Genomic DNA, 125,645 nt, shown 5'->3' on the forward strand with positions numbered 1-125,645 from the left:
GCAACCTTGAGCCAGGTTTTGTTAAACTCACAGCACCAGGACTGGGGCAGTCCTCCCTCTGGCTCTGGGTCCCCACTGAGTAGTTCCTACCTCTACCCATTAGGCTCATGTTCCCATCCCATGTTCCTGATCTATTTGGCTATGAAGGTCTCTTTGACTAAAATTCTTCTGAATTACACTGAATAATTTTTAAAAAAGGTTGAAAGGAATCCTGGAGTGTATTGGTTAGAATACTTACCTGGAAGTGGTGGTACTGGGATCCAGGGGAGTAGAAATTACATTGTATGGTTTAAATGCAGAATAAATGTGTAGTCCAGGGTGTAGGTTAGCTCCTGTTGTGATATCAAGGTAAACAAGTACTTTGGTGCATTTATGTATCTAAATAGATGTTTATCTATCTAAATCTGGTATGGTCCTAGTGAGATTCTTCTAAAGGGCAGGACACTTGAAATACCAGCTGTATATGGGCATTTTTAGATATTTTCTTTACCTTTGCACATCTGTATTTTTCTTAAAGTTGTGTGTAAACCAGGAAGGAAAAATTTCCATGGAAAGAGGTAGTACATTCAACCTTACTTATATTAAAAAAAAAAAAAAAACAAAAACTGTAAACTGTTATTGTAACTTTTCATATCCACTGAGTTAGAGGCTAGAAAAAAGGAAAGGTGTGTTGGGATACATTAAGATCATGGTTATGATGTAACCATGGCTCACCAACTAATTCTGATCTATCAAGTAATGTTGTTTTTCACAAAATCACACTCTTTTTCCTCTTTTTCTGTCTCCAACTTTGTCACTTTACCAAGGGGGGAACCTTGCTTTTGTGCCCTGTACGCCTCCTGCCAATGGTCCAGCTCTGCTACCTCAGCCTTCTGGTTTGGGGTGAAGGTTTCTCTTCAGATGGGCTCCCACAGAGTCAGACATGGGTACCTCACCTCCTACTCCCCTGGCTTAGGGTGATATTCCTGTGGCTGGATTAGAAAATTCACTAGTGAACTTCATGATGATGCCTAAAAGAGAGCTTTTGGGGCACACTGTGTCTTTCAAAATTGGTTTATTTTCACTGGAAAAATGTGTGACTGGAAGGGAACCAACTTCCTCTCAAAAAAGCAGAGCAAAACAAAATCCCACTTAACCTCCTAGGAAAGATTTAGCTCCTCAACTTTAAGCAGAAAAAAGGAAAGTTTTATATAAATACATCCTGAACTTCACTCAAAATTCTTTACCATTAAAACTTATCTGTAAGCTTTCAATTGCAGAATTTGATGTTGTAAGCATGGTAGAGACACATAGCATGTACTTTAAAGCAATTCACAGGACTGAGAATTTAATAAAGGTAGCTGACAAGATAATTGCCAAATTATAGGAATGCACTGCCACCACTCGCACACAAATGCTCTTTAATTATTTTTTGGCATCTGAGGAAAGAAAGAGGAATGCAGAGTTAACAGGCAACATGTAATCCATCTGTGTTTGTTTTGGTGCATCCTGGATTTGTGGAAGACACCGAAATGAGATGTTGTCTGGGGTACAAAGACCTTTGTGTGCAGGAGAAAAATTGCCACTTGCTAGACCAACAGTGTAAAACAAGAGAGTTGCTTGTCTTTGGATTATGACCTGGTCACCTAAAGCATGTGGGAAAAATGTGTTCAGATAAAGGCTACAAAATTGTTAACACTTTGAATTACATTTAGATTACAGAGCTTTATACAACTAGCAGTCTCTGTGTTATTGAAAACCTTATCAGCTGCCATTCAGTGAATGCATTCACTAATAAAGTGCTTCATGGAATTTGTGCATGTGTTTGTGCCTGGTGTTTGTCCAGCCACATCTTGGGGATTTCCTTCTGAGGCATCCATCTGATCCTAATCCCAGCCAACAATAGCCATTTTATTCCATTGTAGTCTATCACACAGTAATTAAAGAAATTATTTCCATGCTATTGTTACTATTGTCTGTGTATACATCACAGATGAAAATAGGAAAAATATTTCTTGTTAAGACAGTCATCTGTAGCATTATTCAGCCACTTGTCTGTTATGATTTCTTGATCCATTTAGAAAATGACATCAAATTACAATGATATGGAACTCTCTAATAGCATCATTGTCTGATTTCATTCTTTCAGTTTTCTTTTAATTAAGTCAGGAGTCTATTCTATGAGGGGTAAATAATCTTCATTTATAATACCCCATTCAAAGCTTGCTGCTTCAGATAGTAGAAACAAAAGGCTTAATGAAAACTGACATAAACTAGAATAGGAAATCTTGGTCAGGCATCTCTTATGGATAAGGCAGATAAACAGATCATTCTTCTTGTGAAATACAGCTCCCTGGCAGCACGGAATACCAGGATTATGTGAGCATACACCTCTTATTGATTGTGTTCAGCATCCCCAAAATACTCTGTGGAAGCAAATGTGAAACCCTGATTTGGAGGTTTGGTTCTGTAGACACCCTGGACAGGTTAGGGAGGGTCAGTGTCAGGATTCAGCATTGTCACTTTGTTGTGCTGGGGAAGGAAATGCAGCAATAGCAGTGGGAAGGCATGGAGAGGAGCCTGGAGGAGAGGGAGTTAATGTTGTGACTGTGCCATGGCCTCACCCAGAGCACGTTTTCCTTATCCTGTAAGAAAAGGTTGAGAGCCTGAACACATGGGGCTGGAGATACCTGGCACAGCCTTTTTGGATATTTTCTCATGCGAGACACAACCGAGTTCTCGGGGAGAGTAAAAGAGGGAACCCTCTCCATAGGTGCACAGAGCAGGGAAGTGATGACAGGTAGCAGATATCAGCTCACTGAGAGTTGGTTGGAAATCCTTTCCTTTTAGAATCCAAAAGCTTGGACTGTTTCACAGCCCAAATGTATTAGTCTAGGTTTCCGAATGGAATCTTCCAAGAAAAATAAAGGCTTGTCCTGAGGTGTTACTTGAAAGCCCTGATTTTCTCTTGTAGGGATGGAAATATGCTTGGAAAAAAATTTTTGGGTGGGGATTATTGTTCAACACTAGTCAAGAGGCCGCACCTCTTTTTTTTTTTTTTTTTTTTTTTTTTTTTTTTTTTTTTTTTTTTTTTTTCCCACCTTCAGGATTTTTTGTTTGTTTTTTTTTCTCTTCAGAACTTCTTGTTTTTTCCAGCAGTGCAAAGAAATCACTTCTTTAGTCACCAGGGTCGTGCTCTTTAAAGACATGAAGAATTTGAGATGGACAAAAAGAATGGTAGGATTTCATGTAGTTGCAATATCTGGAAGAAAATTAAAACCTGATCAGAGGATTTGTGTTTACCACCCCAGCAGCTGGCAACTCCTGGACCCAGCACAGCCTTCATGCTATCTGCTACCAACCTCTCCCTGGGACAAGCTCCCAGCAGCTGCCCTCACTGGGCATGTAGATCCCCTGCTTTTGGCTACCTGAGTGCAGATATTCCTATCCCACAGAAGCACCAGACTTGGTGTGGGTACAACAGCACTGGAGTGAAACAGCTGGATCAGCTCAGGGGACGAGGTGCCCCTCAGCCTTGTCCCAGGTGAGGTTAGCACAACCATGCAAGGAAGGTCTCAATGAAAATGTAATTGTTTTGGCTAAAAATATTTCTTTTTGAAGTTTTAGATCTTCCAAGAAGGTCATCTCTTTGTTGTCTGAGTCAGGCCTGTGGTTACAGCTGTGGACATCACATCTGTTCTCGTTAGTTACTCATACTCAGCTGGGTCTCTGATCTGACTTTCCTTGTTCAAGCACATGGTGCAATTGCAAGTTAATTGGCAACCAAGGTGCTTGTCCTGGATAGGAATTTTGAGACCAGCTTCCTACTCGGTTTTGCTATTTCCTACTCAAATCCAATTTTCACTGCCAGTGTTGGCATAAATGCAAAATCTTCCTCCATGTGTTTGTAAAAATCAGAGCAAAGCCTACAGCTCTCAAAGTAGCATACATTTTTTGGAGGGATGGTGAAGGGATATCTTCAAAAATCTAAAACAAATCTAATTTTCAAAAACTAAAAATCTCCAGCACAGGACAGTTCATCCTTACATTAACTTTTTCTGCTCAAAAAATGCATGTCTGAGGTGTTTAAGCTGGTTTTCCAACAGTATTTATCCTTTAGGGTACTTAAGCATGTGCATTCCATGGGCACCAATACATAATGAATAATATAAATGCAGAAGCTTTACCAGAACATGGGTACTGAAGTGGTCTTGTCTTCTGTGATGAATCAGCTTTGCAGGTTCATCAGACTGACCTGTACTTTCGTTGATAGGGAACACTAAAAACATGTTTTAATCCTTATAAAGAACTCAATCCTATTAATTTTCTTTATTTCTTTGCATTTTTAGTGAATCAAAAGCTGGGTAAGACAAACATCCTCGGTGAGCAGAAATCTCTGAGGGATAGGAACCTACAAAAAAAAACTTCATTTACTTTAAACATCTTATTTTTGTCCAGACAGGATTTCTACTTTCAGAAATCCTCCAAGTATATTTTCATTCATGCTTTGAATAATCTATACTTGTAACCAAATTTTGTTTGAATTTTCTTCCTCTTTTTAAATGAGAAATAGGGTAAAATCAACAGAGTATGTTTGCACTCAGCAATTTTGTCTAACGCTAGTTTTAAACAACTTTCCAATTATAAATTATTTCTCATTATGTTTTTCTTATCTACTGGCATCTCTGAATTAGGATTCACCTCTGTGCAGTTAAGAATGTAACAACAGTTCAATAAGACCTAAATCTAAGGGTGTAAGCAAATGTTTCTCTTAGATGTAAACAACTGGAAGTTTATGCTGCTGTTGTTTTCTGAAGGGTCTTGTCTGAGCCACTTTATTCCAGCCCTGGTCCTGAAGTCTGTAAAGTCCCTAGTGTACGTAAAGTTAACCTTGGATAAGTGGTTGTGGCGTCTGGGCTTGGGTTTCAAGAATATATTTTGTAAATGTAAATATTGTCTCTCATTAGTATGCTGCAATATTTGCTTACAATGTTGTTTGTGTGACTTTCCTAGCAGAGAGATTTGCTAACAAATTATAGCTGGAGAACAGCAAAACTGAAGCCAACTCATCTGCAGGATAGAAAAATAAAAGTACACAAGGTACTACAGACAGCAGCCACTCAATTTTTAGTGACAGCATTTGCATTTCAACATATCTGTGATTTAAAAAACCCATCACAGGCACAGTAAGAGCTGGGCAAGGGTCTCTCTTTGTCTTCAAGAAAAGAGCAAATATGAAGATTCCCTTACTCTCAACATTTATTTTTCTATTTACCATTCATGATACTTTCAGTAGTTGCACTGCTAGCAGGTAGTGTAATAACTGATAAAAGCTGTGTCTTAAGGATTTCTGTTTTGCTGTAACTAATTGACATAAATATTTATGCTGTAGTTATCAGTAAAATATATTTTTCTGTAAGTACCAATAACAAACCAATCCTTTAATTATGATATAGAACAGCTGGTGGCTTTCACAGAAACATTTCCTTTTTACAGATAACTCAGAGAACAGGGAACAGCACTATTTTCACTTGGACCCTTTCAAAGAAACAGGGGAATAGGAAGGGAGTTTAAATATTGTATTCTACATGCACATTAACTCCCACATTGTTTTCTGTCCAAGATTATAAACAATGTTCATTTGAGAGGCTTTAGATTTATTCCTATTTTAAATACTGTAGGGAATGATTAAAGATACTGAGCATTAATCTTGTGATGATACATCAGAGGCACTTCCAGCTTGTGCCCCACAAGCTAAACCCTGTGTAGGCACCAAAGTCTGTGACCTCTCTGCTGCTCCCAGATCATCTGGTAAAATTTTCATCAAATACTCAGCCCTTTTTGATGTCTGCCTATGAGGTAGAGCTGGAGAGACAGATTGGTGCTGGATAACTACTGTTTGGACCCAAAAGGCATTTAATATCTGTGTTACAATCCCTAGAAACTGCTCAGGGATTCTTTACCAGTAGTTAATGAATGTGCTTTAGTGATGAGAACAACATAAAGTCAGAGTGAGCTGAGCTCTTCCTAATGGTTTGTAAATCCTAAATACAAGATGGATTCTGCTCTTAACTTCATCCAGCAGTTTATAAATTGATATGAGGATGATAGGAAGATATGGCTTAAGGTCAGCTGCTGTCTCATGGTTTTTGAGAACCAGCAGACTCAAATTCAAAGCATCTGTTGCAAAACTAAGTGAATTCTAGTTGAAATTTATTTCTAGAAAAGTTGTCCGTTGGGACATTCCTACAGTAAGTTGAATATTTATTTCTGCTGTGAGACATAATTGCATCTGCTGTGTGTTTTTGATTTCTGAACGTCTGGGGGCAAAATCTCAGTTGCTCTAAATGGGTAAAGCTGTTCTCCCTGCTTGTGTTATGGAAAATTCTGCTTGAGATTTCAAGCTGTGGGAAAGTTGTTTTCATTTGGTTTTTCGTAAGGAGATGACTTTGGATAGGTTCATTTTTTGTGGGTTTTGGGTCTTTTTTTCTTGTGGAGATAGGGTCAAACTACAAGTAGAATACTTGCAGAAATGTTATTCTCTTGTGTATGGTAAAAAACCTAATTTAAATAGTTTCCTTAATTTAAAAAAAATCTACTGTTCTAGTAAAAGTTATTGTTTTGCTCAAGTTTTTATTTCCTATGAGCACAATAATATATCATTAACAACCTAAATATTTTCATTCAAAATGGTGCCACTTCTCCTTGTTGGGAGTATGAAACTTCATCCTTTCATCCTTCACTGTGGGCCAGGTTCCAAGGCTGAACTGACATCCGTTATGGGGAGGAACATAAACTCTTCCTCTGGCTGGTTTCCAATGACAGAGATTTGGGGCTTGGGAGGTCTTTTGAGAGTGTTTTGGAGTTTCGTGTTGCTGGATTTGTGGGTTTGTTGGTTGGGTGTTTTTTTTTAGTAAGAAAATATTTTATTTTTAACATCTCTAGCTTTGATGTGTTTTTAAACAAATTCCACAGCAAGGTTTTTTTGCTCAGTAATCATTTTGCCCTTGTGAGAGTTTTATATATGATCTCCCAAAACATCTCCCCAGAGCTTCTCCAGAGTCATTTATTGCATGTTGAAGAATATTTTTATGGAAAAGGGGGCATGCAGGGCAGAGTAGGTGCACATCCCTTTACGTACCCCATTGCTGATGTCCCGTGCTCTGTGGATCTCAACATGAGAATCATGAGATACCTTTATAATGTCATCATTTCAATACAAGGTTTGGGGTTTTTTTTCGGGATTTTCAGCTGTTGTTTCTTAGCTCTTTGTCTAGCTACTTTGTGCATGAAATAATTCATGTGGTTTGGACATCTATTCAGGAGAAGGCTCGAACTTCAACTTTTAAACTGTTTAGTTTGTGTGTGAGAAATTTTTTCCCACTAGCTTTACTTTGGACTATTTAGCCATAGCTGCACCTGGGCCAAGATTTTTCATGGAGCATCAAGAATTTACTGAGTACATATGTTCATTCTGTTTTTCCCCCTTGAGAGTACCTTTCTCCTGCAATCCAGCCTGGAAAAGAAAATTACCACTGAAACAGCCTTTACACTTTGCATGACACTTCCTATCCTTCGTGTACTTCTCCTCTTGGGTTTTTCAGCAAACCACTGGGGCGGCATACAAAACTGCAAATAAAATTCAAGTTTACAGTTATACCCCTCATGGATAAAAATCACCATTTAAAACAAATAAGTGTAAATATTGGACATGTGGCAGAAGACAGAACAGATTAGCACTTAGTTGATATGCAGAAATCTTTCCTGCTTTGTTAGCATTGCTATCACGTGCTAGTCTGTGCTTTAGGAACTTGAAAACAAATTTCTAATCACAGACGGTCAAAACTGGTAGCAGGGTGCTCAAACCTCTTGCTTTGAGCTGTGGACCTGCTACATGTTGATATTTAGTTGGTTTTTTTTAACTAGACAAACTCAACAAGTTTCAACTTTGAGCAGAAGATGGGTGACCAGGAAGAATAGTCCTCAGCTCCCTGATTTTTCTGACTTCATCCTCCAAAATCTTGTCCTTTCCTACTAAGTTTCCCAGGAAATGCAGCTTTGCAACAGACCCAGTTTTATTATTTATACTATTTAAGATTGCCCAGCTTGAAGCAGATTTTCCAGCAAGGGTGAAGGGCTCTAGCTGTCTGAGTCTTTTAAGCAGCCTTAAACTTGACAACCAAAAATCATGTAAGAAATTTACATATCACACCTGAAACTCTGGGCTGTTGTATGAATTCTCACCAGATTCTTGTTTCTCTTGAAGCTGTGCATGCCAACAGCAGAGGGACAGAAACTCTGCTAATAGTCCTGCATAGCCATTCTTCTGGGTGCTCACACTGTGCAGTTTGCACAGCTCTTGGTTCTCATCTGCTCTCTCTTTCCTAAGTAAAAACTATACAAGTTTCTCTGCCTGTTTTATCTTAGTGTTAGCAGAAAGGTTGCTGTAGAATGTGGACATGAAGCAAAAGTTTTCATGGGTTTTATCTTAGTTGGCTAGGGTGAGCTAGAGTTGGTAGAAGTGGAATTACCTTTAAAATAGAGTATCACTTTTTCTGTAGCTATTGTCTGTATTCTCTTTGCCCTGGATCTCCAGGGGCTCTTGTGTTTTGGTTCCCAGTCACTGAGTGTGACTGACCAAGGATTGAGATGGACAGGTCAGAATCACCAGAGTAGTTTTACCTTCTCCTCTGACTGTTTGCCAGGCAGGACACAGATGTTTTCAGGTTCTCCTACTTGTTGATATCAGGACATCAGTTTGTAGTTTATTGCCTGAGGCAAATTCTCCTTATGTACGTGATTGCAAATGCTACACAAGCATTATGTATGCTAGAATGTGATAGATGAAGTAGAATAAGTAACTGCACTTTGCAGAGTTCATATATGGTGTTCAGCTTGCAGCAAGAATTAGAAATTGAATTGTTTGCCCCCTATTTTTTGAGGACTACCACTAACAGTGATAAAAATGACAAGACCACATGTGCACTTAAGGCAGAAAAAAATAAAAGCATGGGATAATTCAATACATAGATTTAATTTTCATGCTCTTGCAGTCTCTAAGGACGTACATGACTGACAACTTTAATAGCAAAAATCTGGATCTGAGGGTCTTCCTTCACTGACCCAGCAAACCTTTGCCAAGTCATGATGGCTGCCTGATGCACAGCCTGAGTGTCAGTTGAAGAAAGAGAAACACCTGGGATTCAAGAGCTGAAAAAGACATTTAAAAAGGAAATACAAGATGAAGTGGAAGAAGGTCACAGGCAAAGAGCAAAGACTGGAGTAGCTAAAACTAATGCTATGGACATTGCTGGAGATGACTGTTCCTGCTTCATGGATCATAGGGAATTCCAGCCTTGGTTTTGTCACTGGCAACACTGTGCTGCTGTGATATTTCTAGTTTGAGAGTGGATCTTCTCTAAATGTCCATCATGTGGCAATGCTCTGGGCAATGGGCAGTTCTCGTCCTCTGAACAGAGTATCGGCTACACCTGGGTGTAAGAGAGGTGAAGGATGCACCAGGGAGCAGTGGGCTGCAAGGAGAGGCTCCGCTACCAACTGGAAATGTCACAGAGCTCATCTGCAGATGTGAGCTCCTATTTAATGTGATTTCCAGCAAATCTTTAATCGAGCTTATGACCAGCCTTCTTATGTCACTTTTATCTGGATCTCTCTTGTCTCACCCCATAAAAAGTGGCTTTTATGAAGATGAGGAGTAGCCTACTGCACAAATGACACATCACCTCCTGAAATCTAATAGAGCTGTCATCCTTGTGCTGCTGTTGTATCTGTTAAAGCCATCAGCTGAACATCTGTCCCTCTGTATTTTATACATTACAAACCATTTTGCCAACTGCCTCCACCCAGCTAGGTTGCCGGAAACACTGCATTTTAAATGCTTTTAGAGTGGGAGGAAAGAGGGAGTGTTTTTCTCATTTTTCAGTCAGCTGCATCTGATAAAAGAACACTTTGTAGTGCTGGGTAACCCCAAACATTTAAAAGCTGGTTTGCAAGCCATGCTGCAGTATTATAAAAAGGACTGGAGCTCTTCAAAACTCATTCGATTGGAATCACACTGGACCCAAATTTGGCAAGAAAACCACCTAATTTCAGTGCTGAAATCTGTAACAAACTGGAAGTAATTCTCCATTAGCATGGAGTTCATATAAATCAAGGCTTCTGCTTCCAAAACTGAATTACCCACAACAGCACAAGCTATTGTTGCTTTTAGGAGCAGACATCCAAACTCAAGCATGTCCACTTCCAGGTGTTCAATGCTGTAATGGGGGCCAAGATTTTTTGAGATATTTGAATAAGTTAAACAGCATGGTGAGCTTTCCTGAAAAAACTGGTCTCATTTTGGAAGGAATTTTAACCCTTTAAAAAAAAAATCTGTTTTTTTCTGAATATGAATATTTTTAGAAATAGTCTAGATTACCATAGAAATATTCTAATTTTCTGGCAGGATCTTTGTATTTGGCTTGATGATGCCCACAGGAAAGAGCTGCAAAGAGCTCATGAGTCTGGACCAACAGCAGAAGGCTGGAGAAAGCAGTGATGAAACAGAGGGAGCAGGAGCAGACTGTAGGGCATGACTAGAGGAGCTTCCTTGGCAAGTCCCTCTTCCCACACACGGTTGAGTAACACAATTTCATCACATGCATCTCAAACAGGATTTGATCTCCTTGTAAAGAGTGAGGAACTGAGCAGATTGCTATTAAAATCAACAGGATTTCATAGAATTTACTGTAGGGTGGCAAACATGAAATAGCCAACTGCTATTTCTTTTTTGCCCTTGTTTTAATGCTTTTTTGCCTAAACACCAGCAGGTGTTCTGGGCTGCCCTGTCAGCATTTCCATATGGGTCAGAAACTAAATCAGCTACCAGATATGGATGCAGAGCAATTAATTACTCCTGCAGTACTTTTCTCTCTTTGCTGATATTGCATTTATTTTCATTTTAGGCTGGGTGGCAGTTCCCAAGGCAGTGTCTGATTTTGTTTGCAGCTTGGTGTAGTGAAGAGAACATAATTTGCTATCCCTAATTCTAAATGTTACTATTGTGTTATGGGTTTTTTTTTTACCTGACACCCTTTTGCTTAGACAATGCTGGAGAGTCAAACCATATATAAAGATGCTGTAGGTTTAATGCATTGTGATTGGGATTGATATGGAATATGGTGTATTTGAGAGTTCATCTTGAGAGAAAAGTCACAGTACAGCAAATTTATTAGCCATGATGCTTCTTAATATCTTGAGAAGCTCACCCTGTTGCACCTGCCAAGAAAGGCTGTCTCCTGGAACAGCTCAGGCAGTTTATCTCAATAGATACTTGGATACAGCATAAAGAACACTTGCTGGCTGTGTACCTGCATTTAAAATGGGTTAAGCCTAAACTGTGTGTGTCTGCAGCCTGAGTATGTGCTACTGATAAACTCATAATCAAAGAAGCGAAACCCTTTTGAAGATCAAAAGAACTGTTGTTATGTGTATCTGATTACAAGCAATGGCCTACAGTGTCTTGCAGCAGCAAATACAATCAGTGACACAAACAGGAGTGGTTGGGATGGATTGCTGGAGACATGGGGCTTTAGGGTTCTCTTCTCTGGTCTTGGGCGCTCTGACCCAGTGTTAGGAGCAAAACACACATTGATGCTGCCACATCCAGTTTCTCCTACAAGCTGAGTTTTCAGTCAACTGAAGAGACCTGGGAGGAGCAGTGAAACTGTCAGATGTATTTTGTCATGGAAAGATATCCTGACTTTTAGAGACAAAGGAAAGCTGTGCTTTCTCCCCCACTTCTCCTTTTCCATATCAGACATGTCCAAGAATGAGGGGGAAAAAAAATCACACTTAACTATTACATGTCTCATCCTTAACATTTTCCAGTGTTATGAATTCATGTTGCATGGTTTGGGCTTCGTTCTAGTCCTAACATACTTTCTACCGTAGTGATATTAAAAACTGAGAGCCCTCAGTGCTCTTTTCCTCGGACAGTCTCTCAGCATTCCCCTCCTAGACCATAACCTTGTCTGCCTCCTGAAGTTTGAGGGATGGGGGGAAGTTTTGTAGACTGAGGGCACACAACTCAGGGAATCCCTGAGACTAAAGTAGCCATGTGCCAAGATCAGTGCTGATGGGGCGTGGAGGAGTTTGATTAATAATATGCTGAAACTTAAGCTGTGTCTGCCAGAGGCTGGTACTAAAGTACAAAAAAAAAAAAAAAAAAAAAAACAACAAAACTCCTAACAAGATAGATGTTTGAGAAATGCTGTAGATGCCTCACGTTGTCTGGGGCAAAGGGAGGAGAAATTTTGCCTTCTTGTACTTCTGCACAGAAGGCCAGATATTATTTTGTCGGTAGATACCAAGAAGTACATGAGAAAGGATAAATGGAATATCTGGAGACAGGGATTTCCACCAAAGCCACCCCGGTGGCAGTGCCAGAGCAGGTTTTTCAGTCTGAAGCAGGTCACATGCACTGTAATTAATCCTCCCTTCCCATCCTCCATTCTAGGCAAAATCATCTGTGCCTGGCAGCACTTGCAGGAGTTGTGGTTGGTGTAAAGGGGTCTGTACAGTGGTTCCAATCTCATCTAGGGAATAAAGTGATTATGCTTTCTTCCTCTCACCTCCTCCCCCTTCCATATATCCTAGCAATGGATTTCCCAGAGCACTTCTGTCCCATAAATAAGGCATAATGTCACTCCTGTTTGCCTGCCAGAGAAACCGGGTAACACCTGAAAATCTGAAGAGGAAGGAAAGGAATATTTCATTATAAGTGATTTCTAAATGAAGAATTTTAGAACAAGCGAGTCAAAAGTGTATCTTGAGGAGGAGGGAGGTTCAGTAAGGCACTGCATGTTGGAAATTCCAGCTGTTGTTTATAATAAATGCTGCATAGATTCATAGCACAGCCCAAGTTGAAAGGAATCTTGAAAGATCATCTGGTCCAACCTTGTCATGAAGAAAAAAATGTGATTAAGAAAATGTCCTGTCTTGCTATTTCCAGGCATGTTGGATTGTGCCTTGCTTTTGCCAAGGTCAGATGGTGTCAATCTGATAAAACAAAGTGGGAAATGGGGCTGGTAGGCCACTTCTATTAGTTTTCATATGCTCTATGTAACCAAGAACTGAAGTATAATCTGTTGGCACAAGATTGTCTGTGTATCCTTAGTTCAGTCAAAGAACTTTTTAAAATGCTTGACATTTTAGTCTCAACCATGGTTTACCTCTGAAGTAATTTGAAAGGTTTATTTTGATTAGAATCTGAATAGTCATTTTTGATTAGCAGTCTGCATAGATCAGAAATGATATTGCAAATCTGAAGCCCTGCTGATTGCCAAAGGTAACACATTCTCTGTGCTTATTCATGTTTTTGGTGCTGAACTTTTTTGAAGTTTAGCTGAACCATGGAATATTTGTTTGCCTTGCAACTGTTGTCCAGCCATCTGCTTTAGGTTTTGTTTAATTTCAAGAAGGGTTGGATTGTTTTGGCTTTTTGTTTTTTATAAAAGATGTTGGATGCATTAATCCTCTGAAAAATCAAAACGCCCTCAAGATTAATTACAGATATGGGTCAGCTATTTGTTTCATTCTACCCATATAAAACAGGTGTTTGGGTTGGCAAGTCATCCAGGGGCAAAGGAAGGACTTCATAGAGTTTTTTTTTTTCCCTTTGAGTTTATGGTGAAACTGAGCTTTACACATTCTCCAGGAGTCAATTACTTCAAATGACATGTTCTGCAAACAATTCTTACTGGAACAGTTTCATAGAATCACAGAAAAACTGAGGCTGGAAAGAAAATGTATAGGTCATTTAGACCAACCCCTACACAAAGCAAGACCATCTGCCTTTGTCTTTATCACAGCCACCCATGAGGTAGCTGGAGAAAGCAATTAGATGCACCTATCCTCAGCTTGTTCCTTGGCTGATAAAGTGCCATTCTTGGTCTGTCCTGTGCACCAGTCCTTGCCTGACTTGCAGCGTTTTCATGTCTTTATTGACTGAAGTACTTCCTATGGGAGCACAGGGCAATCTCTTCCCCTTACCTGATGTCTCCACACGTAGCATGAAAGGTTGGGTTAGAGAACAGTGCAGGCAAGGACTGGGGAGATAAAATGGGACGGCAATAAATTCACAGCTGAGGCAGGCACCTGTGGCTGGCAGCTTTCCATGGGAGGGTGAGCTCACGGTGTTTTCCTGGGGGGAATTCTCCAGTAGCATATTTTGGTGCTGGAACCCAGGTTTGTTTTCCTTAGATCTATTTGGCAAACGAATAGTGCTTCCAGCAGCCAACAGCACTTCAAATTTGATCCAGCAGGGAGCCCTCTCATCAGGTAGAAGGGATTCAGACTGCAGAGGTTAAACTCAAATGCTTGAGTCCCAGTTCAGCACCCCACTCGTAAGACCTTGCTTGCCATATGCTGACAGATGACTGTCTTTTCCTCAACAACTAAACTCTTGTTTAGCTTTATTTCAAATGTTTACTTTTCTGCTGGGATTTCAATAAAAGCTCCTTGTCCTGCAGCAGCAGCAAGTCATCCAGGACAAGAATGGGGTCTGTAAAACTGTCCTGGTTTTGTGCTTGTAAAGCTCTTTGAGAGAGACTACACTACCTATCCTGTGTTTTGCTTTTGGAAGGAAGTTAAACATACATTATTTAAGTTATTTGTGTTATTGTTAGATCATGGGGACAAAGGGGCTGACTGGTAACAAGCATAAAATAGTTGAAATTTATGCCCCTATGATTCTTTTTCTAAAAAACTAAACAAAACAAACTCCCAAAACAGGAAAGGAAGAGGAGGGGGGAAGTGAGGATCAGTTGTTATGTTTTGAGTTGCTTTGGTTTATGCGTTGTATTTTTTCTTTTTGAGCTCCTGTTAGCCTACTGCATCTCAAGCTATCTCTGGTCCCCAGAAACAAGGTCACTTTTTCAGTTTTTCTAACAGAAGAGTTGTCTTTGAAAATTAAATTCTGCAGCTAGACCACTGGTGTGTTGGTCCACTGAGAAGTGCTTCCAGCACAATACTGTGCACTTGCCTCTCTTTCCTGGTGGCTTTTCCCTCTGTTACTGCACAGTGATCAACTCCGTGTCACAGAACAAATGCTACAGCAGCTCTGGACAGGAGCAGAAAGTGTATTTTAAATTTCTCTTTGCCTTTTCTGTTTCCAGCTTTAAATGGTGCTGAGTAGTGGAAAAAAATCAAGCCTTCAGGCTAGAGCAGCAGCAGCTCTTGAGCCCACAGTACCTTTGGGTGTGCTCAGTGTTGACTGTGCAGCTCCCACAGCATCCAGCCCGAGGGCTGTGCTGGATTCAGCCCTCCTCCCCGACTTCTGGAGAGGAGGGAGACAAACCTGCGAGTCCTTCTCCCCTACTGGTGTTGACTAAATCATGTGAGAGGGATTAAGGAGAGCAGTGAAGCATTTTAACCCTGCTCTCTCCACAAGAGCACTGGGGAACAGGAGTGTTCTCTTGACAACTGGGCATGTGCATTGAAGGGGCTCGGACATGAGAGGGGGAGTGAGGTGGAGTGGGACAAAGAGCCCCTAATCCAGTTAGCTCTTAAGGCTGATGGGGCCACAACATGGAACTAAGGGATGTTTGCTCCAGGATTTCCTCCTCTTCCTAAGGATCTTTTGGGTTTCAGGAAGGCAGCAGTGCCACAGCAGATTTATGTGGAGCTTCCACAGCCGTTCCCACTCCTCCCTGGAGCTTTCTGAAATCACTCTGCCTTTTGATAGTGGCCCAGCTCCCCAGTTCAGTGCCTCCTCTTTGTGCAGGCACCATGGAGTCCAGGCTGGAGGGAGATAATACTTCCTGAAGTGCTCATTTATCCCAGCAGGAGAGAGGCGGCTCGCAGCATCCACACGGGTTATTAAGCTGCACTGAAAAGAAAGAGCAAACTGCAGAGTTGTATTAGTTTATGTATTATCAGCATTTGTAAGGTACCTGTTGCCCTAGTAACGAGGAACAATGTATATAGGTTCAACCAGGCAAAATCACCCTCTGGTCAGGGAAATAAAAAATTCATGGCCTTTCCTCCAGAGCCACTCCTCCAGTGCTTGGGGAGGAGGGCTTAGGAGACAGAAGAAACTGAGCTGGTTGTTATGATCATACAATCCCAGTTTCTGTTCATTCACTGCTCCTGGGAACCCTGCAGAGCTGCTAACAAGCTGTCTGTATACTGAGAGCACGTAGGGGTATGCTGGAGGCAGGAGGGACAGAGGGGTGGGCAGGTTCACATAATTCAAAGCCTGCACAGTGCCTGCCAGTGCAGTGGGCTTGGGGATATCTGGACCTGCCCCTTCCATGTCCCTCCTGCTCTCATCTCCAAAGGACTGGCTGGGGAACTCCCAGTGGGGCTTCTCCTGACCCCATCCACCTTGGGACTAGGCTGTCTTGGCATGAGAGGAGTGACAGGCTCTGCTGTTTGTGTGACAAGTGCATGTGCTGCCCTGTCCTCACTTCTCAAGGCTTAGTGTTTAATCATTAAATGAGAATCACAGCATTGCCAAACCTGAAAAGCTACCACGGGTCTCAGACTAGCAAATGCTCTTCTAATGAGGGCTGAATGAGTGAATGAATATGATGCTGCTTGCTGTTTGTGTCACAGGATGGTCTGAAGACCATCACGCTGGCACCCTGGCACTATGTCCCACTGGTTGCCCCATCTCTGGAGCAGGGACCCTGGCTGAGTACATCTGGACTTTCAGATGCTTGACACTTGATATTTTCCTTATGGAAAAATAGATTCTCTGTATAAACAGTATAACAAGATAAACATTGTGCTCAGTATGACAACCAAGAAAAATACTGCAAGGATACCTTAAAGGCTGAGATGGGTTCAGAAGACAATGCTGACTTTGTGTCAACATCAGGGGGAGAGTCATTGCTCAGGTCCTGGCAGTTGTAGGAGATAAAACAGCACTTTCTACTGCATATGGGTCAGCTAGTATGGGCTTGTTCCTAGCATTGATTCTGTATGCTGGCTAATGACAATACAGTTGCTGTTCTTACACCTGTTTGCAAAGGGAAATGAATTGATAACAGAATTTTAGTGCCTCTCTATGAGGCAAATGGGTCAGGTTTCTTTATTTTTGCCATATAGTGCAGTACATCTAGTCTTTCAAATCTGAGCTGCAACACAAGATACATATATAGGCAATTCAACCCCTTTTATCATCTTCTAAAAGACGATTGAATCATTAAAATCTCCACCAGAGTGAAATAAGAGGTGAGATTCTGATAGCTGTAAACTAGGCAGCCAGCTAAGGGGAATCCAATTGCTTGTGGCACTGCAGGGTTTTGCTGCAGGATCACATCACAACTGGTAGCCAGCAGTGTAGGAATGTGCCCAAGAGAAAAGCATTACAGCAGCACAGAACTTACTTCACTTTGGCTTGATGCTTGTCACAATTGCTACACATCATCATCAGTAAAAATTCATCATCTCTTACTGTTCCATGTTCCTATCAATCTCTCTTTGTTGCATGAGAAGAGATTTGTCTTCACTCTCTATCAGCCACCACAGTGATTGCCTCACAGTGACTTTGACTATAATTTTAATTGTCTATAGATCCTGCACTGATCTTTCTGACACTGAGAGATTTAAGAATAAAGCTCCAGAATCGATGTTAACAGGTCTTTACTCGGGACCCTTATTTAATAAACTCTCATAGCCTCTAGGGGTGATTTACAAAACTGACCTTCACTGACTGTCTGTAAAACCAGAAAATCAGTAAATACATTTCTTCAGAAAGTAATGGATGCTTCCTTATTGGGAATCACCATGGCACCTGAGCCATGGCCACAGCTTTACCTGCCCCAAAGCGTTACTGCTTTTGAGTGGATGATTTATTGCCCTGTGGAATAAACCCAAACTTCTTGTTCAATGCACATTAAGATCTTGTAGCAGGGGTAAAAGTAGCTGATTACTTGCAGTGCAGAGCCTCTTCCCATGTCTAGCAGAACTGACAGTATAGTTTTAAATGGTCCAAGTTATAGGAGTCTGAAGTAAATGTTGTAAAAGATATGGTATGGAACAGCCAGGCTTTGATGAAGACATGGCTGGATAACCTAACAGACATTCCTTGGCTTAACAACCCTGCAACAAAGTGCAATGAGTTGTGTGGCTTTGAATTCCATATGAAGGATTCTGCTTTAAAAAGTAAAAGTGGACAAAAGGAATTGCATTGGGATTCTGTTCTGGCAGACAATGTGGGACTGGGACCATGCCCCCAGTGAAAATGCCATGGAGACAATGTGTCTGCTCCTACCCATCACATTGCTTTCCATGCCAGTGCCTGACTCCAACCCATACACAAGACCCAGGCTGCTGGCTGCAGTGGTATTTGCAAAGGTGAAATAGTGCAACTGTTACTGAAGCCTGTTCGTTCCTGATCAGAAAAGTCGATAAGCATTTTACAGATGATGGGTTTGGGCTGTGGTTCTAAAGTGACTCTGCTCTGCCTCCTTTTGCTTTGACTGCTGGAGATGCTGTGTGTATTTCACAGTAAATGGGTATTAAAGGTTTATTAAGCGATACAAGTCTGTTAAGAGGTGCTATCCACAAATCAGTATAAAATATTCCAGGCTATTGTAAGGCCCTATTACAAGAAAATGGAAGGATTTTGCATCAGTTGATTAACCAGTTAGGAAACTGTGCCTCTCATTAAACTTTCATATGACATATTAAATGTACAGTTGTAAATGAAAGGTGACTAGGCCATTTATTGCAAAACAAATGGATTGATATGATAAATAGGGGGCTGTGCTTTTGTGTGGGGATACTGTCAAGAGGAATAGGAAGAGCACTTGCAAAAATGAGAATGCCACGATGTGCTTTTACTTCAAAACGGAGTTCTGAATCTGCCCTGTTAGAAAAATCTATCACTGAGACTTGAGTGAAGTATTATCTAACCATCTGAGACACAGCCCTATAATTCATGGGTCATTGACACACTAGAGAAGATCAGTTCTGGCTATTGTAGCAGCAGAGGGACTCTTAATCCATGGATTATTAACGTGGAAAATTGAAGGGGCTGTTACAGGCTTGTGGTTTATTAGACTATTGTGGATTTAGGGAGCTTTAATTTGAAGATTATGGACACAATGGAGTGCAACAGATCCCTTGACAATGTCAGTGGCAAGGCTTTTGTACAGGAGAAAGCTTCTGCCTGAATTCTGTCCTTCCCCATCCCACAGGATACTGCTTAGGAAAACACTTACAGGGCTGCAATCACCTTTGAAGCTCATTTGATCAAAGTAACTCAAAAACCTACTTCTCTGAAGATAATGTTCCCTCAGCTCTCCAGTCTGGAAATTATTTTGTTCTAGCAAGGCTTTTCTTGCCAGCACTTGATTTTCATCCCCTATTGCTGTTTTGTCTTGCAAAAATTTGATGCTACATCATGTTTGTATAACATCATTAGGTCCCGGGGATGCTTTGCAGGACAAATGAGCTGAATGTGTTATGTTTTGGAGGAGGACTAAGGAATGAAACCTTGAAGCTTCACTAGCAACAGCTTTGTGAAATACCCTCCTGCCTCTGATCACCACCTCAAAAGCCTGAGTGAGCTTATCTCTGCTCCCCATCCACCTTGAAGGACTAACAGAGATATGAGGAGTTTGTGGGTATGCAGAGGCACAATGAGGCTTGAACACAACCATAGTTCCAAAGACAACCAGTCTTGTCTGAAAGCACACCAGGGAAAGTTTCTTCCCTGCCCAAGAATGTTGTATGTTTTCTTTTTACCCTTCTCTGTCCCAGAAGAAGGGAAGGAAAATGGAAATTGTTACAGAAAACACTGTGGGAAGGGTTGGGGTTGAGGGAGACTCAGAACTGGCGTTGGGGTAAGCTTTGTAACTGCAGTGGTTCCACTGCACAGCATGAGCATGAATTGGAAACCTTCTTTCTCCATTCTCTGATTTATGTTTGCAATAGAAGAGGAGGAGCTGTGAGCAGGCCAGCACAGAGTGGCTGGTTGGATCAAGGCTCTTGGCATGTCCTCTGTGCCTGTGCTCAGCTCGAGGTGTCTGTGCCTGCACAGGTTGTTTTGCCCCTCTTCCATGGCTGTCTGCAGCTGGGGAGTGGACTGAGGAGAGCAGGGGGGAAAGCCAAAACGCCACCTGTGCAGGCATTGTTTGGTTTGTTGTGATCTTGTCCAGAAAAATCACAGTTTGTTCATGGAGCTTCTTGCTGCTGGAAGCTGAGGAAGCCAAAGCATGAATGGGATCAAAAAGAGCTGCATAAGCCCATGGTTGGTGGCGAATGGCTTTTGAATGATGTCTCAGACACAACATTGACACCAAGATTTCTAGCAGTAGGGAGGACAACAGGAAGAACAGCCATGCTTGCCCACTTGTCCAGGTAATTTTCCAAAGTTGGATGTTCCTTACTTCTTCTATTAGATTTCATTTTAGGGCCAGACAAAACCTTAAAAGCTTTCCCAACAGGGGAAGGAAGAAAGCAGCTACACAAAATAAACTAGAGTGTGTGTGAATTGGGGAATGGGAAGCAAAAAGGATGCAGGGAGTTCTCTCAGGCCAAGACAGGTGAAATGAATGCTCCAGTTTCCTGGCCCCAAATCAGTAAGATAAAGTCACTATCAGTATGTGATAGAGAAAGCATGTGCAGGACTCCAGAAGGCAACTCAAGAATTTCTAGGAACAGCCCTGAGCACTGAGACAGTCCCCACCCTCTGATGCTCCAGTGTGTACCCAAAGGCTTGATATATACACAGAATCCCAGCAGTCATGCAGAGACTTGATTAAATTGTAAAATTGGTTGAGTGATTATTTTAATTGAAAAATATATATTTACTTGAAACAAACTCCTGTTTCTCAGCTCTGCTTATGTTACGCAGATAGTTTGGTTTATAATTGAATAGAAAATGTTTAATATTCAGCATGGGAATAGTTATTTAGCACAAATAACTCTTTCTTCGATATTAATTTCCACTTCAAGTATTTACATTTTCTTGCTTTCCCTCCCTTGCCCTCTTCCATTCCTCTCCCCATCAAAATTTACTTATATTTCCCAGGGAATAGATGTGGTTTAGAGAAATGCAAAACAAATGATGGATTGAGTGTATTTGCAATGCCCTTTGAAAACTGTCCCAGTGTTCAAATACTGCTCAGTTTTGTTCCTCTAAGTGTTCTGCAGCTTACTGCTGCAACATGTCATCTACACAGCCAGGAAGTTGTACAAGATACACAAGATTCAAGCCAACAGGATAAAATCCAAGTGATCTTTTAGCTAGCTTTTGAAATGAGTAGAATTTTGTGACCCAGAACTCCAGAAATTAATATTATCTCAGCAGTCAAACACAGATGGTCCACATGAAGTTTTCTGTGTAACTTCTAATTTGACCTGTGAAACATTTTATGTATTTTTTTTAAAATATACTGTAATTTTGAGCCCTATGCTATATAATAAAGCACATATTGCTGCAAAGGAACAAAGACCTGAGAAGTGTTTGGTTCAGGAACATTGCAGGTTTAAGCAACTTTTAGAATTTGTGTAGCCAAATATGCCTGATTTTTGACAAGCACTGTACATGCTACTCCATTAAATGGGAGAACACTTTTTAATGCTGATGTGCTGCACACCTGCAAGGAGTTCTGAAAAGTTCAGTTGCTCAAATAGTGGGAAATTTTCTTGTGATTTCAGCAGATGTCTCCCACAAGTACACAAGAAAGTGTTTGTCATTATATTATCAGCAGTTTTTATATTACAAAATAGCCAAAGGTCAGAATTTCATTTTCTCTCGGGCATAGAGCTGAAAGAACAATAGCTGAATAACTGTATTTGGATTCACTCACTGATTGCACTCCCTCAAGATATTCTCACAATCACTTATTCTTCCATTTCTGTCCAATAAAGTGGCTGGAGTTTGGTAAACAGCTGGAGTCAAAGGGGTGTGGGAGGTAAAAATACAACTGAGGTAGGTGAGAGGTTCTACTGGTGAGAATATGGAGGAAGGAAAGACACTGAGTTCCCGGAGCTCTGGGCATCACCCTCCCTGAGAGAGGATTGGGAAACAATGCATATTTTGATCATTTGGTTGCTAATGTTCAGAGCAGAATTACATCCTAATTTCAAGTGTTTTGCTAGCAGATGAAGCTTTTGTGCTGAAGCCTAGGAAACAGAATGGTCGTGGTTGACAGTCATGTTCAGAGGGGATACCTGGGGCTGCTATGAAACACTCCATGCTGTATGTGGTGAATAGGAGCTGCCATTGCCATGTGAAACACTGTGACTTGCCCCCAAGGGTGCAGGGGAATAACACTGTCTGGGCAACAACATGGAATTACTCCTACTCAGGTTACTGCTCTCTTCTGTCTCATGGCCTTCCTGTACAGCAAGGTCACATGTGGAGCCATCAGGAGAGACTGCTGACACTGACTCACAGCAAGTCTGGCCACTTCTTCTCCTCAGCTTTGCCAAGATAACCATCTCTGCTGGGAAGAGCCAAGGTGGGGATCTCTTTCTTTACTTGATCAAAGCAAATCAATTACCTCCTTTTAGAGCTTTACATATTAGCATCACATAACATCTCTTTTCAGCCATTCATTATCCATTCAAATGGAACCTGACAGAGCTTCCTGTATTCAAGATTTTTTGGATCAGTAGTTATTTGTTATTGGTCCAGAAAACATCAGCTTTCGTCTGACCTCTCCCTCACATGGAGCCTTTCCTTTCAAACCAAAATTTTTGTTTAAATACTTAAACATTTATTTATTTAAGTAGCAAACCCATGCATCCTCGACTCTTGTCAAATTTCACTAGACTGCATTTCTCTGGCTTTGCTTGTTGTCTTATGGCTCAGCAGATAATGTATTAATGACCTGTACAAAGCCCCAGCAGGATATATCCTAGGGAGAAAATGGACAATGTCTGGACTTCTCAGTAGTCCTTCATTTGGAAATGTTACTCAGAAAAATGTTATGACTCTGATGAAAAAAATTCAGCTGCTCCTTTGCAGATACTACATCCATAAGGAAAGATCTTCCATCTTCATTTGCCTTGATTCAAAAGTTGCTGGTGTTTCCTATAGGAACACTAAGCTCTGTGTTTATTAGTCCAATAAATGGCTGTCACTTAATGCTCCAACCAATGCTCCCAGCAATTACAATCTGCAGGGTTCCCATGCTGTGCATCAGTGACGGTTCATGAACTTGCTTCAGTAACTTCCCATGAGTTAACACAGCTGAAGCAGACAAGTCAAACTACAATGACTTTGTTTTGTTGGGGGATTTGGAAGCCTGGTTTCCTAAAGAGATTTCCAGCATCGCACTGTAAGTCTCTACACCTGAATATGTTGTTAAGTTCCTTCCCAATTTGACAGACAGCTAGGTATGTCAGCAATAGCAAGATAAGCGACTGAGGAGAGATTAAATCCATGCCACTCAATCAGGAACAAAAGTTGACTTGTAATCTGAAGTAAATCTCCAAATCCCTCAGACTACTCATAGGAAAAGTATTCCTGCTACAGGAAGTGTTCTGACTTGGGGTTTGTGCGTTACTACCGGAAACTAGCCCAGCCCTGAGCCAGGGAGCCAAAGGCAACAAGGCTTTGCAGCTTCTGTTGCTCACAGATTGACTTCTTGTGAAACTCCTTCCGAATTTCACTGTCAGAGATGTGTGTCAACTTTTGGGCTTTTGTTTTAAATAAACAAAGGTGTTTTTTTCCCATTAAATATTGTGCAAGTGTGCTGAGAGGTGCATTTCCAGTACTTACTTTAGTAATAATTCTTGAGCATGGATGGGAAACTGAACCTGAGGGCAGCAAGCACAGAAAGCTTTAATGCATTTGAGAGGATGGTAGCCTGAGAACATCTCTGTGTGGGACCACAGCTTGTAGAAAATCAAAATATAAATGTGCCAGATTAATATAATGTGGTGCAATGACTCTATGATCCCAGAACTCTGCCTGGGACATTTACATTGGGACCATAGTGGTCCTGTGATGAATGCTGACAGAACAGTGAGTTCCTGACAGGTCTCAGGTCTGTTGTGTGGTGGGGGCTGGTTTTCAGCTCTGTGTGTTTAGTAGACCCTCATGACCAACTGCACACCATGTCACTGCTGAGGAAAGGTGTTGGACCTGAGCCCTGCTTTCAGGTGTGAAGCCTTCCTCTCCTCCAAATCTGTAGCAACATTTCCTGCTCAGTGGAAAAGGAGAGCAGTGATGCTGTCTAGGCTCTGGGTAGCATCGCCCATGTGAGGACAGTGGTTCTGATGATAAATATTTCATAGGTCATTCATGTCTGATAAAGGTGAGCAGCAATACATTAAACTTTTCCTATTCCATCTACCTCCTTTTTTCAGTTATGTGTTTGCTAGAGTGCCTCACTCTCCTGATCCTTCCTGGTGAGGGAGAAAATCACTTGTTTTGACATTTTCTAAATAGGAAGAGCCAAGACACAGAAAACTTCAACTGTTGAAGCAAATTAGGTGAGCAAATCTCAAAATTCCCCTGAGATATCCAGCTCCCCCTGAAGAAATTCCTATAAGTTTTCTATTTACATCTTTGCTAACCTAAATCCCTCTGAATGTCTGGTACTAACTCATCTACCCATGGTTATAGAGGAATTTGACATATACAGGAAACTAATCTTTTTCCATTAACAAAACCAGTGTTTAGCTGCTGTCTTTTCCATCTCACATGCTGCATTCTGGAGAGCTTGCCAGCTTGAACTGGACACTTTATTTATGGAGGGAAACGCTCAAACTGCTTTGTATCAGGAACAATTTATATATAGAAGTGTATATATGTAAATATACATAGTATGTGTATGCATATGTGTTTGTACAAAATACATTTGCAGTGCTAAGAAAATAAGAAATGAGAGAGAGGTTCCAAGATTGCAAATTCTCATCCAAGGGAGAATTTCACCTGTTGCCAGTGGCTTTTGAAAACCTTTGTGAAAAGTGTGAGTGCTACATTGTGCTACGTTCCTCACCAAACTTAAGGATGGTGAATGAACACTAGTAAATCCTGAGTAGCTTTTTTCTTTTTAAATTTAATTTTCCCAGTAAACTCCCTCCTACCAGAAGTTCAGCTGGGATTGCTTACTTAAATTTGTTTTGCTTAAAACAGGAACTGAGATTTAAAACCATTATTAATAAACACTTTATTTTTTATTGTGAGGCATCCAATGTAAGTCATACATTATTGTCCATTTAATTAAAGACACTCACCTTTCCAGCTGTTGCTCTAATCAGCTCAATCTAAAGCAAATAAATTCAGGGCTTTGCCAGTTCTGTCAGGGACTTTGATGCAGGCACAAAAAGTGTCAGGGTTCCTTTCCTCACCACTCCAGGTGTTACTGGGCCCTGTTGGAGCTGATTTTTAGAGGCCCTGAGACATCCTTGAACTTCTGGGAACTCTGACACTTCATCAGCAGATTGTCTAAGATGTGGACTTACATGCCTGACCGACAGAGTGAGCTCACCTCTTGTCTTTTTTTTTTTATTTTCTTTGAATCCAAGAATGGACCTGTGAGAAATTAAAGTAACTTGGCCACAGCTATCCTGGAAGAGCAAGTCTGCCATTGATGTAGCCAGCAACTTGCTCAATGACCCTTCAAGCTAACCCACATACAAGATCATTTTCTATGAAATGGAGAGGGATGTTTCAGGCAGCTGGTTGGAGAGAGGAACATGTCTGTGACTACTATTCATAGCAAAAAAGATTTTCTCATTTTCAGTCTTTCCTACAGCTGAGTCTCAGTAAACCTCCTGAGCTCAGGAGTAACCAGATGAGTCCACGGAAAACAATTCTACTGAAAGCTATGAAATACAAATAGAAAGATATCACCCTGACCCCAGAAATCACCCATTAAGTTTGTTAGAGAGGCTTCAGGAGAAATGAGATGGGAAACAGAAGATACATACAGGTAGCTGGAAATGTGTGGGTTGGTAAAAATCACCACACTTTTGGAGTAACCTGCAAATGAGGGGACAGTGGGTTAACCTTTGTTTATAGGGATGTGTCAAAGGTGTGCATTCCTCTTCCCTGCATCTCACCCTTAACTGACTTCTGTTCCCAGTCCTGGTATGCTCCAATGTCCTCTGATGTGATTCTCTGCAGATAGGAGAAACCAAGACATGGCAATAATTACAGGTAGGTAGGTATTATTCTGAAATCACACAGAATTTCACCAGCCAACTCTCTCTGTCATCTACTCTGTCAGGCCCCAGAAAGTTGCCTTGTTTATGTAGGAGGGCAGACAGAAAAGGGATGAAATGCTCCTTTTGTAATGTCTTTTCCAGCATCAAAGCCATCTGTGCTGACCAAGTAACTGCACTTTACTGACTATATCATCTGCCCAGTGACATTACCACTGGTTTGCAGTTAGATAACACTTCTCAGAAAGGGAAATTTAATCTATTGGATTACTTTTTTCTGAGTAACTGGGGCAAAACATACAAACAGGGAAATTTTGCAAGGCCAGAGTTTGTTTTTACTTATGACATCCTTTAAAACAAAGGTTAACCTCCTGTTCAGAGAATTCCTTGTAGGGCTAAGGTTCAAAACTGAAAGTAGCAGCCCAGCAGAAGTGTGTAGCAGAAGATATGGCTAGGAATTGTGTAGCAAGTTGGGGGCTATGATAAATCTGAATTCTTAAGAGAATATATTAGGGCTGGGGTGCTGCTATTTTGGGTTAGTTCTTCACTTTATGAATTTTTAATATTACTTACTATTGCAGTTGAATGGTTTGTAGTTTATTCTTTATTAAAAACAAAAAAAAAAAACAAACAAACAAAAAAAACTTTTTAGGTTGGAAAGAGATGGAAGAGATTGATGAATGCAGCCTGGGAAGCTGTACCCTTCTCAGAGGTAGATGTCTTCTGAGCCACTTGAGCTGGTTTGGGATTGTTCCCCTTAGCAGCTCTGTCCAGGGTCTGTTTCCATGAAGCAGAACCATTAACTAAAGCCTGTGCATGTTGGACCAGGGGCATTCTCTGCAGATTAGCCCCTTCATGCACTGCAGCAAAACTGGAGCTGGTGCCACTTGACTGCACTGGGTCCTGTGTTTGTGGATTTAACTTCATTTTCTGCTACAGGTCTCCTGGTATGTAAGAGAGCAAATTCAAGCTTGTCGCTGTGTTCAGTGAGGCAGCAAACTTGCAGGGGGAAATTCCCCTCCTTCTCTAGTTCATGGTGTTCTTCTAAACTATTTAAAAATAGGTCTGCTGCAGCCAGTGTTTGCATTTGGAGAGCCTCACTGTTCTCATTTTCAAGGCTTCTCTCAGATCTGAAAGTAAAGGTCAGGTTGACTCCCCTTATTTGAAATAGAGAGGAAGAAAGTTAACCCTGTAAGCAGGTGGCTCTAATGCAATAATTCTCAGGAAAATGAGTACATCTTCCTCTCCCTTTGGCTCCATTTTAATTTCTCTGCCCTCTTCATTAGCTGACGATAGTTCTAACTTCCTGCATCCTTTTAAAGATATCCCCCTGAAAATCATCATCTAGGATTCATGAAATGCAGAGATCTGGTAAGCAGCACAAATCACACACTTCTGGCCCACACTTGCCAGAAGCTCTGGATAAATTTTCAGCTGAGTTTATGCTTCACCTCCCTCCACTCTACAGAACAATAACATATGGACCCATTTTACCCAAAAAAGTTTGCACCAAAACACAACAATCCACTTCATGAAGGATTATTTTTTGCTGATTGAGAGGTGTTTGGAGATGACAGGCATCTGATCTCATCTTAAGCCTTAAATTGCTGTAAATCCGGTATTGGTTTACTTTTTACTTCAACCAAATAAGATATTATCCTGCCTCAGAGTTAACACTTTCCAAGCTTGCCTCAGCTGAGTGTTGCACACCAAAGGCATTATTATCTGCCATCACTGAACAAGGCACTGCACAGAGCCACCAATTCATGTGTGACACAGCTAAAACACTAAATAGGATTAGATGGCTCATAAGACAGGAGCTACATACATGTAACAACCATTTTGCTTCTGTATGGGGGCCTTAAAGGGCAGGTAAAATACTGAAACAGCCTGAAATGCTGTGTTGTGTGTGTGGGCAAAGGGTACGGGGGTCTCATCATCTTCCAGATGTTGCTATCCAAAGGCTGCAGTAAGAAGGGTGTCAGTGGATATTTACTTCAGTGAGGACCTCAGTGGAGATCACAGCCTATGTCTGAATAATGAAAACAAAAATGAGGTGTGAAAAATTTACTTCTGAAATGCAAAGCACTTATTTTTATTTCTTTTATGTTAATATTCAAGAGCACCTTACCCTCCTTTATCCTAGGAGCTATCTTAGCAGTCTCCTTCAGAACAGACTAACTTTGACTCAAGTGGTACATTTATTTTGGGATGAATTGCTAATAAATAAAGTTTTCTAGGTGTTCTGACTGTCAGGAATGTAATTGGTAGGCAGGTACATTATGAACCTAACCAAAGAAGACTTACAAGACTAAATACTGTTTTATTGCCTATTTAAGACTTTGAAATGAAATGTTTGTATAAAAGAAGGTGCATTATCCCAAGACAGTGGTTTTATTTGTGCTATTACTTAACAGAATGTTACAAACACCCAAGAGGCCTCTGTAAACTTTCTGACTGAGCTGTGAATTGAGGCCAAGGTGAATGTCATGGTTTGACACTGGCCAAATGCCAGGCACCCACGAGAGTCGTTCACTTACCTTCTTCTGCTACAGCTGGGCAGAGGAGAGGGGGAAGAAAGAAGAATTAATGAAGGGTTCATGAGTTGAGATAAGGACTGGGAGAAAAAATACTCTAGGGGCAAAACAGGTTTAAATTGAAAAGTATAAAGTAAATTTATTATTAACAAAGTCAGAGGAGGATAATGAGAAGTAGACTAAGTCCTTAAAACACCTTTTTTCCCCCCACCCCATCCCTCCTTCCCAGCAACAGCACAGGAAAACAAGGCATGGGAATTTTGGTCAGTTCATCACTTGAGATCCTTTTCTGTTCGCTCAGGGAGAGCGATTTTCTGCTATGCCGTGAGTCCCTCCCATGGGCAAAGTTTTCCCAAAACTGCTCTGGCGTGGGTCACTCATCCATGGGGTGCAATCCTCGAAGGGTAGGCTGTTCTAGTTTGGAAGCAAGGGCCCTCTGTCTCTATCTTTGGAAGCAAGGGCCCTCTCTATCTTTGGAAGCAAGGGCCCTCTGTCTTTATCTTTGGAAGGAAGGGCCCTCTCTCTCTATTCGGGTCTCCCACTGGATCACAGCTTTCTCTGGCATCCACCTGCTCCGATGTGAGCCCTTTTCCCGTGGGCTGTGAGTGGATCTCTGCACCCCCATGCACTTCATGCATTCCAAGGGACAGGGTTTGTTTCACCATGGTCCTCACTATGGCTTGCAGGGGCTGGCCAGGCAGGCAGAGCTCACCGTGGGCCACATGGAGATGGTGGCGGCCTTGGCAGCGCATTGCCGTGCGCCACACCAGGGATGGCCCCGGCAGCGGCGCTTCGCCACTCCTGGAAAAAAACTGCTTGTGCAATGTTTTGATTTTCCTCTTAAATGTCATCACAGAGGTGTTACCAACATCTCTAACTGTGCCAGCAGTATGTCCATCTTCAGAGCCATTGGAGATGGGCTCTGTTGGACATGGTAGAAGCTTCCAACAGCTTCTCACAGAAGGTACCCCTGTGGCCCTCTCCCACTACCAAAATTCAGACAGTGCCAAGTCAACAATGAATTTCTCCCAGTAAGACCCAATCACTGGGTAAAGATGTTCCTCTTAAGTAGGTGTCCTAGTCAAAATGGCTAGAAGTTATTCTGATCAATAACAGAGATACTCTGTGTGCATTTTTATGGATGTGTGAAGTTTTTACCCACTAGTAACACGTATAGGTATAATTTCTTCCAGCACAGAAGCCCTAAATAATTAATTAATTACCACCATTCTCCTTGGGAGTGTTCAGCTGCTGCTTGTTGTGAACATCCAATGGGCTCTGAGGGGTGGTTTTGTGCAGGCAGTGGCTGCAGTACCCTGGCAAGCAACTGTTCACTCACTGTTTAGAAATCTAATTTTCTCTGCTGGTATGTGAAAAATTGCATGGCATTCTTGTCATAAAATTCCTTTTCTAGTTTTCCTGTGTTTTGCACTTTCACAATTCTCTTTGGCACAGCAATTATTATTGTACCAGCTGCAATGCTTGCAAAAGGTAATCATAATGAAACCTTGGTAGGCATCTTGTGAAATGCCAACACTGGTGAGTATGGGCCCCACCACAGCTTTTATTATAGATTTTGTTAATTTATTTGGGTATGCAAGTAAAGGCTTTGATTTAATTTACCTCACATGCTATATCTAAGTGAATTGCCATGATTATTTACCTATGAACCATAATTTATCTAGAAAAGTGTAGTTTGTGGCTGGTGTTTTGGGATGAACTTCTGCTCAGTGTGTTCTTTGAATGGCTTGGCATCTCAGTTGAATGACACAGGTTTTAGTTTTGTACATCACTGAAAGAAAGCAAACTTATAAAACACTGTTAATGAGAACTAGCTCTGCATTTCAACAACTATTTTAATTATTACCAATTATTTCTATATTGGATTTCAAATTCAATTTTTGTAGCTCTGTTTAAAGTATAGAGACTGGTGATATTTACATTTATGTTTACAGGTATATTTATATTTATAATATAGGTTTACATATATTTTTGTTCACGGAGGCCTTAAAAATTGAATTTGCTTTTGTATTTCTTCCATTTATATTGATAAAATATCATACAGTAAGTAATTCTCATACCCATTACATATGATTTGCCCACTCGTACTTATTTTGTCATCCTTACTTCCTCAGGCTATTTTCAACTTTAAGCCACTGCTAATCCATGACCTTAGGGTTTTTTTCTCCAAGTCTGAATTATATAAGTATTACAGAACAAGAATTTAAATTAACTATTCTTGACTTAATTGTACAATAACAGTCAGCTGATTCACTTTTCTATTTCCACTAACTTGAATAATAGAGCAAATTTAATTACTTCATTTTTTAAAATATATTAATTATTTAATTTTTTTCAATGTGGGAAGGCTGTTTATTAAATATTTCTAAAAGGAAAGTGGAAATGAAAGGAAATAGTGATGGTCTGCATTTCTGGGTGTCCAGAATTGCTGCCAAATGCACAGAAAGAAAACTGAAGCAGGAATGTACCCTGCATTCTGCAGTGCCCACTGCAATGGCAATTGAGTAAAATCTGCTGAGACAAAAAAGAGAAAACAAAAAGCACTTTGGTCACAGAGCTGAAATGGAAAAGCAGCAACCGTTAAAATGAACCTTTGTAGTGTGTCTCCTCAATCTCTGTCTCCTTCCATGAGACTCAAAAAGCAGAACACCTGTAGAATGTCAGGTTTCCTTTCGGATGCAGGAGAGCAGCATCGCATGGCATGGCCATGTCTCCAATAGGCTGGGCAGTTTGCTGCTGCTCCTGTTCCAGCCAAGCTGTTTGATTCTCATTTGAAATGCTATCTCTAAGCTGCTTTTGTTCAATTGCTTACTTTCCTGAAAGGTTATAATCAAAAGGCCATACTTCAGGAATAATTTGGCTCCCTTGTATGATACTGGTTTCCAAGTGGCTTGTAAATAAGGGGTCACATTTTCCAAAGAGAGTACTGCCTCACCATCAGTGCTGTGAGAAATCTGCTTTGCAGCTCCATGGCTGAATTTAGGGGGAAGCATTGCTGGCAGGCTGAGTCAGTGGCCCAAATTCTTGTCTCTTTATCCATATAACCACATGAAAATTGTTTCTCCTATCCACAGAATGTGCATGAATAATTTGCTTGGCATGGGACTGGAGCTAACTAGCACAATAACTGTGCTTTTGTTAGCTCCATATGTCCCTTGCCTTGGAGCTTTTCAGATGATACAAAACCCTGGTACTGTGACTAAAATGAGAAAAGCCTGGGCAATGACTTCAGAAGCAATTGGGAATGACCTAAAGCTCATAAAGGATTCTTGGCTTCGATGATGTTGACTCAGGTCCATCAGACTCACAAGTAACATCCAGACCTTATCGAGATCCTGGAATGACCCCTGCAGTCTGCAGAGATGGGTTTTTAAACCCTGCAAGGGAGTCCGAATTTCCAAACCTCAGAAACACCAGACTCTTTAATTGTACTTTTTGAAATTAGTTCAAGAAACGAGTACAGACACATTGCCTATCCCTCTCCTTCTCTTTGCACTCGACATTTTTGGTGTAGGAGAGTTCAGTAACGGAAGTGTAAACCTTCTGTTTACATCTATAAACAAGATAAGGTACAAATTGCTGCAATACAAACTTCCTTGCTCTGGCCCTCCGCTGACCTCAGCTATAAATTACAAGGACCCCTCTTTCTCACAGTTTCAGGAGTCTCCAGTCTCTAGGGCAAAGTTTAAACCAGCAAACGTGCTTACAAAATCTTCTGTGTGAATTTTTCTGACTGCTGTGCTAGTCACACGCCACTCAGGGCCAGGGGCTCATGCCTGTGACATGAGGGACAGATGCAGCTGGACCTACATTTGGAGGGTGCCCCAGACACCTCCAGCTGCAGGGTGAGCCTGGGTGCATTTGCACCCATTTCCTGAAGTCAAGGAGCAAACTACAAGCACTTTTGCTGAAGGGCTTGGATAGAGAAGGGCACGCTTGTACCACATTTTAGACCTACAGGAAACATCCGTGTCACTGCATCTCATGCTCAAGTCTTCTCCTGGAAGCTGGGTCAATAAACTGGTTGCAAAATATCAAAGATTATGCCAAGTAAACACAAGAATAATTAGATTCTAATAATTAGAAAAGCTACTCACACATTGTCTTATTTTTATAGATTTCAATGGGTGCAAAAAGAAGAGCTGCCAATAACACAAAAGCTGTTCTAGGCACAGGAACCAAATTCCTCAGTGACCAGGACAGATGACACATAGCCTGAGGGAACAACACAAGAAGAGGGCTGGGGCATGAGAAAAATCTTAGGGAATGGGGCAAAAAATAAAAGGGAATTTCTGAACCTGACAGCTGTTACTATATCTCCGCACCCTGAGAGATGTCACAGCCACTGGCAGTCACACACACACATCATTGAGATTGTGGTGGGTATTCCTAATAGGAATTGTTAATCTGGGATTTCCACAGCCATGGCTGTTCTGGGTGGTGGAAGTGGAAACTAAACCATCATGTGTGGTGCCGACATCAGAGCAGTGCAAGGTTGGACTTTTGAACTCCAGCACTGCATTTGCACAAGGGCAAGAGTTACACTGACGTTTGTGTGTCCCCAGGCAGGACTTGTGTCCCTCTCCTCCTGGAGCAGCTCAGCAGGGGAGCACAAGGATATCACCTCTGGCATGGGTCACCCAACTGCAGGTCCCTGGAAGATGGACTGGTGCTCAGGCAAGGCCCTGTAAGCTTTCCTTGTTCCTGCCCTGTCACCACTGAACACTCACCATTGGTCTGCCCTGGAGAGAGTGTGAAATGGCTCTAAGAGGGTCAGGTCAGTAGCTCTTGTGTGTTTAAGCAATGCAGAAACTCCTCTTTTCTTCCTCATACTGTGCAGTGGGATGCAGGAGTGTGACTTGGGGATATCTGCAAGAGAGAAGAGCCACAGGGGATGGTTCTTGGTCACTGCTATTAATGATGCTGCAGAGAGGTGGTGACACTGGATCCCTCACAATGCTTTCAGCAGAAGCATGTCAGCTTCTGAAAAGTGCCAACTCCTGGCCCAGAGGCCTATTTTCTATACATAATGGTATCCAAAAAAAATTCATGCAATTAGATACCGCTGCCCTAAACCACATGCTTTTATATATGTATAAAAGAGCTAAAAAGTTCCATTCTCACTGTCAGAGGAGTTAACTGATGCACAGAATCAAACAGGATAACGTGTTTGTTTTAATGTGCCCAGTTCTACTCATATTTGAGGGAAGTTGCTCTTTTGGCTCTCCATGTGTTTCACAAGCTATTACAGGTCTAGGAGTCTCAGCCATGGGTGGGCATCTCCCTGTCCTGCTGTTGAAGAAAACAAGCATCCAATTTGTTGGTAGATGAAATGGCTCAGATTTGCACAATTCTCTGTCTTGATTATGGGCTTTGTGTTACAAAGAACCATGTGCTGGAACCTCCTATGAAAACAGCAGAGAGAAAGAATGCTGCTGGTGTGTATGAGATTTCTCCTCCCTTCAACAAATGCTATTCTTAGCTGGCTGGCTGGTGTGGAGTAATGCATTAACTGAGTGTGATAAGGCAGGGGAATGCCGATACTGGCCCCATTTTCAGCCCTGTGTTTGCTCTGCCATTAGACAATGGGGTCTTGGTCCTCTAGGAGGCCCTGACATGTCAAAACAATGTCAATTAAGTCAACAAATATCCTTGTGTTACAATCATTTCCAAATCATGCTTTGTCCCTTTAAAAATTCTGAATGGAAAGGTTAGGGATATTCAAGAATTAAGATGATAAAATATGGGGAGACAACATGGAAACAGCTGGCTTACAAACATGAGCCTGATTCCCATCACCAGCATTTGTTAATGGTATTTATGTTGTAATGCTTATGAGAAAGTTGAAAGGTCTGAAAAACACAACATGTATATCTCAGCCTCCATGTGTTGGAGGGTAGGAAATTACCCCCTTAGCAGAGCTGCCACATCTCCAGACAGACAAGGTGTGGTGCCCACATGCACATCTCCTCAGGTGTGCCATGCACCTGCAGGTGATGAGGGGCCATAGTTCTTAGGAAGGTCCAAATCCTTTAGATAATTTTGGGTAACACTTCTGGCTGGGAAAGGAATGTCATGCCCTCGCATTGGGCGTACGGGAGCTCAATTCCTGGTGTCATTGAATTCAGCCCGATATTGTGGGTAATAGTGCTATAATTCTTACTGCCAAATGATCACATCTGGATTTAGAAGCAAGTTGCATGTATGAAAGCAACACTGAAATTACTGACAGGCTGCTTATGCCTACTGGCATCCTTATGGCTCCTGTCCCAGCTTATCCCTCCTTGAATGCAAAAGACAAAGTAAGGCTCAGTTGAAAAGTCTTGGGAATTTTGAGGGCTGTTCCTTGTGTGCTTGTTGACAAAATTAGCTGCTTAATTCATTGGCTGAAAACAGATGAAAAGTAACACCTACTTGTGCTATGAATAATTCATCAGTGAAAGAAAGTGCTTCAGGATAGTATTTGGGACAAAAACTGCATAACAGTAATCTCACAAGTCAATTTGCTACCTATAAAGGAAGGGGTTTCTGTCGGCTGTCCTCTCTTCAGGAAAAAAAAACCAACTCCTCTTAACATTGTCTGCAATTGGAAACAGCCTACATTTTAGGTAATTAAAACTGATGTTCCTGACAAACATTCGCCTCCAAAGAAATGGTCTATTGTAAACGTAAACTCTCAAGATCCTTCCAGGCATACCAGCAGACTGTCTCCTAAAAATTCTTCCCAAGCCATCTGGTGCCTTATCTTTGTAGCCAAGCCATACAATAACTTTAAAAGAGGCTTGTTGCTCGCAGAGTTTAGTCTCAGGACTACAGATTCTCTTGGAAGTATCTCAGTTCACTCTGAACTCGTTAGACAGGCAGCTCTGGTTGTGTGAATTCTCCACTACTTTTAATCAAGATCCAAAATGTGCAGCTGTGGTTCTCTGAGGAGATCCTCTCTTCCTGTGGTTTGTAAAGGGAATGAAGGAGTTACAGGGAGAAGCTGGAGATTTCCAAACAGGGATTTACACTCCATTAATTCTCTCTCCAGCATCCCAGCCAGAGTGGCATGACATGAATGTGGTTAGGAAGGCTGCAGCCAATTCACATCATTCTTGTAGCTCTCCTCACACCTGCGAGGGGAATGGATGGATTCCAGGTTTGCTCCTAGACAGCCTTTGCCATCAAAAAAAAGGTATTTAGTGAGTGAGAAGGCATGAAGGCATAGAACAGAGGTGGCTGTTGGAGACAGTTGGGAAGAAAAAGACAATTTTGTTTCAGCTTTGCAGATCACCCAGAGTTTGTTCTCCCTGTATCCTGCTACTTTTGTGCCTGCTTTTTAACATCTCACCTAAACTCTATCTTCTAAGAAACTGAATTCTTAGTGTTAAGTCCCCTATTTTCGTTGCAAAAGCAGAACCTGACAGTGAATTTAAGTAGCAAAGCCAAGGCTGTAGGTACCTGACAGCAAAGCAGTAGTTCAGACACAAACCAGAGTGAGGGAGCCTGTGTTAGCTGTGCCCAGCCACTCAGGCAGCGACAGCCATTGTGAGACAGTGCAGGGTGTGCAGCTGAAAGTAGAATTTGTTCACCACTCCTTCATCCAGGGAAAACACAGCATAGCTGGGGAGAGACCAAATCCCATTTTGGATTTTTGTCCTGTGTTTATATGCTGAATCTTCCACACTAAGCATTTCTAGTCTGTTCCTTATCAATGATGCCTTCAGAGGAAAGGAAGAAACTTGAGTGCAAGAGTATAGGAGCACCTATAAGAAGAGAGCTGTTTCCTCAACATATCCTGCAAGCTGGAGACTGCTGACAAATCTGAAGCATCACATTTAAGCAGCATCTCTTAATCATTTAGCATGGTGAGGCAATGGCTGTGGTATGTTGCACATTCTGGCTATGGTAATGATGTGGTACTAGCAGTGCTACAAAATGATGGGCTGCCGTTAGATTATCTTCTCCTTCCCTGTGCCCATCTGTTCTGGGAACCCTCAGCTACCTGAGAAGAATTTTAGAACACCCTGGTTTTGGTACTGCAACTTAGTGAGCACAGACATTTTTCTAAGTTAAAAAAAGAAATGTTTTTTTTCAAGCTGTTGCATCTTGGTAAAGAAATACTGGGTGTTATATATGCTTGTCAGGTGGATATTAATGAGCAAAATGTGATGCTGTAAAATAGCTCCTGGAAATGACAGAGATTCTGCACTTCTCCAAGTCAGTGGAAGTTTTGATGATGAGTTTTGACAGGCACTGGATTAGGCCTGAAACATTCCCAGCTTTTTGGCCATTGACAATTTTTTTGACAGTTTTATAAATGGTAGAGACTTCCTACCACAATACAAATATGACAACATTGTAAAGACTTCCCCCAGGGAGACGTCTTTGCTTTTAGCTGGGTACCTCATTACACCCCAAGGGAAATCAAACAGTGTAGGGAAAAAGAACTTGATATCTGTAAAGTTGCTTAGCTTTTTCCCTGCTTTACTGGATATTTGTATTTTGTTATCTCTGGAGACAATCTACTATTTGGGAAAAGAATGAAAACAACCATCCTAAAATAGAGTTTTACAGTTTAATGATCCCTGCACTGAAATATTACATTATACACTTAAGCTGCATACAAGATGGAGAGGGAGGGTGAAACTACAATGAGGTCAGAGGTCCATGACCCCGTGTTCTTTGCCAAATCAATCATCTCAGTCTTCTTTTCATAAGGTGATGGTGACACCTCACAGAGCTGTTATGATAATTTGTTTATATAACAAAAGTACATGGCTCGAGGGATAAAGCTTTTTGTACCTGCATAATTTCCAACATTCCCAGGTTGCCTTTTGGTGTGGGATTACAGAACATCTGCTGTATTGAGTCCTCCTAGTATTACTGTTAATGTTTTGTCAAAGGCACCTGAAACATAGCATAGATGCATAAGAACATAATATCAAAAGTCATGAAGAGTGTATTCAGGTTCTGTTTGATTTATAGCATGTGGCATTGCAAACATATAAACTAATAATATGATAAACTAATATAATGTTTAGCTTGATGTGGCTTAATTTGTACAAAAATGGGAAGATTCAAAATTGTTTCTTAGCTTCTTTAGGACCTCTCCCATAGTGACCCATAGTGAAAAGGGAGATGGGATCTGTAACTGTTTATTAGGCCAAAGGAACTGCCAGACTGCAGTGAGACCCAGAAGCTGGGCTACCCTGAGCACTTTCCACATAGCAGATAAGAGGTGTAAGGAAAAGGAGCAGTGTCTGAACAGTCAGCAGCAATGCTGGGAGCAGGGGAGGGGCAAGCTGGAACCAGCAGTTTCAAGTAGAGAGCCTCAAGGGATCATTATGTCCATCCGTGCTGACCTGAAGATGAAAATCCCACACATTTGCAGTGTCTACGTGGGTTCTGCTATTCCTCCCACCCAGTCCCTAGTTCCTACTCATGTATCTGTTTTCCAGGGTCAAAGTTGTTTCTGAGGCAAGCTGAACGCCGGCCTTGCATGTGAGTGCAGCAGTGGAACAGACTTCTTTGCGTTCCCTCCTTCACCTTCTGTTCCCAAATGGTGATTCCCTATCCAGGCAAAGAGCAGGGATGAGATCTGCAAGGACAAGGCTACACTGCATTTCCACTGTGTCCCACCTTGTACCTGTGTGCAGAGCAATGGATGGCTCCCACAGAACATGGCTCCTGCTGCAATGCACTGGCTGGGAAGATGTTTGAGTTGCACAGTTTGACCCAGGATGGAGATGAAGGCTGTTTGGGTATTATTTCCCTGGGTAACCTTGAATTAGTCACCTCAATGTGCACATCTCAATATTCAGGGGAGTGGGATGGCATTGATGGCTCTGCAACATCCTGGCACATCACATCTCCCTCAGCCACTGAGCCTAATATGGGGATCAGGATATGCCCAGAGGGCAAGTTGTGATAGCAATGCTGTGTTGGTATTGCTAGGAATGGCAGGGAGCACTTCCCAGCCTCCTATGGATCGGAGGAGCAAACTCCCAAGCAACCCAGTGATTCAGACCTTGATGGCAGCAGCACATTACATGTGGGAGCAGCACATTCCTCCCAGGGAGGAAACAGGAGCTTAAAGGACTAATGTATTTAGTGTATTTAAATCCTTTTAACGAGGATCAAAAAGAGTTGGCATGGCACAGGTAAGTTTGAAAATTAAGTATACACCAAGAACTTGCAAGTTTCAGTCCCTCCAAACAAATGTGAAAGGCTTACAAAACTTAAAAATGCAGCTTTGACAACTGCTGAAAATGTCTTTTAAAGAGAAGCCTTTAGGAGAGTTTCCAAAACAAAGAGAAAGGCAGCCCAGAGTTGTATCCTTGTTACCAGCATCAGCATCTGCAGAGAGAGGCAGGAGAGGGTGGTCAGCTGTTTGAAGGGAATGAAATCTTTCACTTTCTGACCACACAGATTAGACAGAAGGAGAAGAGTTGGTTGTTTTCAGGTATCTTGTAGCATTGAGGAACAACCATTAAAGGGAAACTGTCTGCCTTGTGGGATAATCATTGGACAAGCAAGAGGATGCAGCAGATAAAGAAAGATGATGCTTACCCAGAGAGGCTGAGCCACAAAGAACAAAGATTAGTACTAGGGATGGCCTCACCTATAGTGAAAATGAAATGGTAACAAGGGGGAAAAGCAGTGCAAAAACCTCAGGAAATCTGGGTTCCTCAAGTGTATTCTTGCAGCAGTATCCACTGCCTTAAATTTCTTACTGAAATTTTGCTGTTGTGATCAAGTTCTGATTTGGTAGTTTATAGAAGAGGCATTTGCAGCTCAAGTTCTGCAGTATTTACATAGGCAAAATTCCCAGTGTTTTAAGGGGATTTTTCCATGGGTAGGTATGAGCTCTCAAGTCTTACTTTTGACTGGGTGAGGACTTGGAGTCTGCACAATTACCATACCGTAAGTATTAATAGATCCTTCCTAATAGGAAAGTTATTTGTATTTAAGATTGCAGCTTAGTTTCTCTAAGCTCCACATAATCTATTTACTTACAGTACAGCTTTCATTCTGCACTTACTAATCTCCAGCTGTAAAGATTCAAAATGCCACACAACATACAACTTGTGCATATTGATGGAAATGGCTCTGGAAGTCATGCCATGCTGCATGGCATGCATGAATGTATGTTTAGTGACATTGCAAAGCCAGAATTTGGTCCTGGGAGGCTTCAGACCACTCCCAACTCTGCTCCATAATGGAGTCCCATGAGTTGGATCCCTCTTCTGAATGATGGAGTTGTGTTTCTTGCCTTCCCTCACGTTGGTGGTTTCAGATCAGTCGTTGGGGCTGTGAGGATGCGCCACAAAACAACCTTGCTCCATTCAGCTCAGTGCCAAAAAGGAAAGGGTCCTACCCAACCAAGTCACAGGTATGTGCTGTCACTTCTCAGCCCCTACCAGCTTCTGAGCTCCATCAAACCTCACCTCAGAGCCAAATTAGTCTTCTACTGGTCACCTTGTAGAAAACTAAGGAGGGGAAAACTCCAAAGCTCTGATAGGTCTTCCTGTGACAGTGAGCTGAATAGAAGCAAGGCAGCTCTCACCAGCACCTGATGGGGCACAGGGGATGCTGAGGCTGAGAACAGTGGGATGCAAGATGTGTATCTGCAGGCCCAGATAAACCAGACCTGTTTCCCAACACTGTGCTGATCAGAGGACTGAAGGCTGCACCCCTCTTTCCCAGACACCAGCAGGACAAGCTTCACGTAAGCCTCCTCCCCTCTGACTGATCCCTAATGCTATGCTCAGCTTTTCACCTCTCCTTCCTCAGGCAACTTGGTTCACTTTTCCTCACTCCCCCTTTGCTGATCAGCTCCTCAATATTGCTCCACATGCCCAAATGACAGCACAGGCTCCTCCTGGCACTCCTGGGAAATGTGTCCACACCCACCTGAGTTTGGGATACAGCCTACCCTTCCTTCTCCCACCATAATTTCTGGAGCATTATCCCAAGCTCAAGCACCCTGTATCTCTCTCTGTGAAGACTGAAAGCTTTGGGGTACATATGGAGATTGTAGGAAGGTGGTCATGGCTCAGGGTGCTCTGCAAACACTGCAACTCAGGGAGATATGGGCGAGTTATCTCTTGTATCCGAGATTTTAATTAAACCTGGTTTATAAGCGTGGGTACAACACCATGCAGGGAGGTTATGTGTCATTACACCTTGCCCTAAGGATGTGCTGACTTGGGTCTCCACAACTCTGGAGATTCCTGCACTGCTGAGGCTCTGCCTCCCAGCCCTGCAACCCTGGCCAGCCAGTTGCAGGGTTGAAGATGCATGGCTTTGCAAATGATGCTTTATTTGCTCTGACTTTTACATTCATCATACAAAAATTAATAATTGACTCCTAATAGTTGAGGTTTGTAGGACTTCACCAGTTGTTTTGAAGAGTCAGGAGGTGCATTTTGCCCAGAAGTGGATTCTGAATTGATTTTTATTTAAAACTTTCCCTTTCTGCAGCAAATACCAACATTTCTGTGCCTTGTCCCAAAGCTGAGCGAAGAACATAAAGAACTTTGACATTTTCTATGGAAGTGCAAACTGAACTTCCAAACTTCTCATTTGCCTTGCTTACAGGTTTTAAATATTTAAAAACCTTATAAACCAAGGCTGGGGGTTTTGATTTGAGGAAGGGGTAGAAGACAACACTTAATTACATTTAGCTCTAAAGGATGTCTTAAATTTTTACAGAGACCTTTCAAACTGTACAACAAAACAAAATAAACTCAGATAAGGATATAATCTTCCTTTTCCCTCAGGGTGCCTGAAAAGTGCACAACACAATTCTAATCCTGAACAAAAGTTGCTTGAATTGCCTCTTATCTGAGAAATGCAGAAGAAAACAACCGCTCTAAGTGCCACACAAGGGATTCTTCAATTGCTGGTCCACTTCTTCAAGCTGCCTTGGGAAAAAAAAAAAAAAAAAAAAAAGGGGAAAATGTCAATTAGGTAAGGAAACTCAGCTCTCCTCTCAGTGAATGGCAAAGTGACTGATCCCCACCAGGTCCTGGCAGAGCCTGCAGCTGCCGGTGCTGCTCTGCCTGGGCTACTCTGGGATTTTTAAGCATTTTGGAAGGAGCCGGCGGGGAGCGGGTGCCGAACCCGGGTATGCGGAGCCGTGGCTCGCACTCCCCCGCCCACTCCGTCCAGCTCTAGCGATGGCTTTTCTTGACCAAAACCTGCGACTTCGGCTTTCGCCAGTAATGAAAAAAGAAAGTGACATACTGGAAGGAGTGGAGCGGGCGGGAGCGGAGGAGGGCGGGCTTTCTCCTGCTTGATCTATGGAGCACGCCCCTTCTTAAACTGAGAGCCCCAGCAGCTCTCGTCCACCAGCCCGACGGGGGGAGAGGCGGAAAGCGAGGGAGAGCAGGCAGGCGGGCGGGCGGGCGGCTCCCCCGTCCCGGCCCGTCGGTCCCGACCCCGGCCCGTCCGCCCCCGCGCACCATGCGCGGCCCCCGGCGCCCCGCGCGCCGCCGGCCCGCCCGCCCCTAACGCCGCCCGGCTGCTGCGCCTTCCCGCGGCAGCGCTCCGGGGGCCGGGAGGGGGGCTACAAGAAAGGAGAAGAGAAAAAAAAAAAAAAATTAAAAGAGGGAAAGGGAGGAAAAAGGAGGAGAAGAAGCAGAGGCGGGGAAAGCTGCTCCTCCGAGGACAGCGCGCAGCACCATGCAGCTGGCGCCGCTGGCGCTGGCACTCACCACGCTCTTCATCGACGGCTTGAGGACGGGAGCGAGGAGGCAGAAGCTGCACCCCAGGCAAGGTAAGGGGGGTGCTCGGGGAGGGGCGCGGGGAGTGCTGCGCTGCCGCCCCCCCCCGGGGCCGCGGGGCTCGGCCACCTCACTCAGCGGCATGTGCGTCTGTCCCCTCGCAGCCCAGCTGCTGGAGAAGCTCAGCGAGTACGAGATCGTGACTCCTACCCGAGTGAATGAGTTCGGTGAGCCCTTCCCCACCGATGTCCACTTCAGGCGGCGCCGGCGGAGCACCAGTGCTGCCCCCGACGCCTGGACGGCGGCCGCCGCCGACTCCCCGAAGGCACACTACAGGCTGTCCGCCTTCGGGCAGCAGTTCCTCTTCAACCTGACGGCCAGCTCGGCCTTCATCGCCCCGCTCTTCACCGTCAGCCTCCTGGGAGAGCCCGCCGCAGACCAACGGCGCCTCTACGCCGAGGCGGCCGACGCCGATGTGAAGCACTGCTTCTACCGGGGGCACGTCAACGCCCGCCCTCGGCTCACCGCCGTTATCAGCCTCTGCTCCGGGATGGTGAGACCCCCGCCCCGCTGAGGGCCAGGGGCGGAAGCGCGGATGAGGGTGGGCGGGCAGAGCGATGGCGCCCGCCCCTTCCCCTCACGGCGGCGGGCGGCTCCCGCCCACCCCGATCGGGGGTTGCTCCTTCGGTCGGGTTCCGCGGTGCGCCGCTTCTGCTCCTCGGATTTTGGGGGAAAAATGCCACCCACCGACACCCGGGTCCGCCAGCCAGGCCCGGGCACGGACCCCGCCTGCCCGGGGAGTGCCGGTGCGGGGTGGCTGCGGGCTTATCCCAGCGCTGGCCCGACCCACCCAGCGCCCGGGACCAGGAGCATGTCCCGGTCCTTGGTACCCTAGATGGGTGCCCTTCGGTGTAGGGATGCTGGCATTGGGATGTGCAGAAGCTCGTAAAAGGACTGACTCTTCTGCCTGTCCTGGTGCCTTTCAGTCCCACGGGGTGCCAATCGCAGGGGCTCTCTGGAAGTTTCTGCTGGCTTCATTCTGGGTGCATGTGTTCACCTAGGCTTGGGCACATGTCTGTGTGGCTTCCCTCCCAGGTACTGACCATGGATACCAGTATAGGATGGCTGCTGAATGTTTTGTCTTGGATATTTATTTACCAACCGAATATGTGCATTCGTAGTTATAAGCAACTAAGAGCGTTGATGTCTTTTCATAAGCAGGGATTTCACTAGCTGGATACATTCCTCTGGTCTTTATATGTGGGTTAAAAGCCTGTCTCAGGGGAATATGCTGTGTGAAAACAGCACATGATGGGGTTGCCCTGGGACCTCCAGCACACAGCAGCAGCATCACCCTTTGGGCAGGACTGGCTTGGTAAACATCACTGGCATAAGGACAGGGTCTGGCAGACAAGCCTCTCTCATGCTCCCTGCCTGTGGGTTAGTAATTAGCCCTCTGTAAGCACCAGTGGGATGGCTGTGCAGCCCAGGGTGGGTGCAAGCAGTGTGACGGAAGCTGGAGCTCCAGCCACTGCCTTCACAGGGGTTACCACAGAACTAGGCACACCTCCCTCATTAACTGCTTGCTTTGTGGGGTAGTGCTGCTAGGTGGCTTGTCATCGTGCAAAGCTGACCTCCTGTTCCTTTCTCTGGTCCCTCTCAGCTAGGCACATTCAAGTCTGATGATGGGGACTATTTTGTAGAGCCACTCCTATCGCTTGAGGAACAGGAGTATGAAGAAGAGCACAATAAGCCACATCTTGTCTACCGACACCGGACATCTCCAACCAACTCTTCAGGGGACTGGCAGACTTGCAATACTCCAGGTACTCATTTTCTTACTGCCTTGGATGACTTGGAAGTGCTATTTGCAGTTAAAAGGTAGTAGATTTATGTGGGAAAAAAGGGATGTGGAGTTGAGAGACCCCTCTAGAAATGGTGCTGTGACTGCTAGGACTGGGCTCGTGGTGGTAATGTTGTCCTGGAGAGATGTGGTGCACTTGTGCTTTCTAGGAATTGGTTATAAGGAAGTTGCGGTCAGAAAAAAGTTTCCCTTTGATTCCTGATGTAAAGCTGGCAAGAGAGCTTTTGATCTGTCTTGCCTTAAGTATCCTGTGAGCCCTTAAACTTGTTTTCTGTTCTATGCTACATGTAATTCCCAACCATCCTAATCTGATACACTCTCTGTCTGATACTCTGTCCTTTAAATGACATCTATCTTAGTCTTACTGTGCTCCTGGTCTTCTTTCCCCAAATCTGGCTGTGAGTTGCCATGTCTTACTTCTTTATAGTGGAAATGAGGAGGTCCTAACACCAACCCTGACAGTTCTTCCCTTAATAATCACTTTTCCACGGTTCATTATCATTGCTTCTTTTTTTTACCTCTTGGCCCTTCCTCCACCAGCACCATCTCCCTGACCTCCTCACTCCCTTTTTCTAGTCCTTGCACATATGAAAGAGCACAGGCCTTTTTCTCTCCCCCTTCATGTGCCTTGATGAGCAATAGCCTTGCTCCTACTGTCCCTATTATCTGCAGTGGCCTCCTGCTGCTCTCTGCTTCCTTGACTTCCTAATGTTCACAACTAATCCTCCCCTTTGGCAGCAAATACCTAAATTTTCTCTGAAGAAGCTTATTCCTTCGGTCTCCTGTTTCACCTGCTGTTTTACCTTCCTCCTTTGGCCTGCAGGTAGATCTACAGGAACTTTAAAGCAGAATAGACAGAATAGACCTTGACTGAGTTCCCTTGTAGGCTGCAAGCTGCTCATATGTTGCAAAGTAGGTGGAGTTGCTTAGGAAGTAAAGATACCACTGGAGGAGAAGTATGGTGCCCAAATTAGGCTGCAATTAGCACACATTACTCGTTTGGCACCCACGACTGTGCATTGTGGCTGTGCTGTTGAGCTGTCAGTCTGTTCAGCTTGCACTGATCATGCTGAGTGCAAAGGTGCTCTGATACTCTGTGACCAGCCAGAGCAGCATGTGTTTCTTCTAGAAGACATGTGAATCCATGTCCACATGCAAACGTATGTGCCAGGGGTACAGTGGCACCTCTCACAAGGCTGTCATTGTTTGTTCTTCCAAGGGTTGCTGCTGGAATATGCCATTCTGGTTTCTCTCTTCCAGCTGTTTCTGCTCCCTTCTTTGAGATCAGATGCAGGAGACTCAGAACAGTTGGAAAGAAACATGGAATCTGGCACATTGCATCAGTAACCCTTGGAGGAACGGAGCAGCAGATCACAAGACTCATTGAATCAAAGGTAGCTGGGAGGGCTCTCAATTTTGCTTGTGTACTTGACTCTGTGCTGCTGTAACAGACTGCTGTATTTCACCCCACTGTATCATAGTTCCCATTTAGAATATTATTCTTCTGTATTGTAATTCACAAGAATAATACTCCATCTGTGGTTTTACCAATGTGCTGCATATCTCTTCCTCCTTTGTTCCAGTATGCTTTGCTTCTTGCTTGTCTTTTTCTTGCTCTTCCCAGTTGCTTCATGTAGTGGAGGGAGGAGTTCTCACCTCTCAAACACAAGCTTAAGTGTTCCAGATAGGCATGAGAGTCTTGTCTTCCTGTCCTCTTTCCCTCCATCTCTCCCTCTTTACTGGCTCTTCTTTTTGTCATCGTCCAAGCTTTTGAAAGGGAATGATGCTATGGCCATACGTGTATGGTGAACAAGTCTTGGTTATTTCATTTAAGGAGCACGTTCAGAGCAGCTTGGGCAATGCTGAACCTTGGCATCCTACCTGAGCTTACATCTGGTGAGAGAAGGTGTCTCACATGTCTTTGCAGCAGAGGTGAATGTGCAAAATCTAGCAGCACTCACTGTTTTAGACAGGGTGTATTTCTCACTCCTGCCAGAGAAGAATGGTTTTGTGAGAGTTTGGGAGTTAGTCATAGTTGTAGGGTGTTGTGTGAATCCAGTCTTTTGTCAGAAGAACATGTGAAATGGTGCATTTGCTTTGCAGGCTTCTGGCAGGGGTGGAAATTTGCTTAAAGAGGAAATTCATGGGAGGGAAATCTAAGGTACCCCCACTGAGGTGAGCAAGGGACCCTGTGTTGCCAGGCAGTGGTGCTATTAAAAATGACTTTCTGATAGTTGTCTTCCTGGAAATGATTAATAGTCAACATACTGGTGTGCCCTTGCCATAATGATGTAATTTTAGACTTCTTGAGGTATTCAGGAAAGTTTCCCCTGTGAATTGACTAACAGATTGAGTAAAAGCTTTCATTTGCAGCAGTCTCCCTGGTCTTACTTTTAGTTTTCAGCGTCCTGAGGTCAGCTTAGAAAACCAGGTATTTGCTTTTGTTAAGTTTTAATTAGCTGTTTCTGATAATAGTTTTAGGTCCTCTGACATAAAAGATACTCTGCAGGTGTTCTGGGAAAAGATCTTTTTCCTCTGAATGCTGATGGATATCAAATGGAAGCTGTGCTCTGCAGATGAACTTTCATTGCACAGCACTGGGGTCTCTGGCAATGCATTTCAGCTGTCTGGCATACAGCTCAGCTGCCGCAAGAAAAACTTTGGACAGAGTTTTCCTTGGGGTAACAGGTTAATGTAGTTTCAGTCATAGGAAATGGTGCATTTTCCTCTCCTCCTTTTCTTTTAGTTAGTGCTGTGAATCAGTTTGTCATCTGGCCGGGGATCTGGCAGAATAATTAGTTGTGTTTTACTGAATAGCCCTGAATGGGATGAGGACTCGGCCAGGTGGACAGCATGATGTCACTATAGGTGCAGCACCACTACCCCCCATCGCTTCAGGATAGCAAGCTCTTCCGACCCAATTATTAAATATCCGCTTTTTTGAGGTGGAGGAGGAAGAGAAAAGAAATTGCAATCCTAAAAAAAGTAAAAAGGAAGTGGCTTATTGCAAGGCTGGAGAGCACTGCTTTCCTGCGCCCCACGGAGGAACAATCTGACTCCAGTGATAAAGGCGTGGAGCTGCATCCTGCATCCGTGTGCTAGCTACCTTCGTGAGGCAGGCAGCACCTCCCAAGCCCCCATCCGGTGACACCTTCTGCCAGGAGCAGACCCGCAAACCCTTTCCATCTGAAACTGTCAGTGTTTGGTCTTGCAGAGAGATGTCCAGCTCCAGATGCCAATAGGATGCTGCCTTTGGTCATCACTTAAGTAAAACACTTCAGGCCACCTCTTGCTTTGGGTCTTGCGTCCATTTCTGCTGCTTCTCCTTTCTGTCATATTTCCCATGGGTTTTGTCACTGATATATGTATATGTGTATTTCTGTGTATATTTCGGTTGCTGAGTTCTCTGGAGCTCTTCTCTTCCAGTTTTGTTGGAGTCTGTGATAGCTTTAGCCTTCTACTGAACCTTAGCAATCATTCTGCCTGTTGGCCACCCCTTGTTCTGAGACAGATGTGGCCTCCACCTGCCTGGTTGCACTGAGCCACAATTCCTCTGTGTCCATGAGCATGATTGCAAGTATTGTGCCCTTTTGTCACCCCACTTCTGTTGCCTGCCTAGCTCTTGCTCCAAACTTAGCAAATTCTGTGCAGCTTTTACTGTGACCCTGATGCAGAACTCCTGACTAAACTTTTTGGGGCAGCTCCTTCTTTGTACCCGTGATGTCTTAAGTTTTAGCTTTCATAATTTTTAGATTACATACTGCCTTAGTGTGTGATTCTGAACTTCATATAAAATGTAAGTAAGTTCTCTTCACAGGGTAGTTAGATAAAACAATCCTTTTCCAGCTTGAGAACCAAGGACAGCCTCAGACCCAAAAAACATAATCAGCAAATTGAAGAGAGCAAACTGAGAGGATGGGACTTCATAACCTGAGGCTATAATTGGATAATTAACCCCAATATGTAAATGGACCAAAACTTATAAAAGTGTGAAGACTCATGACTGGTCATCCATCTTGGGTGTAGCCATGGGCTGGCTCTTATACTGCCCAAGGTGTATCCTTTAAAGGCCTTTTAATAAATACCTACTTTATTCCTTTAACATTGTCTAGTCTATGTTCCAGGTCAACCTCTTTAGGCATCACCCACTGCCTTCTTTTGGCTGATCTGCACTTCCAATTTCCATCCCAGCTTCATTAGTTAAATACCTCTCTGTTCTTGCCTCATTTCTCATAATTCTTTTATATTCAAGACCTGTCTGGTGCTGAGATGAATAAACCAATGACTGAATGTATAGTGAATGTGAGCTGCTCCCTACTTGCTGCTGGTCAGCTGTGCCCATCCTGAGGCTGGCGTAGGGCCTGGGCTCTGGGGCTGCATGTGAGGATCTTGCACAAAGTCCTCACTCCTTAATGAGAGCATTTAAAGCAGGAATATCCACCACGGGCAAAACTCATCATGCAGAAGCAGCAATAACACTCTGCTGGTGCCAAACTAGTAGGAAGATGATTAGAGCTGTTCCTGTCCCCTTGGAGGGGAGCCAAGGGGCTGTAGCCAGCAAAGAGGCCTTCCAGCAGTTGTGCTGAGGTGTTGAGGTTTTGGAAACAGCCTCAGATAAATGCAGGACAGAGCAGGTTTTACCTGCACTGTGCTGACTGTGCCCCCACCCACTGCTGGCAGAGGTGGGAAAGCCCAGTGACTCACCTGCTGAGGCTGCTTTCCAAAATCCACCAAGTATTATCAGCACAGATGGCTGTGGGACACAACCTGCAGGCTTAGCATATCCCAGTACCTGCCAGAAATGGATGCAAAAGGGTCTCAAATTTGCTGGTATTTTGTTGGGTGTTACAGCAGTTTAACTACTGGAGAGTGCATGTGTGGCCAGGTACAGCAGCTCCACAAAGGGAAGCCCCATGTGGTCCAGGTGAGGAGGACAGAAGCTCTCTACGTGTAAGTTGTGCTATGAAGGGTTCTATAAAAAGCAGAGGAGAAACCAGCAGCATGAACCAAGTTTTGCCCCTGAGCTAGCATGACACAGGCATACTCAGTAATATGTCACTGATTTTTCAGTTGCATTAACAAGTAATTTGTAATAGATTACCCTTTCATAGTAACTGTAGCAACCTTTCCCACTGAACGTGACACTGGGGAACCACCAGAGCAGAGGAGTGCTGCCCTGTGTCTTGAGCAAGCAGATGCCTGTTGCTGCCAGCTTGATGATTGTGATCGTGTTTCTGCATGATAATTAACACCAGCTTGCTCTCCTAATGCCAGCCAGCTGCATGGGAAGTCACTGGTGAACCAATGGCACAAGCAGGAGATGGTCCTGTCACCATGTTCCCATGTGCTTGGAAGGGGTGGTCAGGTTGAGGTTGCCAGAATGGGGGTTTGTTAGTGTGTTATCAGTGCCATGACCAGGGAGAAGACTTGGGGAAGGATGTATTAGGTATCTGGTACTGTGGCTAAAGCCTGACTTTGTAGTGTGGTCTTTCATGGGTGTAGGAAGGGAACGAGCTTTTGTTCCTGCTCCAGTTGTGGTTCAAGGTGTGTCTGCAGTGTTACAATTGGCAGTGGAGTGGAATGGGGCCAGTGATGGAAAATTTCCTGCTCCTTCTACAGACTCTTTGTATGTTTTATGTTGTTACTTTATAGCAGTTCCAAGGCAGAAACTTTGAATTCCTTTTCCACAGGACTCAATGTTTGTACTCTTGTGAGTAGTCTGTGGTGAAATCCCAGATCCTTTGCACTTGGTTTGTTGGTCTAGAGCCCTTTAGTATTTTTGCTGTTTCTTTTGGACTCTGTCTTGCTTCCAACTGTGTCCCTTTTTTTTTTTTTTTTTTTTTTTTTTTCATCTCATTAATCCAGCAGAATTTTGCATTCTAGGTGTCTGGTTTCCAGGCAGGTCTTCAGGCAAATTCTGTACTGCCGAGTGTCACGTAAACTCGGGCTTGCAGGAGATCTGCAGGGAGGTTTTCTTAAGCCTTTACTTCCAGGTTGAGCAATCCTTGAGCTCCTTCTGTTTAAGCTGTCAGCTTTGCTTTTGGCCTTAGGGTAAAAAACTGACTGTGTTCTTTTCCTCAGAAAAGTTTCTTATCTTAAAGAAGTGGATTATAATTTTTAGTCAGACAGTAATTAATTCAGGTTTCCTTCCCTCCCAGAGTAAAGAAGATAATGACATCACAACTCCCATATGCTAATGTAATTAATTCTATTTCTGCTTCCCTGTTGAGGTAACAGCACAATAAGAGCCAGCTGGTATTTGGTCAGATGGGCCTGAGAGGTCAAGCACAAGTTTTTGCCATTCTGAGCTGGAGAAGGGATCAGTCTGTAATGTTTGAGGTATCTTGTGATGTTGGCAAGTGGAATAAGGTAATAGACTGACTTCAGTTAAAAAATATTGCTCACAGTCAATGATACAGACCCCATAATTAGTTTTGGCTTAAGATTCCTCAGTGTGAACTATAAGTACTTGCATTTTGTTGTTACTCTTAGTATTGAAAATGTATCAAGCATCCATCGGGTGCCCTAAAGGTGTAAGACTTAAGATTGTGACTACACAAATTGTTGTTGATTGGTTATTGTTCTGCAATTTAAACATGGTAAGTGGACAGAGTTAAATTATTCTCCTGGAATCAAAATGGACATACTTTTACCTCATCTGTGTGGACATCTACTGAAGGAGGACAGGTAGGAGCAGCAGGGGGAATCACTTGGGTGCTTTCTGTCTGTTCCCTATGGCATATATTACTGAAAATAAACAGGCTGACTATTCTGTGACTGCTTTCCCATATGCCTGTAATGTCATTGTCAACATCCCTGTGGCCAATTGCTGGACAATTTTGTTTTTCTAATGGGATATTTTGTCTTATCTTATACTGACTGTCAGTACAAAGCTGTGATGGCCTCAAAGTTGTGTTGTTCTTTTTGACATGGTACCTCATAGGTATCACTAGACAGTAGTGTGGGATACAGGTTGGTGTACTTGTGACTGTTGTGCATTGGAAGTTGCCTGAAGAGCATGTGTGGGAGCTCTGTAAGATGATCTTGAATCATGTTCTGCCACATGTTCAGCTCATGTGTTAGCATCTCCTTTCTTAAAGAGGTAATTTATTATTTTGTTCATTAATCTGCTTTCTGTCTATTGTGCAAACTTGATGGTTTTCACTTACAACTTCTTACCTTAAGCAGAAAAATAGTCTTTTAGGCTGGAATGCATTCTGATATTCATCACCTCGAAAGAAAACATCTAGAGTATGTGTGGTCTTTAGTGTTAGCATGGTATAAACCAGAGAAAGTTTTATTACTAAGGGATGCTAATTGCTGCTCACTTCAAGTCCATGGTTCTCAGCATTCTGGCTCAAGCAGTGAGAAGAAAGGCAGAATCACCCTGACAGACATCAGGGTTCAGCATCACCTTGAGCTTTGGCACCTCCAAGTCTCTATAGTCACAGACACAGGATACAGTGAGTGAATTGGGGTGAAACTGTTGGGTTTTGCATCAGTGATGCTTCATGCTGGTCTGAACTGCTCATGGCTTTATAGCTTTGCTTTCTGGTGTTAATACTTTCACATACTGCAAACACAAATTCCAGGCTCTGGGGTGGACACATGGGACTGACTTCAGCAGGAGGAGCTGCTGGACATGGACCTGGCAATAGCAGCAGCTCTGGTTCAGTCAAGGAGCTATCCAGAGGGAAGGCAGGATTAATCCTGCTCATAGGACTGATCATCTCAGTTTGGCACAGCAAGGCAGTGGCTGGTCCCCCATTATGTTTCAATCCCTGGCTATTGTCCAAGCAGGGTGTGAAGCTGCTGGCAGAGGAGGTGTGTTCAGCTCTGGGTTATGCTGACCACAACAGCACCCCACAGTAAGAGAGGTGAGAATTCGGCCTCATGCAAGTCCATCTGAGATACATTTGTAGATGTATAGAAAGACAGAGATACAAAACATCTTGATATAGAATTAGGACAGACCCAGGGCTAGAAAAATTCTTTGATCTGGCTTCATACCTGTTTGTGTCCTAAAAAGGAGCCCGTTTCCATTCCATTTCTTGACAAGAAGAGCCTAAAAATGTGATTCAATTTCAGCCAGTCTGATCTCTGCATGAAGGCAAATCCATTTTGCCTCTCTCCTCTGTTTCCCAGGTAATGGCAGTCCCTGGGGCGGCTGCTGTTGAACCAGCTACAGGCAGCAAATCCAGCCAGGCAGCTGGAGCTGGGGCTTGTACTGAAGCTTTTGGCCAGGGTTGCTCCTGTGGAGTTGAGGGAGACTGGTCACACACTGACTGACTGCATGAGGGGAGCTCAGCTGAATTTTGGTCTGTTTTATGGAGGTGTGCAATAATTTATTATCTGTGTAACTGGATCAGAGCAGGGGTAGAAGTGATGCGGGCCAACCGCTGAGTGGCAAATTTTGTTAAAAATCCTATGTTACACATTCAGAAAACTTGTGATAATTAGTCAGTTTGGGATCATACTTTTTTTTTAGCAGGGAGATGTTGTTAGCTCAAGAAAGAGATTTTTCTTCCCCCCTTCTCTTACTCTCTCTCTGTGTTTTACTTTTTTTTTTTTTTTGCTGCTATGTGCAGCTCTTATGAACTTGGAGCTGAACTGGAATTGCTTGAATTGTTACATGTCTTACTTAATTGTGCAAATTGCTTTCTATTCCAAGGACTAGTTAATGTAGAAATGGAAAGGATTAGGACTGTTGGGATAAGTGAGCATTCCATCTTTTAATATTTGGTTTAGTATAACAATAGTTACTATGTGAAAAGCAGATCCTGACTCTGCCCTGTCACCCTTTCATGCAGGCAAAGTACTCGCACAGGGCTTGAGTCTTCCCTGCTCTCTTTCTTGAGATAGATCCAAAGTACATTAACCAGCAGGAAACACCCATAAATCAGCTGAATGGGTTCTGGGCTGAGGCTTCTTGCCCAAGCAAAAATAAATGGCATTAGTGAGAAGACGCCATCAGGAAGCGATATCCTTTCACAGGATTGGGTCTCCTTTTAAGTCCCACATTACAAAGAAGAAACCAAACGGAAAAAAAATTAAGATAAACTACCAGGTCTGTATAAAGACAGTGAAAACAGCATAGATTGTCTTAGTAAAGTATGCAGTAAAATGGACATTATTCTAGCCTTTACCTGCCTCTCCAATGATTGTGAACTGTTAAGTCAGTGCATGGGCTCACCTGATACTTGCATTATTGAACTGTAGTTTGCATGGTTTTATAGGATTTTTCTACTCACTGGAGTTTGGTTTTTCTACAAAGTAAAAGAGAAATGTTTTGTTTCTTGAACCCATCCAGTTACTACCATGTGTAAGTAGATGTGTTTCAGGTCATTGCGAATATTGAGGGCTTGCCAAGAAAATAATTTTTCTTCCTGATTTCTGTTACTATGTTAACACAATAGAAAAAAAAAGGGAAAATAAGGTGGGGAAATATCACACCCTTTTCTGATGTCATGTGTGGCAGTAGGAAGCTGGTGCTGCAAAATCACAGTTTTGTGTAATGTGAGAGATTTTCCCTTCTGCCTGATGGAGCAGGGCAGCATATTGCGCCATTCAGTGAGAGCAATGCTGTTGTGGCCATTGTAATGGAGCAGGATATCAACAGAATCAGGCACACAGAGTTCCTGGCAGTGCCTATGTGCAGCTCCCATTAACATGGCCAGGATTTTACAGATGGATTGAGAGCAGTGCACAGCCATTAGCATTTAATTTTTTACAGGTGAGTGCACACTACCGACATGCAAGAAAGATGCATGAAGATAACAGTTCACTACTACCAAAGTCCAGGAGTGGCTTTCCATTGAGTGCATCCCCATCACTGGTGCCTGGTTTTCCAGTAACCGGGCTGACAAACACCCAGTATGTGACCTGTCCAAATAGCACACTGCAAGTGTTAGAGTGACTTTGTGAGTCACAATAATTCAGTTGTTTTGGAAGCGATGATGTGTCTGACTTCATTTGTGTGCTGAATGGGGAAAGAGCACTGATACTGTACCAACACTTGGCAGCATTGGGTTAATGATTGGACTTGATGATCTTAAGTATTTTTAAAAACCTAAATGATTCTGTGACTCTGTGCCAGATCTCTGTGCAAAAAGGAAATTTATTTTTCCTCTGTGCTGGGCATACCTGGCTTTGTTGGGCTCTGATTCCCTTGCATGATCAGGGCCAGGTCAGGGCTCTCAGAACAAGATGTGGAATTTCATGTGGTACTTTTCTGGGTTTTGTGTGGGTTTGTGGGTTTTTTTAAAGCATGTAACACCAGCTGCAGGATTTCAGTGCAAGCCCAGTGAATATCAATTTCTTTTATACTCCTGTGTGTTAGGTGTCTTCAAAGATAGATGTCTTTGCATTTCCCTCTTTTTTGCCATCTAACTTCCCTCTGACTGGATGGTTGGAGGTGACGGCACCTGAGCCTCATGGTCCCACCTGGGGCCCTGCAGAGCTCTGCCTTTACTCTGCAGCCTTGTCTTCAGCCTCGCTCGAGCCCTGTTGAGCATCTCCCCATCCTTAACACACTTTTCCTTGGGCACCTGCTCCTTTTGGAAGTTAGTTATTTAAAAGAGAAATTTGAGTGGCAGTCTGAGGGTGTAGAGAGGAGCTGGCTGAAGGGCTGGGGTTAGCACTTTCTCCTCAGTCTGGTCCTCTCCTCACTTTTAAGTTATTTGTATGCATAGTTGGCTCCCCAAGCTGATTGGCACTGAATGAGTCGGGATAATGTCATGGTTGCCCACGAAGCAGTGCCAGCATGAGAGCATAACCTTGCCAACACAAGGGCATTGATTAGAGCAGAGGAACTAGGGCAATCCAATTATAACCACAAATGCCATTGGCTTTCTCGAATTCTTACTCAAATAACTGCAGAATCTCTGCTGTATTAAGGTGGTCTGGATTATATCAAGAAAGGGGAATTTAAAGGACTTAGGTAGTACAGAGTAGGCAAGATTTAATTCTTAACTACTCTATTACCTATTTGCACATAGGGTAAAAGGATAGTATTTTTCAGATAGGTAGAAGCTGGCTGATCCCCTTTGCTTGCTGTGATACTGCAGAACATATTTCTTTTTTTGGAAATAATTACAAATATTCCTAAAAGGAAACTATACAGGAAAAATAACTAAGAAGTTTCCTATCATTTCAATCTTGTTTGAGCATTGAATATTCCTTTGTTCTGTAATATTATGCTTCCTCTAACCTACTCAATGGGTCAGATAAGGAAATGTGATCTTTTCCACCAGCATGACGAAATTAAACTAAAGCTACAAAGAGCATGAGGGTTGTAGCCTGGAGTCGTAGATGAGTAGTTCAGATCTGGCTTTATATTAAATGCAGAAGTGAACAGTCTTTCTTGGGTGAATCACATTCAATTAGCTACTTCCTATGATGAACTGATTAAAAATTAAGTGGCATCAAATAAGCCTGATTTTGCTCTTACATTTAAATAATGCTATAATTACATACTAATCAGATGGTAAATCTTAATTGTACATGTTCCATATGTTTTATATGCCTGTTCTCCCTCTTCACTTTGTCGTCTTTGTATCAGCATGGAGTATATTTTCAGGCTGCTTTTATGTTTGGCCTAATTGAATATCAAAAGCAGTATATGTGAAACTTCCTGAATTCTATTCTTTGTCCAGTGGCAGCTGTGCTATTAGATGACCTTTACCATTCCCGTAGCACAGAATAATAAAGGGAAGGGGGGAGCTGAAGCCCAGCCGTGTTATTGTTAGAGACAGAAATAAATCATATATAATTACTTTGCTGTGAAGGCCAAATCCTGCCGTCCTTCATGCCTGAGTTAGAAATACAGGATTTGAACCTTTGTTTCCTGTGGTTTCCTGGCCACCTTGGACGTGCCCAGAATCCTCACGCTGCTGCTGCAGTGGTTAATTACCATTGCAGGGCTCCATCCCTCCTGCACGGACCAGGAGCTGGCTCTGCTGCAGGGAATGTCCACCTCTAAGTGCTACTGGCTTCCCCAAAATGGCTTTAAAAATGAAGCCTTAGATGTTGAATTACATGGTGGGCTTCCACAGAGTGCTTCTGTTTCAGCTCCCTGCTCGTTTGGAGCAAGCCCACACAACATTGTTGAGGTAATAGGTATTTTGACTTGGCATACACGTGGTATTAATTTTATTCACTCCAGGATGTACTGTATGTTTTTTCTGCCTTTTACCCGTAGATCATGACCACAGTCACAAAAAGAACAAGCGAAAACATTGGAGAAGGCAGTGGGCAGAGAGCAGCATATTATCTGACGTGGAGATGTTGAAACACAGCCTGGAAGTGAATTCTTTTTCTGGGGACAGCAACAAGACGGGGACCATTGGTGAAAAGAAGAGCCACAGGCGAACGAAGCGGTTCTTGTCCTACCCACGTTTTGTGGAGGTGATGGTGGTGGCTGACAGCAGGATGGTCGCCTACCATGGAGCCAACCTACAGCACTATGTCTTAACCCTGATGTCAATAGTGAGTGTTCAACCAGGGCAAGTAGATTCACCCACAAATCATTTTCTAGAGCCCTTCTCTGCTGCGTTCATATGCAACGCCATCAGTTTGCCTTCCCTAGGCGTGGAGATAATGCTGGGGTTACATCAAAAATGGTAAAACATGGCTTGAAAATGCTGGTTGGAGTCTTCTTTCCCAGATGCATCACGCTTCCTGATCCTTCTCACACCTCTCTTCCAGCTTTCTGAACATCAGACACCATGAGCAATATCACTGGTTGTTTAGTCCACATGCTGTACTCTTCTTTTTATTTAAGCCCATGTGAAATAACAGCTGAATTTAAAAAAGTACTTTGGGCACTGTGCCTTCCAGAGGACTGATGCTGGTAGGTCATGCAGTTGCCTGACTTCCCTTGCTGTCGCAAGGGGAAGGAGCCTGTTGTCACCTTGATCCTTAGCATAGCTCTCAAGTTGGCTTTCCAGGCTGAGAACAAGCAGCTGAGTAGCTGCAGTTACTAAGATGCAGTAGTGCAGTTTCCAGACAGGCAGTTCTGTAGATGCAGAGTGACTGGCAGGGAGTATCCAACATATTTGTGTCTCTGGAGGGATGTTCATCCTGTTCGACGGTAGAAGTGCACGAAATATGTGATCTGAAACTGCCCATGTCAAAATCAGGCAATTGGAAGAATAAGATGCTTTTGACAGTCTTGTTTGGTGGTCTTTGTGTCTCAGAGCAGAATGATCCTTTAATTTGGTGAAATGTGTGCTAAAGCAAAAGGAAATGTTAGGTTTCTGTGATACCAGCAGGTTTTTTTTTTCATTCTAAAATTGTGCTTCTGCCAGAAGGTCTCTCCAAGTAGCATCAAAGCACTGAGTAGGGCAGAAGAGCAGCTCAGGAGAAAAACAGTTGCAACATGAAAAATATATGTGTTGTCTTAATTGTTTATTTCCTTGAATGTTAACAGTAATTCCAAATATTGCTTTTTGAAACAGGTGGCTTCTATCTACAAAGACCCAAGCATTGGAAATTTAATTAATATTGTTATTGTGAAATTGGTCGTGATACATAATGAGCAGGTAATGGAAATTTTCTTCACCTTCTGCTTGACAATGGCATTTGTAGTGAGCATTGTCATGAATAATTAAAATACCTGCTTTCTGTGTGTTGCTTATCAGGATGGCCCTGCAATATCTTACAATGCCCAGACAACATTAAAAAACTTCTGCCAATGGCAGCAGTCCCAAAACCACCCAGAGGGAAGTCACCTTCGGCATGATACAGCCGTGCTTGTTACCAGGTGTGGTGAATATTCTCATGAAAACTGTAGCCAGTTGTGTGTCAGGGGCCATAAGCATGTAATATATGGGAAATGGTCAGATTTTAATGTGGATGTAATGATATTTGCAGTTGTGGGAGCATGTGTCCACCAGAACGAGATGATTTTGAGAGGCTCAAGGCTGTCTAAGGTCTGCCCATGGGTTTAGCACAAGATTAAAAACTCTGTGGTGGGGAGTTAGTTTGGACTCTGATGTGGCAAACCAGCATGAGAAGGTCCGTTGGAGGACCAAGAGTTGTTTCTGCTGTTGTTACTTGTGTTTGTACCTTAACTCACTGCTGCATTGAGAATTAATGTGTCAGGTCTCTTCTGCTTTCAGACAAGATATTTGTAGAGCGCACGACAAATGTGATACTCTGGGTAAGGAAAACCTTTTTTTTTGTCTTTTAATAACTTTTTTTGCAGTGACAATGTTAGTTGTCTGTGCTGAACTGTGAGTGACGTTTCTTTTTCTATCATAAATCTCTCTGTTATCTCCTAGGTCTGGCAGAGCTGGGCACAGTCTGTGACCCATACAGAAGCTGTTCAATTAGTGAAGATAATGGACTGAGCACTGCTTTCACAATAGCACATGAACTTGGCCATGTGTATGTTTTATGTAAATACGTTTACATTTAAATAGCCCAATATTTATGCTAACTAGGGCTTGCCAGCCAGGCTGGGAACTGGTACTGCTGAGCCTAATTATTTGAGGGGAAATCAATATATTTGGCTAGAAGATGCACCACTGAGGTAGATGAAACTGTGGGGTGCTCTGGAGCTTACCTAAGAACAGCCAAACCAGCAGGGCCATGTTTTGGGGAGGATGAATGACAAAGTAGCACAAGCAGCACCTAAGAAATGACATCTTGACCAAGCTATTGGAACTAGCCAGGGTTTTGGGCAGAGGTCCTTGGGGAGGACCAGGACAAAGGATGCTGGCACATCTGAACTATCTTTTGGGACTGAAGTCTTCTCTGAGAGCAGGTCCTCAGCCGGCCACAGCTTGTCCCACAGCTCTGTGTGGTGCTGGTGAAGGCAGTGCAGCAGCTGTGTGTGAAGGAGGAACTTACCCAGGGCGCCTGGGAGGTGATGGAGTGTGTAAGTGAGCTTGATTCAGCTCTTGAACTGTTTCATCATGGAAAATCTTGTGCTGCTGGACATCCCCAGAAGAGATGCTGCCATTCACCTCCTCCAGCAGAAATTTCTTTCAAATGATTTTTGCTTTTTCTCACTGCTAAGCAGTCATGGGAAAAATCACCTTAGATCACATAGTCCTTTACCCCTGGCTACAACCTTCGGCAGCTGATTCAGTCCCAAACCATCACATGCCTGCTTTGCACTGGAGGTCTGTAGGTGTGGGATGGATGAGTACTTGGGAACAAATCTCTCATTGTTCTAAACTCTTGCTTTTCTTCAAGGAGAGCTGGCTGAGACAGTCTATTTTTAACCACAGTAGTATTTGTTTAACTAAGACTTCCTGACAGAAAGTCCCCAAAGTTTTGGTGTTCCCCACACCTAACCTATGGCTAATTCCTTTGTTAATGCTGCCTCAGAGCTGCTGGGGGGGTTAGCAGTGCTCCCAAGCAGGAAACGCCTCTGTGCTCTTTTTTTCAGAGAGCAGAGTGAAAAGATGGTTTGTTGGAGGTAATCTTAATGGAATACAAACTCCCCAGCCTTGGAACACAGGATCACACCAGGTCACTTCCCCTTCCCCACTTCAAACAGCCCAGCACTTTAAGCCGCTCTGTCCCCATTAGTGAATTTACCACATTCTTCAAGGTGTCATGTGCTGCAAACTTCATGTTGGTTTCTCTTGATACCAATGCTTGCTGGCATTTTGTAAACCTGCCACATAAAGTATAGGAGCCAAGTCTATCCCTGGTGCAACCCTGCTTAAGCAGCAGTGTGGCCCAGGGTATTCAACTGCAATAGAAAATATTTTGCATCCAACAGTATTGTGTACATGAGGGTCTGCAGTCAGTGGGCTCAAGTCAATCATCTCCTTCAGAGTTCCCTGAGATCAACTCTTGGATCTGTGGTCAGATCCAGAGGATTTGCCATTTTTATGAAGGAGGGGCCAGACTTCAGCCTGTCTGCAGGATAGCAACCATCAGCTGAAAAGGAAACTGCAGCTGGATTTGCATCTTACTCTAGGCTCCCTGGAGGACTTCTCTGGCTGAATATATGCAGTCATGGAGTGGGGAGCTTAGCAGGGTGCTGCACAGCTTTTCCCACATAAGTGCTAGAAACCCTGTTCATTAACACTTCTAAATTTATTATGAATATGTGTGTATTAATACTTTTATTCTGTAATATCTGTCAGCAGCATATTTAACGAAAATTCTTGGGTTTGCTTGCATTTAGTTCGCTCCGTTGCCCTTGCTATGCTAAATACTTGATGTTTGCCTCTTAACTGACTCTCCTTTTTGCTGCTCTTTTCCTCTTAGATTTAACATGCCACATGATGACAATCACAAGTGCAAGGAAGATGGAAGTAAAAACCTCCAACAGCATGTCATGGCACCAACACTGAACTTCTACACCAATCCCTGGATGTGGTCAAAGTGCAGTAGGAAATACATCACTGAATTTCTGGAGTAAGGCCTTGCATATGCATGTGTTGGGCTGTTTTCACATGTCCATGTGTCCCATGGAATTCTTCAGTTAATTTGGAGTCATAGTGTGCAGCGTTTGGAGGAAATCAGAGGGATTTGTGTGTGCACGCATCCTTTACATAGAGCAGGAATGCACCCCTGGCATCCAGTCCCTGCCAGTTCAGCCTCATGATAAGCTGGCAAGAACTAGCCTCTCAATAGGGAAGAATAAGTCTTCCCCCATGGATATTTCTTTTAAGGAATGTGTGTTCTCCTCAAACCTGAAGAATGACTTTTCCAAGCTTTGTGGCCCAGATACGGAGCTGTGTTTTAGAAGGCAGATTGAATCTGCCTTTCTGCTCCACAGGTCAAGATAAAGCCCTGGCACTAATCCGTGTGGGAACACCGTTCCAGGAGCCCACGGGTCAGTTTGCATAGTGATTCGCCCATTTTGCTGTGATGCCTTCCCGTGTGTTGTGGTGTGGAACAGAATGAGAGCCATGATGGTGTTCTGGCAAATCCAGGAGCTCAGTCCCTTGGGCAGTTCTGCTAATCAGTGATTTTTTTTTTTCTGAATTCTTTATAAAAATGCCAGTGCTTGCTCAGCAACTAAATGCACACTTAGAAATGCTTTTGCCATGGTAGCTGACTGTGGTGTGGTGGATGGTTGCTGTCACAGCACAAGGGTGATGATGTATGGGTAACACACCCTCCTGTGCTTGAGTTTGAAATAGCTCTTGTAGTGCTTGTTAAATATGGCAAACGTGGTGTGCAACTGCCCTAAGGCTAATTCAGGCAAACACAAGTGAGTTCTGATCTCCCACCTCCTGTTTAACACCAGTATTCTGATTTGTTTTGTAGCACTGGTTATGGGGAGTGTTTGCTTGATGAACCTTCATCAAGAACTTACACATTGCCTCAGCAGCTCCCAGGGCTGATTTATGACGTCAACAAACAATGTGAGTTAATTTTTGGACCCGGATCCCAAGTGTGCCCCTATATGGTAAGTGAAATTTCACACCTTATTTTTCCTGGTTTTGCCAGAGCAAAATAAGGTCTCCTGGGGTTGGATGAATGGCAGACTCACAATCCATCAACTTACTGTCAAGCTTGTGAGTTAATGATAAATCTGGGGGATAATTTCATAAAGGATCATCTGTCTGGTAAGGCATATGGTACATATTTAATGTTTCAATCTCTGCAATCACTTAAGCAGATGCAGTGTCGGCGACTTTGGTGTATCAACGTCGATGGTCCCCACAAGGGATGTCGAACCCAGCACACACCTTGGGCAGATGGGACAGAATGTGAGCCTGGAAAGGTCTGTAATACCTGGTGGTTTGTGCCTCGTGGCTCTATTTCCTTGGGCTGAGGCTGAGCATATCAGTCAGAATCATCCTACCCTAAGGCCAGTTGTGTGGGGCAGGGACGGCTCTGACTGCTGTGCTGGAAGCCCAAAGCAGCTCAATGTGTTTTAAGCCTGATGGTGCCTGGGACATCTCCAGCCCAGATAACGTGATTAAAGTCAACTGCTTGGCATAGCATTGTTTAAAGCAGGTATTCCTGGAGTGCTTTTCTTTTTGAATTAATGCCCTTGAGTGAACTTTTGAGCAAAACTTTTGCAAAGCTTCCCTAAGCTTTTGTTAGAAATTGCCTATGTGATGTGAGCAATTAGTAATTCTGTGTAACATAAACTTGTCAGCTGGCTTTTCATCTTGACAGCTTCAGAGTAAAATATAGAATTGGTTGACATTTTATGTATGGAACATTTTTGGCAGCAATTCACAGAAACTTCCCATTTCCATGTGCAATTTTAATTTCCAGCTAGCTTTGTGGTTTCTAGGGTAAGTGTTTAATTTTTAGTTATTCGTATCTGTAGAAAAATAGTTGAGAGTATTTTTCTTTTATTGAGATACTAAAGCTTTTGAATAAAAATGCTAACTGGTTCTTACTATTTGTGTCTGAATAAAAGTATTCTCCATCTGTGTCTAGTAAAAATAGTGTGATGTTATTCCACACAGTATAGCTTAAAATTTTGCTTTCCTGGCTCTTAAGATCAACACTAATAATAATAATGTTTTCTTTAGAAAGAGTCAGAAAGTTAGAAAGTTTTAGATCACAGTCTCTCAAAGGAACTTTAATAAGAATTCTGGATGCTATTTTAAATATAGTTTTCCATACAGGCTGTGGAACTCTTTGGAAATTTATCTGTTGATGTATGTGTCTGAAAACTCGATTGTTCAGTGACACTTGACTGATTTCCTTCAGGACAATGAGCATCATGTATCAATTTGCCTTCCTTTCTTAGGGAAAAGTGCAATTGCAGATTTGTTTTTATGGTTGAGAAAGTGCATTAGAGATGTAGTTGGAATGTCTAATGTTTTTCTGTAAAATCCCCGTTTTGAGCATAGGTGTCTGCCGAGTCCCTGTGACTTGAGACATTGTGCCCTCAACTTCTCTGTTGGTGAGCTTGGGATCTGCTCACTGCTGAAAGATCAGCAATAACTTTGAAATTTTCTTGAAATACCAAAAATCTGGGCTGCAGCAAACCTGCATTTACCCTTGGATATGACCAGAGTGATGTGCAAACAGCAGCAGCTGAGCAGATCAGCACGCCCTCAGAGCCACCCTGTGTCATGCAGTGTCCAGCTGCATGGCTCTTAATAAAGACCATGTGAGCAAAAACATTTCAGGCCACAAGTTTAGACAATCTGACAAGTTTAGACAAACTAGATAAGCGTGATCTGAACATCTCAGCTGAGAGCAGATAGGCTCTTAAGAAAAGCTAATGCAGCCCACTCGTGTTCGGGCAATTAAATGTGTTCTCACAAAAGGGCTTTATGGAGTAATTTTGCTGTCTGTGTGCTCATCTGATTCAAGCTTAAAGTTTGGATCAACATAAACTCTGTCCTGCTTGGTATTTACTTGGGCTTGTAAAGTGCTGAGGTGCGAGCCTGAAGTGCTTTTCCTTGGAATAAATTGCTATTTTGGTACTCTGCTGTGGCCAGGAGCCCTGTCAAGCTGCTACTTGCTGACTAATGCCTCAAGTCTGCATGTTTAAAGCTCATGCTGTATGGGTTGGCAGATGGAGAAAATATCATACCATTTTTTATGGAGATATCTTTGGAAATAAGAGAGCCTGAATAGCTAAAAAAAAAAGATTTAGCTAAAACTACTGGGATGTAGATTTAACTGGGCTCTAAATTTACTCTTAAATCAAGGGCATTAAAAAACATGAGAGTATTAACTTATGCATATTTTGCATGTGAGGACACTGAATCTGATACTGCTAAATCAAGCCATAAGCCCAGCCCAGATTCTGGCTTTGCTGCGTGATGGTTTTACCATGTTCCACAGAACCAACTCATTGCTGGGTGGAGATAAATCTCTGAAAGAAGATAAAGGAGGCTGTAAATTTGGGCCACTCTCCGTGGTGGTTTTCAGGGCTGTTTGAAGAATGGTAACAGTAGAGCAGATGAACAGTAATGATTGTGTCTGCTGCCCTGTGGCAGCAGGTAGTGTGTCTGTTATGCATGCAAGGAGCTGCACAGCCCCTTCTGCCCCCTGCTACTCCATTCAGCCAGCCAGCCCAAGGATGGCAGCTGGATTTGGGAAATTATCTGGAACTCCAGTGGCAAGACAAAGGAAAGGAAAGTCTGCTGTAATGTCTTCCATCCCTGCCAGTGCTCTCCAGCTCCACTGTGTGTCTAAGATATTTTGAATTTGCTCCAGACAATCTGCCTTTTATTCTCTTCATTCTGTGAGCTGTAAGCTTATAGGAAAGAGGACCCTGGCAGGCTTTTTAGTCTTTCTGCTGTATCTCAACATAGAAATTATTTTTAAAATATGAAAGGCATAAAGGTTGCACAGCCAGACTGTTCACAGTGTGGTTCCAAGAAGCACCATTGTGTTTTCATAAGATAATCTTGCCATTTATTTAAAACAGCTGCTCTTTTCCCTGCTTTGCTTTACCATCAACTCCAACCCCCAAATTTTTAATAAAATCAATGGATGTAGATGACTTCCTGGTTAATACTCAACCATGAGATGGGAGACATATAGGTCATGTCACGGTCTGTAAGCCATGTTCATTCACTAGTTAGCTATTCAGTCATCTTCCCTGGGTCAGTGGTGCCAGGCATGACTCTGGTTAGATATTTAGCTGTGAGCATCAACATTGCTGCAAGAAGTTCTCCACTGGGACAGCACTATTGGATTGGTGTCATGTATTTCTGTTGTTTAAGGATAGCTGTCACTGTATAGGGACCCAACCTTCATGTTTTCAACCTCTAAATGCCAGGAAGAGTTGTGCATTGTAATTTGTCCTGCAGCAAAGAAACAGGCATTTCAGCTGATTTTATTGCTGTCCTTTACTGTAGCAGATGGGTTTTAGTCAGTTTTATCTGGGAAATCAGATCTTCAGATGAAAGCAAATCTGGAGTATTTTGCAGCCTAGAGATCATGCTTGTCTCTGAGCAAACACCACATGCAGGAGTCAAATTATGAGTTCTTCAGCTGTCCTGCAAACCATATCCATGGTCAAATGCACCTGAGATCAGCTTTCTTCATCAGCAAAGCTATGTGACAAGTCAGCCTTCATGGGAAAAAGGTGTCATATGTGCTGCAGAGCTGGTGACCTGTGGGATGCACAGCCCCATGACAGCTTGATTCTGCTCTGTTTTCCTAGATAGCTTTATCCAAGGTGGTTCATAAGGGTGTCTAAAAAAGCAGGATGAGCTTGTGGTGTGTCTTGACACAGCCTTGTGCTATTAGTGGAAGGGCTGGAAAAACAGTGCATCAGCAAATTTGACCCTGTTCCCATAAAGATCATCAGATCTGAACAGCACCTGGTGCACAGAAACACTACAAGGGAATATTTTTAGTGATGCTCTCTACCTGTATTCGTAGTCTGTAGCCTCTTCTAATCTTTGAGCAATCAGCAGTGTTTGGGCTTCCCATAATTACAAAGATTTAGGCATCTGTATGTCTCTGGGTTTAAAGCAACTGTAGCAAGCACTGTTCACTGAGAGGGGACATTTTTCCGTCTCTTCTGGTGAGGCCAGAAGGTGACTCTTCCCTCACTTCTGCATAAGTCTGTGTAGTCCATCTAGTAAACATACCCCAAAGGACACAATTTATACCATGAAAATAGGGATGGGGGCTTGCCAAGATAACTTAATCCAGTTTTCCAAACAAAAGAAAACAAGAGGCATAGCTGGAAAACAGAAGTGTAAACCAGGTCTTGGCAAATCCCATGTTGTGTCTGAGTGTAAAAAAAAAAACACTTGGGCTTGAGGAATTAATTTTTCTATTTTATTTGCCTTTTGGATTTGGAAGTTTTCTGCTTTGGGTTACTGTGGGGAGATTTGAGTTTTCCCTGGTGTTGTTTCTCCTTTTTGCCTGTCTGCTCTCCTGACACGGCTCTCTTTGCAGAGTTTCTGCAGCTCTCCAGGAAATCAGATAGAGCAGCTTTTTGAAAAGCCAGTGCTGTGAGTTTGCTGTGCTGCTTAGCACCAGTAAACAGGGAATATTTGGTGGTTGCTGTTGTCTTTAGTCTTTATCCCATAAATCATTCCATGGACTCAGCACCTTGCCTTCACTTTGCCATTTAAGGGCATTGAGAAAGAAAAATATGGAGGTGACAGACGAAAGTAAAAGTAGTTCCGTTTTATTTGATTGCAAAATCATTGTGTGTGGCTGAGAAATAAGTGAGGCTGAGTCTTGTTGCCCAGGCTGGTCGCTGTTGGTCGCTCATAATGCAAAGCAGCATAATCCCACCTTTGCCATGTCTCTCCTTCATGTGCAGCACTGCAGGTTTGGGATGTGTGTGCCCAAGGAGCTAGAGGCACCGGTGACAGACGGAGCCTGGGGCACCTGGAGCCCCTTCGGGACCTGCTCGAGGACCTGCGGCGGCGGCATAAAGACGGCGATTCGAGAGTGCAACAGGCCCGAGTGAGTGCACAGAGGGGAAGTGCCACAGGGTGAGATGGGGAAAAGCAGTTTGGGCTGCCCAAATGGGCTGAAATCAGCTTTGGCTGTCCCCAGTCCTTGTGAGTGCCAAGGACAGGTGGCTCTGCCCTGGGGATGGGTGGCTTTGCCCAGCGCGGGTGAGGCAGGATCTGGTCATTGGTGTGTCGGTGAAGTGCTCTAAAAAGGGATCCATTCAACAATGAGAGATAAAAAGCTGATACCTACATGGGTTTATTACCTTCTGTTTTCCTGTGGAGGCACAGCTGGGGTCCCACTTCCAGAGGTGTTTTTCTTTCTCCAAAGCTGTGATTCAGAAAGGAGGGAGAAAGGAAGGAGCCTTCCTTTTTCACCATTTTACCCCGGATTCAGTTGCTTTTGCAGCTGTTCCTAGAGGGCTTTATAATAATGTTTTCTACTGTTTTATTCCTGCTTTGTCTGGTTTTTCAGCTTTTGGCTGCTTTTGCAGCTGATCCTTTATACAGTTACGTTTCAGCTGGTGCAGACTAGCCAAACCTCAGCAGAAATCTGTGACCCATTAAAAAGTGGCACTCAAAAATGTTTGCTATCAGCCTGGAATGCAAAATCCTGCACCATTTGAAATGGCAGGGAATTTTGCTGTGAGCTTCAAGGAGACAAATATGTAGCTGGTGCAATAGCAATAGCTTGAGCAACTGGTATGAAGGCAGCCTGTTTACGTAAATTGGGAATTGTGCTGGTTTCTGTTTAAATGCCTTCTTGCAGAACAAGGGAGGCTTTCTGGGTTTTTATTTGGGACTGAGATACAGACAGGAGAGGGTCTGTGGGGCTGGTTGCACTGAGGAGTCTTAAAAAGATTCCTGTTTCTCATCACTGGTGTAGGATGGTTTATTGCCAAGGAAATTGCCAATAGTGTAGTTTCATCACTGCTAATGGGAGAAGGGAGAGTTTATACCTCTGACAGTGGTGGTGTGGTAACAGGAGACGCTGCTCAGCACAGCTGGGCAAGTGTCAAAAGTTGAGGCTGAGAGAGTAGGACACCAGCACATTAATTAAAACAATGCTAAGAAAAACACAAGTGCAGAGGGCTCTCATCTGGCTGTGCTGAGTCAGCACGCTCCATATGGTCTTTGATAGCCATGGAAAGACAAAAACAAAGCATCTTTGCATCTCTGCTGCTGAAACTTTGGATACTGTCAGCAAGATGTATTCCTGTCTTCTGAGAGGCATCTATTCAGACTGATAGCTTTTTGTGATAGAAAATCTCCTTTATCCTATAGGCTAGCCAAGGGATTTGAAATTCCATCTTCCCTGATAGCTTGTGCTTTGTATCCTGGTGCTTCAGTAGGTGTATTGCTGTGGCTGATATTTGCAAAAGCACCTAAACACACTCGGCACCAAGCTGCCTTAGGAATCCTTATGATTGATAGTGGTTATTTTCCAGGCCCCCTTTCCTGAGCCTTGTGCTGGCACTGGCCTTTCTTCTCCAACCCCTCACAAGGTCTCTGTGAGGAGTAGTCTGTCCTGGCACAATCCACAGAGCTTTCCACTGATTGTTGATATGATTGTTGCTTGTAATTTGACACCATAGTGTGAGCTCCCACCACCTGTGTCGCCATTATCATGGGGCTGCTAAAACGGTGGAAATGGATGAGACCCCACTGGATACTCTTGCCTTTTTCCCTTCTCAAAGTACTTCAAAAAGAGACAGTTTCTCCTCTGTTGTAGAAGGCAGCAAACCCAACCCAGATACCCTGAAAAAGGCCTGAAATCTCAGTAAGTCTTTTATATTAAAAGTTGGTTTAGCTTTTTAAAGATTTTTCTGTGCATGAGAATCTGGGGTGGGATCTTGCATCCAGTAAGAAAATGTGTTAAATCTGGCATTGAAAATTACATCCATTCCCTCCATGCTACAGAAAGTAAGGCTGCAACTCCTGCCTCTCTTTGTAGAGTGCTCTGACACCTACATGGGTGAGTATCCTGCTGGGATGCAGGAAGAGCTGTAAGCCTCTGGAATGGCAACAGACTGTTTTGACATGCCCTGAAGGAATGTGTTTGCTAACCAGACCAGACCCTTCCCACTGAGATTGCCCACATGGGAATTTGAGCCTGGCTGGTGGATAAAGCCCATGGCTGTGGTGCATCATCACAGGGTCTGTGGTGCAAACCCTGGTTTTCAAAGAAAGACGTGTTGCAGAATTATGGGAAAGGGCATATTTGATAACATGTCAATACCAGAAGCCCTGTTTTCAGGAATGGCTGTTTGGATAGGGGAGTGTTGTCTCTGGATGTGAGTTAGATCACATTTGCATTTTAGTCCATCACAGAAGTATCCACCTGTGCTGAAAACTGTCTGAGCCTGACATGCAAACACATGTATAGATAACTGTGCTAGCCACCAACCAATTCCCAGTCCTAGGACTTCCTGGAATGCAGGGAAGGATATCTCAAACTGAGCTGTGCACACTGGAGCTTCACAGATTTTTCTGCAGTCACGCATGAGCACAGGTACATGGGCAAATGTGCAGATGAACACATGTGCCCTGCAGTTAATTCTCCTGGGGCTTTTCCTTGTGACAACCTCAGTGCTCCCAGGCAGAGCTGCTGCCCATGGGGCAGGTGCAAAGCACCCCCAAAAACAGCACTTCTTGGCAGGTGTCTGTACCTGGTGCTGCCAGACTGCTGGGAGCTGGGTGCTGCCTCAAAATCTGCAAGTGAAAATGCTGAAGGTGATGGATTAAGCATCATGTATTTCAGACCTGTTGGGGTGGGAATGGGGATGAGGCCCTATCATTCCCTAGGCCTGAGAGTCTCTGGGGTGCTGGGAGGGGTGCAGTGGATCTGGGGTGTGTGCAGTACCTTGTCAGGGGAATGATACTGGACTGAAACTGGCTCCACGCTGGCTGTTAATTGGTCAAATAGCTGACTCAGAGAGAAGGGAAATGGAAGCAAAACAAGGAGGTTTCTATGCATGTACTGCTTTCCCTTCTGTCTCTGTGGTACATTGTTGATGATCCATAAAAATATTACACAGAACAAAGTATGCTGTATTTCTTCGTTACACTGAAAATTGATGTTATATGAGGGTGACTTCTTTTTCAGGGTCAGCTCTTTCTGTCCCTCACATGAGAAGCAGTGCTGGTTAAAAACACTCTGAAACTTGTCAGGGGAGTTTGGAGCTGTTTTTAAGTCTCAGAAGTGTCAGTGTGCTTTGGCCCCCAGCATTGTCTGCAAGGAGATTTACTGCCAGGGTTACAAAGCTGACAGTTTGCAACAAGGTGGCAAGCTTTAGCATCCTTCAGTTTGTGGTGTGTCCATGTGTCAATGTTATCTCAATCTCAGGGGTCATGTCTAGAGAAGAGAAAACTAAATAGTAGCTTGAGATTTTTGGATTTTATCAGACATACCTATAAAAAAACAAAAAAGGACTCCTGCATGTTCTTCATGTTCTCCTTAACTAAATAGTTAAGAGTTTCATTTTAGTTAAAATGATTTATATTGGAAGCAATGTGGTTGCCATAAGAATGTTGTAATTGCATTTTTTTTTAAAAGAAATGCCCTCTTAAGGGTTTGTATAACTCAGAGGCTTTGTCAAACTGCAACAGTTCTGCAGAGGTAGAAATGCTTTTGAAGTGAAAATGATGAATCCTGTTAATTCCCCCATGAATGACTCAGACTCACCCAGGTCTGGAGTGTGCTGTTGCCGTGATTAAGAAGGTTCCTCGTGTGCTGTGTAGTAATATGGTTGAGATGTCCCTTTGTAGCCAGAGGTAGCTTATGTGCCTGCATGGGAATAGTCCACGGGATGGGCTCTGGTATTGGGAAACCCCCAGCAATTGCCATTGTGCCTGCAGGGCAAGGAGGAGTTCGGGTTGTGTCTGCAGGAGCTGCTGTGCTGGGATGGCCCTGGAGCTGTCCCAAGTGTAATCAAGTAAGTTCTTTGAAGTTGTTTGTCATAACAAGGTGGACAACAGACTAAATCAGTATAAACAGGGTTTAGACTTACTCCTCCATTAGGAATTGTAAAGGTGTAAAATCAGTCTGTAATCAGGAATCTACAATGGTCACTGTACAGTTGTTTGGGCTTTTTATCACTGGTACTTGTTTAATTGCAAACACCAGAAACCTTTGTAAGTGAAAGGCATTTCACTTTCCAGATGGCATGTGAGAACTGCCCTCAGAGCAGATAGAGATGGTGTTGTTAGCTATTGCTCAGGGCTGTGCCCGAGGACAAATCATACCCTCTGGCATTTAGGGTAGGACTAGAGGGGCCTGCACTAGAGCAGTGAGGATCTCCGTGACTGGAGGATGCTGGCAGGAAAAATCCCACGTGTGTAACTGGTGGTGCTCAACATCTCACCTGCAGCTGCTCAAGGGCACAACTCTTTCCTGTGATCATCCCTGGTATGGTGCTGATGGGGTGGTGGGAAGTCTGCCTGCCTTTCCTGGTTTTTCAGGCAATCTTTTGGCAAGAGCAAGCTGTTCTGTGCTTCTGTCTCTCATTTGTTTCACAGGAACTCTGTTATTTGAGTCACAACAAATTTTCAAGTGTTAAGAGTGAAGAATTGTTATTTGTGGGAGAAATGGCACTGCTGGGCTTCCTGAGTGGTGGAGGTGCAGAGATGCTAAAAAATTCAGTTCAGCTGCAGGAACTTGTTGACTTACTGTGTGTAGAGACCACTGTGCAGGTGCAGGGAGGTGCTGTCTCTTTTGTTAGAGGTGCTGGCTGTATCCAATGTGGAGATCTCATGGTGAGCACCTCTGTTCTGAGGGCAGGGGTGGTTCCCATTTATCACTCATTCATCTGCATCTTGAAGGGTTCTCCAAGTGTGCAAACCTTGTGTGTGTTTCTTCACAATGGAGCTCCAAGGGAAGGAGCATTCTGCCAGCATCCCTGGGGCACTGATGGGCACCTGGTCCCCAGGCAAGGCAGAGATGATCCTCAAGAACAGCCCTGGAAGGCAGGAGTTGTGGGTGCACAGTTGTTGGAGCCTGGCAAGTCACTCTTCTGATTGCACTTCTTGCTACTGCAGGCACTCATTTTTCAGGGGGTAGGTAGAAGATGTAGGTTTGGTGGTTATTTTGATGTGCAGCTCATTCTTGCACCACTGTTGGCAGATGGAATGGGAGAGGCTCTTTCAGTCCCCAGGGTGATGTTCTCTGGCAAAGGCTTCATCTACATATGAAAAAAAAATAGTTTTATGACTACAGCCCTGAATCTGTGAGTCAGGAAATTTAAAATGGTAGCTTCTCCTGGGCTTATCCTCTGGGTTTTATGTGGCTTGGATAGGATCTCTCTTCCCAGTTTATACCAGTGTCATCCTGCTGTAAAATGGGAGTAAGTTATTTATTGGCTGTCTTTGGTGCTTTCTGGAATATACGCAGGTAAAGTTGTTTCAAAGTGCTCAGCATTACCATTTTTAACATTTGGGGCTAGAAATCCTGAAGGACTAAGTGCTGTCTGACCTTTCAGCCTCTGCAGGGGAGGAAGCCTTTTCTCCTGTAATGTTTAGTTATTTGCAACCCACTAGATCAAAGGCAAATTGTTAGCCACAAAAGCCATAGGACTGATGGGGTTGTAAGGAGACATGGGTCTGAGTGGGATCCCTCAATGTGGAAATAGATCCTCAGGTGGGGAAGATGTTGCTCTTCCTTTCTGGTTTCTCTCACTACCATGGCATCCATCAGAAAGCAAATATTCTCTGTCATCCCTTTTTATTGCATATGTGGGATTTTTTTTGTTAGACACCACCATAGCATTTCCTGCTTGTCAGCCTGGGATATTAATTAAATATATGCAGAAAGACAGAGCCCACAAAATGCTGTTGCAAATCCTGACCGTACTAAACCTGTTGCAGAATTGCAATTCCCCTCATTTCCAGCCCAATGTTGTCTCTGCAGACCCAAAAACGGTGGGAAGTACTGCGTGGGTCGTCGCATGAAGTTTAAATCCTGCAACACCGAACCGTGCTCGAAGCTGAAGAAGGATTTCCGGGATGAGCAGTGTGCCGACTTTGATGGGAAGCACTTCAACATCAACGGGCTGCCCACGAATGTGCGCTGGGTTCCCAAATACAGCGGCAGTAAGTGGCGGGGGGGATGCAGATCCTGCCTCCTGGATTGCTGCCTAGGGGTGAGGGTGTTCAGATAACGTGCTCCTGGTCTCCCTCCCTCCCCCCGCAGTCCTGATGAAGGATCGGTGCAAGCTGTTCTGCCGGGTGGCGGGGAACACGGCCTATTACCAGCTGCGGGACCGCGTCATCGACGGGACGCCCTGCGGCCCCGACACCAACGACATCTGCGTGCAGGGCCTCTGCCGGGTAATCACTGTCCCTCCTCCTCACCAAAGGGAGATGGCACTTTTGTAGGCCAGGCAGGCTGGCGCTTCTGCACCATGCTCCAGGCAGTTGTTGGCATGTCCTCTTCACTCATGCCAGCAGCATCTGCAGACTCTGTCAGCCTAAACTGGTCTGAAACTTGTGCCAGCCTCCAGATTTGCTGAAGAGCCACACATGGAATCATAGGATCATTTACGTTGGAAAAGACCTTTGAGATCAAGTCCAGCCATTAACCCAGCACTGCCAAGTCCACCACTAAACCATGTTTCCAAATGCCATATCTACATGTCTTCTAATACCACCAGGGAGGGTGACTCCCACCACTGCCCTGAGCAGTCTATTCCAGTGTTTGACAAACTTTCTGGTGAAGAATTATTTCCTAGTATCAAATCTAAATCTCCCCTGTTGAATGTGAAGCTGTTTTCTCTTGTCCTGTTGCTTGTTACCTGTGAAAAGAGCCTGACCCCCACCTGCCTACAACTTTCTTTCAGGTAGTTGTAGAGAGTGAGGAAGTCTCTCCTGAGCTGCTTTTTCTCCAGGCTGAGCTCCTCATCTCTCTCAATCACTCCTCATCTTAGTCTAGACCATTCACCAGCTCTTCTTGGGACACACTCAAGTGGAACATGTTTACACATCTGCCCTAAGTTACTGAGGGCTGTGGAATCTCAGCCTAAATCCCAGTGTTGCTTCCTTCTATGCTTTGCTCCAGTTCTTCCTGATCAGGCCCCAGAGCCCTACATTTCCATTCACGATTGTTCTTCACACTTTTCTCTATGGGAACAATTGATGCAAGAATTTTTTTGTAGTGAAGGCATTACCTGGTGCAAACAGTTGTTCTGATTCTTGCTTTGTAAAAAAGCCTTTTGTTGTAAAACCTCGTGGGATGGTCACACAGTAAATCAGTGGAAAAATGTGGGGAAGCAAACCAGTTTATCTCACTGCAGCCTTTTGCATACACAGCTTTTGTGTGCCTTAATTAGGAGATTTGTCAACGCTGTTCTAGTCTGTATTTGCTCAATCTGTTTTTTTTCAATTTTTCTCTTAAAGCAAGCTGGATGTGATCATGTGCTGAATTCAAAAGCAAGAAGAGATAAATGTGGTGTTTGTGGTGGGGATAATTCTTCATGCAAAACTGTTGCAGGCACATTTAACACAGTGCATTATGGTAAGAATCTGTTGCTAAAAACTTTATAGTGAAAAAATGTAGGTCTATAAAAGCCATTATGATACTTAATCTACAAAAACACCGACGTAAAACACAAAATCCTTCTAGCTATAGTATATTCCATTTCATAACTATTTATGCTATCCCTAAATGAAAAGTATCAGCTTGTGTAATGTGAGGTAACTTAGCTCATTTCCCTTCGCCTGTAGAAAGCAAATCAAATGCCTGTGTAACGGCCTTGACTTTCTGTTGAATCTTTCCTAGGTTATAACACTGTGGTTCGCATCCCAGCTGGTGCCACTAATATTGATGTGCGTCAGCACAGTTACTCAGGGAAACCAGAGGATGACAACTACCTGGGTGAGTTGTACTCCTTATTTCACTCCAGAAGTCTCCTTGGTTGTCTGGTTGTAGTGATGTATCTACTGGCAGCTCTCCGCTAGGGAGGTTGAAGATTTCATTTGAGGGAGATATTTTCTTGGTGAGAATTTTTCTATGTCTGCCAAACATTCAGCCTTATCTTCTTATCTTCTTCCTTTTTTTTTTTTTTTTTTTTTTTGTTCATGCCATCCTAGTTGCAAAGTCTGGGAGGTTCACCAGTTATAAGAAATATTCCCTTAGGGTGTGTCTAGGGCTGTGAAGGACTGTTGAGCCTGGGTGGGAGCTGAGGGACAAAGCTGGGAACCAAACAGGATTCTGAGCTCTCCTGGAGTCTCCTCACTGCAACTTTATCTCTGCTGTCACCATGCTTTGGCTGGTGCCATGTCCTGAAAGATGTTTGCGTAAACACATACAAAGAGAAATTATTTTCTATTCTTCTGAGCATAATAATTCTGATTTCACTTAGTGAGGCTTTCTTGTCCCTGCCTGATAGTGACATATAACTGTAAAGAAATACCCTGCACCAAAGATGTTGGTTTGATTTAAACCTAACAGTAACTTGGCCTTTGGCTGTTGGAATTTCATAATCACTGCTCTCTCTGATCTGTGGCTGTGTCTTTAGAGGCAGATGAAAATGCTTGTGGTGCTGTGTTAGACCACTCTGTTACATGCACATGTATGCTGTTAGCATGGCCGTGAATGTGTTTTCCATCATGACCACTAACTCACCCTGTAGATATTTCTGTTTGGCTTCAATAGCAGAGATAATACAAATGAACATCATCACTGATGTTACACTTCCCAGTTGAAGGCTGATTTTGCCATTACGTCCTGTGTGGGGTCTTTTAGAGTCTCTGGTCCTCCTCTTTTGCACACCCTGTGCCTTGCACCACCAGCTGTGTTCCAGAGGCACAGGATCCTGTACTTATATCTTTGAACAGGGCACTTCATCTTGTTCTATCTCACCAAATTCCTGTAACTAGGTATGTTAAAAAGGGGAGTTGGCTCGTGGCCCCTAGCCCATCAATGGTATAGGGACTCATTTGAGAAACAAGTGCCAGAGACTACCTTGCACCAAAGGGAGGCAGTGCTGACAGCCTTGGTGGTTGCTTTGAAATGCCATCCAGGTGGCTGGACCCTTCATTGAGGCAAAAAGTTGAGGTGGTGCAGCATGAATGCACATCAGCACCAAGAAAGTGTTACTGAGGTCTCAGAGTTTTCTGTCTTGGAGGAGGGAGCCAAATTTTATTTTTCCTCTTTCCTGGAAAAAACAATCCTCCCTATTTTGTGCATATTCAAACTGGTTCACCCCAGAAGGAGCCCCAAACTTCTCAGCTCTTCTTGGAGGGCCTTTAATCTTCTTGGGAAACAATGAAGTCAAATCTTCTTTAATGTTGCTTTAATATTGCTGGGAAAGCATCTCTTCACATTAGGCCTGACTGGAAGCAAATGAGAAGTGTGCATGTGTCCACTTACTTTGCAGCTCACTGAGTGTGAAATCTTGGGCCCTCAGTTACTGTGAACCTTGTAGTTGCTTAACAATTTAGGAGGAATTTGATGTTGTCATCAAGTCTGAGATGTACCTACTGTTATAGGAGATATAGTAAAAGAGAAGTAATCCTTTAATGAGTTTTACTACTGCCTAATAACATTAAAACCTCTGAAGTGTGAAACTTGGTTGAGTGTAGCCTCTGCTTTGTGAGGTTTTCTGCATCTATGTCTTTTTGCTACTAAGCAGTGTTTTGCTTCATTATCTCTCCTCATTCGATGGAAAAACCTTCCCTTTGGTGTTTTGGTGTTTAGATTTTTCAGTACAGGGGCTTTTTAGTAACATAGCTGTGATGGGTGAAATGGTGGGGAAACTAACTTAGGAAATTAGCTACATAATCGCATTAGTGTGAAGTTGTGCAGCAGACTGCTGTTTTCAGGAAACTGTTCCTTTTATAAAGCATTTAGGCTTTAAGCCTCCAGTGCTCTCACATACCTTAAGATTTGGAATAATAAAAAGTACGGGGGGAGGAGGGAGAGGGAGACAAAGGGGGAGATACTGACCAAACTCCCTGTAATTATATACTAGAAAATTATGTTTAGGTAATTAGAGTGCGTACATTTACCCTAAGAACACACCTGGAAACACCAGGGAAGCCACCCTATCCATACAGCTCATGAAAAGGTTTGGGCAGGATTATTTCTGTGCTATATGTGGGGATACAGCCTATGTGTGCTCCTTGCAGCAGCCAGCCCAGAATGCCTTTTGGATATCTCTGCACTGGGTTATGGATTAACTGTTTACCAACAGTTTCAGGAGTTCAGCCTTCATTTTTAGGAGGCTTTCCACTGGAAAAAGGAGAAGGCATAATGTCTGCAAGAGCTCTGCTGCTCACTTTACATCCTTTCTGTCTGAGAGTGCCAGTGGGCTTTTCCCCCCACCTCCCCAGAGAAAGGAGCTCTGAGAGCACATGACCCACGTTGTTATGTATGTATGAGTTAATTCTGCCTCTTTAGTTCTTGTTTTTTGCACCTATGCAGCCTTATCTAACAGTCAAGGAGACTTTATATTAAATGGAGACTTTGTCGTCAGTATGTTTAAAAGGGAAATCAAAGTTGGGAATGCTGTGATCGAATACAGTGGCTCCGATAATAGTGTTGAAAGGATTAATTCTACAGATCGGATTGAGCAAGAAATAACACTTCAGGTGAAGTATATGTTGTGTGTATGGACAAGTCTGCCCAGCACTGCTGAACTGAAAACAGTGGGCAGTGATATCTGTTGATTTACTCTGCTTAATTTTTCTTCCTCTCAGGTTTTATCAGTGGGTAATTTGTACAATCCTGATGTTCGTTATACATTCAATATCCCTATTGAGGACAAACCTCAGCAGTTTTACTGGAACGAGCATGGCCCATGGCAGCCCTGCAGTAAGCTCTGCCAAGGTGGGTGCTTGGGAAGGGTAGTTTTGTCCGGGATTCATTTGCTGTCTGGGCAGTGCATCAAACAGATCCCTCTCTGTTTGATTTCTTTGAGATTCTTACCCTGTGGATACGATTGTTTCTGTGGTCTGCAGTGGAGGGTAACATCCTACAAGGTGCTTCTGCGTTTCAGAGCAGGGCACCTTGCAGTCCCTCCCAGCCAGGTGAGCCTCAGAACCTGGTTTGCAGGTGAGGAAGCTGAAGCACAGAAAATATCAAGAGGCATTTCCTAAGTCTGCAAAATCCACCAGTGTCTGGTTTTGGGTCTGACATCCAATCATTGCCAGTGCCCACCCTGCTAAATACTCAGAGCCCATCCTTGTGGGGTACTGCAGCTCTCTGCCTGTGTCCATCCCATCTGCGATAAACTCCTTCTGCTCCACTTAGTCTTAAACCCCCTCTCTCCTTCCAACAGAGGTAGAAAAGCACGCCTAAAGATCTCTTCAACACTACTATGAAAGGTGTAAGAGAAATTACTGAACTGATCACTTTTCTGCATGACTCAAACCAAGTGCTGGTTTTCTCTGTGCAGGAGAACGAAAAAGGAAGCCTGTGTGTAAGAGAGAGTCAGATCAGCTCACGGTGTCAGACCAGCGATGCGATCGAATTCCCCAGCCTGACCCCACCACTGAGCCTTGTAACACAGAATGTGAATTAAGGTGCACTGTGCTCAGCCATGTATATAAATAACATTGTGTACTTAATATTTACTCCTCTTTCCTTTTGCTTCTCACCATAATTTCCTTTCTCACCAGCCTGTGTTAGATTTTGAAAAAGAAAAGGATTGGTAGTTGCCTCTTTGTCAGCCAAGAGCGATTGTCGTCCACCAGTGGTGTTTTGAAAGGCACTTTTCAATGTTTTTACATTTCACTTGCTGGATTCAATTAGAGCTAACTATAACAAAAATTCTCTTAATGTTGAAAAATCTCTCTGTGTAATATAGGGCCTGAAATTTGCATCTTCCTGGATCAGAAATCAGTGCCATTATACATAGAGCCTGCAAAGGGGGGACAACACATACTTGAAGAAAAAATGTAGCTAAGACTTGGATTTATCACTGTTTATTTAAAGCAAAGAATAGGCTTAAGTGTAGAATGGGTTCAGGGCTGTCCCCAGACAATTCTTGGCAAGCTGGAATTGATGGAGCACAGTCTAAATCATCACAACCCATTTTCCTTTAAAAAGCAATCTGTTTTCCTTCCTGGGGCTTAAATGTGGTGGCATTAAGCCGCTGGTGAAGCAATTCAGATGGCCGAGTTTCCCGAGGGGTTTCTCCAGCCCTGTTAAACCGGGGCTGTGCAGGGCTGGGTTGTCGCGGTAACAGCTGTTGCCATTGCAACAGGTTGGAAACTTGAGAAGGGCAAAGCAGGAGTCTGAAAAGCATGCAGGGGTGTGAGGCTCCCACCAGTCAGGAGCTACTGATTCCAAATCCCCTTGATCTTATTCTTCTCTGGGCTGTGATAGAGTTTGCTCTCTTGGCTTGGGAGCAGGGCTCTGTGCTCCCTGTACAGGCACAGGCATCAGCCCAAGGGTCTCCAGGACTCCTAAGAGGATGTCACTGCCTCCTCCCCCAGAAGCCACCCTTGCCAGGTGTGAGGGGCATTGGGCTCCTGTTGGCTTCAGGGTCTTCAGCACCTCCCTGGATCAGGCCTCACGTCCAGCATCTCTTTCCAGAGCTGAGCTGATGTGAAGGAGAGATATATCCCCAGGTGGGTCCTTGGGGCCTCCAGCACCATCCTTTTTGTCTGTCTCATGGAGGAGGCAGCAGGGTGGAAATCTGTCAAGAAAGAACACCTCTAATCCCTGTTGATACAGCTAGGGCTTGAGTATCTTGTAGCAAGTCATTTGCTTGTCCTTTGGAGAGCTGAAACTGCTTTGTGGGTGTCCTTTATTGTAGAACACCTCTCCAGCCTGTGCAGATCATTTTCTGATGCTGTATTTTCCAGTTTTTAGATGCTGAGGTGGCAGGTGCAGGGGAACATGGGGTGGAAAGCTTTCAGAAGCTTTCAGAGCACTCTTCCTTGCTTGGCCATGAACTCTGCATGCCACCTTGGCTGGTCCAAGGATTACAGTGTGGCTTTGCTGTCTTTCTTTTGCTTAAGACCTTTTGACAGTTCCTTCCCTTCAAGCAGCAATGCCAGGGTAATTGTAAGTCCCATAGCACTGGGAAGTGTGACACAGAGCCAAAACTTCCTGTTCAAGAGCATACATTATTTATTTCTGTCAAACACACTCGAGCACGTTCCCTGCAGAGCCCGGGGCTGATGTTTGCTGTCCTCGGCGCAGGTGGCACATCGCGAGGAAGAGCGAGTGCACGGCGCAGTGCGGGCTGGGCTACCGCACCCTGGAGATCTACTGCTCCAAGTACAGCCGGCTGGAGGGCAAGATAGAGAAGGTGGACGACCGCTACTGCAACAGCCAGGCCAAGCCCAGCACGAGGGAGAAGTGCACTGGAGACTGTAACGTGGGAGGATGGCGGTACTCAGCCTGGACTGAGGTAAGGGATGTTCTGTGGCACGGCGCATGCTGCTCCTTGCACAGGAGTACCTTGGGCTGTTTAGGTTGGTAACAGAATGTATGTAAAATATGGCCACAGTGGTTCTGCTTTCATTGCTTCCTCTGGAGGACACTTTAATCTGAATCAGCCTGGTACTCCTTACCTTCCACTGCAATTAATCTATACTTTAAGTATCTGTCTTCATTAGCTGAAGCTCTGCTAGCTATCTTCTACCATCAAAGCTGTCACCACTGCCAGGAGCTGGGGAGGACATGTTGTCGTCATCAGAGGACTTAGGAAATTTGTTTCCTTTACACATCTTAGCTTTTGTATGAGCAAGAATGCAGGTACCAAGAGATTGACAAGCCTGGGGTTTTCCAGGAAGGGTACAGTGAAGGGGGGCTGGCTAGTCAGAGAGAGTTAATCTCTCTTAAAATGAAAACGAACAGCAGCCATTTAGGAGAAGTGAAAGGCAACACTTGTAAAAGTAATAATGGGGTTATAACCTGAAATGAATTTGTGAAACACATTGCCATGACATTTTATTAAGCATAGCAAGATTAGCTTTTTAAAGGAATACATAAAGTAAAAGCCTGTTACTTAAAGTATGTTGTTACAGAGGTTTCCTGCAGTCACTCCACAGCAACTGCAAAGAGGGAGGAAGCAATAGCAGTAGAGTGGCAGGAAATATTGACTGGGTGTGTGTCCCTTGCAGTGCTCCAAGAGCTGTGGTGGGGGCACGCGGCGGCGGCGAGCCATGTGTGTGAACACCTACAACGACGTGCTGGACGACAGCAAGTGCAGCCAGCAGGAGAAGCTGACAGTGCAGCGATGCAGCGACTTCTCGTGCCCACAGTGGAGAACCGGTGACTGGTCCGAGGTAGGTGCTGGTCACCAAGGTGGGCTCACCCTGCTGGTCCTCCACCCTGAGGGGCTGATGTCTGCAAAGAGGTGTCTCCATCCCTGCTCGTCTGTCATGATTTGTTTGTGCATCCTGCAGAAGGTGGCAAGCCTGTGCACAGGGAGGCTTCAGACAGGCAGCAAAGTCATTGGCCTTGTTACCACTGGTCAAGTAGCCACTTTCCTCCCTGCAAAGCCACAGGGGGTTAATGTCTCTGCAATCCTGCAGTAATTTCTCCCCAGTTTTTCTGTAGTTCTGCTGTGCATTTGGGAAGAAAAATACCTTCTGCCCTCATTTTCCCTTGAGATTGTCCTCAAGAGCCCTGGCAGCTCTGGCTGTCACTGGAGGGCAGGATTGCACCCTGCTGATGTTTTGCTCAGCCCCTCTCTGCTGTTTATTACCTCTTCCACTGCTGCTGGTGTTTTTTGCAATGCAACAAAACAATCATGATAGGTTTGTCTCTGCAGCAGGACTAGGGGTCCTGGAGAACAGTCTTCAAAGGATGCTCATCAACATTGTGGCCAAATTTCTCTTGTTTCTGTGAGTCATGTTCTTTTAGGGCATAATGAAAGCAATTAAATGGGAACAGGGATTGTTTTCTACCAAACGTGTCTTCTGATTCGAGCTGGTGGCAGTCCAAGCCACGCCAGGGCAGTGAAAGAAGGGCTCACAGCCTGCAGAAGCCAAGACCCTTAAAATGCACACTCAGAAAGAACAAGTTTTTTAGAAACACGCTGTTATGCACAGCTAAAACCCCACAGGGCAGTGCTGTGCCTTTGCCCTGTGTCTCACAGCTGCTGGAAGTCAAGAGCCTTTGTGGTCTCACTTTGCCCATGCTGAAGGATTCTAGCCTTGCTGTGGTCTCCATGATCCAGCCCCTCCTCTAGACTAGCTCCTGAGAGCAATCTTCTTGTTGACAAGACACTCCTCTGTCTTCCAGGACATGCTGATGTTAGCTAAAGAGTTGCACTTCAGCACCAGGATTTTTTTAAGCAGTGGTTGCAGTAGGTCTCCAGGTTTATTTTCCAGTGCCAGGGCAGGTACTGAGCTGGCAGTGCATCCCCAGCACCACCTGAGCTTGCACTTTTCTCCTCACAGTGCTTGGTCACCTGTGGAAAAGGGCACAAGCACCGCCAGACGTGGTGCCAGTTTGGAGAAGATCGATTGAACGACAGGTTTTGCGACCCCAAGACGAAGCCAGAGTCGGTGCAGATGTGCCAGCAGCAGGAGTGTGCCTCGTGGCAAGTGGGGCCATGGGGACAGGTACCACACAGCCCCACAGGGCTCCTGACTGGGGGGACCTGGATAAGGGTGGCTGGGCTGGGCGCTGCTCTTTCATCCAAATTCAGCAGCATAACTGTGTTAATTGATTTGCACACCAAAGCAGCCCTCTGTTTGCTTGGGTTCAGCAGATAGGCAGCAATAACAGTACCTGCCCTTTGTGCTAAATTTAATCTCTGTCATACTGAATTGGCCATGATTTTCAAAAAAAGAGGTTTCCAAGGTTACACTACTAAATCCATGTTTAGGAGCATAAATACATGTCCTAATTTTCACAGAAAAGCTCCTCACATTAAATAACTTTTTTTGCTTTTAATGTTTTCTGGTTTAGTGAGGGTTTTTTTTAAATATAAGTTACTCATTCCTCCCAGAGTGTTCTGGCATCTACTTTTTCACAAAGCTGTTAGCTCTTGACTTAAAAAACAGCAACAAACCCAGACCAGTTGTCCCAGTCAGACATATTTCCCATCAGTAAAATTATTCATTAGCTGCTCATGCTACCATGGGGCTGAACAACCAGTTTTAAAGAAGCATATCATACAGGTTCTACTAGACTCTGATTCTAATGTGTGCAGCAAAGTAAATCATTTCAGTGCTCCACCTTCATTCCCAAAGAAGCAAGTGAAGCGTGCAAGGCACTGGTGGCTGCAGCGAGTTAAAACTTTGACCTAATTTAAAGCTGAAATGCATGAAGTGGAGAGAAACCAGAAGGGAAACTGTCTTTCATTTTTGCTGCTCTTGCTACGTGCCTAAACAGAAGTTGGGCTAATAAATACTCTCTAACCAAAGCACTTACTCAGACCCAGTGCTCTTTTCTCCCATCTTCTTCTCCCAGTGCACTGTGACTTGTGGCCAAGGCTACCAGATGAGAGCAGTGAAGTGTGTTGTGGGCACCTACATGTCAGTGGTGGATGATAATGAGTGTAATGCTGCAACCAGGCCTACAGATACCCAGGTAAATCCTACTTTCTTGTCTCCATCTCTTCCCAGTGTGTGTATAGAGGCATCCAGGCTACAGATTCAGGGGACATCTTGCTACAGCAAAGCTTTGCCCTCAATGCCAGCCCTGCAGAGCAGTACCTTGGGCTGCTCATGATTGTTGGAAAGATGCAGGACTGCTTTGGTAGAAATGGGATAGATAAACTGTGTTCAGGGAGTTCCCATCCAGCTCCTCTCCATGTGGTTCACCTTACACTCTGAAGCACCAGATGGGCAGAAAGGCAGCAGACAACCTATGAGGGTATCAGGACTTTGTGGGTGAAGATTAATTACCTTTGCTTATGGTTTATATCCATGGAGCTCTAGTCATGCAACGGGATGTGAGGTTGTGTTCAGATGCAGCACTAAAGCTGGACTCTTAAGAGCTCATGAGGTAAAGAAGCTGCAGTGGATGAATCTGGGATAACAAGAGACCACAAGGTTGAGACAGTATTTACTGGCCTCAGAGGTTCAGGTTTTGACACAGCAGACACCTCCTTTGGCTTGCATGGAGTCGAGGATGCCTGGCTGCGGTCAGGGCTCATGTGGCTGCAGGACTCTTGCTGTTGCCCCTCACCACAAATGATGGTGAGGGGGCATAATTTCTTGTCTGCAGCATGTGACAATGTAATGTTTGTGACAGCTGTAGTTCAAGACATGTCCTCTCTGGCCAGATAAATTAAGAAATGTTGCACACCCTTTGCAAATTTGCTGAAGAGGCTTTCCATGCTGTGTACTTGGAAGCAAACATGTAAATTCCTGATTCAAGCAGAGGATATATCCAAGGTGTCTGGAGGAGCTGAATAAAACAGAACATTACCATCTATCTGTCATCTAGGAGAATTGTAGTGCTTGTGCCCTGTGCAGCTTCAGTCTTGCATGAACTCAGAGTTTAACTAAGGTCACAACATTTGGGAAGGAGCTGTTTTTCCCATGTATGGAGACCAGTTGCACTACAGTCAAGGGGTAACAAACCCACCTGTCATCAGCCATCATTTGGCATGTGTGCCTCCAGCATAAGTGAAATCACAGCAAAGCAGAAATCAGGTTTGCCGTTTGTCAGAAGCTGCTCTCCCCCTAACAGGGACAATCACTATTAATTTCCTTTTTGGCAAGGAGTACTCAATGGAATAAAGTTATGGATGTTCATAGTTTCTGGCACCAGACCTCCAGGGAGGTCCAGGCAGAACCAGAGCCCTCCTGTGAGGCACTGTACAAAAACTGAGCAGAATGACACGTCTGTCCCCAAAACCTCACATTGCTTGGTGTGTGGTGGAGATCAGCACATGGATATAGGTGGTCTGGTGTGCTGCAGGGAATCAAAGGGCTGCAATCAGCAGCATAACCTTTATTGTGTGGGCTGCAGGTCTCACACTGAAGGAAGGAAGCTTTGAAGGAAGATAAAGTTGCTGTTTTGCAGATGTGTGTTCATGCCAGAACGTTTAATGAACTTTCATCTTTTGCCTCAAAAACATCTGGTTTTAATGCATGGAGATGGCACATGGTTATGGGGATCCCTATTGTAGAGTTCCTAATAAGTCAAAAGTCCACATAGGGTACTACATATGAAGGCCTCAGGATATTGATGCTGAGTTTTGCTGATTCACCAAGGGGATGCAGGGAGGAAGCCTGCCTGCACAACACGTGCAGGTCACGGAGTTTCAAGATGTTGCATGTTCTTCATAATTACATTGAAGAGGAGGTGGTTTAATCAAAACATCTGCAAATTCTTTATTTCCTGTTTTCCCCATGTATTTTCTATACAGGACTGTGAAGTAGCTGTATGTCCTGCCCATCCAAATAGTCCTGAAGCCAAGAGAGCAATATCAGGCATTCACAGGACACAGTGGAGATTTGGATCCTGGACACCGGTAAGCACACATCATAATACTTTCAGGATTATTTTACAGTAGACAGTGTGATATTTTTAACTGCATATGCCCAACTTTTCATTACAAAGTCCTTGCAATGTATGTCAGGCAACTTCCTAGTGGAATGTTCTTTGCTCTTCCCTAGTGCTCCGCAACATGCGGGAAGGGAACGCGGATGAGATACGTCAGCTGCCGGGATGACCAGGGCTCCGTGGCCAATGAGTCAGCTTGTTTACACCTCCCAAAGCCATCAGCCACAGAAATGTGCACCGTGACACCATGTGGGCAGTGGAAGGCCTTGGAGTGGAGCTCTGTAAGCATCACACTGTCTCTTGCAAGAGACCTCATTGCTGGAAATGTGCTTAATTAATCTGTTGCGCTTGCCCTTTTATAAGTGAGGTTATTTGGGTTTTCTGCTGTTCATTATTAGCAATAGCTGTTTTTCAAAACTGGAAATGTGACCGTGTCTTCTTTTCCCACTGTAATGCAGTGCTCGGTGACTTGTGGTCAAGGTAAGGCAACGCGACAAGTGATCTGCATCAATTACAGTGACCAGCTGGTGGATAGGAGCGAGTGTGACCCAGACGACCTCCCTGCCACCGAGCAAGACTGCTCCATGTCTCCTTGTCATCCAAACAGCCATGACTACGGCAGGCCCATCCCCCCTTTCCTCTATCCGGATCATCGCCTCAAACCGCACCCTGGGGGCAGCCCGAACCGAAACCGTGCACATATACCAGGAGGCAATCAGTGGAGGATAGGCCCCTGGGGTGCTGTAAGTGCTCTGATTCTCTTATTCTTGGGTTTTCTTGGGCTTTGTTTCTTTCCCAAAATCCATATTTTCTTAAAGTCAGCACAAAGGGAAGAGAGAAAGGGACCTTTCTCCCCACTGTCTGGTCTTTGCTCACACAAGCAAGTGTTGCAGAAGGGCTCAGGCATCACTTGTCAGCCTCTCATACCTCGTATCTCCAAGGCAGTCTAGGCAGAAAGCTGACAACATCATTTTCCATGAGGCAAAGGCTGGCCTCTGCTTCTTGGCTGTCTCCTGGGACATTTACAGTTGTGCAGAGTTGTTGCCAAAGCACAGCAGAGCCGTGATGCCAGCTCCTCTCACTGCAAGCAGTATGCAACGCTTTATCATGGAAATCTCTAAAGGGAATTAAGCACAAATGGGATGTCAAACACTGCAGCAGGGATTACTCACCTGCTTAAAACTAGGCTGGCATTTACTTTCTTTGCTTAGTCAGCACCTAAGTCATTGCATTGCTATTAGTAATAGCTGGGTTTTGAAGTTTAATAATGCCTGTTAGCTCTATTAAACTTCTAGCAGTGCATTCCCACGGTGCAAGGCACTGGGAAGGAGCTGGGAATGCAAACTTATTCCTGGACTCAGTGAAGCTGTGTGCAATTGTGTCTTCCAGTGCTCTAGCACGTGTGCGGGGGGGTTCCAGCGGCGGGTCGTGGTGTGCCAGGATGAAAATGGATACACTGCAAATAACTGCGATGAGAAAAGCAAACCCATGGAGCAGAGATCGTGCGAATCTGGCCCCTGCCCTCAGTGGGCCTATGGCAACTGGGGAGAGGTGAGTGCACCATCCATCTGGGCTCCCTGCCCAGGGCAAGACTTTCATTAGCAGGTGGCTGAAAAATAGGAAAAGAGAGGGGTATTGTGGTGGCATTTATTAGAAGGATTGGAACTTGAAGGGCAGCCTCTGATAAATGAGTGAACCCAAGCAGTTGCTGGGCGGTGTTTTCATTTCCATTTGTCATGGGAAAACTTTCTTCCCAAGCAAAAGTAAGTTTTACAAAAATGAAGTTGTTTTTGTTTTTTTAAGTGAAGCCTAGTTTAACTGAAGGCTTTTTTTTTTTTTTTAATAAAAGCGCTGCTCCCTTTTGAAAATTAGTCTGAGATGAGCAATTGGAGATGTAAACCTCCATTATCACATTGAGTCGGGCAATATCATGGTGGAGCAGCATGAACAGCTTTAGGGGGAGAGAAGCTGAGGCAGCTGAAGGTCCATCTGAGGCTCATGAGAGGGATTTGGCTGGAGTGGGTTAGTTGGGAACAGAAACTACCATTGGTTTTTTGAGGTGCTAGTGCTTCAGGCAGCAAGTGAGCAGTATTTTTGCTGTCCCAGCGGTGATTGCTCTGTCCTCTGCTGACTTGCAGTGCACGAAGCCATGCGGAGCAGGGACAAGGACACGGCTGGTGGTGTGCCAGCGCCCTAATGGAGAAAGGTTTCCGGATCTGAGCTGTGAAATCCTTGACAAGCCACCAGACAGAGAGCAGTGCAATGTGCAGGACTGTCCTAGAGATGCTGCCTGGAGTGCTGGTCCTTGGAGCTCGGTACGACCATAAACTCTTTCTCTTTATGAACTATTTAGTAGATATCCCCTAACGACATTTAATTTGCTTCAAACCAAGGTGCTAATGTTTCATGTCTTAAAACTGCACTTACAGAAGATTATTTACAATATATTCATAATAACACCTGTTCAGGAAGGGCTTACATTAGGGGAACTCTGGTCCTTTAATTTAAAAGGCACTTTCTGCTAAGTAGCCACCTTTGTCCATTTTATTACACTGTGCAAGTGCTGTGCATTACAAATCTTGGTTCTGACTAAGTTTTTGCATATGGATTTACACCTGTAATTTAAGCAGTACATTTCCATTGAAGTTAAATTGTTCTGCTCTTTAATGGTAATACTGCACTGGGCACCTACTGGTTTAGCAGTGGTGTGTTCTCTGCCAAAGGCAAGAGAAGTGGGGAGAATGTGTTAAATGGCATCAATTTCCAGGCATGTATAAGTGTGTATAGATATGTGTGCATGTGGGCACATGCCCACACACAGACCTACATAGAAACGTGTGCATTCACACCTGTGCTCTATTTCTGTTCCTGTGTATATAATAAGACTGTGATGTACAGTGCAAGGCACCTGTAAGCTATTCTCGTGTATCTCTCTGCTTCTGGAGAGTGATTGTCTAGCTTGATCTCCAGCTGCTGCTCTATCACTAAGCCAGCAAATGATCAGCCAGGTTGAAGGCTTAAAACCCTGGCAGTTTCCCAATAGCAAAATAGTATTTGGAGCAGAGGTGTCTTACTTTGCTCCTTTGCTGCTGGAGGAGTCTGCTACAGAGATGATTTCATGAGGGCAGAGCAACCCCGAACCACAGGGTTGTGGTGCTATTTTGGGTGCCACACCTTTGTAATTCTTCCTGACCAGAGCAGCAACCTTTTCTGTGAACCTGCACCAAAGCAAGTGCCACCTGAGGTGTTTCTGGAGCCCTGGAAAACCACAGACCTGTCCATTTTGGAGTGGCCTTCAAACACCTTTGTGTATTTTGTTATAAAAGCATTTGAAGACAATTTTTAAAAAAAATCTGATTTAAAAGCACTTTATAGGAAAAGAAAAAAGAGGCCTGTTTTTTAATGTATTGTAATTCCTTAATTGTCATAGTTTGGAAAGTCATCTTGCCAAAACCTGCTCTCCTCCTGTGGGTGCTTTCAGTAACATGGATGCCTTCAGTAACACTCTTCAATATTTTTATCATACCTCAGTGAGTTCTGCAATAGCCATAAAACTGCTGAACTGGTGTGTATCCAGTGCTTCACCAGTACAAGAGACAGTGCTATGAAATATTTCATTTGAGGTGCTAATGTACCCCTTGTCCATCAACCTGGCTGGTGCTAAGGAAGAGCGAGGTGAGGTAAGCAGAGGTAGCGATGTGTGTGCTGGCTGCCCTGCAGGATTTGCCAGCTGGGAGGTGCTGCCAACTTTGTTTTACCTGTGCTGGACCATTTGCAAGAGCCAAAGGTTTGGACAGAGCTGTGTTTCATTCTGGTGTCACTCAGCTTCTTCGTGGCTGTTGAGGAGCAGGCGCAAGGCTGCACCTGCTTCTCAGTGTTGGAAACACAGGGTGCAGTCCTCTAGTCTGATGGTTTTCTTTTCACCCAGGAAAAGTTCCCTTGGCTCCACTCTGTTGTATTAGTCTCAGTGGGTTGTCCTTGCTCTCCTGGGAGCAGGTGGGACATCTGGCAGACAGGTGGAGGGCAGGGACACCCTGTCCTGCCTGCAGTGTCTCCTCCTGGCTGGCACAGGGTCACAGCCCTGGGGAAGGGGCTGCAGGGCCGAGCCCCCGTCATTGCCATGAACTGATTTGATTTTTCAGTCTCATTTACCAAGATGTCCTTGGGCTCTGACATAGGAGACCCAGAGCTGTTTGAAGACTGAGAAGTATCTGTGGGGTCCCCAGGGCTTCATTCCCTCCAGCAGAACACTCCACATGTATGTCTACCTCGTGCTACTACTGTAGGTAGTAACGGCCAAGTTTTTCTCCTTTAGTGTGGTATCACCTGGATTTGCTTTAGCTCTGTCGTCGGTTGCAAACATCATTCTGTAGCTGTACATACTTCATCTGTTGGGATGGAGTGTCACTACCATATTTTTTTGGTCACTTTTGAAACAAGAGTATAGTATTAGCTGAAACTTTTCAGCAGTATGGATTTATGTATTTATGTAAAAGTGTATTTATTTTTCCAATACTGTTATTTAATTTTATATAAATATTGCATACATTTATAATGTTTAATGTTAATGTTGAACAGTGAAAATTAAAGACAAGTAGAATGTAATCATAAATGAATTTGTATAATGATTTCTTGACTCTTTTGATAAATTCAGATCATATACTTAGTTTTGATGACTTTTGCTAAATTTTCTGAAACAGTTCTGCAATGTTCCATCTTTTATCTGGCTTTTCTTTTACTTGCTTTGTTCTCCAACAGAAATTGTCATTCTCAATGATTAAACAAACACAGTTAAAGGTGTATGAATTGCAAAGTTTGGTTAACTAATTTCTTGCAATCATGTGACTGGCTTAGCACTACTCAAGTTTCAGTAAAATTAGTACTATAAAATACGTACAAATTAAAGCAGAGGGAGTCTGAAGTACCCAGTCTGCAGTCCTCGGGCAAAATTCCACTGGGATTTTATACAGTAAACAAGTGATCTTTATCTGGCTGGTTAAATCCAGGTTTGGAAGAGATAATTAAATGGATAAACAGATTGTATGTGTAAATGATAATTTTACAACAAGAGACTGGTGAGATGTCTTGTAATTTTAATGTATGTTCAAAGAGGACTAAGAGGAGGTAACACTTTTATTCCCTTGCATATTTAAGAACATGTATTTACCCATTGCAGAATTGTACACCATGTGATAGACCTGACCTTCTTATTAAAACCATGCTTTAGAAAATGTGCACTGACTGTCACCAGAATACAGAGAGTGTTTTTTCTCCTCTGAATGCTTTATGGTATGAATGCAGATCTCCATACACACTCTCGAATCCTGAGAGGAAATCTTGCCATGTTCTCCAGAGTGAGGGAGATGTTCACGAGAATTACCCATCGCTTCACTTAAAACCCAAGGTTTGGTTTTAATAAATATACCCATATATATACCATATATATAAAATATATGCATAACCTCCCTTAAAGCACCTGTCTTGGAGCAGATTTGCTCCATGCAATAATCTCTGTTATTTTGAGTTTGCCTTAATATCCCACTGTATCCTGATACAATTTATGAATAATGCTGAATTAACTTGTTGTGGGCTTCTCATTCATTCTGAGTTAGGGAATGGTTACAGATAAGGTAAAAACAATTACATCTCACAGCAGCCTGCTTCAGTTGGGTGAGTCATTTGGGCTTCACTGCACAGAACAGTGATCATTTGACTTTGAACTCTGGAAAATGGGTGGGTGAAGTTTAGATTTATTTGGGGTTTGTTTGGTTTTTTTACCAAAAAAGTATTATAATTTTAAAAGTAATCTGCCTTGTCAGTCTTGGATATCTGAAGTTCAAGCTGCTGGTGCAGTGGTTGTGTAGCTCTCAGTGCTTCCCAGCTCTGTATCCTGTGGGCAGAGGTGCTGGTATCAGAGTCTTTGTGGGCCTTTTGCTCTAATGAAGAATCAGAAGCTTACTGTCAGGTAATTAGAACATTAACCAGCTAAGTTCCAAGCTCTCTTATTGTGGATGTGCATTCAGGTTTGGGCTAGGACAGCATTGGTTTCCCTTGGCAGGAAGCTGGTGGCATTGATGGCTTTGCAGGGCTCTTTGGCTGCACACAGGGACAGAGCAGCAAAGGAGCTCTGAACTGGGAAGTGGAAGAACTGCCTGGCCAACACCTGTGTCAGGCAGCTGGCACTCTGGAATTTTAATCCTAAAGTTGGTGTCAGTGGAAACTTTGGGTTATTTGTATTTAATTCTGTCAAAGCCCCAACATGTTGTTTGGAAAATGCCTTCCCCATGCAGCTGGCTGAAAATAGGCTGCTCAACAGCAATATTCTCTGTGTCGTTGTTCTGATAATGTTCATAGCAGGCAGGATGTCAGGTCATGCTAAGGCAAAAGTGATAGCCAGGGACAGATTTGGTTGCAAGTGTATATAACTCTGCTGTTCCCTTCTTCTCCTCTGCAGAAAATGAATTTGCTGTGACAGCAGCATTGCTGAACTGCTCTTGGGGTTTTGTTTGAAGAGTCTCAGCCTGTTGCTCCTCTGAGGCAGTGGTGATGGATGCTCATGCATCTCTCTCCTCACCTCAGTGCTCACAGCTGGTGGCTCCAAGGCAATCACAGGTGGGCAAAGCCAGTGGTACCCAGCTGCCCAGTGGAGTCACATCATTTATTTAATCTCTTTTTACCCTAAAATCTCTGATTTTTGTTTTCCTTTCCATTTTTATTTTTTGCCTATTATCACCATCTTTCATTGCTCCTTCTGATTCTACTTAAATAAGGAGAACTGTATAGGTATACTTTTGTAATCAGTTCTCTGTCTCCTCTTTGCTGGTGTTGATGCTCCATTAGCAGGAAAACAACCATGGAAGCCCATCAGCTACACCCTGCAGGTGAGGGACTGCCCTGGGGCACTGTGTGCTTAACACTGAGCCAGCACCTTAGTGACTCCTGGATCAACTCCTCACAGGACTGATTTCCTGCAACTTAAAGCTCAGCTGTTGCAATCCACTCCCCCTTGCAGACCCCCATTGGTCTTTACACCCCTCGTGACCTTTTAGTGTGATGGAGAAATAAAAGGACTGGTCAGCAATGTCCCTTCTGACTTCCCTAATCCAGTGACTAAATGCAGGGGAATGACAAGGGAAAGGAGCTGCAGAGGATCTCATCTGCTGTCCTTAAACAACCTCTCCTGTTGCCACTGCCAGGACACACAGGAGCTGGACCAGTGATTAGACTCACAAAGGTTATTTTCAGGCATCTTTTAAATCCTCTCATCCCTTTGCCCCCAGACAGTGCATCTTCTCCCCAAGTTCCTCAGTGCACTTTCCCACTCAGAGCAGTCTCTTTCCTCCCACAGTGCAGTGGCTGTTTGGCTGCATTTGGCATGCCTCTGTGGTTGCCTTTTTACACCTCCTCCCTTACACATTTTCTCAATGAAATAGTCATTTTCTAGGCCTAAACTCAAACAAGAAATGGTGAGGCTGCTGTTCAGCAATGGCTGGCTTCAGGCCTTGTGTTATGGGTGGCCCATCCCTGGCTGCAGATCTCCTGCACATCTGCACATGCCCACACAGGAGAAATAAAGCAATAAATAAAAGGGCAATTGCTGGGAATATGTGTCTCCCAAAGCACTGGCTCTGAGTCCAGGAATGCATTAGACTGCAAGGGACAAATTGAAGCAGTAACACACTTTCAGGGATGAGCTGTGAAATGCAGCATCTTCAGGCAGATCCCTGAGCTGGGTTTTGGGAGTCTGCCTGTGGTTTTGCCCATTTTCCAGAGTCACATTCTGTACTCCACACTGCAGTCATTTCTGTTGCTCAGATCCTAGGTATTTAGAAACAAGGTTGTATAACAATGAGGGACACTAAGCACAAAGAGATTTACTGTGCTTCTAACTTTTCCAGTGATTGATTTGTGCAGTTATTAAGAAAAAGATGGTGTAGTCAGTCCTGTTCCAAAGGCACTTAAAGCTCTATTCATATTTTAATTTTACTAGCACACAGGGGAGGTGAGTGATCCAACAGCATGGATGAAAATCTGTCTGATGCCCAAGACCATATACAGGTTGACAATATTTGTCCCCAGTGCATTAAACTAAGATTCTTCTTTATAAAATGGGGGAGCAAGCAGCAGCCCAGTGCTCCTACAACCCCCCAGTGTGAAACAGGGCTGACATTTCTTGGAGAGCTCTTTACTTTGTGTTTTACTCCATCCAACACAGAGAAATCCTATTCTGGAATTGAATATCTAAATGGCATGGTAGTACCACTGTTCACTAGAAATATGAAGTGTCAGTTAGCTGAGGCACCTTGCTGCTTCAATTGGTACTCTCCTAGAAGTGCCACAGCATGGAAAAGAGGTTTCATCAGTCCCTTCCACATCCCACTGTATTGGTGTCCTTAGATAGCTCACACATCTCCTCCTAATTTGAGGAATTGCCATCTACTGCCACCCTCCCTGGAGAAACCTGCAGTGGTTCTATGGGGCTTTTCTTTGTTGTTCAAGGTAAATAGTGTGGAGCAGGGAAGGGACACAGCTTTTAGGAGAGCTCTGTGTGCTCACAGCCCTGCTAATTTCTGTGCCTGGTAAAGTCTTTTGTGGTGTAACAACAGGGCAGGGAAAAGAGGGGGAGAAGGTGCTGCTTACTGGGTGGATGCTGCAGAAGAAGAGATGCATGGCTTCTCCTGCTGCAGTTACCTCTTTCTTGTCATATATCTTGTGAGGTTTCCCAGCTTGGGGAAATTATTGTATTGACTTTGGCACTTGGGCTTTAAATCTTGCAGGAGTTAAAGAACCCAGGAGCATCCTTTCCTCTGGGCAATTTATGCTGGAGCAGTGGGCTCCAGACACACCAGCTCTTACTTCCTCTGCAGCAGCACATCAAATTGGGCCCTTTTCTCTGAGAAATTTTCCTCTTTTTTTCTTTTTTTTTTTTTTTAATGTGTTATAAGACATCATCTGAGGCCACTCAAAGTTCCCTCTTGCCTATGCCTGCTCCTCTTCAGACTGGGGGCTGTCCTCCAGCTCTAAGAGGGCTCCTCAGAACACTTCCACATGGGCTCTGGACAGTGCTCACAAACACATTCAGACTATAGATTCCAAAATCCCTGATGTTCGTGCCTTTTTTTTCAATCACCCCATTTATCTGAGGAGTCAATTTGGATTAAACATTTCTAAAGCCTCTTTCAAAAGTGCAGTGCTTTGATGTGTTTTGTTCAGGTCTCTGGTCCATTTGCCCTCCCTTAAATGTAGAGACCCCTCTTCCCTTTTAAATCAAGAATCCCATGTACTTTTTGGCCATGCACCAGCTAAAATTACCATGACCATAAACACTGAGCACCTTCGTTTGTGAGGAAAGGAAGGCCAGGCTGGGTGACTCCTGCCCTGCATGTATCCCCACCCAATTCTAGGGATTTCTCATCATGCCAATGCAGATGGGCCCAAGACTGTGCTAAAACGCATCAGTGGGAGAAACAGGGCTTCAGAGCAGCAATAAATATTTCCTAAACATCTCCTAAAGTGCTGGAGCCTTGCTTTCAGTCTGTCTCACTGAAGCCAAGGGACTTACCTGCTGAAATACCTTGCTGTTGTGAAGCTGATTTGGTTTGGATGCCACAGAGCCCCTGTTGCTGAACAGCTCACAAAGGTTCCAGCATTTTAAGATTCCTGGTAAAGGTTCAGCTGGTGAGGAAGGATCCAGGCTTTCCCTGGTGATGTGTCTGTTGATGTCCTTTGTGCTCAAGAGACTTCAGAGGTACAGAAGTCACAGGGATATGGTTTCAGTATCTGACAGCAGCAGTGTTAGTGGTAGGAAAAGGTGATACAGACTAATAGGCTACCTGTGAAAGGTAGCTGTGAGGGTACATTGTTGGGTTTGCTTGTAGTTGGAGGAGTTTGCTGGCATCCGGGATCATAGCCCTCTTGGAAAATGGGTGTAAAGCATTGGAGGGCTCTGTTGCTTTTCTGCTTTGTTTCATCCAACACATTTTGTCTCAGATTGCTGCAAAGGATGAACCAGAGCTTACTTACAGCTGCTGACTTTCTATAAAATCCTTAATGTGGGGCAGTCTAAATCTACAAGGATTGATTTTAATTTCCTCCAAAAAGTTGCTCCTGGCAGAATCTGATAAAGCCATTTTTAGTCTAATCCTTCCCAGCCCTGCCCTTGCTGAGCTATCATTCTATCTTTGGGAATTCATTGGGTGATCACCACAGCTTGCATTCATTGTCTTAAATACCTCCCAAATCGTTGTCGGCTGATGCACGGTGGGTCTGAGAAGTGGTCTGACAGCATTTTCTGCAACTTTTCACTTCTGGGGGAGAGTGTTCCCGGGTTCTTGCTTGGGATGTGCCCTTCTTGACTGCTCTGTGGTGCCTTTTTCTTGCTAAGATTTGTTCATTTGTGCCCAGGGCTCTTGAGTCTTCTTGGTGCTGGACTGACCCTGTTCCCAGAAATTCATCAGAAATTTTGTACAAATTTTTTAAGAGATTTTGAACACATTCTGGTTTGTGGGGGTTTTTTTTGGGTTTTTTTTTTGGTTTTTTTGTTTGTTTGGTTGGTTTTTTTGTTTTTTGGGGTTTTTTTTTTTTTGTTTTTTTTTGGAGGGGGGTTTTGTGGTTTTTTTTCTGGTTTTGTTTTGTTTTGGGTTTTTTTTCTGGGTTTTTTTTTCCTCTGCCAGCCCTATGCATCAATAGCATGCAGCCTTTCTGTTTTGGGGAGGTCTTAATGAAGATGTACCCTCATCTCTCAAACGATGAGATCAGGAAATGCAGAAAGGCTTATTTTAAAGCAATTTGCACACACTTGTAAAACAGAATTATCATCTCCTAAGCTCTGAAATATAAAACAAATTTTTTTGTGGAAACAAAAACACAAGCAGAGTAGAGCAAGGCATTGCAGATGTTTAGCATCGTGTTCTGACCTTTATGAAAACAGTTGATATAGAAATATTTCTGCCGTATTTATTTAAACCTTTTTCCTTGCATTTATTTTAACTAGGCAGTATATTTATTTGAAAATATCAGCAGCATGCCAATCTCCAGTTCTTGGCACGTTAACAACACTAATCATGCAATAAACATAAAGCCCTTAAATCTGTGCTAAGTGCTTTGATCCTAATGCTCTTAGGAAAATTCTTTTGTTATTGTTCTCCGTGTAAAGTGCCAGGTGCAACTGTGGTGGGTTTAGGAGATAATAAAGATAATAACAAGGGGAAGGTTTGCTAGAGTTTTAGAGTGATGGCTGTAGCTGATTTTTCAAAATACTGTTTCTCTATTATTATATGCGCTGCAAACTTTGGTGTTTTTTTTTACAGAAACTTAACAATTTGTTGTTTTCACACCCTCCTTCATGCCTGGCTGTCCTCCCAGGTTCATCCAGGGGTGCTGTTTGCTGTTGTGCCTCAATCACAGGCTGTAAACAGCCTTTCAGGGCAGCGTTTTCCCACACTTAAGTGGAGGCAGAGGCAACTTGACCACAGGCATGCCCAAGTGCATGTGATCCTTGACTCTAGGAAGCTGATAAGTGAAAAAATTCCATACAGTACCTGGCTACACATTCAGGGCTGGCGCAGAGGTGCTTAAAACCGGTAGAGGCTTTTCTGTGGACTCAGAAAACCTTGGATAAGGTGAGGCTGTTATTCCAGAGAGCCACCATCTGCCCCCAGTACTTGGAAGCATTTTCTATGGGGGGTGTGGGAAAGAAATTCAAGAAAAAGAGGAATGTGAAGACAGTGATTTTGCCAAATGTTTTGAGGAAGGCAAGGTCAAAGCTTACCTCATTGTGGTACTGTTATTGGTAGGTACCATAAGCAGGCAGCATTTGCAGCCACGAAGAGTCCTGTTAATGAAATGCAAAGTTTATCCAGGGTCCAAAATAAATGATGAGGCTGATGGTGGTAGTTGGGTGTAGCACTTCCTGGACTCACATGGCGTTGAGATGCAGCCCACTATTAAATTCTGCTTTGCATGTGGCTCACATATGCTTAAAATCTATGTGCCAGATAAAAGTTGAATACCTGAGATTACTTAGATGGCAGTTATTAAGTGGACTCTTTGCAAAGGAATTTTCAGTCTCTGATACTTGGTTAAATTAGATTATTCAACCTTTCTTTTCTGTCAGTGCAAATGAGATCATAACTCAAATGTGCATGAAAGCAAACGGGTGGTTTAGATCTGAAAATATACAGCTGCCTAAATATGATTTATATTAAAGGCAGACATAGAAATGATTCATTCCAGCGTCTTGGGAATTACATTTAAGTATTTAAAAAATTAACCAAATTATGCTTTAACCTCTGAGTGCACCGAGGTTTGCACGCAGACTCGTTTGATCATGGGATCACAAGATAAATGTCAGAATCAGGCTCCATGCCAAAGTGAAGCATTTTGTTGACAGGGAGTAATAATTTTGAAATAACTAGGACCAAATTGTTCATGAGATCCTGTATTTATCAACCAGCTTCAGGTCCCCAGAAAGGTGCTTGCATTGTTACACAGTGTGGTTAGTCTTGCTCTAGTTTAAGTAGTGGGATCCCGTGTATTTTTTAAATTAAGGATGCTCTGGGCTGTATCAGCTCAGGATGTGGGACATGAGAGTCATGATCAATGCTGTAAATTTACTCTTTAACTTTGGCTGTCACAGCAAAGTGGCATAACCTGCATGAAGAATGTTTACCAAGGAGCACTTGAATTTTTGTTTAAGCATCAGTGTTGGTGTTTAATCCAAAGACAGTAAGTGGATGAAAATACTAGAAGTTTAGAACTGGGTTTTTTAGGATGTGACATTTCTGTCTTGCTGCTGACTTTCGTTGCCTGGGGAGAGAAGTAGAGAGAATGACAAAAATAACTTCTGATGAAATTTGAAGGCTTATAAAAATAGGGTAACATTAGCTTGATGTTTCTTCTGTTGATGCTAAAGAAAAGAAGTGAAGTTTATGGATCTGGGTAACTTGTGGAAGTTTTATTTTATTGCAAGGGACAGCATTTCTTCTGTTTTTCAGTGCAAGTCTGGATGTTGCTTGTTGGGTTTTTTGGCCTATCTTCAAATTTGATCTGAGCTCAGGAAAACTCAGAGGCAGCTATCCCTGCTCAGCCTCTCAGAGGAGCATCATTAATGGCTCTTAAAGCTGTTGATTAACGGGACCTCAGTGATCTTTTGTTGTTAACTCTGTAACACTGTAAGGAAAACAACCTTTTTCAGGGAATCATTTATACAAACTTTTAAGCATCAATGTCTGGTTTTAGGAGGTACATCCATTTCTCTCCACATTGGTCTGAACTTTTCCATTTAGAAACTGCTCTCTGGCTGGTTCTTTGTGGGCTGAATGAGCCATAAGTAGGGCTGTAATACAAAATATTCACAGGTGTCAATGTATATGCCAATTCCTATTCTAGTGGATCTTCCAGAGCTGCTATAAATATAATTTTTTAAGGTTATTTATAGGCTGGGAAGAGGTTAATCTGTAATATATTTCTTGGGAAATATACTGATGGAGTGACTCCAAAATGAAGGTCGAAGCCTCATTTCTGCATGTTTTCTCCATTCTGAAAAGAAAGCAGAACATTTTATATGGAGAGATGGTTAAAACAGTGGGTTTGCCCTGAAGGATTAAACCAGTATGCTTATGGGGTAACATGTAATGAAGAAATGGAAGCTGAGTCTCTGGGTGCATCATGCTGAGTAAGAGGCTTGTTCTACATGAAACTGTCATATTAAATTCGTGTCGTGATTCCAGACCCCTTTGATTCCTAAATCTTTGGAGAAGACTAATCTGAAATCAAAGTGAAGTTGCTTGGGGTTTGCATGCCAGAAGTGGTCACATTTGAAAAAGTTCAGTGAACCTGCAGAGGGAGGTTGAAATTAGTTGCTTCACTACAAAGCTTGCAGCTAACATACCTGCTGGTTTGCTTTTTGCTTTGATTCTCCAGGCTCTGCCTTCTTGCCACCTTCTGAGTTGTTTTCAAAATGCATAAATCTTAAGGATGAACATGTCCTGGTTTCAGTCTGTTTAGTGAAGAAAAAAAGAAAAGTCAGACTACACTGATAAAACAAACACGAGCTTTTGTACCAAGGACAAGGAAATGCTGCACTTTTCTGCCTTGTCCTTTGTGCAGTTATTTCCCTCTGTGAAGGTGCAGAGCACACTTTACCCTCCTGATTTACCAATATTTGACATCCCTTTGTACCAAGGTAAAGGGAAATGGTTCGTTTCAAGTTCTTCTAAGTAGATACTGAGGGCTCCTGCCTTGATCCCTGTAAGATGACTCTGCTCCTTTGAAACGACTGGAGCAATGCCAGGAATCCAGGCTGTTATCCCTGCTGAATGTCAGCTGTTTTCTCTATTTTGATACTGGCATTTTTTAGGGCTTTGACCAAGAATATCACACGATATTAAGTGTCTGCACTCCCCTCAAGCTTTGTGTAGCCTGCTGGGGACCTGGGGAGGTGCTTTTTGGTCAAGCTACAAGAAAATGCCCTGGCTAGCCATGGCCCCTGTATGAGTATGAAAGCTGATCTGTTACTACTTTATATTTACAGTGTTCTGTCTCCTGTGGAAGGGGCCAAAAGCACCGCAGTGTGTACTGTTTGACAAAGGAAGGGAGGCATGTAGAAGAAGAGAATTGTAAACACCTTGCTAAGCCCAACGTGCAAAAGAAATGCAGAGGGGGCAGATGTCCGAAGTGGAAAGCAGGAGATTGGGGCCAGGTGAGACATGTTGTGTACCCTTTTGCACCTTTTGGTATTCTTCCTCCATCAAATTGGTTAGAGCCTGGTTTTCCAATCACTTCTGTCCTCATGAATTATTCAGGGATAAAGGTTTTGGGCCAGATCCTGGTGTCCACTGCAGCTTCATGGACAGCAGTGGAGCAGCAGAGATTTGTACCAGCTGAAAACTAGGCAGCTTGCTTTTAGTGTCTATCTGAAAGCAAATTCCTTGTTGCATATTTTAGGGTTTTGCTAGAAACATCGTTAGTATATAATATTAAAGAGAATCTACTATTTATTTATGTTTTTAATATAATTGAAATATCATAACTCAAATAAAATCTTCCTTATTTTTGAGAAATAAACTCATTGTTTGATTTTCCCTTGTTAAAAAGTCAGACAGCAATGCATAGAGCAGAGGCTGCTGGAAATGAAAAAGTATTTTGAGTTATTAAACTTCTTGCTTGCTGAAAGCATACCTTGAATCCTTGTTTTCCTGAAAATAATGTCTTTGTCATCACCTTGAATCTGCCACATCACATTTTTAACTCTGAACCTTGCTTTTCCCTCTGCCTCATTTGTGTGCTAATCAGAGGAATAATTGAAAATCCCAGACTAAATGAACTGTTAACTTGTAAAACATCGTGTTCCCTTGCATTCTGTCTTCCAAATGTAGCTACAAAACACCCATTCTTGCTGCATTCAAGTTCCCTGAAAGACAAACTATTCACATTGCTACAGGCACACATGCAAATGTTAGGACTAGGACAGCATGCTGTTGATTAATGTCCACTAATAAAAAGGGCAATAAACCCATTAATGATCTATGATTGTTTTCAGACTTGTATTAGTTTTTTTTTTTTTTAATCCTTACCTTTGGATTGACAGGATAGGAGTATTTGCCATTATGTGGGTGAGGGACTAAGTGCTCGTTCACCATGGAGGTTCAGTTACTGAGGTCTGGGCTCTTTACCTGAGGATTGGAGCACCCAGCCTGTGAAATCCACAGTACTGCTCCCATACTGGAAATTAAGTCAATATTATTACCTTTATTACCTTCAGGACTGAAACCTCAGTTTTATACAGGAGCCAGAGACTAAAATGAAATGCAAGGCCATTAGACAGTCTTGTGGTATCCAATTTGCACGTTATTTAATGACTATTCCTGAAAGCAGTTTTTACTAATAATTGTAAACATAATAATGTAATGGTCTGTCAATTGCATTAAAATACGCTAATACTAATTGATAAACATAAGTGGTTTAAAATTCCCAGCTTTCCACTGCATCATGGATATTAATTTTATGCAACTAGGGAAAGAAACCCAAGTTAATAGGAGGATGAGGTGATTTATGGTCTAAGGTGATCTCTCATGACCAGGCAATTAAGGAATATTTGTATGCTAATGATAAGGCTAAGAACAGGCTTTTCCAGGAGTAGCTCCTCAGCCCAGGTTCCTGAAGCAGGTTGTGCTCAGCCAGCCAGCATCTTGCTTGGGGAAAAAATAAAGGGGTGGAAACACTTATGCTACAATGTCAAACTGGGCTTTTTTAAAGTCCTGTCAGATGCTGTGACATGGATCTCTGAGACTCACTGCTGCTGGCAGCATTTTTTTTGCCTGTGACAGATGAAGAGTTGGGGCTGTCACAGGTTGGGAGTGCTGGTTCTGGTTCCCTTGTAAGGGGGGTCAGAGATCTAATGCCGTGGAGCCAAGCTGGATTTAGGTGCTGAACCTCTCATAAAGAGCATGAAACATACACGAGTTTGGTGCTCTGAATACACAGTAGATCAGGGCATAAATTGGGCATGAAAACTCCACGTGACTTTCCCTATCTCCAGTGCCATTGTGGCAAATAGGAACCATGATCAGTTCCCACTTAGATATTATCCATAAAAACCCCTAACTTTCTGAAGGTCTAATTGTCTCAGAAAGTTAATCCCAAAGCTGAGCTGCTGTGCTTTTTCTGCTGAATAAACCTGCAAAAATCTCCGTGAGAAATAAGGCAGTATTTTCCCATAAAAGTGGATCCTTATATATGCACAGAGCCCATTGCACATACCTTTAGGTGTTGGGAGTTTTTGCCTTCTGAAAAAGGAATTACTGAGAAAGTGAAGATCAAAAAATACCAGAATGGTTAAAAATCAGTCTCAGTTGGACACTGGCTGTGCTGGTGCTCCAATCTTAGGTTTTTTTCTCTTTGGATGTTTTGTATTCAGAGGGTGGTTAGTTCTTTTCTGCGTTGTTAAGAACCCACTTCCATGGAGCAAAGCATTTTTTGATATATCTCTAAAAAGGCTTTTTCTCCAGTCTTAAGTGTGTTTATGTCTGCAATGAAATATCAGATTCAATGTGTTTGTTTCTCCTAAGTAGTGTCAATTATGGCCATTTACCTTTCATTTAACAAAAACGCCAATATTTATTTTGCTCTCTGGTATTTGCATACTTCAGCTACAGGCTGAAATCCAGCCCTATATAAAAACACAGGCAGAGCATCAGGTGGAGTTTCTGGCACAGTCCAGGGACCATCCTCTTCCCAAACCCAGGTGTCACACACACACTGCAGCCCCCCATGAAAAAGCCATGGTGTCACTTGTGCTCTTTTATCCATACCTGGGCTTTTTATGTTGGTGATAAATGCAACTCAAAAGATATCTTAGAGCATGGTAGGCATCCTGGTGTATATTCTCCAAGTTTGTGCCTTTATTCAGTTTAAGAGTCCCCTCTGGAATGTGTAGGACAAAGACCACTGTTAATCCCAGGGAAGCAGCAGCATATGGGAAGCATTTGCATCACTAGTGACAGAAATCCCACTGCTGCTTTCAAAAGCTACACAAAAATGCTCCCACCCTCCTACGAATATCTGAAGCCAGACAAATAGTCACAGTCAGCTTTTCTCTCATTTTCTTGGCTTTATGGGGCATTTGGATAGTAAAGCAAAGAACATTATGGAGGAATACGGAAAAGGGAATTGCTTCCCCATTAGACACCACTTAATTCTCTGCCTTAAGAAGGCTCATTTTAGTGGGCATTGCAATAACAGGCTGTGAACTTATTTTCTTAGTTCCTGATATATTAATAAGTAATATTAGTGGTTATAAATGACTAACATTAGTTGTTAATTCAAGCTGTGGTTTTAATACATACCTTTATTTTTTATGCACTTTCTTCTACAAATGCAAATTCTCTTTACTCCAAATCTGTATAGTATACTTTAAGGTCTAGCCAGGAGGAATCTGTTCCAAGGGAATATTAAGTACTGCTAAACATGTTAGTGTGCAGTCACAACACTAAGAAATGTTGCGTGAAAGAAAAAATAAGCTGTTAATAATATTGCAGTATAGATAATAATTTAAAGATGTCTGAGAAAAAGAAAAATTCAAGCATTTGTTGCTGTGCCTTGAAGTTGGGAGAAATGTGTCCACAGTGTAATGAAGGGAATCTGAAATGCAGTTAATTTCAAAAAGACATTTGTTTACAAAACTAACTGTATTCCCTGCCTTGGTGCATGTGCATGTTTAGATGCATGCTGAAAGAAATCCCAGCTGTATCACACCTTTCCCTCTCTGCAGCTACACACTTTCTTCTATAGAATCCAAGTTTGCTTTTCATTAAAGCCCACTCTGTTTGTGGCATTTGATGTATTTTGAACTATTACTTTTTTGAACCAGTGCCTGAGAAGCAATAGTCAGAGCAATACTCAGAGCCTGGCCGCCTCTGGCATGTCGGGGTGGTTTAGCAGTGCCACTATTTTGCAATAAAAACAGATTTTTCAATAAAAATCCTGTCCAGGAAGTCCTGACCCCACTGAAGCCAACGGCAAATATTCACACTGGCTTCAGATTCCCAGTGCTCCCTTGCGCAATGAAAAACCTCACTTGGAGGTTGGATAGAGCATCGCTATCGATGCCGTGGAGCCCAGAGCAGAGACTGAACCCCCTGAACTTACCATGGTGGCTGTGATGGGGAGCTCCACTCACCTTCTGTCCCTTCCTGCAGTGCTCCGTGTCCTGCGGCCGGGGCGTCCAGCGCCGCTCCGTGCAGTGCCACAGCGGCACCCCGAAGGCAGCCGAGGAGGCCGAGTGTGACCCGGCCAGCCGGCCACCTCCGCAGCGGGACTGTCACCTCCCCGCGTGCCCCACGCACCGCTGGGCAGCCGGAGAATGGCAGGCGGTAAGCAGGGACCCCCCTTCCCCGGCCCGGGGGTCACGGCTCCTGTGCTCTCAGGCGTGGCATGATGCTGGATGCCGAGGCCAGGGAGCGCTGCCGGAGGGTCGCGGTGTTTGGGTTGCAACCTGGGGTTGCAAAACAAAAAAAAAAGAAGAGGCAGAGGGAAGGCTCATGCATGCTGGCTGAAAGGGGAAGAAATGCCTCTGTAGGGTTAATTTATTGCTTCGTGCTGCCTTGTGTTTGGCTGGGACCTATGCAAATACTGAGCAGGTCTTGGGTAGGGCGGATTTGGGTCTCTTCCAGGAGACAGAGCCCTGCTGCGCTGCTCCAGCCTGAGCCCCATGCCTGGAGAAGTTAGGGAGCAGTGGTAATCCCCTCTTTCCTGCCCCATTACCCCAGCTCCATCTGACATCCCTATCCTTTCACTGAGCTCCAGGTTCTTTGCTCTTTTATCAAGTCACGGACAGTGCCAAGATCAAGTCTTCTGTGGGAGATGATGCTTTTCTGTGTGACCAGGATCAGTTCCCATCAAAAACAACTACTGAGACTGAAACTGGAGATAAAGCTGCTGCTCCAGTGGTTTAGGGAGTGACTCCAACTCTCCTGCTGTGTGGGCAATAAGTGGCCTCAAGGTTGGTGGGTGGTAGGAGGACGAGGGGACTCTGAGCCGGAGAAGCCCTCCCATGCACTGCCAAGAGTGTGCTGTGTCAGCCTTCAAATGCACTGAAGTTTTTGGCAGAGGCAGTTCAGACCAGACAGCAAAATTATTCTTTTCATTCTGTTTTTTTTTTCCATTTTTAGCCCCTGCATGTGGTACCTCAGCCTGATGGGAACAGGACACACAAGTTTATCTTGATTTCCCCAATCTCAGCAGTGCTGGGAAATTGGGTTTATAATCCTGTGTAACCCAGCCACGGGTGCAGGAGGTCAGAGGGGGCTGTGCCCTTTCCCAGCTGCTTCCCAGTACACAGGGAAGTGTGATGGGAAGCAGCAGGAGGCAAAGCTAGGCTGGTCACACTGTGATACCAGATGGAAACATCCTAGCCAGAAAAGGAAATGTAGGAACAGCTGAGGGGGCTCCAGCAGCTTCCTTGCAGTTTTAGTTTTAGTTTTACAGAGCCCATTAAGTTCTTCAGCTAATAAATTTAAAGGCAGCAAAGAGGTCACCAAACAGCATGTAGTGCTAGTCCTTACCTAGTGGTGTAATCAGCCCTGGAAAGAAACAGCTCCTGCCCCATCCTTTCATAGGGTCTTAGAATCATTAAGTTAGAAAAGACCTCCAAAATCATCAAGTCCAACTTTCAACCAAGTTTTGCCCTCTCTCCTTTATTTTTGCAACTTCCTAAAACAGTTTGGAGAGGTGCCTGCCCCCACCCTTCTGAGCCCTTGATGGGACATAAATACTGATGTTTTCTGAAGTTTTCCAGGGCTCCTCACTGCACTGGGCAAATTTTGAACATACAATGGAGATTTGTTTTTTCTCCAAGGGAGCTTTACTAAGAGGATGGACTGGAGGTTTCCTCACCCTCATAAGTAACGATGAACAGGAAAATGCAGGAGCTGCCCAATGTGAGCTTGGCCCTTTGGCTGATTCCAAGCATTTTTTTCAAGCACTTCTTATTTTGTTCTGGTGTACACAGTGAAAAAAAGGAATAGCATCTCCACCCCAGCCATAGGAAATGTCCATGAGGCAGCACAGATTTCACTGGTATTCTCTGAGCAGGGAGCAGCAATGAACATGGAAGGCAGGATATAAATAACATCTCAGTGCTGTCTTGTTCTTGATTTCTTATCTTTAAAGGGAATCTCTCAAGAGGGTTTGGGGGGTTTTAATTGTTCCTTTTTTTTTGTTGTTGTTGTTTAGAAAAAGTGTTGGTCTTGACAATGAGAAGGAATATGAAACTTACTGGAAACCATTTACTGCTCTGTTGGTGTATCACCATTAATCACCTGTTCTCAGTGCCCTCACCAGGGAGAAGAAAGTCAATAGAAAGAGCCTTGCTAATGTCAAAATAAAACTCAGACTAGAGTCACAAAGAAAAAGGAAAAATTGGGAAAAAGAAGGGGTTTTTTTCTTTAATATGAGCCTCTGTGGAAGGACAATGCTTCCTCTCTGGAAGCTGCCATGCAACTCCTGAATCTTTGACATTTGCCTTTTGGGGGGAAATTGTGCCATCCTTGCCTGATTTGAATTGCAGAGTTACCCAAGGCATGTTTCAAGCGTTCATGCATGGGGGGTACATTTCATCTCTGTGTCAGATTGTTATTTTAAAAAAAGAAGAAAACAATCAATGCTTTTGCAAAGCAATGCCTTTGGGGTTATTTTAATTATTATTATTGCTTTTCTAAAGCAGTTTCAGAACTGCTTGAAATGATCCTTAATTTGAACTGCCAGGAAAATAGTTCAGAATTTGGGAAATGAGGCAAAAGAGACAAATATTGTCAAATGCCTGACCTGTTTTCAGATTTTACTATCAATAGCTGTTATAGCCTGACCTCACTGTTTTGTGTGAGATTTAAATCAGTCTTGAACATGATATTTCATGCAAAATCTGTCACTGCATTAAAACAAAAAGTAGCCTTTCCATGCTAGTTGAACTATCTGCTTTCTACATGAATAATGTTTTATAACTGGGGTGGCTGATTGGAACCTCTGCAGTGTTTCTTTTTTACTTAGTTCATGATGGTTTCACTGTCTTTGAGCCTCATTTAATATTTCAGTGGGATTATTTCAATTGCCAGTTACCCTTAAAAATACAAATAACCAAACTTTCAATATCTGATGATGACAGAATGCACAGAGCTGGCTCAGGTTTATTTGGCCACACAACTGTTATTTGCAGACAAACCCAAATCAGGCTGGCCTGTGCTTGGGAGTGTCAGTCTTTCATCAGCAAGTAATGATTTTAAACAAGGATGGGCTTTTGATGTGATAACTCTTCACTGCCAGTGTTAGAAGATGCCTTGATGGCATAGCCATGGTTCACCCTCTTAAAGTGAAGCATGAGCCAGTGTACTTTGCAAATTTAGTCTGAAATATACATTAAGGAGATAAGACAAAATCAGGCTTGGTTCTTCCCACTCCTTTCAAGGTGCCTCCTTTGGCTGTGAGGGACCATGGAACAATTCACCCTGTATTGCTGACCCATTGCTGGGCTGGAAAATGCCAAAGAAGAGAAGAGGGCAGCTTTGAGCATCCTGTGAGCCCACTCCCACTGAGCAGGAAGGTCAGGGTTCAGGCTGCCCCAAAAGCTGTCAGGGAAGCTCCCTGATGATGGAGGTGTCGTGGTGCCATATTCACACACAATGACCCCCTTTCAGTTTTTACTTATGTAATATTAAAATAATAATAGGGAGATAATCAGAGATGGGCAAATATAGCTCACTTTGTTTGCTTTCTGGGGAAGTCACACTCCAGCAAATTCCTCCAACCCCTGTAGGATTGCCATGTTTCAGCACAGACCTAGAATGAGCTTCCACTCCAAGAACTCAAAGCAAGAGAGTAAATAAGGTTGAAAGCACACAAAGCCCTTGGGGTCTTCTGGCAGACTGCAGATTTTGCAATGTTGACTGTTGCCTAAGAGCTCCTAAGTTATTCCTTTGGAATAAATGCTGCTTTGTGGAGCTGCCTCTCCTTCCCCATCCCTTTCCACTTTGCCCCAGTTTTAAATATTTACACCCAACATGATGCTGTGCTCACTGCTGCTCTCCTGGTTTGCTGCTGCTGCCACAGACTGATCTGATTTTTCAATATTCTCAAATAATTTACAATCCTGGTTCTGACAGCCAATTACAGTAACAGTGCCATGACAGTGCCTGCATTTTGCCATTAGCTGAACCCACTAATATCTTCCTAATTGTTGGCCAGCCAGGAGAGCAAGAGCTGCTTCAGGGAGGCTGGAAATGATGTTTGGAGAGTAAGACTCTAACTAGATTAAACTGGCACAGTGTTCCAAGCCTAGGTAACTTCAAGCAGTGTTTCTGTACAGATAGGAATGGTCTGATTGGATGTTTTATCCTTTTCCTCAAGGGGAAGACATTTCCTATGTTCTATAAAATGATTATTTTCATGCATTTTTCTCCTCGTTAATCCAGTTAGTTGAAAGTATTAAAAGTCCATTACAGGCAATAACTAAAAGAAAATAGGGTTTTATCTAGACAGCTGCTCTTACACTGATTTATTTTGTTTTATGTGTTTTTCTAAGATGCTCTCCAAGGACAGCCTCACTCCTAGGAACACAGCCTCACAGCCAGGCTCGTTTTTTCATGACAAGCAGAGAAAGAACTGAGTCCTTGAAATCTCCTGAAGGACCTGGGGAGCAGTTGTACTTGTCTGGCATGAGTTGCTCTTAATATCAGGCAGGGCAGTGTTTAAAAGAGAATAAAGCTGCAGGGCTGCCTCCACTGCAGTGGTTGTAGAGTTGTGTTTGAGGCTAGGCTAGGAGAAGCTCTGATCAACCTGCTCTAGTAGAAGGTGTCCCTGCCAATGGCAGGGGGTTGGAATGAGAAGATTTCTAAGGTCTTTTTCACCCAGACTGCTCTATGATGATTCTATGATTCTGTGTGCCCCATGCCAAAGCAGAGAGCTGGGGCAGGAGCTCCCCCCACACCAGCCACAGCCAGAGGTGCAGCAGTGTGATTTTTGCAAGGGGAATGGTTGAGCTGTCATTCTCCAAAGAGCTGTATTCACTAGGGGCTGAAATAACAGGGCTTGGCCCTTTCTTCTCCCCTTTCCCTATCTCCTGGCCCAGCATGCCCAATCCTGCATCTTTTGATCCTACCACAGCAGGACCCCACATCTGCCCAATCCCAATACCTGCTACCTTGGTTTCTCCTCTCTCCTGGGATGTGTGTTAGTACCTCCAGAGGTCAGGAGCAGTTTGTCACTGGCAGCAGCACGTGGCACAGCAGGGTCCTGGTGGAAAATTTTCCCCCAGGTGATACCAGTGACAGCTTACAGGGGTTGCTGGGAGGAAGGCTCGCTCTGGATGTGGGTTCATTCCCCGGAGTCCCTCAGGGTTGCCTGAGCTGTTGTTTCTTGCACACAGTGCACCAAGACGTGCGGGGAGGCGTCCCGGTTCCGCGAGGTGTTCTGTGTGGATGAGAACAAGCAGCTGCAGAACAGCGGCTACTGCGAGGCCAGCAAACGCCCGCCCGAGGTGGAGAGCTGCGGGCTGCCCCCCTGCGAGTACATCTGGATCACAGGAGAGTGGTCAGAGGTGAGTCCCCCATGGCCTGCACCAGGCCATGCTCTCCTCCTCTCAACACTGCCCTTGCTGAGGTATTGCAACCCCAATCAGCAGTGGCAAGGCAGCGCTGTTTTAATTATTTTTTTAATTATTATTTTTTGGTTTATTTCAGTGTGCAATCTCCCTGTTGGATAGAAAGGAGCGGTGCTGTGGGAGACACCCAGGATATTAAAGACTAAAAGCAGCCTGCTCAGGGTCCTAGCTAATATTATCTGGAGGCAATTTTCTTCCAAAGCACAGTGCATTCAGCAGGCACCCTCTTTGGTTTTCTGCTGGTTAATTTCATTTATTTAATTAATTGGTTTTATTCCCATCCGCTCCCTGGGGGCTCTGGGGTTGTGAGTTGTGTAAGGGTCCAGATGTGCATCATGGGGGAGAGGCAAGCCTGGAGGTGACCATGGGGGCACATCCTTCCTCAGTGCTGTCTTTGCAGGGGCAAGGACCCGGAGTGAGGGAAGGCAGGGCATTCACCCTCACAGCTGGGAGGCAAGGAATATAGATGAGTTTTCCTTGCAGCGGGCGCCGCATGCAGGAGGATGCAGGCTAATCTCAGCCTGTTTCCTTCTGCAGCCAGTGAAGGATTACTTTCCAGTTGGAGAAACAGCAGAGGGAAATGACAAGGCAGCTGCTGACACAGCGCTGATTAAAAAGAAAGAACGAGAAAAGGGAAAAAAGAAAACACAGCAGGACTGAGGGGAAGGAGAGCCAAGCCACCTGAGATAGTGCAAGGAGGGAGAAATGTGGAGACATGAGAATATCTCAGAGCAGTCTGGTCTCCTGAGTGGTTTGAAATATTGAGGTGCCTGTCCGGCTGGAGCTCTGGCTCTGCTCCTTGCCCAGGCACCCTCTACCCACCCCCCAATGCCTGGGAGACCACCTGGGAGCACTCAGGCCCATGAAGACAGAGAGGTGAAGAGAGCTTTCAGAGCCAGAGTTTGGCTCTCCCAGGTCCCACTCAGCCCTTTGATGAGGAAAGCACCAGTGCTATTAATCCTCTAATTACAATGAAAATTTTCTCATTCTTCTAGTTGCTGACAAGTTCCTGCAATTCAGGGTCAACCTTGACCATTTTCTATCTCTCTGTATCCCATGGCAAAAAAACACCACAAACCAAAACAACTAATAGAGGCATTTCCGAATTCCCATGGATCTTCTGCTCCTTTCTTTGTGCTTGGGAAGAAATAACACGTGGCCAGGAACCAGTCTGGAGCAGGGAGTCCTGGAGCAGCTGTAGATCCAGCCCAGACAGGAGCTGGGTGCTCAAAGATAGTGTCAGGCACCAGCCCACTTGTAGTAGCCACTTACAATATTCATGACTGGCGTAAATAGATACCAGTGATCTGTTGAATCAGTTTCCTGTGTTAAAAGCTGACAGGCCTGGTTTCCTCCCCTCCCATTTTGGGCAGCCTTCCTGAAGCACGCGGTGCTCACTGGTATTTGCTCTGCCCGCAGTGCTCCGTCACGTGCGGGAAGGGATACAGGCAGCGCCTCGTGTCCTGCAGTGAGATTTACACCGGGAAGGACCACTACGAGTACGGGTACCAGAACATGGTCAACTGTCCTGGCACGCAGCCCCCCAACATCCAGCCCTGCTACCTCGGAGAGTGCCCCATCTCGGCCTCCTGGCGCGTCGGCAACTGGGGAAGCGTAAGTTGGGCAAATTTCTTTTTTGGCCAAAAAGACTGGAACAACCTGGGTTTTTTTCAGACACAGACTGAAGGTTTGGCAGGGGAATGTTTTAGAGCTGCTTAAATTAATGCATGGCATACTCTGTTGCAGCAGCAGGCGTGGTGTGTGTAGGGCTCCATACTTCACACTGAACCCTTTCATATGGGAGAGCCCCAGCGGCTACAAGTAGAGTCATTCATGAAAATTGGGATGTAGCCAACATTTGTGGCTGTGTTGATGGCCATGCTGAATGCTTAGTCAGAGAGTGGGGTCATTGCAGAAAACAAGGATTTGAAAGCCTTGTGCTAGAAGGATTGGTGAGCCACTGGCAACTGCAGTTGATTCCACTTGGCCATGTGTATGAGAAAGACTTGGGAGCCAACATCAGGCTGAAACACTGGTCATTTGAGCCTTAAAACGATTTTTTTCTAGTTTTTTTTTCCTCTCCCTCCTTCTCACAAATGCTGGGACAGGTCAGGGGAAAGAACCTGGCCCTTCTGCTAAAGTTATTTGTGTTGAGCTTCTTTTGGGACCTGAACTACAAGATCAAATTTTAGTTAAGGTGATAACATTTCACTTCTTAGGGCTTCTGACATTCTTTGAAATGTGATGTTTCTCCCATAAACTTGATTTATTAACCCAGCTCAGGCATTTGTAGGAATTTGTCAAACCTTTACAAGGCGATGAGTGTCAAGCCAAGTAAAACGTAGTAGAAGTTGTCGTGGTAACTGGCAAAGCCATTTGAAACCTAAGTTCCTCCTGCCCCATAGGAAGCTTCAGATCCTCCCTGTGAGTCAGCACAGAGGAGTTACAGCAAAGAGCTCAGCCTCAATTAATTGGTATTTTCCCTCAGAATTTAAGTGCAAAATACCCAACTCATTAATCCAACTTCACTGCAAAGAGTATTCATTTCAGAGAGCAAGACCTTTCTCCTCACTTTGGGCTGCTGAATGTCCCAGTGACCACCAAGTGCCATGACCCTTGTCAGCTGTGATTTTGAAAGGGATTTAATGTAAAACGCCATCCCCTTTGATGGACAGAGAGAGTCCTACTCAGCGCTTCAGCTAAATTTTATGGAACTGGACTTGATAAAGAGTAAATGCTCAAGCTGTGAATACCATGACCCATTGAAGACCATCTTCTGCATGGTTTATTCCTTTAGAATAATAATTTCTAAATGGATGAGCAACTTCATTTTCCTTATAGCCTAACCTGGTAGCTGTAGAAAGAGCTGATTTTCATTTCTCAGGTACTTGAAAGAACAAGTTGTCGATGGAGGAGCAAAGGTGCTCCCACCTCCCACAGCCCACACTCAGTAGCTGGATGCTCTGCTGCTTGGTAGCTCCAGTAACTTGTGCAATTTCAGCCTTAGGATTGCCCTTAATCTGGGTGGTTTGAGGATGACCCAGTGTTTGCATAGATGTAGCCATTTCCCCAGGAGGTGAGGGGAGAGAAGATTTTGAGGCTCCATTTTTTTTTTTTTTGGTGTAATTTGCATAGAAAACAACAATCTTCCTGATGTGAAAAATAAGCAATTTCACTTGAGCACACAGTTGGTTCTCTTTAGCCAACTGCCTCATCCAGCAAAGTGTGCAAACACTGAGCAAAGTATGGTATTCTTGAAGTAATCAATGATAATAAGGGATTAATTACCAAAGGGACTACTCATTTGATTAAAATTAAGCCTGTGTTTGTACACTTCACAGGACTGAAGTCTTTGCTGCTGTCTCTTGATACAAGGGAAACCATCTGTCTCTCTTCTTTCTTCTGGAGCCCATAAACCCTTGAGATAAACCAGGAATCTCTGTCTTGTGTCCCACAGTGCTCTGTCACCTGTGGAGCTGGGGTCATGCACCGCTCAGTGCAGTGTTTGACCAACGACGACCAGCTCAGCAGTTTGTGCCATGTGGACCTGAAACCTGAAGAGAGGAGGATATGCCACAATGTCCATGACTGTAAGTCTGCTGATTTACACCTTCTTTTGCCTTTCCATGGCTTCAGCATCTTTTCCCCTCAAACTCCTTGAGATCTGCAGTATTTCCAAGCATTGGGAGCCATCCAAGTAAGCACTAAGACACTTCAGGGAAACCTGTTAAAAATAAAAAAGATGTTTTGATGCTTGGAAGTCTCAGAGTGTTCCAAACTAAATTTTGATATGCAGTTGTTCAGTGACTACAAGTATTTCTGTTTTGTTTCAGGTGACTTACCAAGGAGTTGCAAAGACGTTAAAAATCTCGAAGGCGTCACTGAAGATGGTGAATATTTCCTGCAAGTCAAAGGAAAGACATTAAAGGTGCATTTCAGCAACAGAATGACAGTTAATGGGTTTTCTAAAGGTTCAAGAGGACCCTGCCTGTGGTGTTCACTTCCACTCTTGAATTTTCTGCCTTTGGTTGTCTCAGTGATGCCTTTGCACATGAAACAATTCTGGCTTCTCTCTCTCAGGTGTATTGCTCTGGGATGCAGACTGACAGCCCAAAGGAGTATGTGACCCTTGTAAATGGGGATGCAGAGAATTTTTCAGAGGTGTATGGATACAGGTAAGAAATCCTGTAATCATGAACCTTACAGTGTTTTTGTTTTCCATGGCAATATTTCCTGGTCATGAGTAGAAAGGGTTTTCTTTTGATTTAGATTGCATAACCCGACCGAGTGTCCGTATAACGGGAGCAGACGAGAAGACTGCCAGTGTAGGAAAGATTACACAGCAGCTGGGTTTTCCACCTTCAGCAAAGTAAGGCTGGACCTGAACACTATGCAAATAATAAGTGAGTAAAAACAGGGCCTTGCCATTAAAAAAAAAAAATGTTTATTTTACACAATTATAACTGTGACAAGAAAGCAGTAGTACTCTAGTGAGCAATATTCTTGAGAATTCCTGTTAAAAGCTGCTTTTAGACTTGGTCACCTGTTTGCTGCTTTACACCTGGAGACTGCAGCTTGAGTACACCAGAGACGCTCATGTTATTTCTCTGTAAAACAGGAAAATACTAAGGCAATTGCTGGTGTATCTGCTCTGCAGAATGTTGCATGCTCCCAGCAGCCCAGTGCATTTTGTGAAGGATTTTATTTTATTTCATTTCATTTGGTCCCCTCTTTTCACAAGGGACTCAGACACAAAGCCTGATCAGGGAGGAGCTGCCCCACTCCCCCACCCCCCTCCATTTTACTCAGAGAGGTGTCAGGAGATCCCAGTACAGGGGGCTCCACTGGGATGGGGATGCTATTCCCAGTGGCCAGGGCAGAGAAGTCTCTCAGCAGAGCCAGACCACAGGGAAATAACTTGTGTTGAGGGCTGGGGACATGGATTTGCAATGGAGAAAGAGAATATAGCTGTGCAATAAGAGTAACACACTGTCTCTTTTGTCATTCCTGTGATCTGGGAGCCCATCCCACCACCAGAGACCCTGTAGCATTCCATGGGGTTATGGTTTCAGTCCCCTGACTCCACTGCTATCAGTTTTCAGCAACTGTTTTAAAAATATAACATATTGTTGGGAGTTCATTCAGTAAATAGCTAAGTGGTTTTTTAGCAAATCAAAATCCTTCCCTGTAAGACGACTCCTTATCTGATAAGTGGGTTTTATCACTTAATTTTCAAGACCTCCCAGTCTATCAATCTGTAAAAAGCAACTAATAATCTGTAAAAGCTTCTAGGTAAAGATCTCAAAGGAACCACCCTCTGGGAATTTGATACCAGCTCCCTTTGAATTTCAAAAGGAGCTGGGCACCTACCTCTGTCAGGCAGGAGCTATCTCACATCCCCATCTAAATGAGTCTCAGTTACTTCAGATCATTCCAGAGCAAAATACTCCAATTCCCTTTGAAAACCCGACCCCTGGGCTGGGGCAGCCAGGAGAGCAGAGATGTTGTTTGCTTTTGTTTAAAAGAGAGATTTAGAAGGTGCTGTAGCCTTTTTGAAAGTGGGGATTTTTTTGATAGCGAAATAAACCCCAAGTTAAGGGTTCGAGTTTTGTTGTTATTTATACCTTGTTCCTAAATCACCAACAGATTTAAACTGAGCTGTAATTACTGAGTGTAAATGTCCTGTTAAATTCAGTGCTCATGTGCTGGGAATCATGTGGGATGAATCAGGATATTTAATATTAAAAATATAGTAATCTTGATATCATAAAAGTATAGTAATCTTGACTTCCTACATTAATATGGGAAGCTAACTTTGGTGAATTTAAACATTAGCAAAGAGCATGTTTACATTTACTTTGTCTTCTCCCTGTATCTTTCTTTCCATGTTATTCACCAACTCTTCTCCACAGCAACTGATTTACAGTTTGCACAGACACATGATGGACGACCGGTTCCTTATGCCACTGCTGGGGACTGCTACAGTGCTGCCAAATGCCCGCAGGTATTTGACAAGAGCATTTAACAGGAATTGGTGCCATTTGTTATGTTCAGGCCCTCTATTAATTACTGCTGATCGCAGCAACCCAACTTCAGTGAGTGGCACATTCTTATCTCAGCGATCTGAAACTTTTCCCTTTGTGAAGAGGGAGAAAATGATGGAGAAAGTTCCTTTTGTGAACGGGAAGAAAGCAGTTTCCATTTTCCATGTTATCAGGCCAGTGGCTGCCTAAGAGACGTTCCCTAAGGCTCCAGTAAAGGAGAAAAGGAAGAAGAGGCTGTGGGGGGAGAACTGGGTTTTGCCTGCATAGTTGAAGACATGGGGATCAGTCCATGACAGGACTTGTGGAAATGCTGGGCAGAGAGAGCAGCAGGGAGTAGATGCTTTTCGAAAGTCTGTAGGAGACAAATAACACTGTGTTAGGGATGGCTTGCTGCATGTCCCCAGCACATCTACCTTTTGTGGGGCTGGGCATGGGGAGTGGTCTGCTTGGATAGTCCAAGGTATTGGGTGGGCATTACTGGCAAAGGGCATTAACAGGGAGTCGCAGCAGCAGACAGCAGAGGGCAAACCTCTCCATCTCCTTCCCTCCCTGCTTTCAGAGCTGACACTTTCCCGTACAGCTCAGCAGCTTAGGGATTGACTCCTTACCTCAGGAATGCTCATAAATGTTAATATCCATCCACCTGACCCAGACAGTTTGCTCCTCACAGAAAATCAGCATTCCCAAGGCAGCAAGTACAAGGAACAAAGCTAACAGCCAGCTGGTACTGCAGGCCGTGCTGGGCTGTGGGTCAGCCTGGGGATGTGTCCAAAGGATCCCTCCGTGGGTCCAGAAATTGGCAGGACTGGAGTCTGCCATGAGGGGGAGGGGAGGGCTGGGGGCTGAGCACTGGATGCTGGCATAGTCCTTAATTTTCCATCCATCTTTCTCATTTTGAGAAAGGGTGGAATTAAGTGTTTTAAAGAAATTGAAGAGTTTCACTAGTCTGGGAAAAAAAAAAAAAAAAACACAGTGGAAAATAAGGAAAACAAGGACAAGTGTGCCCTCTCCAGTTGAGGAGGGAGAGCAGCTGCAGCACATCCCTGAGGTTCCTTCCTGGAGCACGTCAGGCTCTGCAGTTTGCCATGGGAAAGCCAACAATGCCCTCAGCCGGCAGAGAAGAAGCAGTGCAAAACCGGGGTAAAGCAGTGAAACCTGGGGGGAAAATGCAGTTCAAAAGCAATCTAAAGCCCCTCCTTCTCTGCAGCCACCAAGGACAAGAAACTCCTAATGTGAGCCATGCTGTGATTTGTACAATGATCATGGTCAGAGCAATGGAAAACAAGGAAAACCCTGCTGTCAAGATCCTGTTAGAAAAGCAACACCGTGGCATGCTGGGAGTGTGGAGCATGGCATTTTGGGATAACCAGGCTCTGGTTGTTTTTTAGGGTCGCTTCAGCATAGACCTGTACGGGACAGGCCTGTCCCTAATGGGAACAGCCAAGTGGCTCTCACAAGGGAATTACGCGGTGTCGGAAATTCAGAAATCCCCAGTAAGTTGTAACTTTAATTATGGCTATACCTGCTCATCAGAAGTTTTTAATCACCACGTTGTCATTCACAGCAACATCTTCCAATAGAGACTAACAAAAAATGAACATCTGACATTAAAGTGTTGTATGTAATTGTAGTGGAGCAAGGCCCTCGCGGGTTTAGCTTGATCAGAGTTATTGCAATTAATTAGTGAGCCTGATTAACTGTGAAGCTGAAAGTGCTGAGTGCTGTGGGGCAGACATATCCTTAATCAGTTGCCCGAGATGTCCAGCATGGAGTGTGCATCACAAGGCAGGGCAGCAGGGCAGGGTCAGGGCTGCAGAGCAGAGTTGAACATGCAGGAAGGGTCTGGTGCCAGGCAAGTGCCCTGAACTGTTCCTAACACATGGCTGATAAAGCATGGAGGGTGTGGACCTTCCTGCTGGTCTGGTCTGGGTTTATCTCCTTGGGAAAACTTCAAGTCGCAGGAGTGTTGCAGAGGCACCATCCCCTGTCACTGCCTGTGGCTCTGCTGGCTGGATCCTCAGGGTAAGCCAGGCAGCCCTTCAGAATCACTCACAGCCAAATTTGTACTTGTACTGCTGAATTTGCCTGCCTGTTAACACCTCCTGCAGTCACAGTGTGCCTTCACTCTGTTGCTTCTGTGTCATATTCTGAAATGGTAGAAACCCAGGATTGCTTTTTTGGCTGTTATTTCATGTGAGTCATCCCAATTGCCCCTGTTAAAATTCTCCAAAGGAGGTCACCATCATTTAACAAACAGCAATTGGCAAAATATCCTCTCCTGTACTGCTGTCAGTCTCCCCCTGGCTCTGGGGAGCACAGTCTCCTCTGTGCTGGTCTCTCAGATGAGAATTAATGCTACAGATCTGACCACACTACAGGTGGAAGAGGACCAGCACACGCCCTGTATGTCAGTTCCAGAAGGTGCTTTTCTATCATCCCCTTCTAAAAGGAGAGAAGTCACCTTTGGGGTTGCAGAAAACATCATGGCTGGCAGAATTAAAACAAACTTTAAGGAACAGGGGTGCTCAAAAATCCTCCATCACCTGGTGGCATCTGTCAAGTGCTGTTCCAAGGGCGTAATTGCCTGCAGGAGCAGAAGAAAGAACGGTGTAGTGAGAAGAGATGATAGCAGCCTGCTGCAGTCACAGATCAATAATGTCAAGGGCAGGGTGGAGCTCGTTTAAAAATAAGTGCTTTGTGCAAACTTGTTGTGTGCTTAAGTCCAATTTTCTGGTAATTGAGGGTTGAATTCCCCTCAAGGACTGTCTGTCCATTGTAATGACCAAGAGGAGAAAGATTCTGCAGAGGTAAGATAAGGAAGGCCAGATGGAGGTATTAATTTCCTGACTCTAGCCCAAAGTTGCACCCTGCTTGCTGGGCTCACCTGGAGACCAGGTCAGCCTCAGGACCACTCCACACTTACCCCTGCTGGCTGTGAGAAAGGGAGGAGGGTTGGCACCTCAGCAAATAACATCACCTCACCCTATCACTTTCCCTCCTCTCTTGTCTCTGGAACCACTCCAGGACTTTGCCTTCCAAGTGGATGTTTCCTGGTATTGCCTGCAAATACCCTTTCCATGCTCAGGCAGAGCTGAGCAGTTGCTTCTGACCCAGAGTAGTTTTGCTCTTGCATGAGCCAAGTTTTCTACTCACTACTGTTACTCACTGTGGGGCAAACTGGAGAAAGCAGATACCCTTGATATACCCTCCAAATGGCCTTCTCCTTGGGCAGCTTTCAATTTAATAAATCAAAACTACCCTTTCCTATTTGTGTCCATCATCTGACCTGCTAGCACTAAAGAGAATTACATTTGTGTATATTTGAATACAGCAGTGATCTCATAGATTGATTTTGGCATAATTTGTTTTCTTATACACCCTGAAAAACGTGGCTTGAGTAACCCAGATCTGGCCCTTCTACAGCATGGAATTCCTGAGCTCTTACTGAGCTGTTATTTCTGATTTTGCCTGCAGGATGGTACCAAAGTAGTAGGAAGATGTGGTGGTTACTGTGGGAAGTGCACTCCATCATCTGGAACAGGCCTTGACATTCAGGTGTTATAGCAGTGGTGAGTTCTCAGCTGCTTCTGCATGAAGGAAAATCTCCCCCAAAATGCCCTGAAGGAGTAGATCAGACCATGTTTGCAAAAAGACATGGAGTGCATTGGTGACAGCCACCCACCCCACACAGCATCCCTGTGGGATCCCCTCCTCCCCCAGTAACCCCTGTGGATACAGCACTGTCACCTAGAAACACCTCCCCACCTTACTGGCACCCACCTTTGCTCTGCTCTTGTGCCAGTTTCTCTAGTGGCATGTTCCAGAGGCCAGGATGACTCTAAATGTGCACCTTTTCTGTGTTTTCCAGGTTCTCTGGGAGCAGCCAACGGAGATGAGAGATGGATGAAGGATAGTGATGCAATACCTCTGCCTTCCACTTTTATATCTGTGTATATGTGTATATAGATTGCATATTCCTAATGTACAGTATAATATTTATGTTTGGGATTATTTATTTTGATTTAATATTTTTGTACGTAAAATCATTATATTAAGGCTGCTTTTACTATTTTTATTTTTTATTGTTAAATCCTGCAGTCAAGCCACTGCATTTTGCATACTCTACATTATATGTAGCATTAAGACAAGTGATACTTAATTGTCACTGTATTCAGTTGTTTACTTTCAGTCAGTAATTTTCCTTCAGTTATGGGCTGCTTTGGCCCTCCACGGTGCTACACAATCTGCATAGGGGTATTTTTGGCATTTCAATCTGTCTTTATGCAAGGAAATTAGACAAGATGTGCTTAAATTTTTATTTTTAGGGATTAGGCTGACAGCACTCAAGGAAAACATGACAATGAATACTGTGCTAGTTGCATTAGCAATCTGTATCTTTTAGGTATGTTTTGAATTTCACATGACCTCTGTGGCCAGTGCTGAAAGCACTGGTTTGGTGCTAACATGATATTTATTAATGCTCTGTAGTTTTAGTTAATCCAGTGCCTTTATCATTGAAGAAGGGGATAAAGGAGAAAAATTGTCAGGCAATTAAAATCAATCAAGATCTACCCCAGGTTTAGGAAAATTCCTGCAGATGGATCTTCAGCTCAAGCCCTTTTTTTTCCAGGGTTCTGAAGTGAACTCACTTTTAAAAAAAAAATATCTTTGTCTCCTAATTGCATGTGCCACTGTGCTTCCTGACTCCATCTGGAAGCGGGGTATTAACTCATCCCAGACAGGCTGATCAGGCCATATGTTTCCCTGGGCTGTGTTCTCAGAAGAGATGTAGTTTCTTACAGACTTTGTTACAAAATCCTAGCATGAAGATGAAAGCATCCCTGTGGTGTTCCCTCCCCATGGGGCTGATGAGGACCGTGGGGACAGCACGCCCAGGGATGGGGACAGCACGCCCAGGGATGGGGACAGCACGCCCAGGGATGGGGACAGCACGCCCAGCCAAGCCACCCCTTCTCTTGGCCAGGGTACTCCCCTGCAGGCACTTACAGCATTTCCCCAGCTTCCTACTCACTCGCAGACCATCTGCAAAGGGAGGCTTTGCTGCCTCCTTTCAGCAAGATCACTCTGTACCTACAGATGATTCTGCCCCCCCTTCAAAAGCAAGCTGCTTTACGCCTACTCCCGTGTTGCTTCGGATCTTCCTGGTAAGGCATCTGTGCTCCTTGCCTCTCCTCATTCCCATGTACAGCCAGACATTTGCTGTTGGCTTTTTTTTAATCAAACTGAGGAGCTGTGTCCCTTAGGTGTGGTGGCTCCTGCCTGTACATAGCCCTCTACCTGTGTCACTCCACACTTTCACAGAGCTTCGTAGCACACTGAAGGGGGGTGATGTGACCAGGTTATTGTTGTAGTCTGTGACTATGTCCCTTATCTCTTTCTCCACAACTTTACTTAGTGATAGGAAGGTGCTGCCCTTTCACCTTATATGTTGAGGCAGCCAGGAGCACAAAGTACAAGGAAAGGAAGTTTTTCAGCACAGAATTACCTGCAGTTTGGAAAACCAAAGAGGCTTATCTGCTACTCCAGATAACTCTTTCCATTTTGGATGCAAGCAGTTACCAAACGCAACCTTGGGATCTTGTGTGAGTCTTTTACAGAGCTCCCCAAAGGATGTGTAATCAGTGTGTTACAAAACAGTTGGATCAATGGTGATAAATGATCCAATCCCTGGATTCATAACCTGTGTGTGCCAGGCTGTGTTCAGCCTTTGGAGTGAAACCTGTCAGCCTGACAATCAGGGATTGACACATTCCTGTCAGCTGGGAGACATCTCACAGGCGAGCAGGGCTGTGGTACAGCCCGGCAGCTGGAGAACTGGTGAAGGAAAGAGGAAAAAGGGAAAGAGAAGGAGAAAAAAGGGAAAGGGGAAAGGAGTAATAATGGAATAGTGATTTTCTAATGATAATTGCTTATGTATAAATTCTGTAGGGAAAAAGGGAAAATTGCACTATGAACTTCAGAAAGAAATAGAGGTGCTTTACCTGTGTAAGTGAAGTGAAATGAAGTGAATGGCTATTTATAAAAAGAAATACTATTTTGACCTGTACAAATTCATTTCTACCATATAGTTTCAGGGCAGCTATTAACAGAGCTAGCAGAACCTAAAAAAAATACAAAATAAACTATAAGGGAAAAAATGACAGAGCACCGATCCTGACATTCCTTAATGGTCATCATTAAATAGAGCAGATTTTGAAGATCAGAGACAATAGATATTTCTTGTTCAGGAAAGAATTCTGGGTTTTGTATATCAATGCCATTATTTTTCTACAAACTGGGGTAATTTTTTGCAAGCACTTTCCTGTACAATGTTTCCTTTCTTTCTGCTTACACTCAAAAGGAAATGAGAATACCTGTATGACATGTCTGTATGGTCTTGCTGCATTTGCCATCGTATTTCAATACCTGTGTCCTACAATAGAGGCAAAATACTTTGTACACAAGGGAATAATACATTTAATGGTAAACATTCTTTTCTGTGCTGGTGTTTATTTCCAAGGTTTGGGTTTGATTGTCCCATGCAAAAGGAATGAGGGATGGGAAGAATGTTGTTTATATGGAGCCCTGCCCCAAACCTATGTTGGAGTCTGTGGACCAGGGACCCCCTTGGAGAATGGCTGTGACCACCCACTCATGTCCTGCTGGTTGCGGCTGATGCTCCCAAAATTCTGTCCAGAGAGGACTGCTCCAAGGTGCATAATATACACAAGCACATCTCAGAGATTTGCCATGCGTTGTTCAGACATGTCTGGTGACTGGCTGGTGCTGCCTTCAATGACCAGGGACATCCTTAGACATGGCATGTAAGGGAGACAAGCAGTTCATTTTGAAATGTTTCTGAAGGATGAGCTGGGATAATGGGCCTGGTCCACACCACTTCTATTGCTATGGAAAGAAATGTGCAAAAAACAAAAACCATCTTTCCTAAATTGGAAAGGATAGTATCAAATATACAAGAAAATTCAGGCAGGAGAAATTTGGTTTAAAAGGAAGCAAATGTGGGGACTGCCTCCCAGGGTGGCAGTCAAGTGTTGAAGTGCAACCAGTGTTACATCACCACTGCCCCAGATACTGCAGGTAAGAGTGAAATTGCAATTTCTGTCTTCCCTTATATGTTCCTCATGCTTTGTCTCAGAAAATGCTGCAGATCTCTTAGTGCTGGCAGTTCCAGCCTTTTCCAGCTTCTATTTTTTCAAAGGAGAGAGGATTCCTCCCTTGTGCTGTCTGAAGCACTGTCAGATGCAGAAAACAGAACATGTAGTGTTTCAAAAGCGCAATTCTTATTTTAAATGACCAATCTCATAAAAATGTCTTTTCTATAATTTTTCCTTAATAAATTATTACAAAGACTTTAAATGTGAGCTGATGTGGAATTAATACACCGACCCTGAATCCTATTTAACCTTCCAGCCCTGTATAATGAAAGGTCATTTTAACACTTTCAGTGCTTAGGTTCTGTGTGATTAGTGCTGAGGTTCTATCACAATTGCAGCACTCTTCTTCAGTCTCTTTGTGCAGCTTCAGAGACAGAGGTGATTGCTTGATCACTTTGGCCTTCTGCCCCAATGATGGGCATTTTTCTTGTACAGAAAAATAAAAGACATTTTGTTGAAGGCTGTTGGAAAGGCATGTCTCAAGGGGTTAGTCCTAAATCAGGACGTTTGACTCCTTTCCTTCCTTTCCTCACAGCCACACTTTGAAAATTGAAGAGTGCAGAGAAGCCTGTTCTGTTGAGTCTTTCCAACACAACTCCTCAAACAGATGATTGAGGGCTGACTCAGAAGAAAGCATTCTGTCAGGGGAAGAGCACTGAGGTGAGACACCTCCCATTACCAGGCAAAGGCACAGGAATTCAACCCAACCCAGGCCTCATTAACAGCTGAAGTGGCTCAGGCCATGCCTTAAGTTCTCCCATCACTTGAACTCTTCAAATGGAGAACTCTTTCAATCTGGTCGTTGTAAGAGACGTGTTTCAGTTCATCCAGAAGTCACAGCCCTTTGTAATGTTGGTGACTGTTGTGGGAGGGGATGAGTCCCTCTGCAGTACAGATTCCTGGAGGCAGCTCCGGCTTGCATTGAGCAGGAGGAAGCTGATGACCGAAAGTGGTGCCTGTCAGTCTCACTCCAATATTTTCCAAGTATTTTTGCCTGTGAAGTGATCCAGGCAATTGGAATTGTAGCTTTCCAGAAGCAGATTTAGCTGACAAGTTTCTGACCTCTCTTTGCAATAGCGAGATGAAGAATGCTAAGAAGTTATTTTCAGCCTTCACAGAAAAGTCTGAGTTTCCACTTCAAAGTTGGCTTAATTTTCCAGTTATTTAATATTAGCAAGTATAAGGCACAGATTTCAGGAAAAAAAAAATAGTATTTTGACCTAACCCAAATGCCTTTTATACTATATTTCCTGAGGAGGTTTCTTTTGTTTGTTTGTTCCAATTAAAAAAAAAAAAAAAAAAACAAACTATGAAATTTTCCATAAAATTACTTCTGCCTCTCTCTACTTATAAATATTGGTTCTGAAGTGTTTGGAGATGTGATCTGTTGACTGTAAGCACAACAAGATCTGATGTAAGGTACCATTTTAAGCAAGGGGAGGTAGAAATGCATTTCTCCTTTGTGACACTGATCCAGGTCCTTCCAGATAGGATATAAAATGCCGCGGCTGAGGCCATGCCCATCAATCCATTTCCACCAGGAAAACCTCAGTTCTGCTGGGAGCAGAATGGTTTCCACATTACATCTCCTCACAGGTTTTGGCACATGCCTGGCTCTAATGATCAGTCTGAGCCGCCAGCAACAAGATCAAGCTGCAGCTAATTAAACATGTGTTGGTAGTCAGTGTCTCCATTTCCAAAGAGACAGTATGAGGAGAAGAGCCAGAAGTCTGGAGTAATCTCTGAATACAAAACCCTTTGTATGTGGGGCAAAGGGTGCAGGGGGAGGCAGGGCTCTGATATTCTCTCTTAAAATCATTACTTGGCTCCATTCATATGCTTATAATTTCTTCATCCTTCTTTAGTCTGCGCCAACATTTCAGATGAGCAATTAAATTAATCCAGTCTTTTCTGCATTGTCCTTTTCTAATCCATCCTCGCTGGCTTGCTGACCTTCCTCTTTGAAGCTATTCACGGCTCGCTGCCTGCCTTCCTCAGCCCCACACAGAAAGGAGCACTGACTGTGAAACGCTCTCATTGCTGCTGCTGCTGGAGCAGGGAAGTGGGAATGGCTCCCTGCAAACTCACTGGCAAGAACAGACATGCCCAGGTTAGCTGCTGTTACTGGCAAATAAAGCAGCAGTAAATACAGGTGGTGCCTCCAAGCCCCCCCGGCGGGTGGGAGCGAGGCCGCCTGCAGCACAAGATGCAAGCAGGTACCAGATGCTGCCAGAGGCTGGAGCTGTGGCCTCGTGCATGGCTTGGACTTCCCAGATGAAATTTCTCAGCTTGGTCCCAGGTTGGAGTAGCCCTTTGGAGCAGGATGCACGTGTGTTGTGGTGGGAGCGTGCAGCTCTGCACTTCCCACTGAGGCTGACGCCTTGCCAGAGCTTAGAACAAGCAGGTACACACTGGTGGCAATCTTTCCCTGCTTCAGTAAACACAGCATAGCTGAACTGGCAAACAACTGAGACCTAGAATTTCAAACCACGAGCTGCTGAAAGGAAATGTAGGGCAGCAGTGGCCATGGAGGTTTGTTTCCTGGCAGCACAGTAAGTCTGAGCCTTGTCTGTAGAAGCAGGAGACAATGGCCTTTCTTCTTACCTGTGCTGGGGTTCAGCTGCTGCAACACTTTGCTGTCTGTCTCTCCTTCACTGTTCTCCTCCCAGGGTATCCCTGAGCATGCCATGTCTCCTCAAATCCCCATGTCTCAGGGGAACAGTCCACCCAGGTCAGTGGTACAGGTGATCTAAGGAAAACCCAGCAGATCACTCTGCTGACTCTCATTTGAGCTGCTGCTCCATTCAGGTAGGGCAAATGGAGAGGTGATACCCTTCAGATCCACTTTTTAGAGATACTTCTAAATTCTGCTGACTGAATTGCATGAAGTGGGGTGTCCTCAAGACATTTCAACAGCTCTTGTCAACACCGACAGCTTCATCCTGCTCTGTGTGGAAAAATGCAGTGGGTGTACCTTGTGCTGGAGCAGAGCTCACCTGGAATAACCCCTGAGAGCTGCTGCCTGCCCCAGAGAGGCTGTTGCCCAAGATAACCTGAGTGTATCCTCCTCTTCAGCTTTCCTCCACATTGTGCAAGTGGTATGTGAAGCTTTCCAGGTACGACTGGCATTCAGATTTCACTAATGGCATTTCCCATCTCATCATTCCCAATGGCTTGGGGCTTTCAAGAACTCAAATGTATGGCAGCATTTAACTTGGGAGAACCAGAAGCTTTTGACAGCAGGTGTGTCCTGGGCTGTTTGCTTTGGCTAAAGAACTGGTGCTTC

At 43.9% G+C, this 125,645-nt stretch overlaps 1 protein-coding gene and 1 long non-coding RNA gene across 6 annotated transcripts; one reads left to right on the top strand and one right to left on the bottom strand.

Moving 5' to 3' along the window:
• Positions 1-30,974: 30,974 nt before the first annotated feature.
• LOC128794001 (uncharacterized) lies at positions 30,975-42,961 on the bottom strand. Of its 3 annotated transcripts, none has more exons than XR_008432954.1 (6): positions 42,599-42,961; positions 41,532-41,583; positions 37,464-37,568; positions 33,407-33,545; positions 32,774-32,891; positions 30,975-31,187 (listed from the first exon to the last, which is right to left on the bottom strand). It is a non-coding gene; the product is annotated as an uncharacterized LOC128794001 (long non-coding RNA). The 3 variants fall into 3 exon arrangements; XR_008432955.1 differs by having other exon boundaries at positions 30,975-31,190; XR_008432953.1 differs by lacking the exons at positions 30,975-31,187; positions 32,774-32,891; positions 33,407-33,545; positions 37,464-37,568 and having other exon boundaries at positions 41,084-41,583.
• Positions 42,340-121,677, top strand: ADAMTS9 (ADAM metallopeptidase with thrombospondin type 1 motif 9). 3 transcript variants are annotated; one of them, XM_053953545.1, is made up of 40 exons: positions 42,340-42,441; positions 42,553-42,941; positions 44,052-44,214; positions 56,452-56,738; positions 57,710-57,793; positions 57,893-58,014; positions 58,373-58,413; positions 58,535-58,640; positions 60,483-60,632; positions 61,491-61,632; positions 61,843-61,950; positions 66,436-66,581; positions 72,477-72,658; positions 72,759-72,895; positions 73,961-74,078; positions 74,343-74,438; positions 76,989-77,155; positions 77,264-77,393; positions 77,962-78,088; positions 79,716-79,926; positions 80,642-80,806; positions 81,926-82,090; positions 82,944-83,063; positions 84,853-84,957; positions 85,103-85,270; positions 85,448-85,732; positions 86,379-86,540; positions 87,128-87,304; positions 99,523-99,690; positions 103,688-103,861; positions 108,907-109,077; positions 110,560-110,754; positions 112,598-112,730; positions 112,974-113,068; positions 113,221-113,315; positions 113,410-113,543; positions 115,053-115,144; positions 116,573-116,677; positions 118,659-118,753; positions 119,053-121,677. In XM_053953545.1, the coding sequence occupies exons 1-39, from the start codon at positions 42,348-42,350 to the stop codon at positions 118,746-118,748; spliced, it is 5,799 nt and encodes a 1,932-aa protein (XP_053809520.1). In that variant the 5' UTR covers positions 42,340-42,347; the 3' UTR covers positions 118,749-118,753; positions 119,053-121,677. The 3 variants fall into 3 exon arrangements, with proteins under 3 accessions (XP_053809520.1, XP_053809521.1, XP_053809522.1); XM_053953546.1 differs by having other exon boundaries at positions 61,846-61,950; XM_053953547.1 differs by lacking the exons at positions 118,659-118,753; positions 119,053-121,677 and having other exon boundaries at positions 113,410-113,509; positions 116,573-116,670.
• Positions 121,678-125,645: the final 3,968 nt, after the last annotated feature.

Source organism: Vidua chalybeata, chromosome 12, assembly GCF_026979565.1.
Source record: "Vidua chalybeata isolate OUT-0048 chromosome 12, bVidCha1 merged haplotype, whole genome shotgun sequence".
In the NCBI taxonomy this organism is placed as follows: Eukaryota; Metazoa; Chordata; class Aves; order Passeriformes; family Viduidae; genus Vidua; species Vidua chalybeata.

Coding starts and splice junctions, on each gene's coding strand:
- ADAMTS9 (XM_053953545.1), top strand. CDS start 42,348: ATGCAGCTGGCGCCGCTGGCGCTGGCACTCACCACGCTCTTCATCGAC. Junction 57,794..57,892: donor TCGTGATACATAATGAGCAG/GTAATGGAAATT, acceptor GTTGCTTATCAG/GATGGCCCTGCAATATCTTA. Junction 112,731..112,973: donor ATGCCACAATGTCCATGACT/GTAAGTCTGCTG, acceptor GTTTTGTTTCAG/GTGACTTACCAAGGAGTTGC.